The 137,496-nt window shown below is 34.3% G+C and overlaps 7 protein-coding genes and 2 pseudogenes across 13 annotated transcripts; 4 read left to right on the forward strand and 5 right to left on the reverse strand.

Annotated features, from left to right (window-relative positions):
• The first annotated feature begins 4,051 nt into the window (after window positions 1-4,051).
• Window positions 4,052-14,105, forward strand: LOC145587825 (uncharacterized; annotated as a pseudogene). The gene is made up of 8 exons (XR_014101445.1): window positions 4,052-4,218; window positions 11,814-12,029; window positions 12,118-12,255; window positions 12,430-12,508; window positions 12,624-12,695; window positions 12,795-12,870; window positions 13,492-13,554; window positions 13,623-14,105. The product of XR_014101445.1 is annotated as an uncharacterized LOC145587825 (transcript).
• A 1,149-nt stretch (window positions 14,106-15,254) lies between these two features.
• On the reverse strand, window positions 15,255-48,599 carry LOC145589601 (citrate synthase, glyoxysomal-like; annotated as a pseudogene). Its single transcript, XR_014101771.1, has 13 exons — window positions 48,230-48,599; window positions 47,005-47,184; window positions 46,458-46,543; window positions 46,182-46,286; window positions 44,616-44,678; window positions 43,977-44,086; window positions 43,712-43,831; window positions 43,555-43,630; window positions 43,314-43,387; window positions 43,092-43,212; window positions 42,648-42,745; window positions 42,435-42,558; window positions 15,255-15,481 (listed from the first exon to the last, which is right to left on the reverse strand). The product of XR_014101771.1 is annotated as a citrate synthase, glyoxysomal-like (transcript).
• On the forward strand, window positions 16,185-17,492 carry LOC145590175 (uncharacterized). Its single transcript, XM_081646932.1, has 2 exons — window positions 16,185-16,331; window positions 17,030-17,492. The coding sequence occupies exon 2, from the start codon at window positions 17,037-17,039 to the stop codon at window positions 17,490-17,492; it is 456 nt and encodes a 151-aa protein (XP_081503058.1). The 5' UTR covers window positions 16,185-16,331; window positions 17,030-17,036.
• Window positions 18,076-20,744, forward strand: LOC145587826 (protein FAR1-RELATED SEQUENCE 5-like). The gene is made up of 3 exons (XM_081644503.1): window positions 18,076-18,437; window positions 18,947-20,194; window positions 20,276-20,744. The coding sequence occupies exons 1-2, from the start codon at window positions 18,076-18,078 to the stop codon at window positions 19,674-19,676; spliced, it is 1,092 nt and encodes a 363-aa protein (XP_081500629.1). The 3' UTR covers window positions 19,677-20,194; window positions 20,276-20,744.
• On the reverse strand, window positions 37,433-42,427 carry LOC145589602 (uncharacterized). 5 transcript variants are annotated; one of them, XM_081646251.1, is made up of 12 exons: window positions 40,369-42,427; window positions 40,244-40,291; window positions 40,089-40,166; window positions 39,295-39,942; window positions 39,084-39,224; window positions 38,932-39,006; window positions 38,634-38,842; window positions 38,506-38,554; window positions 38,366-38,434; window positions 38,132-38,205; window positions 37,899-38,039; window positions 37,433-37,815 (listed from the first exon to the last, which is right to left on the reverse strand). In XM_081646251.1, exons 4-7 carry the CDS (start codon window positions 39,787-39,789, stop codon window positions 38,798-38,800), a joined length of 756 nt encoding a protein of 251 aa, XP_081502377.1. In that variant the 5' UTR covers window positions 39,790-39,942; window positions 40,089-40,166; window positions 40,244-40,291; window positions 40,369-42,427; the 3' UTR covers window positions 37,433-37,815; window positions 37,899-38,039; window positions 38,132-38,205; window positions 38,366-38,434; window positions 38,506-38,554; window positions 38,634-38,797. The 5 variants fall into 5 exon arrangements, with proteins under 5 accessions (XP_081502377.1, XP_081502378.1, XP_081502376.1 ...); XM_081646252.1 differs by having other exon boundaries at window positions 38,132-38,238; XM_081646250.1 differs by having other exon boundaries at window positions 38,132-38,241.
• Window positions 48,600-48,776: 177 nt separating the features above from the next.
• LOC145587827 (uncharacterized) lies at window positions 48,777-51,183 on the forward strand. Its single transcript, XM_081644504.1, has 6 exons — window positions 48,777-48,856; window positions 49,410-49,487; window positions 49,642-50,331; window positions 50,416-50,553; window positions 50,663-50,743; window positions 50,834-51,183. The coding sequence occupies exons 3-6, from the start codon at window positions 49,651-49,653 to the stop codon at window positions 50,936-50,938; spliced, it is 1,005 nt and encodes a 334-aa protein (XP_081500630.1). The 5' UTR covers window positions 48,777-48,856; window positions 49,410-49,487; window positions 49,642-49,650; the 3' UTR covers window positions 50,939-51,183.
• A 20,967-nt stretch (window positions 51,184-72,150) lies between these two features.
• Window positions 72,151-79,026, reverse strand: LOC145588861 (protein FAR-RED ELONGATED HYPOCOTYL 3-like). The gene is made up of 4 exons (XM_081645457.1): window positions 78,921-79,026; window positions 74,215-74,309; window positions 73,087-73,389; window positions 72,151-73,029 (listed from the first exon to the last, which is right to left on the reverse strand). The coding sequence occupies exons 1-4, from the start codon at window positions 79,024-79,026 to the stop codon at window positions 72,151-72,153; spliced, it is 1,383 nt and encodes a 460-aa protein (XP_081501583.1).
• On the reverse strand, window positions 78,766-89,490 carry LOC145587828 (actin-related protein 2/3 complex subunit 1A-like). Its single transcript, XM_081644505.1, has 15 exons — window positions 89,273-89,490; window positions 86,311-86,396; window positions 85,583-85,659; window positions 85,341-85,435; window positions 84,324-84,393; window positions 83,244-83,313; window positions 82,098-82,171; window positions 81,981-82,023; window positions 80,874-80,955; window positions 80,703-80,791; window positions 80,517-80,602; window positions 80,180-80,243; window positions 79,409-79,515; window positions 79,232-79,290; window positions 78,766-79,124 (listed from the first exon to the last, which is right to left on the reverse strand). The coding sequence occupies exons 1-15, from the start codon at window positions 89,340-89,342 to the stop codon at window positions 79,063-79,065; spliced, it is 1,134 nt and encodes a 377-aa protein (XP_081500631.1). The 5' UTR covers window positions 89,343-89,490; the 3' UTR covers window positions 78,766-79,062.
• A 35,945-nt stretch (window positions 89,491-125,435) lies between these two features.
• Window positions 125,436-132,622, reverse strand: LOC145587829 (uncharacterized). Its single transcript, XM_081644506.1, has 11 exons — window positions 132,388-132,622; window positions 131,433-131,474; window positions 131,195-131,339; window positions 130,425-130,654; window positions 128,431-128,488; window positions 127,634-127,711; window positions 127,456-127,544; window positions 127,265-127,346; window positions 126,256-126,441; window positions 126,025-126,166; window positions 125,436-125,930 (listed from the first exon to the last, which is right to left on the reverse strand). Exons 1-10 carry the CDS (start codon window positions 132,549-132,551, stop codon window positions 126,026-126,028), a joined length of 1,215 nt encoding a protein of 404 aa, XP_081500632.1. The 5' UTR covers window positions 132,552-132,622; the 3' UTR covers window positions 125,436-125,930; window position 126,025.
• Between the last annotated feature and the right edge of the window lie 4,874 nt (window positions 132,623-137,496).

Genomic DNA, 137,496 nt, shown 5'->3' on the forward strand with positions numbered 1-137,496 from the left:
GTCGGGTGTCATCTTCTGACGTCGTCTGACGATCTTGCGTCAGAGTTACTTGAGGTCGACATAGGTCATTGGAGGCCTTTAGATGTCACTATAGTTGTCGGGTGTCCTCGTGTTGAGTATTGATGTCCATCTAACCATCACTGAGATGCGTCATCACTAAGATACATCATTGACGCCAGTTGTTGCTTGGACATGGACATTAGTCTCCTTGACATTTCTCCATCTAATTCAACCTTGAACATCAAGACTCGTCTAACACGCGACTGTCTTAGTAATAGGACAATCTTCAGACTTCACTTTGTGTCATGGGAACTACGCTCATAACAGTTGTTAAAAATTATTTCGACTTGACTCGAAAAATCAACTTGATATGTAATGACTTGGCTTTACTAACACAATAGTAATAATTCATAAAACGAAATGAATTCGGCCCAATGTTAAGCGACGATTAGTTTGATCCATCTAACGATGTTAAGCGACGATTAGTTTAATCCAATGATGTTAAAGCGATGATTAGTTTGATCCAATACTATGTGACTTGATCCTGCACCTAATATAATAAGAAACCGGTTATTACTCGACACAACATGTTATTTTAATCTGACTCATGGTGACCACTAACCCGATTTATATCTCATATGTTGTTAACCCAACAAGAAATTAAGGCCCTTTTCACTTCACCTTATTTTTTGCTCACCTAAACAAGGAAGAGAAGAGTTTGGTCCACAAATAAGGTCAAAGGAGGTTCCATGCTAAAACTGATTGGTGATATTACGAATAACTAATCTACATTATTTTTACAAAAGAAAAAAAAAAAACTACGTTATAAAGTGGAACTATCTCTCCTTTTTCTCCAATGTGGGACACTTAGTTACAAGTGGGATATATACAATGGGTTTCAACATTCTCTATTATATTTCTTTCTTTAAAGTTCCTATTTTTTACTAAAGTGGAATTATTTTTACTGCATTGAAATTATTTTTATGAACTAAACTTATTTTACTAAACATTTAAAAAAAAAAAAAGGATGAGTCTGGTTTGTACTTAATTATTTTTATGGAATGAGTATCATTCTTTTAAGGTGAAGAGAGCAAGGCGTAAGTATAGAAGAGAAAGTGAGCATTTTTTATACTCATCAAAATAGTAAAATGAGTAGATTATAAAAATATTTGTATGAATTGATTAGGTAATTGTTGATTTGTGGATGAGTAAATTAATTGATAGAGGTAATAATCTTATTGTAGTTAGGGGCTCTGTGCATTGATTGATTGGAGATTCATTTGTTAAAATCACTAAGGTCCTATTGTCCTACTTTTGTTTAGCTGAAATTATTTTTATTGAACTAAAATTATTTTTACTATACTAAAATTAGTTTTGCTGAAATGAAATTATTTATACCAATCTGAAATTATTTTCACTAATTCCCTATTATATTTCTTCTTTGAAATTTATGTTTTACTAAACTGAAATTACTTTTACTAAATATTTTTTAAGGTGAAGAGAACAGGGCTTAATTTGAAAATTTTATAAAAGGCAATGGAGTAAATCATGGCATAATTTTTATGAGGTCAATTGATCGAAGATCACAATTGAGATCAATTAAAACAATTTAACAATCAAAATATTAAAAAAATATTTAACAAAGAAATTTAGGGGGCGTTCTATTCACTTGATTTTCACTCATTTGAACTAACCTGAACTTATTCGAACTTATTACACCTTATTTACATTTATTTTAGTTGTAATTTGTACTTGGGTAACCCTTATCAGAAACTTATTATATCTGAACTGGACTTATATATCTAAACTTAAATGAACTTATTACACCTGAAATTAATGAAAATTAGGTGAACAAAACAAATCCTTAACTTGTACATTGCACGGGCTAAATACTAGTTTATAATAAAAATATTATGCAAACATGCGTAAGCATAAGGAAATTTTCTGAAAAGCACCCTAAATTCACCATTTTTTCTAAAAAACCACCCTTTTTATAACGAAATTTTTTTAAAAAAAACCACCTATTAAACCCAAAACCAATAGGTATCACCACCTTTACTCTATTCTGACATATTTTCCAACTAAATGATCCACGTGTCACCACCCTATTGGCCAAAATTTTTAACAAATAATTTTTTTTAACAAAAATCCCCAACCAGCCCCACGGCAACCACCCCCTTCCCCTTCTTCTTCAATCCCGCTTCCATTGCACCACCGCCTCCATACCTTCCCAACGCCCTTGATCGGCGACCACCTAACTCAGCCTTGCGCTGCCAGACGACCACCCCACAGCCTCTCTCTCTCTTATCTGCCCCCTTCTTTTCTCCATCTCGTGTTCCTTACTTTCTCCACTGTGCCGCCCAAACCACCTCTAAAGCCACCAATTCAGCCCTTGCAACACCGCTATGACATCAATCAATTCTAGCAACCTTAATTTAACCTCTAAACAACCAAAATCAGCCACCAATTCCCAGAAAGATCAATTTGAAAAAACCTCCAAATAAATTTTGCAAGAACCCTAATTTAATTCACGCCAAATTCATTGATTATAACGTTAAGTTTTTCGGCAACAATGGGGTCGTGTGGGATTTTTCGAGCAAGGGTGGGGGCTGGGTGGGGTTCGCCAACAAGGCAACAAGTGTAGCGGTTGGTTGGGGTGGGGGTGGTCTAGAAGGTGGTTGGTTTGGATGAGATTGGTTGCTTCCGATGGGATGGAGAAGGGGATGGGGGTTGGGATTTGTTCTTAAAATTTTATTTTATTATAATTTTTTAAAAATTTTATTTTTTTGACCAATATGATCGTGAGACATGGGCTTTGAGTCGGAAAACAGATCGGAATTAGGGAGGGGTGGTGATTCCTACTATTTTGTGTTTTTTGGTGGTTTTTTTTTTCGTAAAAAATGGTGGTTATTTAGAAAAGTGATGTATAGAGGTGGTGTTTTAGAAAATTTCCTAAGCATAAAGGCCATCGATAATACGGAGTAATTCTTTTCGAAAGCAAGCCATAACTATTTATATAGTTATATACGTGAGAGTGAGGGATATCTCAAGGGGTTAGAGCTTCCTTCTCGATTTCAGGAGATCTTGAGCAATGCCGGCTACTAGGGTGAGCAGGTTGAGCGACCGCTTAGGCCCCCTTTATGTGGGGTCCATAACTTTTTTTTTTTTTTTTTTTTTTTTTTTTTTTTTGACAACTTTTTTTTTTTTTAATAAAAGAAAATCTGATTTATTAAAAAAATATCAAATGCAAAAGATGAAAAGTTGGTAATTCATCTTCTTCACCAAAATGTTCACCTCGGTACAATAATTTTTTTTCCCCCTTAATTTCTCCCCATTACTTCCTAATTTCTCATTTCTCAAAGTTCCATTTTCCATAAATGATTAAATGAGACTCTTAAAATTCTTCAATCTTCAATCATGATTTTTCCCCATATATTCTTCCCAATACTGTATTCTCAATGCTATTGTAATCACTATAATTATTGTTTTGGCAAATAATTACTCCGTATATGATTAATGTGTGTGTGTGTGTTTTTTTTTTTTTTAATATATACGAGTAATGTACTTGTTTGATTGGAGTTTTTTTTTCTTTATATTCCTATACTACGTATATTTTTTCAATCATGAAAATATGAATCGTGTTGTGAAAAGCATGAAAAAAATAAAAAAAAGTACAATAAGAGTTAGTTTGATTTCATATAGGAGCAATTGATAAGTTTTTTGCTTCAAAAAATGACCGTAGAACGAATTTTCTTAGATGATTATCGTGTAATTCGTAATTTGGTGAACTATTAAATATGAATTTATGAAATTCGACTCTGCTGTTTAGGGGCCCTTTTTTTTAATTTTCGCTCCGGGCCCCAAAAATGTCCGAGACGGCACTGATCTTGAGATCAATTTTCACCCCGTCTTGTGGTTCTCTAAACAAAAAAAAATATAGTTATATACGTGTAATGTGTCATTAATTATAAATCATCTTTTAAAAATAGGGATTTATAAATCTGACGGTTGACATAACTGCTTGCGTATACGTGTCATTAATCAGCTTCCTACGTTTTGCTCTATTTTTTTTTTCTTTTGAAGTTTTTCTCTTTTACGTTGCACCCTCTCTCTCCTCCATCGAAGCGCGTCCGGTAATTCTCCATTGTAGCGCGTGCTCTGAATCCTCCATTCAACCGGCTTCTGGGATTTCTCTCCTCCATTGAAGCAGCATCTCAGGTACAATGATTTTTTTTTTTTTTTCGTTTTTTAATTGATGGTCGAATATCAATCTCACCAATCTAGGGTTTATCGTTTTTCTGATTGTCAGTATAATCAACTTAGGGTTCTTCTAAGGCTGATAATTGAACAATTGGTTACAATTACTGAAGTTTCAAAAGTTTATGACGATCAATCTTTTTTTTTTTTTTTTTTGCTACAATTTTTCCCCAATTTACGTTGATATTCTTTAATCGAAAATAAATGATGGGGTGCTAATTTGATAATTCAATCAAATTTGCATCTTTGTGTTTCCCTGGTTTTTGTGATCACAAGCCACTTTACTCTATGCCTGGACATAGTAGATGCTAGAGGCCTAGAGCATTTATGAGTCCAATTTAAGCTTGTTGATATTGTTAACTTTGTTTAAGATATCAACGCAATTTGGTTCAGAGGCATTTTGGGCAAAATTCCATTTGACTTGGGTACTTCATGATGCAATTGAAGGATGGTGCATTTGGATTTGTAATTTTGTACTTGAATTGTCGAAAGAAGATGACTTGATGCCTACACATTTTTTCTTAATGGGAAAAAAGCTACATGATTTATAATTTACATGGGTGTAAATTTTGAATCTTTTACTTGGAAAGCCTTCACCTGCATTGTTACATTTTTTCTGAATTGTACAAGGGAATCTTGTCTTCCTCCCATATTACGTCTTCGTTTCATGAATCGGTTCATTCAGCTTCCATTAGAAGCATTCTCCATGTGTATTTTTTTGAAATTATAGATATTTTCGTTTCAGATGACACTTAATCAACATTGCCCCAGTTGTCCATCTTATCTGAACAGCTGACGCATAGATTCAGGCGTTGGGTACTGCATTATATGGATATTTCTATGCTTCTAATCTCTAGTCAACTCATGGTTTTTTTTTCCCATTTAGTCTAATTATAATGTTTGTGTTAGTAACCAATTAGCGGAGCAATGTTGATTCAATTAGTATTTAAAAACACAAGTTCTGATCATTTTTATACTTCGTAGTCATTAGGATAACTCATTTAATTTAATTCATTAGGGAATTAGGGAACTTGTTTTTTTAGATAACTTTCATTTTTTTTTCTTTCTTTCTTAGAAAACTTGATTTTGTTGTATGAGTCATGTCTTGCTGTTCATGCATTTCCCACCATCTTGCTTCCATCTTATTTTACATTTCTCTGGTTGAATTAGTTTAATATCCTTGTGCACTTGAAAATCTGAATTCCAAAACCAAAACTAAAACTTAAGCATTGAATCATATGCTAGCTCACAAAGAGCCTAGCTGTTTATGGCATATCCATATTCATGCGTGTATATGTCTAAATCTCGTAGTGAGCTTAATGATTGACTAATTTCTAGCCTCTATAAAGAATCCAGGTTGCCTTTAACCTAGCTATTGATGTCATATCCATATCCATGTAAGTTGACGTGGGATAATAAAGTTTCAAACTCTGTTCAACTATTTTTCTTCGAGATTTTCCTCTCTCTATCTCTCTGGTGTTCAGCCTCTTCAGTTTTCAAATGGGAATGTGCGATGTGTTTCACCTTTTATCCTTTTACATTCTTATTTTATTTAAAAATTATAATTTTTTTCTCCATTTTGTTTTTAATAGCCTACTCCCCTACAAACTAAAGTAATCCTTTTTTATATGTGTACTTTTATTAAAAAACTTTATGCTTTTTTCTTCCCTTTTGTATTTGGTAGCCTACTTCCATGCCGACTAAAGTTATAACGTGCTTTTCCAACCAATTCTTTTCATGTTTTCAGACTGAAACTTAAGGTTAAATCTTTCGGAAAAATTATGTGCGAGAGTATTATTCATGAATGATATTCTAAAAAGTATGTAAATTTTCTCTAAAAGAGTTCAAGAAACTCATGATAAGTAGAGTGGAAAATCAACTTGAGCATTTTCTTAATGGATAGAGTATTAATATTGCTCAAACTCATTAAAGTATAAAGTGAGTCAGGAATAAAAGCCATTTTGTACGGGAAGTGAAGTCTCCTTTACAATTCCTTGTGCTAAGGTTGAAGTACTTCTTAATCTCTTTGTAATGAGCAATGTTACTCCATTTCTCAACCTTTCACCTTGAATATAGTAGGATTCTTAAGGGTTCAAGATTTATCAAAGTATTTATATGTCCCTAAAACTAAGTCTCAACAACTAGAAAATTGCATGTTTTGCCCATTCACACTATGATGTATTACATTTCTAATGAGATATGTCTAAGGAGGAGGCAATGTGAACTACTTTCTTTGTCTCAATTAGCCTTAACCCGTTTTATTCGGGAGCATAGATAAAGGAGAGGTGTACGTATGTATATGATGGGTTTTTGATGAGAAAAGTACATAAAAGTGGTAATTTTACAATATTTTATCTAAATGAGTATGTGGGGGCAATTTTATTTGAGCATAGGGTAAGAAAAATACTCGTATTATATTGGCAGACCCAATATGATTAAGGAAATGGGAAAGAACCCGTATGATATTGGTGACCCAATTATATTTGGAATATTAAGAATTTTTTTTCTTTCCTTTCTTTTCCTTTTATCATCCCCTCTTCTCATCTGTTATTAATATGAACCAAAGATTTGCTTCATGCAGTGGATCCATTCATGGAGGAGTTCTATAATTTGGTGGGACACATTCATTTCATGGTACTCCACCCATTATATCAAGTCTTCTCATTAGATCATTTACACTATGAGTTGGTATTAAATGTCTTTTAGTTTGAAAACCAATAAATTAATTTATTTGTTTTTAATCAATGCCTACTAAAACAAGTCTTTGGGTGTAGCTTAGGAATGCTACGCTCTAAAACTTGTTATAGTGTGCTAAGCATGATAAATTTATAGTTGGAGATTGGGATGCGTTATGTGCATAAATGCACGCTATGGATTTATAGAGATTAAAGTTAAGCGCATCAAGGCGCTCTTTGAATGAGCTTTGCCAACTTCAAAAAATGTTGTCCACTTTTTAGATGGGACGACATTAATTTTGTTTCTATTTTCATTTTATTATCTTTCAAATGGATCTTTACTATCTCCTTTTGGAAATGATCAAGGTTATAGCTATCATAGCCCATTAAACGATTCGTGTGGTGTGCTTTTGTCTATTGGCAACAAGGGCGCAAGCAAGACAAGGAGCAACACAGTCTTGCGCCAAGCTTGATGAGCACTCTTGGCTTTTCGCGACATGCAGCATCGATGCGGCTTGACAACCAAGGTCAGGGGGCACAAGTGAGTTCGACCTTTATTTGTTTCAAGGTCTGTTTGGGATGCTTTAAAACATATGGTGGCACAGTTGGTAGAGAGATTTCACAAATTTTGACTCTTTCACCTCTCATACACGAAAAAATAGGTTTCTTTGAATGATGAGTGGGAATTTATATAATTTTCAACAAATTCTTCCACAACAAATCACTTCACAACAAATCCCTCCACCAAATTTCCAAGATCACGATTTTTCCTCACAAACTAGCGTGTCAATTGTTACTCGATGAAGCTTTAGCAATGGTGTTGATATCGTCTCATCAGCTATCCCTACAAGCCCACACCACCTCCACCACCACCACCACCACCATATTAACAACAAAATGTGCATCATCAGGGTAGAGCTAATAAAAGAGAGAGGGTGAAGCTCTTATACCTAGCTACAAACAAAGTGTTTATCTCCAATGTGTCTTACACTCCTCCCATGCACCTCAGGTATCAAAGTGGCACCTCTTGAATTACCATAATTGGAAGAAGCATCATGGATCATGGGGAGTAGAGCCTTTGCCTCTTGAAAAAAGCACACTATCAAATGGGTTTGTTACCATGAAGAGAATGAAGTGACAATTTGGACTTTGCATACCATATTTTTTGTTGCCTGTTAAAAAAAAATATTGTACACAAAAATGTTTAGGAAATCACGGTGCATTTTTCTATTGAAAAGGAACTTTGGGATTGCTTCAAAGTGGTTATTGTGGAAAAAAAGGAAGGAGGATGAAGATGATGTGAACATAGTAACCATTGGTACTCATGACTTTGGTGGTCTACCTTCTTCTAGTGGCGTGAAGAAAGCTAAGGCTTTGAAACAAAGAGGCAATCGAGGGTTGTCATCAACAACAGTACAAATTGCTATAAATTTGGGTGAGATTCTTAAAACAGTATTGATGTGAGGGGTTATGGCATGAACCTATGAAAGAGGGGAAAAGCAAATCCAATTGGATGGAAAAAATGTTTTATTTGAAGACGAGTAAAGTTGGAATCAATGAAGGTTAAATGAGATATGCTACAGTCCTATCTCACAAAGAAGAATTAAGAGGTTTTGGTTATTCAACCTTTATTTTGTTTTACTATATCATATTTAATTTAGTTTCATGTTTGTTGAGTTATAATTTTAGGTTCCAAAGCTATAATAGTTGCAAATGAATTATTATACTTTATTATTATTATTATTATTATTATTATTATTATTATTATTATTATTAGCGTTATTGTTATTATTGTTGTTGAGTTAAATGCTATGCTTTTTAAAATGTTTTAGTAGTATTACTTTCTAATTATGGATCATATTTTCAATCCATGTAAGTCATATATTGTTTCATCAACAAGTAATGTTCTCTTGATGAATAATTATGGAAAAATTGACATTACCAATCCCAAATATGGACATTCTTCTTTAAACAGTCCCAACTATTGATCAACTCATGACATTCCCAACTTTAGGGGTGTTCTTATTAGAACAATCCCTAGCTTACAATGATCAGGTAAAGTAGAAATTGTCACGTGTTGAGTTTTTAGTGGTCTGGTTTTAAAGTAACATGAAGATGGTGTAACAAGAGGGGTGGGTGTTTAGAATGGTAGAGGATTGATTTTTTTCTAATAACGCTTAACGAAAACAAGACACATGGTGCTATTAATCGGTTAATAATATGTTAAGGACTATATTGAGAAAGACCTCTCAAAAGTTAGGATCGCTCCAAGTTAATCAATAGTTGGGACATTTTAAAGAAAGCTGGTCATAGTTGGAACTCATGGTGTCAATTTATCCATGTTAAAGCTTGTAATTAATTTATTGTGAAAGGATATTTTGTTTTTGATTCCGTTTTATTATTTAATTTGCTCGTGTTCAGCTTTTTAAGATTTACTTATTATTATAGCTGGGTTTTAAATTACTCTAGAACTACCATACAATGTAATCTTAATACTACATATATGATTGTGTATTTGTGAATAAGTTTCGTAAAAAACCTAATTACCTTTGATTAAAAAAAGTTAACTAGGTTAAAAAACAAGTAGAGTTTAAATATTATAGTAATTCGTTTATATAAATATGCAATTGGATCTCAAAATTAGCTAACTAACATTATGTTTTGTTCATTACTTATTTCTGATCATACTTTATTGTTTATGTGTTATTTTTTTAATTGTTAAATATGTAGTATTAAATTCTTTAATGAAAAAAAATTATGAAAATTATATATTTGGAAAGACACATTAATGCAAATCTAACAAGACTTCCTTTGATATATATATATATATATATACACACACACACACACACACACACACACATACACACACACACACACACACACACACACACACACACACACTAAATGTAGTCATAAAAATAAGGTGAACTAAACATTGCCTAATTGTAGTCATAATTATTTTGTTTTTAATTTATTTGTTCTACTCACTTTATAGCTTTTTTTTTCCCTACTCATTATCTTTACCAACGTACCTTTCTTTGCAATATTACACCTTTGTACACTGTATTTGCCACTCTTTCTTAAACCTAACCATCCTTTTTGCACTCTCATTCTTACTTTATCTTACGCCTTCAACCTTTTTGCTCTATCTCTTACATTTTATTACATCTACTTATCTTTTTTTTATTTTTATTTTTATTTTTATTTTTTTTTAAGTTTTCTGTAACTATGTATCTATAATGAGTGGGTCTAAAAAAATGAGGTATAATATTTAATACCTTTTGTAAAAGTTGGCTATATACCATTACAAATTATGGTTCTACTCCTTTCAATTCACAAATAGTCTTCTAGAAAGCCCATGTGTGATTGATGGTTGCCCATTTAATTTCATAATCTTAATGTGATGTGCTGTGAAGTTGCAATTTTGTAAAGCAATCGCTTGTCTTGCCCTTTTGCTAGAGCATGTACCCCAGGCTTCATTACAACACAATGTTGTATTTGATCTCTATGTTAATGGAATTTCATTCCTGTTCTTTTGCTTTAGTCCAAACAAAACTTATACACTGATGTTGGGTACACTTAGAAGTGGTCTTTGAGGATCCAGTATTGCTTTGGTGAAATGCAGTGATGATAAATTGATGATCTTGTGGTGTGCTTAGCTAGGAAGAAATGGTGTTTTTTGCTAGAAAGAAATGATCGAACTTTTAAGGATGTTTCCACTCCTCCATATTAATTTAATTGGCTTAGGAAGGTTTTACAACACATGGTTTGTGTGTAGAAAACTTCCATTTTGAGTAATAGGATATGGACATCCTAAAAAGGATTATATGAAGATTAGGAAGATTATTGTGAACTAAGGAGTACCAAAGTTTCTTCAATTTAATTGTTACTCAGTCTTTAAATTGACAGATTCAAGCAAAAGCCCTTTATTTATTACCTGAATGTTAATGATATTACCCCAATATGAAAGGCCCTAATTATTAGATACCCTAGTTCGCGAAGTAAATTGACAGATTTTGGTAATCAGATCGGTGGTGGTTGGTATTATGTCTGTGAGACTAACTGGTGGTTTCTGGCATCAGATCGGTGGTCGTCGTTGGTAAAGAAGTTTCACGTCTGTTCTCTCTCTCTCTTCGATCTACTCTTTTCTTCCAAACTTTTTTTTGCCTTCACAATCCTCTTTTTTCTTCATTCTTCTCGATTCGAAAGCTTCTTTTATAAATTTATGGTTCTCTAAGTTTACCTAGAGAAATGTGATCCCTATAAACCACCGTCTTTTTTATGATGAAAAGCCATCAGACAATTGTTAAATTTTAGGATGAAATGGATATGGTGGGATGGGGTCAAGATAAATTTTTTGTGGTATGCAATAAAAGCTCAAAATGAATATCGACTACTGATCTTCCATTCTGTTACTGACTTATTCCCCAGTGGAAGAACAGATTAGTGGTTGATGTATATACAAGTATTTGTCTCAATCCTCAAAATTCTGGCTTAGAATTTGAATTAAAAATTTGACTTCTGGATTGTGTCTTGTGCTTAATAATGGGTATGCTTCCTCAGTTCTGGCTTTTCTTCCTATTACTGTATATTCCCCTCCCCCTCCCTATGTCGAAAAAATTTACGTTAGCAGACCATCTATGTTCCCACTTGTGGGGTACTTGCTCTCTATCACCCTCTAACTTCATCGAAAGGATGATTCTTTTACCTCATGCTTCTGCTGTGCTAGTGTTATTAATGGAGTAAAGTAGCTGGAACATTAATATTCTTAAGTTTTAGAGGTACCGAGGTAGGGTGAAAAAGATTAAATGTTTCAGTGTCTGAGATTCTGTTCAGGATTTTCTAACTGTTTGTTTTCTAATTATTTGGGTCCAGCAGGACTTTGAAGACATGAGATCGGGGTATATACACTTTTCTGATAAACAAAAAATTGGGAATGGGGAAGTTCCATCTCTGGTTGATTTATGTGTTCAGACAGCAATAGATAACATTAGATACATTGGTAATGTTGCTCCATTAGATTCACATCTTCTAGAGCGCATCTTGCCCCATTGTACTGTGGAGCAGTTGATGCATATTGAAAATGCTACAGCTGTAAGTTGAACTATCTCTTTGGCCCCTGTGCATTAAATATCTTTACTTTATTTTATCTTAAGTCTTGTATTGTTTTGAACTATTGTAGGAGAGGGATCTTAGTCCAATTACTGATAAACTTTGGAAGAAATTTTATGAGGCAAAATTTTTTGCTGAGAGTGTTAAAGTGGTAGAGGCAAGGATGAAATAGTATAACGTGACATTTAATTGGAGACAACTGTATCAGGTATTTGACTATCTGGTGTGCTTTATCAGGCAGACGCTTTATGTTCTATTACTTGCTACTATGTTTGGTTTACCCCTTTTGGAAAAGGCTTTAAGTGTGGTCTTGTGTAATCAATCTAAATGCTTGAATGGTACTTGTTTATTGTTCAGTTTTAAACAAGGCTTTTCCTTTCAGGCGAAATTGAAGGAAGTAAACGAGGCTGTAAATGTATCAGTAGAGCGACTAGCACAAAGATTAAAGAATGAAAGTGCCCGTAAGTTTCCTCTAATACTCAAGCTATTTATTTTGTTTATTTATTCTATATGGAGGTGTTAGCTCAAATGGGTTTTCTGAATTTATTTATTTATTTATTTTATTTTTTACTGCAGGAAAGCAAACTCGTCAAATCCAGTTTTGTTCAAAGGTCCCCCCCTCGTCTAAGAGACGGACTTTTTGCGGAGGTATCTTTGTTGTTTTTGTGGGGCCCAAAATGATCATGCGACTCTTATAGTCTACTATTGTCTATTCTCTTACCATATGATATGATGCTTAACATGTAGCATTTGGAGAATCAAGCGCCTATTCCAATGCAAAGAGCAGCATTCTGAAGAAGGCAAAAGCTGAACACTTTAACAGGTATTCATCTAAAAAAATTGAATGCATTTCACTTTTCAATTTCATGTTTTGCCAATTATTTTTGGCGATGATGATGGACTTTCTGTTGTCCTTTCTACGAAGTTTATAGAGCTGTTTGTCAAAGTTCTTAAAACTACACTTGCCTTCTGTAAAAAAAATTCCTTGGGCGGTGGGTCTCTCCAAAATATTACAGTATCATTTTTGTAGTATCTGACTAGTAGGGGAAAAGCTACATACATGTGCACCTCCCTAAACTCTATCTCAACAGGATGGAAATTTTTTGTATTTCATTTATTGGATTCAGTACTAAACAGCTTATGAAGGAATTCAGCATCTGTGTGATCATTTCTAACCTGAATGTGAGCAGAACTATCTAAATACTACACTATTTACCAAACTTTTAAACAATATGTTTATTTGCGGTTTGGACAAGTTTAGTTTATCAACTTGTTTAGAAATGACTATATTGTTACAATATCCTAATGTCAAATTTGCTTACCCTATATCCTCATTGGTAATTGGCATGCTCTACTTCAAAAAACTTCAGGAATTATTAACTTGGCATTTCTCAAAGACCCTGATGGTTTGACATTTTGCTTTCTTCTGTGGCTTCTCTAACAGTGCAGAGATGAAGAATCGGGCAGCTATACGAAAAGGAGCTGTACAGCAACCAAGAAGTAACAGGTAGGTTGACTCTACCAATGTAGGTTACACTTCCAAGAACATACTTTGATCTTGTCTTGTGATTTTAGTATCTCGAGGCCTCAAATTTCTCGAGGGATGGGCCCTAATTCAAATTCATACTCAAAAGGGACTAAGTAAGCTGATTAATTGGGGAAGTGATGAACGTACAAGCAATGCCTTCCCGCCTCTGCCAAACATGTACCAAGAACGTTACCATTCAAGCGACTTTGAGTCTTTGACTGAGGTGATCTTATTCTACTTCCGGCACTGCCAAATCTGAGCAGGACCTGTCTCTTTTTCTGTATATCCGCATAGGCACATAGTAGTAATCTGCGCTGTGCAGTTCTGTTGTATGTACAACATATTAAATCTGGACCATCTACCCTTAGTGATGGAATAATCAATCCAGCATAATCTGCAGCCTTGAGCTACTTCTGGCCGATCAATTTTTAGGATTATTTTCCATATCTTGTTCATTGAATTTGTGGTGTTTTATCTGTGGATCATAAGATCTTCACACTTTTGAATTTATATACTTATTTTAAACTAGCAAGATCTGCAGAATTGTCAAGGGGGGTTTTGTGTGATCCCTCTGCAAGTTTTGGGGAAATTGTTATATTTATTGCTCATTTGTCGAGGTGTTATGTGTTGTTTATACTTTGTACGCGCTTGTTACTTTGACTTGCACATAATTCATGAACACATCTAATGTTATTCGTTTTGGAGGTGCATTTTCAGTGCCTAGTTTAAATCGGACGTTATATAGTTTCATCACTCATTAGGCTAGGAAACTGAATCTGTTTTACTGTATAATATCACCAGGCCTTATTGCTGATTACTAGTTTCAGAGACTATTTATGGTATGTGTCAAAACTGTCAATGCCCATAAATTTTAGATATTTAAACTTGACAAAAAACTCAGTTTTAGTAAAATCTGTATATCTTCTCTTATTTAAAATTTCCAATATTTACTAGGACTTGTGAGGATATTAGAAGAGTTGAGTTCTACAAAAACCAAGCGGACAAATATGCATTACTTGGGACTCAAGTACATCCCAAATAGTTGGGTTATTAGTATACACTTTTACTTAAAAAAAATGCATGATTTGAATAAATAAAGAGAGACTAAGCAAAAATTTGTTCTAATAAATTTTTAAATGTGTATTTGAGCAGTAAATGTTTAAACATTTATACCAACGCCTTTTCTCTGTTATAATCGTTTATGATTCATAAGTTCAAGGAGCATGATATGAGGTTGTTAACAAGTGTGAATAGTGATTAAGTTTTTCACGCTAGACGGTGCACAGATGAATAATTGTAGCCATTATGATTATGATAATATAATATCTCTTCAGCATGAATGTCTCAGGATGCTTTTGCTAGTACATGATTAATAAGTTCAGTAAAGAACTGAGGTATTCAATCACCTATTTTTTTCGCTGATGATTTTGTATTTGCTCTTCAAAGCTACTCCAACATTTTAAGTTCTATCGAGTTTGAATTCAATCCTCTTAATGAAATGTCTGCATTCGTAAGAGCATAATTGGGGTTCTAAGACTGCCAACTGATATTTGGTAGCGAAAAAAGGATCCATATTTGTTACTTACTGGACAAATTAAAAACACGCTCCAAAATTCCAAATCAATCTTAGTTACAAATGCAAAATAATAAAAGTAAAATAATTTAACCCCTGCCCTAAATGTCGATTCTTGTTATCCCCATAACCTTATTATATAAAAACAAGATAGAAATTGTTTTCTCCATTTATATCCTATCAGAGTGGAATGTTTTTTCTTTAAGGTCCAGATCCCGACAGTCTCCGCCTTGTTGCATTTGAAACCGAGACCTGACTAAGCTTATCTGCCCTAGATGAATCCATACCATCTTTCAAGGGCATGTAATGTCTTAACCATACTCCAGTGTATACCTGACAAAAAAAAGTTTGAATGATTTTTCTGGATTTGAGACAAACAGAACAACCTCAAAGTCTAAATACAAATAATGTGTTTAAACTTTAAATACAAATACAAGAGAAGAAAAAAGGAAAACAACTAGTTCTATCGGAGTACTGGATAGGTGAAAGACAGGAAGTTTTTGAATTGGAAATGCTTCTGGGATTCCACAACACCTCATGCATTAAGAAGGTTTTATAAAAAATATCAGATTTAGTGTACAATATGATCTCTAACCAAACATCAATGACTGTGTCTCACCAATAATTGCAGCTTAGTCTAAGAAGTTGTGAGGATAACTAACTCAGAACAATGATCACTCTAGAGACCTTGAGAGATATCCTTCCTCGTTTTTGTTTATGTTAAAATCGGGTTTCAATTTTGGCGATCATGAAATAGTTGCAGCACTATTTATTTTACCTTATACAATAGCAATTATTAGCATGGAAAATAGTCAAGTTTACAACCTCATGAGCGTTGCCCCAGTTAATATGCGATATTAACAATGAGCGTTAATATAGTGGCAAAAACGCAAATAAAAGAGCTTTGCTGTATTATTTTAATATTTTATTGAATTGGTGGTGTGCTGGCACTTAACTCTGAGGTTAGTCAATGATTAACTTTATTTTTGGACTCCGTTTTGACTTTCATTTTGCCATCTTCATCATTTGCCAAAAACCGTTATTTCTCTTCAGCTTAGTTCTTCAATCTCCAGCAAATTCGAGGGAGTGGGTGAGACGAAATTCAAATATGGAGCTTCAGTCCATATTCTTGTAGCGTCGTTGGTGGGGAGAGGTTTTTGGAGCGTCGTTGCTGCAGTGACAGGTATAATTTATTGGTAGATTTCGTAAACCCTAGCTGCTATAAACCCTTACAGTCCTAATAATCGGTTGATTAGAAGTGGGGGCATTTTGTCATTGTTGTGGATATGGGAGTTGGGGTAATAATTTGGTGTTTATGACTCAAAATGGGCGAGGATTTTGAATTGTATTTCCTATTAATGAGAGTGGTATAGTCCCAGTAAATCAATAATGTGTAGTCTGCTGTAAATCCTAAATTAAAACTCTTTTGAATTGAATGTGTAGTCTGCTTTGTTGTTGGAGATGGAATGTTGTTGGAATTTTTGTAGATTGTAGTATATGTTGTTCATTAATTGATTGAATTCTGCTGGTGTTTGGGGGGTGCGGGGTGCTCTGAAATCGGTCTGCTTTTTGTCAAGCTAAGGATTGGGCTGTTTCATTTTTTACTGAAGGTATAAATGGAGTGTATTTTCGACTGGCGGTTCTGTATTTTATCTTCTGTTGTTATAGTTTTGAATTGAAATTCAAGTGATTTATTTGTTTTGTGTATATGATGTTGAAGTGACTCATGTGATATTTTGTGTTTGATATTTGAGTGATTTATGTGATAGTTGACTGATTTATGTGATAATTTTCTTTTTGAAATTGGAGTGATTTATGTTGTATTTTGTGTGGTTTAAATTTGAGTGATTTATGTGATATTGGATTGAAATTGGATTGCAGTTTTGCTATGGGGATTGAGTTTGAGTTTGATTTTGGGAAAGAAATGTCTGATCCTGTTGAGAAAGCCATAATGTCTGATCTTGTTGAGAAAGCCATAATGTCTGAACCTGTGGAGGACAAAGGCAAAGGCATAATGTGTGATCCAGTTGAAGAGTCATCCGCTGATTTTGAGGGGGGGCAAGTCATATCTTATAGTGGTGTTGCTAGTGATAAACTCCCCTATATGGAATGTATGCAACTGACTGTACCAAACTCTGCTGAGAAGAGACTAGCTGCCTTGTCTCCAATTAAAACCATTGAGACTGTGGAGACCATTGTGTCAACCAACCAGGTGAGCATGTACTCCTATGTTGAGTCTCCTAAGTTAGGAATGGTATTTAAATCCTTTGAAGATGTAGAAACCTACTACAAGGAATATGTAGAGCAAAAAGGCTTTGGGGTAACTAGAGTTTTCGAAGAATAAAACGGGGAGGAGAGGTGCCACATGGAAGTGTGAGTGTTGGGGCCCACCTGATATGAGGGCAAGGAGGGAGGCCAAGAAAAGGGCCAAGGCAATGGAGTTGTGTGGCACTGGTGGTGTGGTTAACGGTGAAATTGGAGAAGATATACTGCAGCGGGCGAAAAGGACATCTAAGAAATGTGAATGTGGTGCCATGTTATATGCCGGCGTTGATGATGATGGGTTGTGGGTTATCAGGAAGGTGAAAACTGAACATGATAACCATACCCCCAAACCAAGTGATGCTAAGTTGGTGAAGGAATATCGAATGAAGAAGTATACATCCAATGTATGGAGGAAACTAATGAATTTCTATGATGAAGGTGTTACTATAAGGCAAGCACATGGATGTATAGCTACCGAGACTGGGGTGGATAACCATCCTAGTGTTAAGGACCTACAACATGAAGTTTACAAGGAGAAGCGGTTGAAAATGGAAGGTGGTGATGCAGCTGCAATGATGGCCTACTTTGATAAGATGCAAGCGGATAATTAGAATTTCTATCATGCACACAGATTAGATGGAGATGGCCGGTTGAAGGACGTGATGTGGGTTGACGCTCGTAGTAGGGTTGCTTATGAAGAATTTGGTGATGTGGTTTGCTTTAATGCCACTTACATAACCAACAAGTATGAGCTACCGTTTGCCAACTTCGTAGGCGTTAATCACCATGGCCAATCGATATTATTGGGATGTGCCCTCGTTTTGCACGAGGATTCAGACACATTTGCTTGGGTTTTTAGGAAATGGCTATCATGCATGCGTGACAAACAACCGGGCGCAATTTTGACAGACCAAGCAGCGGCAATGCGGAAGCCTCTGGCAGAAGTGATGCCTAATTCACGCCATCGGTGGTGCATTTGGCACATATTGAAGAAATTCCCAGACAAGCTGGGGAATTGTGAATAGTAAGTATAAATTCTAACTTTGTTTTATATATTTTTTTTATTTTCATTCTAATTTATGGGTGAAAACAGTTGGGTGTAGTATCTCTGTATTCTTGTGATTTGCATGCATACCAATCCCCTCCACCCCCTCTGGTGTTGTTTTGTAATGTTTAATATCAGTCAAGGCTTAGGAGGGATGGATCTTTTTTATTTGTCCTTGTAGCAGCTGAACATATTAGTGTGTAATTTTAATTAATTGTGTTAACTGCTGGTAGTAAGTTTGATTGATTTGATAATCATCTTTAGTTAATGGTATCCTGGTAATGAGTAACCTTGTTTAAAAGCAGAACATATATGTACTGTTTTGTGATAGTTATGTCTGAAGGGTATGAAATTGATAAAATAAGGATTGATGTCATCTTAGTTCTTGTTAACTTATGTCGTGTTGATTTACTTCAAAATGTTAGTCATAATGCCTGAATGCATTCTGTTCTGAATATTATCATAATTCCAAGTTGCACATGGTATAGCTATGCAGATTTTAAGAGTCCACTTAAGACCCTCATATATGAAAGCTTCACAGTTGCTGAATTTGAGCGTAGATGGGGAGAATTAATGACCACCTATAAGTTAGAGGAGAATGAATGGTTATCTGAATTGTATGATGAAAGGCATATGTGGGTCCCAGCTTTTATGAAAGAACACTTTTGGGTTGGGATGAAGACAACGCAAAGGGTGGAAAGCATAAATAGTTTCTTCGACGAGTTTGTTAATCGGAAAACAAGGCTATACGAATTTCCAGAGAAGTACACAAGGGCCATGGCGAGGCTTGTCAAAGCTGAGAATGAGGCAGATGCTAGGTGTGGCAAATATCGTAGACATCTTGTAAGTGGTTTCATGTTGAGAAATTCTTCCATGAGATTTACACCGATACAAAGTTCCAGGAGATTCAAATTGAGTGTTGTCGACTCATGCATTGCTCCGGCAGGGAAGAGCGTGATTTGGGAGGGAACATTATTCAATATCTACTTGAAGGCAGGGTTTGGATCATTCCCGAAGGGAAGAGTGAAGAGGAGATCACTGATAGGAGGAGATTCTATTCTGTACTCTTTAATACAGTTACAAAGGATGTCTCCTGTGATTGTAGGAAGTTTGAAACTTTCGGGATTCTATGTAGGCATGTCATCCAAGTGTATGATCAAAATTTGGTGTTCGATATTCCATCCAAATATGTTCTCCGGCGTTGGCGAAAAGACGTAAGTAGGAAGCATACTCGGGTGAAGGTGGCTTACCACGATCCCACTGAGAATGTGGTTGTTCAGACTTACAATAACTTGATGGCAAAGTTCCTGCCCATTTGTGACGTTGCTTCTTCTGTTCAGGACAAGGCTACAATCGATCTAGTTGTGCAATCTCTCCAAAAACTTTCTTTGGAAGTTCAGGCAAGCAGAGATAAGTTTCTTGCAAGTCAACCATGTCTGCCCACCCTGCCAAGGAACCTGTTACCCTCCTCAGAAATTGGATCAAACATCCCTCAGGCAATTGACACTCCTGAGTCTGTGTCTAAGCCTGTGGTGGAAGAAGGAAACACCAATTTGCAAACAGCAGTGAAGGATCCTATATCCAGGAAGAAGCCTCGAGGGTGACCTAAGGGATCGAGGCATAAATCTCTTGCAGAGACGGGCTACAAGAAGAGTACTGGGAAAAAAGGAAAAAATATTGCTGGAACTCAGATGCATGACCCTGTTGTCCAGCAACCAACCGCAGTCAAGCTACCAGTAAGTGAACCTACCACATCCAGCTAAATATATGTCCAACCACATGCTGTTTCTTAAATAATTTCAATTTCATTGTTGCAGGCTAAGAGGAAAAGGACACAAGTCCTCCAACAACATAACACCATTGAGAACTATTATGATTTTGTTGAAGACGCTGTTGTGGGTGATGACATTCTTATGAGAATGAGAAATGGTCTGGGATGGTCTGGTCCCTCTGACACTTTTTAATAACCACGGTGTGGTATGTCTCACTTAAGGGTCCGAGAAAGATGTGATTTGTATTGTATTTTGAACTAATATCAATATTGTTGTAGTTATGAGGTATGTATGACTATGTTGTGACCGTGGTGATTGCTGGCTTATTGTTGTATTGAGGTATGTATGTACTCTGTTGTGACCTTGGTGATTTTTGGGTTGTTGTTGTAGTTAACTAGAACCCATGACGTATGTAGGAACTCTTAGTACTATTGTAGTTAATTCCACTAGAACCCTTGATCTAATTGGCACTTTGCAATCTTAAGAGTTAGTCAATTAATGTATTGCTGCTCATTATAAAAATGAGGTTCATGTTATGTTTTGTGTTATTTTTTATTTTTTATATCAGTTGCAAAGCTTACTCTCAAAAACAGCTTCCTTCAGGTGAAGCCTTGCAATAACGTAGTGGCTTATTCTTTGATACTATCCTGCTGTTGCTATACTTGTGGCTTATTCTTTGATACTATCCTGCTGTTGCTACACTTGTGGCTTATTCTTTGATACTATCCTGCTGTTGCTACACTTGTTTTGTGAGGGGAAAGCTGCGCAAAACACTGAACATTAATGTATGTTCTTGCTTAATTATTATTATTATTATTATATCTGAAGATTAACTGCTCTTTAGCAAGCACTATCTGATATTTACTGCCCTTTGCAATCACTATATGATATTTAGCATCATTTTTTATATATTTACAAAGCAGCTGATGAATCTTAATATGCACCACTTTGACTTGCAGGGAGGTGCCTATGATGAATTCCTTTCACCTTGCATATGTGTTGCTGCTGTGTCCTTGAAGAATGGCATGAAGTTGAAGTTGAGAGATGTGGATACGGTAGTAGGTACACTTTGGGTCCTGATTTGGTTTATAGGATTGTTTCTATATAGGTTGGGCCTGTATGTTTTTCCATCAATTCATGTCCAATTTTGCCCAAATAATGGTTCTTTCTTTGTCCAATTCTTAGTTATGTATTTCAGTAGGTTGGGCCTGTATGTACATTTCAAATAGACCATGGTTATAAGTTCAAATAAGGAGCTAACCTTATAGTATTCAAGCCTTTCCGCAATAACAAACTTAACACGTTTAACCATAATCATCAAACAACAAACGATGGACTCCAATCTTATAGCAAAACCTACAATAATTCATAATATACGAAAAGGGCAATTACTATAAAAATTCATGATATGCCTAGGGCAATAAGTCATAAAAGACATCGACTCACAAGTTCGGAGACAGCAACAACATGGGACAACAAAAATCGAGGCTGTCCGACCACTAAAAGCAAGTTCATTAGCTACGCTAACTACTGCTTAACTATATTACAAACAAAAGTAGTGGTCGCATTTAAAGACGAGCAGAAGACATAAAAACTGCATATTAAATAACATCCACAAGCCCTTAATTCCGTGAACAATCAAAATCCAAATCTACTGAAACATTAACGGTGGTCGTCCCCAAACGGAGCCACAACAACTTTGTCACCATTCTGAATTCCCGCTTCCCTTATGGTGTTAAGGGTGCACAACACCTTATCCTCATTGTAGAAGACTAAGTCAGTGGGATCAACATGTGCCTTATCTCCCTAGATGTGGAACAGGCGGCAAAGTGGTGTGTTTGCCCTGAACTCGAAACTTGATCTTCCTCCGGTGTCCGGTGTTCTTAAGGTAGAACCTCTTAATCCTAGTGTTTGTATTGACCACTCCCTCCCGCCAAACAATTTTAAAGTTGTGTTACCGAAGTGTGACACATTTGTTACTGATTATTTAAGCTGCATCAAATACATCAACTGTAAGTATTTGATGGGAGTTTTAATGGACGTAAGCTATTTTACATGTTACTCTTATAGAGATTGCTCATATTGGGTCCCTAATTAACTAATTAATCCAACACAAAATGACATATACACTAACAGTTTGACCACCTTCATTTCAAATAATCAACTTACACATACTCATACACACATAATTATTAAAACCACAAGCTACTGAATGACGTTTTGGCTGGTTATACACACATAATGAAAGATAAAATACACACACAATGCTAAGTAGATCCAGATGCATTTAGAGAGACTGATTATAGAGGTTGTATTACCATGGACAGGACCATGGCACTTCTCTTAATAAAAGACACACATGATTCATTAACTTGTCTTTAATCAATTAATCTGTTCCTTCTAGTCTTCTACCACATAATGTTTGCAAACATCTACCCGTTGGTATACTCCCATATCGTGTATTCCATGATTTAAGTCATACAATGTATTTATTCCCCATAAAATGTTATTCATATGAACCTAAGTCCCAATCCATGGAAAGTACATGGAAAATAAAGGTCAATAAAATCACATGGAAACTAAAATTACACAAAAATCAATGATGTGATAATATTATTAAGCTTAAGGGATTAAGAGTTACTAGCCCTTGAACGTAGAGCACACTTCCAGTTGCAACACCCTTTGGCTCCAGATTCGCGTACGTGGGATGTAGGTGGTACCAAGGTACACTTTGATCTTTTCTGGCTTAACGTCGATGAGGGACGCGTAGTTGTCATATATGGCCTCGAATGTCTCGTCACTACGAATGGTGTACATAACACCAACGTCTCCAACCGTGTAGCCCCTTAAGATAATAGAGTACACCACACCGTTTCCATTCTCAGCAGGCTTAGCTTCGTTGAGGTCGACGTCCATGTTATCGTCATCATTCCCCTGAGCATTCTGATTAGGTTGAATATTTGGTGTACCACCTATCACTTCCCTTGCAGTAGGAACATCTGGATGAACACGCGGAAGATCATTTTGTTCCAGCTTCGCCGTTCCAGTTACCTTAAAAGGAGGGAATAGGCTTGTTTCCAAGCGGCTCATCGCATCTCTAGGGCAAGGGGGTGCTACCACGGGTGGCAAAGATGGAGCCACCATCATGTCAACAGTAGTTGGTATTGCTGCCATAACCTGAGTCTGTAGTCCTCGGGAAGTGCCAACTCTTGCCGCCGACGACACATTATAGGGCATCATAGGTGGTTGTTCAAGACGAATAGGGGGATACTTGTAGCTGGCAAGTAGCTCAGCAATCAGCTCTCGTCGTTTCTTTTGTTTGGATAGCTCTTTTTTGGCTTTTGGTGGTTGAGTTAGTTGAGGGATATCAGGTCGGCGACGACGTCTACTGTCGTCCCCACCATCCCTGTTCCCGTGATCTTGGTTAAGGTGGGCATTGCTGGTAGATATGGTAAGGTTTAGGGTTAGGGCTAGATGGCTTTGTATAGTGTTACTGTGCCTTTGTATGGGAGGTGAATGACCCTTTATATAGTGATACAAAACCCCACTGCTACGTGGCTCTTGAACCTTAATTCAAAATTACACTTACCAAATGTCAAAGGCAATCCGAAATTACAATTGTAATAATGTTGATTAGTACAGTTATTTTCTTTATAAATTAAAGCTACCATTCCCAATTAAGTAATGTAAATATGATGGTTAGCGTAATATTTAATAGTACATTATACTTAATTTTAATGTGCTTTAGCAAAAGATAATATCAATGTAATCTATAATCCGAGAATCTTGTGTAGTTAGAAATTCATAATTTAAAATGCAAAAGTCTCATTCACAACTTGTTTTAAGAAATGTTCATAAAAGCAAATGAGTATATAATGTATGCCGGTAAATAATGTGCTTCTGATAATGAGGGACTACATTAATATCAATCAATCACAATTGGAAGGTAAATTTGAGGAATACGCAAAAGAAATTACATTGTTTTATAATAGTAGTTAGAAATTCATAATTTAAAATGCAAAAGAAATTTGAGGAATACGTCTACTATTAATTAAGCAAATAACATATTGTGCAAATCTTTAAGGGAAAACATATTAACGACACAATTTATAAAAACACTTTTTATTAATGAAAAGGGAGGGTTATTTTGAGGATTAAGCATACAAAATAACATTATTAGTTATAGTACTCCTACTACTAGTTAAGGGAACAACACATTGTCTAGATCTTGAAGGAAAAAGACGAATAAAGTTATCAAATTAGAACATGGCTTTAGTTAACGTCCATAATGCACTCCTACTATTATAAAAGTACATTCTTACGATTTATTTAGCATATACCAAATTACCAAATACCAAAAAATAAAAATTCACTATTAATATGTGTTTATACATATGTCAATAAACTCAGGATGTAATGTACCATATATCACTTATGAGATAAAATATATAAGCAATTTTTTTTTGAATTTTGTACACGGCTTTGGTTAACATCCAGAATGCATTCCTACACTATTAAAAAAGTACATTCTTACGCTTTAATTAACATACAAAAAAATTAAGATTAAATAATCAAATGTGTTTATACATACGTCAAGATACTCAAGATTAATGTACCATTTAAAACTTTTTTAATACAATGTATAAGCCAATTTTTTTTTTATGATTTTAGAACAAGGCGTAACTTAACGTCTATAATACTCAAAACTTAGATTTGTCCTCATTTGAGACCTACACCGAAATTGCAGCAGGTTATTTTGTGTTTGATAGCACTGGGTTATTGATTTTTTGGTGCAACAACTGATTAAGCATGCCCCATAATTTAAGGTGACCATACATTGACTAAGTACTTGATATTGACCATGACTTGGTAAAAAAGCAACATGTTGGGACTTTCTATTAGTTGTCGTGTAAACCAAATGAAGTAACCTAGACGATTATTAACTCCCTTTTTTTTTTATTTAATTTGTGTTTGTGTTACTAGGGTAAATTATAATTATGTTCGTCTGTTGTGTTACTAATTAGGTATAGAGCACAGTTGGTATGGTGAAATTTTTATTAATTAAATGCAATTTAAAATATTTAAATTAAATAAAAGATATTTTAGTTATTGGTTTTTTATTTTCAGAAAAAATTAGTTGGATATTTTAATTTTTCCATTTTTGTAAGGTCAGTTTGTAAAAGGGACTGATAAATACGGAACGATTAGTAATTAAAGTTCATCGGTAACTAATGATAAGTAAATTGGTTGATTAGATTAGATTGCACATTTGTTTCCGGGTAAATGCGTATTTTTTTATTCAAGATTTTGGATTATAACTGAATCCAACCTCATTGTCATTAATCTTGTATTTCTTACTCACTACACTATTAAGAATCTTTGATATATTATTCTCCATTTTTTTAAATAGTATTAAAAAAATAACAATGTGTATGAATTAAAATTTGTATTGTCATGTTAAATTAAAACAACTCTAGTATAATCCGACTTAAACCAATTAGGATTACATGTGAATGGATTGGAAACATTATTCACATTAACCTTAAATCAAAACCCTTATGGACACAAATTTTAATTACTAAATTGATTACTTTTTATCATAATTTAGCAAAAGGAGTCAATTATTAACCCATATTTAAAACTACTAAATTGAATACACATAACAACAAAAACTTGGCAATATGTATTTTCTTCAATAGCTTTTCCCTTAAATTTTTCAACAAGTTTCAAAATATTACACCTCGCAGATATTCTCAAAAGGTTCAATTGGCAGAAATTACGCATATATTGCTAATAAGTAAATGGTTCTGCACAAAATCTAATTGCAGGAACCATGACAGTTTAGCTTTTTCTATGCTTCTTCGATACCACATATTGAAGATAGAACTGGGTTGACTGCACGGGTATCTGTTGGATACATAACTGCTTAATATACGGGAAAGAGTCCTTACACAAAAAAAGCGGTCCTGTCGAAATGATGTAGTGTAAAATAATAACCAAGCTACCGCTAACTTCATATTGGTGTCGTCAAATTGTTTATGCGTTTGCTCTGTTAAATCAGTCGAGTAGAAGTACTGCAACTATTCACATGTTAAGAGCAAGATGTTAGAACTTTGTACTTTGACGTTGACAATTTGTAATTTGTCCTATCCTGATTAGGCATGCGTAGTTATCCACAAACAAACAACGGGGGTGTTGGGAAGTGGAGGTTTTTGAGTATAGGGTTTAGGTTTCAGAGTAGTAGGTTTTAGGATTATGTTTGGGTCGATTAAAATTATAGCCACCCCCAACTATGACTTATGTTACTATGGTCTGTTAAAATTACGTATGATGTTAAAAATTATAGCCAAGAATGACTTATGTTCACTAATTATCGATTAAAATTATATAACCAAGAATGACTTAAGTAATAGCATCGATTAAAATTATAGCCATGAATGACTCATGTAAATATGATCGATTCAAATTATAGCGATCTTTGACGTATTTTAATACGATGGATTAAAATTATAGCCAAGAATGACTTATGTTCATTAATTATTGATTAAGATTATACGCCAATAATGACTTATGTTAATGTGATCAATTCAAATTATACCAAAGTTTTACTTATGTGAATATGATCGATTCAAGTTTTAGCCAAGTTTTACTTATGTGAATATGATCGATTCAAATTTGAGCCAAGAAGGACTTAAGTTAATTAATTATCGATTAAAATTGTAGCCAAGACTGAGTTATGGTAATGACTCATGTTAATATGATCGATTCTAAATATAGGGAAGTTTGACATATGTTAATAGCACCGATTAAAATTGTAGCCATGAATGACTCATGTTACTATGATCGATTCAAATTTCAACGAAGTTTGACATATTTTAATACGATGGATAAAAATTATAGCCAAAAATGACTTATGTTCATTAATTATTGATTAAGATTATACGCCAATAATGAATTATGTTCATTAATTATTGATTAAGATTATACGCCAAGAATGACTTATGTTAATATGATCAATTCAAATTATAGCAAAGTTTTACTTATGTGAATATGATCGATTCAAATTTTAGCCAAGTTTTACTTAAGTGAATATGATCGATTCAAATATGAGCCAAGAAGGACTTTAGTTAATTAATTATCGATTAAAATTGTAGCCAAGACTGAGTTATGGTAATGACTCATGTTAATATGTTCGATTCTAAATATAGCGAAGTTTGACATATGTTAATAACACCGATTAAAATTGTAGCCATGAATGAATCATGTTACTATGATCGATTCAAATTTCAACGAAGTTTGACATATTTTAATACGATGGATAAAAATTATAGCCAAGAATGACTTACTTTAATATGAACGATTAAAATTATAGCCAAGAATGACTTATCTTAATTTAATGGATTAAGATTATAGCGAAGAATGACTTATGTTAATGTGATCGATTAAGATTATAGGCAAGTATTATTTTTTTAATTTGCTGAATCCTACGAACTAGATTCTCGCTATTTGGAAGGGTTAGGTCTAAGATGAGGTTTGCTTTTTATAAAAAGAGGTTATTTCATCGTTGTACTGATTAAACATCTCATTAGTTATATTTCTACAACGGAGTAAATACTATTTACAAAGTTGGATTATTATTCTTGGTTATGGGTTTGAATTATATTTGGTCGGATAATCTTAAAGTTAGATGATCATTCTTGGTCTTGGTTCAATTCTAGTTTAGGGTGTCATGAATCATTTTTTATTAGCAAAGGAACAGAGCAAATCGATAAATTCCTAGCAAATCTGTAATTAAGGGGTACTAATAAAAACCATATTTTTTTGTTACGATTTTGGGTTTATAATACATTGTTCAGTACAATATTCTATTTTAATTTATTTAACTTATTTGTAAATAAGTAACTCTCATATGTAATGCAAGTTTTTAACTCCTTACCCTCCCCACCCCACCCACCCAAAGACGTACATTTGTTCTCATTACAAGTTACATCATCTGACAATAGCAGCTACTTTATCCATTACACATAAAAAAAAATCAAAAGGTGCCGTCAAATTTGTGGATTGTGTAAACCAATACATGTATAGTCACATCGTTATAGGAAGAGATCAGAAAATTACACCCATTGCCAACTGTAGAAGCCAAAATATATGATTCTGTACTAGGATTTCATCTGACATATAATATATAATCTGTCGTTTTTTACCGAGGATTTTTTTGAGCTAGGGTTTCTTTTCGTACTCGTACGGAAACACATCACGCTTAACATTGAAACTAAGAAAGGGCCTGACTCTAATTGTACTGTCACGACTAATTGCAGTTTTAAGGAAAGGACATATCTTCAATATGCCTTCGCTTCATGTTAATACAAGGAAAATATCCCCATCTATCAAATATTATACCTCTTGTTGTTTATAAAAACCGTTATTTTTAATAAAATACAAGTTTTCAGTTCATCGAATATTTTTTATGGTATATAATAAATTATGAACATATTTTTAAATGAATATAATAAATTTTATCTCCGGCCACGTTTTCAACATCTTAAGGATTAAAATTTAGACATATTTATAAAGGATTAATATAAATTTAATCCAAGTCATATTTTTCAACATCTCTTGCCATATAATGGATGATGTTCAGTTGGACACCCACATAAGTTAATTTATCATATTATTGTATCGGATTATTGTTGTTAATTTATATTATTGTTTCATATTATTTTAGCCCATACTTAAATTAAATTATGAACATATCAGATATTCATCCTACTTAATTATGAACATATTTCTAAATGATTATAATAAATTTTATCTCCAGCCACGTTTTCGACATCTTAAGGATTAATATTTAATCATATTTATAAAGGATTAATATAAATTTAATCCAAGTCGCAATTTTCAACATCTCTTGCCATATAATGGACAATGTTCAGTTGGACACCCACATAAGTTAATTTATCATATTATTTTATCGCATACTTAAATTATCAACTCGCATACTTAGCAACTCGCAATTAACTTATTATTTTCTCGCATATTTTTTTCTCGCATATACTTAATTTAGCGTATACACCCACATAGTAGTTAATTTGTCAACTCGCAATTATATTATTGTATCATATTATTGTATCGCATTATTAGCATAAAATAATAACAGTGTAATTATAATAAACACACAATACTTTTAATTAACAGGCCTAGTAGCCTAGGTTGTTCAAAGATACCATAGATAGTTAACATACATAACCGAGTTTAACACAACTTTAGCCCTACTGGCCTAGGATAATAGAAATTACATTAGATTAGAAATTACTACAGATAAGTCCATGCTTAGCTAAACCAACAACACACAACTAGTACAGTAGATAAAATGCCTTCCTAGGACATACTACATAAGTGCATAATAATAACACATAATTTCAGAAAATGCATTGGTCACGTGCTTGAGTCGTGCATCCACTAAACCTTAGTGGAAGAGCTCGTCCCCACGCTGCTCACAGTCTTGGCCTGCATGTATAACAATATTAATAAAACTTGTACATTATACTAATAAATAGAGTGATTAATAACAAAAATAATACATATATCATTCATTTACGTACCCCTCCTGGCTTGATACATCCCAAAGCACGGAGTATTATATCTCCACCCTCAGCCACTATGACTTCAGCATTGACCTTAGCAGGATCCCAAAGAATCAGGGTGCCACCAACAACACCTTTTCCAGGCTCCAACCTCCAAGACAAGGCCGGATTCAACTTCTTAATCACCCTGGTGCAAGAGATTTTTCGCACCCGAACTTCTGTGAGTATCATCAGGATTGGTTTGTGGACTCGAAGGACCCATTCAAAATTAGCATAAAAGGATTTGCGAGTGATCTGACGTGCATTCCAAAGAATAACACTAGATCCCTTAGCCAAGAGGGTCTGACGTGCCTCATACTCTGGAGTGACACGAGTAATGTGGTAGCGACTGGTTTCTTCATTCTTGAGAATGCAGTCCCGAAAGACCATGAATGAAATGTTCAACATCTTAGCCCGAACTTGAAGAACTTGAAAAGCATCAGTAAAGGCCCCGACCTCAAAATTGTATGGGGTCAGAGTCAATTTGAAGATAGGGCCACATTTCGGGATAACAGGCTTAGGGTCAATTTTATCCTTTAGCAAACATGGAATGAGTGGAGTAATACTGTCATAAACAACGACTGGTGCGGCCTCAAGTTGGCAAATAGCAGCTTGGACTTCAGGCAGCCAAGTCACATCACCTATGTATGGCAGGTGAGCGGGATAAATGTTCCCGGACTCATCAACCATCATGAGCTTGTCCATTTTCTCCGGCCACTCCATGTGTGGAGCACCAATCAGCTTCCGTAACTCCGCTGCATCAGCCATGTTTTTGCTCAGCTTGCCATCTTCACTAAAAAAGTACAAGTACTTGTTGAAGTCCATCTCTTGGGTAGTTCTGGGGTTCCGAGACCAGACATAAGTGATTTTAGGTGCAATTTCGCCATGGAAGCCGGGAGGGTAAAGTGGATTAGGCATTGTTTTCGAAGTGGAAAAAAAAAGCAAAAGGTGCTAAGGTTTTTTGGAAGAGCGTACCAAAGAAATGTTTGAGCCAGGTCTATTTATAAGCGAGGCCTACCAAAGATTGTGTAGAGAGGCGCCTAAAATTTAAATTTTTTTAATAATTGAATTACAAAAAACAAAAAATTTAAATAATAAAGTCCTACAGAACTTGACAATTGTGGAAAGTACAATTATCAATAGGCATACAAATTTTTAGGGTCGATAGTGTGCTAGGGTTAAGGGTTTCAAACAAGGGCGAAGCTAGGATTTTAAAGCTTTAGGGACCAAGTTACACTTTAATAAAAAAAAATTAATGTGAAAATAGTTGTACCGGGAAAAAAAAATCATTTAATCTTTTTTTAAACCATGCATTCTACTAAAATATATATTTGTTAGATTATTTTGTATGAGATATCCTAAGTATCACAATTAACAAAATAATAACATATATATCAATCTTGATGATATGCAAACATTTCCTCTATTCTTCTTGCCTATATGCTTGCTTTTATTAACACAAGCTTCATAATATTTTTTGTTAACCATCGGTATATCTAATTAAGTGTAAACATTACCACCACCACAACAACAACAACAACAACAACAACAAAAACAAAAAAAATTAAACATTAGAAGTATTAATAAATTAAGATGAATCTAATAGCATCATTTTTAAGTATATTTTATCTTATTTATAAATAGCAAATGATAAACAAATTAGCTTAGCTGAATATGGGGAAAAAAATTAAATGGAGCATTAAAAAGAAGAATTTTACAAACTATTATTAAAATTTAAGTAAAAAAATTATTAATTGAGTAGTGAAACAAATCAACAATGACGAAGCCCCTCGATCTAAAACACCAAAAAGGAATAAAAGGAAAAAAATTGGGGTTTCAAGAAGGAAAAAAATTACTAACCTTTATCACTTAGGGTGCTTGATCCTAGGATCTAAAACACCAAACAACAGGATTCAAACCACTATGGCAAGTGTTAAGTACAAGTAAAAGTGTTACAAAAACACTATTTATTCATAAAATTTATAGGGGCCAGCAACTAATATAACAAGCCCCCCATGTCGTAGCTTTCCCCTTGGTTTCAAAGGGATGAGGGTATTAAGGTTCATAAGGATCAGGATTTAGGGGTTTGATAGGTTGTTAGGTTTTGTTAATGGGTTTGATATGGATTAGAGTTTGATAGGGTCCTACGGTTTACGGTTAAGGTTTTGTTAGGGATGAGGGTTTAGGGTTTCATGATTTAGGGTTTGATATGCTCCTACGGTTTACGCTATGATAGGATTGACGGTAATGGGTTTCATGATTTAGGGTTAAGGGGTTTCATAAAGTCAATGGTGTGCGAGGGTTAAGGGTTTAGGGTTTATGATTCTGTAGGGTTTTTGGTTTTATATGGTTTAGGGTTTTGGGATAAGGGTTTTATAGAGTTAATGGTGTGCGAGGGTTAAGGCTCTTTAGGTTAAGAGTTTACGACTCCATAAGGTTTCGGGTTTCATAGGGTTTAGGGTTCAGGGTTAAGGGTTTAGGGATGAGGGTTTAGGGTTTCATAGGGTCTAGGGTTTAGGGATTAGGGTTTCATATGTTTTAGGGTTAAGGGTTTAGGGTTTCATATGTTTTAGGGTTTAGGGTTTAGGTGTTAGGGTTAAGGGTTGAGGGATGAGGATTAAGGGTTTCATAAGGGTTTAGGGTTTAGAGTTTTAGGGTTTAGGGATGAGGGTTTAGGGTTTCATAAGGTTTAGGGTTTAGGGGTTAGGTGTTACGGTTTAGGGTTTCATATGGTTTAGGGTTTAGGGTTTCATATATTTCAGGGTTAAGGGTTTAGGGTTTCATATGTTTTAGGGTTAAGGGTTTATGGATGAGGGTTTAGGTGTTAGGGTTTTAGGGTTTAGGGTTGCATAGTTTACTAATGATATAGGTAAAAATAGGGTCGTGTCGTGTTTGTGTTCATATGATATAGGTTCATAACGTACACAATGTTGTGATTATTGTATCGGATCCATTTCCATTATTTTATTAATGTTGTCCAGCCGTTATGCAGTTTTTTTTAATATAAAACTGTTGCTACACAGATTTATTTATTTATTTTTATTACTATAAAAGTGAAAAGAAATTAAATATTTTAAAACGCAATGGTTTATTATATTATCTATCAAATTTTGAAATACCAAATACTTTTGTCAAATGTGTATAAATTCATTCTATGTTTTTATATATATTAAAAAAATCATATAATCTCAAGTTCAAATTGAATGAATTTAGCTCCCAAACACTAACAGGTTCAGTTCACTAGTTATGTCGTTACAGTTTAGTCCACCTGCACAAAAAGACAAATAGTACTTATCTTAATTTTGCGTGAAAACAAACCTTACAGCTTTTGTCAGATGATTTATAAAAGCCTCATATGCTTTAACTCATTTGTTTCACCCTCTTCCTAAAACACAAACCTTTCTCCCTAACACAAACCAAGCCATGGAAAGCAGTAGACCACCGTTCGTGGTTTTAGCTACTGCGACTTGTGAAAGTCGCCGTGTCCGTGATACTGTGCTTCTCCTACCTGGAGAACCACTCATGTACTTCAACCCTTATTTCCCAACAACAGACAATGAACTTGATTTAAATCAAGTAAGATACTACAAAACCCAAAAAGAGTTCTATGAACAAAAAAAAATCGACCCTCAAACCATCCGCAACGAGATTATCATGGACGATGTTCAAAGGCATGCTAATACCAATGTTATGCGAGTGATGGAGCTTCCCGGAGGAGATATTCAAACTGCTTACGTGCCGCTATTGTCTGACATTCACGGGTACTTGCAGCACCGTGGTGTCACGACATTTGTCAAATGGTATTACAGCTAGCACCAATTTGAGGAGGGTGAGGTTGTTCCCAAAGATCTGCTTCCAATATTTAACCTTGTTCCCATATTTGAAGCTGCCTCCGCCTTAACATTTGCTTTTCCTTTACGGGAAAGACATATCTTCTTTGGGGCTAAAACGAACTCAATTCATGTTATGAAAATTCAAGCTCGAATGTCGTTGATCGAATTGAAAGCCGCCTCAGGGATAACCAAGAAAACAGGGATACATTACCACCGCCTCTCAGTATGTGGTCAAATGCCCGAGGATGATTCACCTGTCTTTCATGAGGGGTCATTCGTATTGTGCTGGAATGCGACTGACATTTTAAGGCCCTCTTTCGTTGAAAATTTTCGAAAGATGTACGACTGCTACCGTCCAATGTTATTCATTATCACTGAAGCGCGCCCAAAACATCTTCAAGTTTGGGAATTAATTCCCAGGCTGCCAGGTCGATATCAGTATGCTAGTTCGGGCCATGGACCAGTTGGCGGGGTACTCTTGCTTTGGAACAAAGAAGCTGAACCGTTGATTAAGTACACTAGCAACTGTCTGACTGGAGATGTGATGAATGTGGAAGTGGTGGTAAGATTCGAATATACTGTACTTTTTATTACCATTTTTTTTTTAAATTTTATTTCCATCCATCAAACAAGCTCAATTTACTGCTATGAGGATTATGTTCCTAAGTTGTTAATATTGATTCACTTTGTGTAGTGTCATCACCTAAAAATATTAAATCAATTATGTGCTAGAGGTCAATTGCTGGGTACTATTCAAAGGTCTTGCAAATTGGATATACATACTTAAATAACAAATAGCTAACTGTAAAACAAAATTATTATCACATTTTGTACGACTTCATTATTGTCACATTTTTTGCGCCTTATAGTGTTCGGCTGACGGCTTTGATTTCTATCCTGTGTGTACACGCTAGCCGGGGCCACTCATCGACCCACCTCCTACTTTACATGAAGTTTTTGTACCGGAGGATGATGATGAATACAATTATACGAGACGATGGTGGATAGATTCAGGATTGGAGCGTGTTCCGTCCCACCATGATGAAGGTTGGTCCTGATTTTCCGATTCGAGAGTCAAACCCTAACATTCCAGCTGTCTTCGAAATTAATTTCAATTTGTACTGCCCAGAATTTAGTTCAATGTCCTTTGTATTTCGTACTGTGACCTACTTTGTGATGAGTTAGATGTGATGAGTTGGATGTTTGTATTTCATTTTGTAGTGCTTTGATTATGTTGTGTTATTTAAAAATGTTTTGTTACAACGTTTGTATTGTTTGTTACACATGCCTATATTGTATGTACACCAAATAAGTAAGAGTATAGCCGTAGCGTAAATTAAAAAAAAGTTAAACATTAATTAGAAAATTAAAGAAGGAATATCACTAAAAGGCGTAAATTAAAATTCATACTAAGCTCGTAATGAATCATAATATCTATAGAATATAGTATGTATATATGAAAAATTGACATTTATTACTCCATTTAATTGTATAATCTAAAATTTAAGGTGAGTCTTCTTTTATTACTCCATTTAATTGTTTAACCTATTATAACAGGTTATTTAATTGTTTTTAATATAGTTGTAAGTTAATTTAATTTTTATTTTCTTCATTAAAAATTTGCTGGTTGTATTGGTAGCATATGATGAACTTAATTTGATTAAGAAAAAATCAATCATGATTTTAATTGACAAATAGAGCCGTTGCCACAGAAAGTAGTTTAAAAAAGTACCCATCATCAAATAATAACCTTTGATAAACCTTTAATAAGTAACATGATCAATAATGTTTATAAGTAACTAAATCTAATCAAAACTAAATACACTTATCGGGATGGATCCACTCGAAATACAATATAACGATGTATAAGAAACTAAATCAAATCAAAAGTTAAATTAGGATCGTATTCGTTTCACTTTACGCCGATAACAATTACAAAAATGTCTCAACATAATTATACATGTGTTGTTAGTATCCAATTAGGCACCCAAATCCATCATAATTATCTTACACAAACAATGTTTTACATGTTTTTAATTTAAATTAGATCTACACTGTTACAACAGGTGCATGCTACAATAAAGTAATCTCACAGGATCTACTCTCTTGGAAGCAATCCAAAAGGAGCAACCCTAATTCAGTTGTTAGGAACTAGGCTGACAGGTCCTCCAAAAATTATGCAATTGTCAAATTTTCCTACCAAATTTTCAGCCCCCCGCCCCCCCAAAATTTAACTCACTCAACCTTTTACCCTCGTACAAAGCCCGCCACTTGAGAGAAAACTTGTTCCACTAGTTATATATACATGAACCCCTACATCTAAGCATCACCATTAGCTCTTCCGATTTATAATTGTCTAAAAAATATAATGACAAAGAAAAGATTATCAATTCCAGCAACTTCCATTAAGCCTTTTCACAAAAGTATATCCACAAACGACATATCAGTACTACCTTGTTCGAAAATTGTTAAAACACATTCTCTAAAAATGGTAAATCCTTGTACTCTGAAGGCTTCTGTGAAAGTATCATTCCCGAAGGGAGTTCTTGGGATGATCCAATGCCCTGTTATGTCTTCCGGCGGTGATATTAGGGTGTTGTTACTAGACGCAGCTACAACCGCCCAAATAATAGCCGGGAACAGAAAGAAGGTTGGAGACATCGTCGTCATCACACCATCAAATAAGGTGAGACCTGCTCACTTACCGGACTTATCTGATCTCGCTTTGCTACCAAAAGCCGTCAAGTACTTTGTAAGATGGGTAATCTCTACCCAAGGAGGAAAAGACGGGTATGGTTACCTACACGTGTTGCCAGCCGCTATTAACAACATTGTTGATCCTTCTTCAGAGATACTTGCTGCTGTCGAAAGTTGTGTCTTGTTTGTTGGGAAACACCTCATGACACTCCCAAGTTATCGAAATGATTTCAAGCTAGTTATTGTTGAGTATCCAAAGGCTGTATCCAAGTTAATCATACATACTACATCTAAGTCTTCCACCAAATTAGATGGAAGGGAAATTGAGGTTGAAGTTGAAGTTGTTGCTAATGAAAACCTAAGTTGGTGGAGGGGAACTTTCACAAAGGGTTTAAGGTATATGATCTGGAATTGCCGTGATATGGGTAGGGACTCTTTCCTCCCATTGCTTAGGTTTGCAATTCAGATGCATATGCCTCACATAATAATTTTAACTGAAACACGCGTCTCTATTCACATGGCGCACCTCATTTGTGCATCTTTAAAGCCTTTTAGAGTGTACGGAATTTCAACACCTGAATGCGAAGGGGGATATGCATTGCTCTCCTTTTCAAGGGATATGACTATGAAGTTTCTAAGCGCATTTTCTAATCAATATTGTTGGTGTTTCAATCTCGTTGAGGACGGTAATCTAATCTAATGGATGTGCTTAGTAGCTAATTAAGTATCTGTTTTGTATGAGTTTATGTTTTAAGAAGTTGACCAATGTATCAGTTCACCTAACTAAGTATGTTTGTATCACTTTACCTAGCAAAGTAACTAATGTCAGGTTTTTATTTGAACAATTAGCCACGCTATATCTGATCCTATTGTTTGTTCGGCCCAAGACTTGTTTTTAGCCCAAGCTATACCAGTCATCTCAAGGCAAGGCTCAAAACACTAAAGGGCTTCTAGGCCCAATAGTCCAGTAAACTTTAACCCAAACCCCCACAAATTCCGTATTACACTACATCATCGAACTGAATAAAAATACCCATTCATACCAAATCTACTCACACACATGGGCCATTATATACTAACTCTCAAGGGCCTCAAGGCCCACTTCAACGGCCTCAAGTGCCAATAATCCAATACACTTTAACCCACACAAACACCAAATCCGTATTACACTACACCTACGAGCTGATTAAATAAGCTAATTATTGTACATCTAACAAATTGATATTGAAATTTTATACATCTACGAATTACAACATTATTTCTAACAAATGTGTCAGTAGTATGAATTCATCATATCTTATGTGCGTTGAGATGAACAACTTGTCAGGCATCTGAAGTCCTTTGTGATGATCACATTCCTGATGCTGTTAGCGACAGAAACCCCATTCATTATAGTACGGATTGCTTGGTATAATTGTTCCACATTTGCTACCTAAATTAGCAAAGTCATCTCACATCAATGGATACCCTTAAATTACAAAACATTAACAACTAATTATTGTGATCAAAACTTACCCGCTTGTTCACCTTGTGTAAGGTTGATGAAGAAGTCAACGAGTTTGTGTATATCACAGAAATATCTTGTACATTACCATATTTTACAAATACACAAACAGAAAAACAAGCTGGATAGCCGGGAACTGAAGCTCCATCAACCTATTCATGTACACATAATTTGTAAATATATTTAAGATTTTACCGCTTACATAATAAGGAGCACGAATAAGCAGAAATGCAGTAACATTTACCTCCGATAAAATAGCCATGTAAGCACAACATGGACTAGCTACAAAGCAGTCTACGCACCCTCTTGACATAGGATCTGCCCCAATTGTGCCAGGAAACAACACGAACTCTCCTTAGATGCAGATACAATCAGTAACAACTACTAAGGCCCATATACATTCATCGCCTAATAATCTTTAACAAAAGGGCCATATACATTCATCACTTAAGGGTCATATAAAGATTTAGCAACTAACCAACAGTGACGACCAGAAGCAAGGACCTGGTGCACTAGGAAATTGCCTAGCATGATTCCACCTAGCCACCTGTTGTAACATGATAACAAATTTAGCCATTTTACATGTACAACAAGTAAATCGTACATTCGTATACTAACCCATGATGTAACTCGTAGCAGTGTGTTGAAAGCATCATCCGATAAGCACCTATTACCACAACACTTCAGTCACCTTATAAATTGCAAAGTCAGAAAATTAATAAGAATTACAGAACAACATCAAATACCTTTTCATCACATCCATGCGTAATCATATTGAATCAAAATTTGAATTTGCACCCATATTGTTGTTACCAGATACAATAATTGCCTTGTTCTCATCACACTCTCCCTTGTCACTCATATCAGCAGTTGATTTACCATAAACTTTCTTCATTTTCGGCTTCCGCATTCATGGTGTCTTACTTCTAAAACAGACACTCACACAGCAGCTTCTCTGTTCAATTAAATGTATGGAAATCATCAACAAATACAAAGGTGTAACCCATCCTAAAAAATCAAACTACTATAGTGTTGAAAGGTAACCTCAATTGACCCCCCAGGTCCATTCGTATCCCTAGCTTCGGTAGGATGAGTTTTACCATAAGCCACATCCAAAGTCTACATAATACAGCACAACAAAAGTATCATGAACAATGGAAATACCCAAGTAGCTGTGTTGTAAGTCAGAAACATACCCCAAGCTGCCCAAAGTCACCCCCATCCGGGAGACGATCTTCACTAATAGCCATCCGAATCTCTTCCATGTTCCACACCTCCAGCCTAGGAAAATAGCCCCAATGAACAAGATGTCTATTAAGACGATCCAAATACAAAACCTATATCACACATCATAGGTGGTTAAATGGTGACAACATAGTAAAACCAATGGTGAAAATACACACATACCACAATGAATATGAGGCAACTAGCACAGCCGCTTGCAAATCCAACAGAATAAAACCGCCGTGCAAACATCGCCAAACCATCAGCAGCTCTTGCAGCACATGTAAGTGAAGGAACAAGATCAGTCACCAATCTTGAAGATTGATTAGGGCATAACAACATTTCCAGAGACAACAACAAGAAAACAGTCTTGAACTCCTCAACCTGATCTTCCCCATATTCCCCCTCCACTCTAGCAATCAGATCAACATTCACTTGAATACCCTCAAATATGTACTCACGACCAGTTCTGCTGCACTTACTATTCCATGTTTTGCCATATCTCTCCATAATCCTATTCACCTTTTGAAGTGTATCATTATCCATTGTTTGGTATGTGGGAACAAGTAACCCTCCATTAGGAATACCAAGGACCCAATGAACTTGGTTTTGAGAAAGCCTGTACACTCTGCCATTTGAGGCAATAACAGTACAATTGAAGGGAGCTATACGAGTCATCAACTAGTAAGCTAACTGTCTTGGAAGGTTCATATCACCTCCAATTTTTAACAACCCACCAAAGCCCATCTCCCTGACCCACTAATTACGTCTGTCGTCAAAACTTTTGCATATTCTACCGAACGACTCTATCTGACAACTAGTATTAGCCGCCTGCATAGTTTAAACATCGAATATCAATATAGTCTATATTCAATGTGAACCTTTTTGGCAACAATTGCACCAAATACTTGGCCTTCAACTAGCCTCATTTTATTACTTGCAATCACGCCTAAAACATAATCAACACAAGCACTTACCCTACATCTACTCTTTAAATGCTGCAACAACACTTCACCTTTGCTTTTGACTTCCCCTCCAACAGTTAAGGAATCATCCTACAAGATAATGCACCTAGTTAAGGCCAATCACTTTATGCAATTACAATTAACCAACTTAAATTGTTTACATTTACCTTAAATATAGCCGGAGAAAGCTTCTTGATGTGAGGTGCAATAAACTCCTATAGTAGAGAAATGATGAAGGTGTAAGTAGAGTACTTTTTCAGCATTAATGTTGATTTTAAGATAATCCTACTACCTCGGTCTCAGTTCGATTGATGTTGATTTTACCCTTCCTGCTACTGCTTCCTATTGATTACAATTACTAGCAACAGAAATTAGCTGATACAAGCAACAGAACTTAGCTGAATCCAATCACTACCAGCTCCTTATTCCTGTATTCTAATCCATGTACACAAACATCATAGACTAACTGGTATATATACAACTTCAATGTATTACTACTTCAGTGTATGACTAGTAATATGTAAATCTAGGGTTTCCGCAATTTAAACTCATATATCCTAATAAACCAATTCCCTCAATCAAAACACAAATATTGCTGAAAATTAGCATTTATAACACATAATTTGATGATTCCAACCTCATAATCTGATGATTCTAAGCACATAATTTCATGAAAATTAGCATTTATAACACATACCAGTAGTGCTGGGAGACTTCAACCCGAATCCTTCAATTGAACCAATCTTCACCCCGTGAAAGAACTTCAATTCACTACCGTAGTCGAACACCGCACATGAAATCGACAGGACCCAATTTTGAATTCGAATTCAAACTCCAGAAGGAACAAATTTGGGAAGGAACTAATTTGGGAAATCGCAAACAATTTCGGAATTCAACTCCGCCTCAAACTCCCGATATTCACCTAATGGTCAAATTCGAACGGGGAGATTTTGCAAAAACAGGAATTCACGGACATAACGAACACATCATATTCAACAAAAGACGGACGTTATGTCTGGAGTTAATGTGTATATTTTACATGCCAATTGTACCCTTACTGAAACACTGGAAATAACCCTTCTAACCCCATATTAACGCGGCTCGTTAATATCGCATATTAACAAGTATTTTCTCCAACCTCATCCATAATTCCTTACTAAAAATTTAAACATAATCAATTATTTCTCAACCCTCCAAATATTCATTATAAGATTTTACTAATACCCTTGAGTCCCCTTTGCTCCTCTCCAACCGACCACTATCATCATCTTCGTCAAATTGACTTTACCATTTGCAGCATCTTTTGGCTACCTCCACTACCACTGTCATCCTCTCCACCCACAAGCATCTGCTGACCCGAACTTTCACCTTCTTCAAAACCCCATCTCAAACCCCATCAACAGCGGTGGATAATCAGGCACCACCAACTCACTAAGTGCTAGAAATCAGACAATTCTTCTCTCTCTCGACCTCCTCTTTCTCAATAGATCTCTCTCCACTCAATATAAATTACCTTTCTTGATTTCATTGTCTGTACTCTTGGTCTCCTACATTCAATCTTCTTTCTCTTACTTGAAGATTATCTCTCAATATGCGAATGTGAATGTAGTGGATTTAAGGGTTTGTGGTGATTATTATTAGTGGGCTGGTGGTTGATGTATGTTGTGGCTTATTATTGCTTGGTGAAAGTGGATGTGGCAGTAGAGGGATATTGAGGTATCAGTAATAGTGGGGCTGAGGTTTATGGGGACGACGTAGTTCTGGCAGTGGTGGATTTGTGATTCAAGGCAGTGGCATCAGCCGAATTTGCGTTGAAATAGGACGATGGAGACAGGTAGTGGGACATTAGACAGTGGAGATGGAGTAGTTGTTAATCATCTGGGTAAGTGGGTAACATTTTTGGAACAAAATAATACCCCCTCATAATTGCTTTAAAAGGATTTGATACACTATTCATATCAACAAGGTGCATCTTCCTTTTAGGGAGATCATATGCTAAGATGGGGTGTTACAAAATTAGTAACGGAGCAATTAAAATTGCATAAAATCCTAAGCTGTAGTGATTATTGATTAAAAGTTAATCATATAGACGTAAGAACACAAGGGGCGGTGGTTATTTAGCCAGAATGAATATGATGATGCATTAAATAGAGAGATTTTTGAAAACATAAAATAAAAACTGTAAATATTTCATAAGTCTGCCAGAATGAATATGATGATGCATTAAATAGAGATATTTTTGAAAACATAAAATAATTACTGTAAATATTTCGTAAGCCTTCAATTGTAAGCCCTTTGACCATCAAAGATCTCACAAATTTAAACATGTATGAACGCTTTAGTGTTTCAAAATCGAACCTGTTGAGGTGGCATTATCTTTGTATCAGGATCATCAAGTGACTCCCTCCAGTGGGCCAAATACCCAGCCATTCGAGGGATTGCAAACAAAACAGGGAAAAACTCGGTTGGGAAGCCCATTGCCCTGGTTAGGAAAAAAATAAAAATAAGTCAACTTACAATGTAATAAGATTATAATCAAATACATGGAACTAACTCTGCAGAGAAAATCACCTGTAGATTAACCCAGAGTAAAAATCAACATTTGGGTACAACTTCCTCTTTATGAAAAACTCATCTGATAGGGCAGCTTTCTCCAAAGCAACAACCACCTGCACAATATTATAATTTCAAATTGATGGATGATTCTGCATTGAATTTTTGTCTACTAAGATTTCCTGCCATACAATTAAGCAGGCTCTGATCCTTTCAAAACTGTTTCTAAAACTTTCTACCAAATCTTATGGTTCATCAACCAAAGGTAAAGAAAGATGACATCAATTTTACTGGCAGAAATTATTGCTTTTGATGTTGGAAGTATTTTTTCTCTATTTACATCTCTAATGTAATCTTTTAAACCTTGAATAATTCGCTAACATACAAGTCATTATTATTCATATCTAGAATGGGGCTAGATAAATGAGGGAGTGGATGAAATCACAAGTTAGAATAAAGTACCTCAATGAGGGGATCTCTTCCAACTATGGAGAATGCCTCTTCTGCCAACGTCCTAATAACCTTTGCTCTGGGATCATAATTTTTATACACACGATGCCCAAATCCAGACATTTTCCATTTCCTTCAAAGATGCAAAAGTGACAGTTTTATTAGTCAACTTTTGTTTGTTACTTTGAAAGCAATAACCATACATAATGATATGACAATTACCGAACAAACTACCTATTTTTGACACCCTCGATAAAGTCCGGTATGTTTTCAACACTTCCAATTTCATTCAGCATTTTGAGCACAACCTAAGTTCCAAAAAGAAAAGGTGAACTCATTAAATACCTTTATAGAATACTTATGATGAATTCAGTCACCAGAGAGATGCATGGACAAAGTTTCGCTGCCACAATCTACTTAAGTTTTACATTATAGAGCTACCAGATTTAAGATAGAAATCTTTAATGCATATTACCTCATTTTCTCCCCCATGAAGAGGACCATAAAGTGCCCCAACAACACCAACAAGAGTTGTGTACACATCAACACTACTACATGTACAATATCAAATCAATACTTGAAATGTATTATAACAAAACTGCCTGAACTTGTTTCACTAATATATCATATACCTTGATGCTAAATGTCGGGCAGCAGCGGTAGAGCAATTCATTTCATGTTCAGCATGTAGTATGAAAAGAACATCTAAAACTCGGGCTAAACGAGGATTTGGTTTGTAAGCCCTATCACCTCTGCGTGCAGTAAAGGAAATATCAATATCTAAAAGTGACAGTCACATCATTATTGAATCAATAAAAGACCACACATGAACAGGTAGCACAGAAAACACAAATAATTAACCCTTAGTGATCTAAGGAGTTTGTAAACAGAACATACAAAGAATCAAGCATGTAAAGGAAGTTCTCTGAATATGAAAGGTTGTTGGAAGGAAGAATCAGAGGCCGTCCAGCCAATCTCAAATAAGCTGCAGCTGCAATCGTTGGGGCCTATAAAGATATTAAAATAAATCTTAAGGGACGAGACATCAAACTAGAAGATTTTAACGTTTCAGTTTCAATGGAAATTGTGACTGCCAAGTTTTCAAAGAAAAGAAATTTTCCAACAAGAAAAAAAAAATGAAGTTTCAGACTTTCAGTTACATATTACCACCCTATTTTCTAAACAATTACATTTATTCACCACATACGTTGTCCCCAAACCAATAACTAGAGGATATGGGTTGAAGAATAATCATAGTCCCACTTTTCGCTTTACCCCTTTCCGAATATATTAAATTATATATAATCATGTGTGTATGGCTTTGAACAATTGAACATGACTGGTGAAAGCTAAAGCAGATGATGTTAGTAAGGATAATTTACATGTAAACACATTCTATAATGGAGCAAGTACACAAAAACACAACCATTGTTCAATAAATGCTTAATTGCTAGACCACCTTGTTTTAGAATTCTTAAATCTTGGCAGTTGAATTATTTGGATAAGACTATTAAGTGCAGAAATTGTGATACTGACCTTCCCAAGTATTCTGACTATCTGTTTATCTCTCACTTGCTTTGACTTGTAAAGATCCTGACCCTGCAAAAAAACAGAATAGATCATGAAGAGCTGACAAGTACTTTGAGGCCACTAAAAGACAGATTCATAGCAAATGAGTAACCATACTCCTGATATCATATCTAAAGATGAAAGTGCGATGTAGATAAATTTACAAAGGAGAACTATCACCAAAATAGTTTTCTCATCACTATAGAAAGTTAGACCCCCCATGATAAATTGTTTATAAAAGATTAATAGGCTAAAATCGGCAGCAGAATCAAGCATTATCACTAAATAGCTTTAACGATAAAAGTAGGTCAGTTTTATATCTTACAGGAGCATGGCCAAACATATTGTTGGAGAATGGGCAAATGGGTAGGTAACAACGATAGATTTCAAAGAGAATTATTCCTTCTCTACAAAGATAGCACTCATAGCAGCATAAAGCACATAAGTAGTTCATAAACATGATGAGTTATGTAAGCAAAGTTAATTTCCTGAATAGAGATTTTGTCATTATTAGTGCGTGTCAGAAGTGGAGCACAGGAAAGAGTAAATAATTTAAAGGTATAAACTGCAATAAGAATGCTCTCATCCACAAATCTCCATTTGTTCCGAAAGGTCATCCTTAGAAGTCAAGCATTATCAATTCTGATCTGAATAAGCAAATTATTCATAATACCAAACCATTCTTTTTTTCTAAACTAAAACAAGCATTAAGGTTCAAGAGCTGCACCATAACGCAATTGTACAGAAGCATATGTGAACTTATGTCCTTGTAGTTAATTAGTTACTAAGAATACCTAAACAGAAATAAACTGAATCCTCATTATACTAAATAGATGCTAAAGAATGCCTGGAAAATAACATACATGATCTTAATGAATCATAGAAATCAGTTCAACTAGATTCCATGTAAAAAAGTGATTTTTTTGGGGCGGAGGGAGTTAGAAGGGATGAAAGTCAGGCTGAGCATAGTCTCTAGGTGTAACCTCCAATGAGCAGGTATGAAAGAGGTCCAACATAGTCAAATCACAGTTTTAAGGTGACAATAAATTCTTTTAAAAAGCCTCTGATTTTAGAAATTACAACATTAACACCGACTCCTCCCATCATCTCTTTTCAACTTTTATCAGACTTCCACCACTCTCCCTCCCTCCCCCCCCCCCCAAATGCCTCTTATTGTAATGCGTCAATTACCCCAATATTCCTAAATTTGTGGCAACTGGAAAATGTGATTACATGCGATACATCTCTTTCAACCAGGCAACACAAAATAGTAAGGAAAATCGTTGCTAAACATAATGACGTGCCATATATATATAATAATAATAATAATAATAATAATAATAATAATAAATAATAATAATAATAATAATAATAATAAAACAATATCATAGAAGGTCAAAGTGCAAAGGTGATAGGTTTGAACAGCAAGGAGCATTACATTGTTGGGATGATAGAGGCATGCTGCTTTTTTCACATACATTATATAGGATAGAACATATGATAAAAGAGTATACTTTAAAAATATATACTTACTCTCAAAGCAGGATTAGCATAATGGTGAAAGACAGAAAGAGTACTCATTGCACTAACAATAACACCCATTGGGTGTGCATCATGAGGAATTCCCTGTATAATATCCTACAAAATGATTGAAAATTTTCAGAATATATATCAATATCTTTCACTAACTCATAATATCCATGTTAGTTGGAACTTGGTTCAAAAAAAATAATCCAACAAGCTTTAATTAAAAGGACAGGGTGCAAGGAAGACTATTTAATTTGTAATCTAAGAAGTTCAAAGACACACCAATGCGCCCTGTAGCACAGCTGAATGCTGGGACACAGCGAATTCCCATTCTACCAACTGACTTTTCGAGGGTAGATTTCCATACACTGCAATGTGAAACACAATTATATTAAAAGAACAACTTAACAGGTAAAACAGAAAGCATTTTAAACAAAACGAAGCACATGAAAGTCAAGTGGCCATTTTAATCTATAATCACTCAAGCACAATTATAGCTAAATAATATATTCAGTTTTTTCCAGCTATCTGGTAACACATATACAAGCATAAAATTAAATAAGAAGATTGTCTTAATGGGAACTTGATTATGATGGTTGGTTTATTCATATTCTTTCCAAAATTCTTTTTTTGTAATAAACAAGCACTTGTCCCAGGCACTACTTGAGAAAGTATTTTATAAATCAATAGCAACTTACTTATCCACAATGGAAATTCTATTTTGGATTGTCATTATTCTTTATTGTTATGGATAAGTAGAAATAACATTAATGAAAATCAATCATATCAGCATCAAACACACATAGACAAAAGCCTCATGATGACTTACTCAGAAGGCATGCTACTTTTAGAAATGAACTACCCTCAACCAGCTCCTCAATAGGGTAGCCTCTATACCTAAGGATCCTTCATCACCATCAATATAGCAAATCGATGATCGAACAAGAGCAGTATTGAGATAACCAGGATCGCGTAGTTTGAGTCCCTTGTCATTCTTTCCAGTTGTAATCTGTCACACACGAGAAAGAATCTCATACTTAAGTGAGCATGTAAAGAGTAACACAACAAGATAAAATCCCACATTTATTAAATGTGCAAAGAAAAACAAGATACATCATCAGTTCAGTGCTGCACAACACAATTTTTCAAGAAAATAGGAAAGCGAATTTCACACAAGCTTGAAGCACCATTTTTAGGGTAACTATCTTTTAACAAAAAAAAAAAAAAACAAAAAAAAAACACAAAACACAAAACACAAAACCACACACAACTTTTAAAACATGGAGGCTATTGGTATCATTCATTATTTTGTATAGAATGACTCTAGTCCTAATACAAATAGCTTAATACCCCCACACTTCCTTTTTTTTTTCTTCCCTAAAACATCTCTACTTTTAACAGGTGAATTATTCCCTCCCATCTTTACATCAAATGGTGAATCTCTATTCGAAAATCCCACCATTGTGTTCTACAAGATAAATTCTTTTCTATCGATTCACTTCACTCGCTATGATGGTAATTTCATAACAAAATTACACTTCTACAACATTCCCTTTCATCAATTTAACATGAATATAAATCAGAAATTCCCTCACATAATTGTTATCAAATCTCAATTTTCTCTCATTAATTTAACATAAAATTCACTTCAATTTTTCATCCAAATAATTCTACTTCCTTCCTCAGCATCAATAATACAATGCAATCCCTTCACATCCAAATTAAGACCAAGCTTGAAAAGAATCAATAAGACCTCCAAATGTAAAAGTAAATAAATAAAACCTTTCAAACAATGTCCATCAAATTTATTTCCCACTTCCAAATATAAAAATCATCTAAAATTTCCCCACAAAACAACAAACCAAATCATAAAACCAACATGCATCGTTTTCCCGGGAAAACTACAAAATCAATAAACACAAGCCAAAAAAATCACAGAAATTAACAAAGCCACCTCAAAAATATCAAAATCCCAACAAAATTCAAGCAAAATTAATAACAAAAATAAAGGAATCAATGATCAAATGTAACAAAAAAAACCCATCATAGATTACCTTCTTCAAGTCAGTAGCTTTGACAGTGCCATCCTCAGAAACAGGAATTGGTACTTTTTCCCAGTTCTATCATCAACAATTGTGATAGATCCCTTCAAATTAGGAGGTGGGGCAACAATGGATTGAGATGAAACACAAGATAAATCAAGAACATTTGAGAAGTTAAGCGGTGGATCAGCTGTTGAAAGGCGAGTTACAAGAACAACTAATCTACCTTAAGCTTTCCTGGAAAAATTTGTTGTCTCCATTTTTGTAGGTGAGATTATTCAGAATTATAATTCAATTTTATGGATTTGATTAAAGATTGCGCAAAATACATATTCATCTTCATGATGAACGATCCTCGTTCATCATGGGGCTATTTTGGTAATATCCTTCCTCCTTGGATGCCAACAGAGTTACACGTAGCGAGGTGACATGTATATTAAGCCATGTACCATGAGCCATATTTTAACAGCGTCAACTACATTGCTAATGGTAGATAGTTAGAATAATTTAATGCTACCCCATTCCAGATCTTCTTCAACCTTTTTTGACTTTTAAAAAAAAAACATTAAGCCATATTCTCCCTCCACGAACGCCGCTCGTCGGAAAAACCAATTCACACGGAGCTGCGTATTCATCGATGTAAGTCGTAATTTCCTACTTTTGTCTCATGTAATTGATTAAAATAAAAATATTGACATTTTTGGTGAATTTATCATGTTGTAGTTGGTAATTGGTAGAAAATCGAAACCTAAACGAGTAAAAAAAGAGAAATTGTAGCATTCGCAATGTGATAGGGCATATTTGGGTCACATAATTTGTTTTTTGGATGTGTAGTTCAAATATATAATCTTTATGGGTAACAGAATGAAGGAATTGGTTGAACATGCTAATTTAAAAGAGGTATGTTTTATATAGGATGATTACATTAGGCTTGTACTTGATATTATGTGCACTCGTATTGTAGGATTGGAGATTGGATTGAGTTGAATTTAGATTCAATTACCTTTTATTGAAAGTATTGTTGACTAATTCAAAGTATTGCTACAGGTACCATATGGTGGTGGTTGTAAAAAGCTAATTGATTTGCACCCTGCCTTATTTAAGATCAGATATGCTCTAAGAAAGTATATTTGTGCGTATATAATTGAATTAATTATGTTTCATGTGTTCAAATTGTGCTCACAATTGGTAGGACAATAGCTTGAGCAAGGGTGGTGTTGTGAAAGCTAGAGGTGAAGTTGTGAGAGAGCATTCAAGATCAATTAGTAGAGTAAGTGTTAATTTCATATTGGTTTATATTAAATTGGGCATCTTATATAATTATGTTAGCAATAGCTGGAGTCGTGGTTTTGATGGTAATTATACATCAAGTAGAGAGGTTTGATTTGCACATAACGACATGTAAATAAAATTTGGTTTTGCAGCCACCCAATATGAATTGTCGCATTCAGTCCTTTGGTCGCATTTGTAATAAATTTGATGTCAGAAGGGAAAAATGGGTGAACGAGATGGGTTTTGGAGGTATTCTCCATCTAGTCTCATACATGAATTTACCTAGGCAGTTAACATATTGGGTGATGACAAGAATAGATCCATTGAATATAATTTTGGTTACTCCTAATGGGCGTGAGTTTCCATTGTCTAAGAATCAAGTTAGGTGGGTATTAGGAACACCTTCTGGTACCAAGTCTGTACCAAGTTCAAAAACAATGATAACTGAAGTTCATGAGAAGGTTCATAAGGTGATAATGAAATATGGGAGTTCATGGAAAACTAAATCCAGTAGGGGGTGTGGCAGTGTGTATACCTCGATTGGTATTCCTATAACAACGCAAATGATGGATAGATTTGAGGGAAACTTTGATGATGAGGACGAAGAGGAGTTCAAGACTATATTTCTTATCCTTGTCCTGCACATGGTGCTATGTCCTACTCTATCACCTAGACTTTCATCAGACTTACTTCCAGCCCTTAGTTGTGTGATGGACAGTGCTGAGTATGATTTGAGTGACTTGGTGTTGAAGAAATTGATGGATAGTGTATCAAGTTTTGCTTGGCGTTTCTATGCAACTGGTTATGCAGGTGGCTGTGGAGGATGTGCGATTTTTGCTGTGGTAAGTGTTAAAAATAATTTTGTGCCTATCAATTCCTATTATGATTTTATAATCAGTTGCGTGTTGATGTTGTGTACCATATAGATTTTTTACCTAGATCAGCTAGACAGGCCTCCAGTGCAATGGGACGTATTCCCTAGGTTGAAGGTTTGGAGCATGCATGAAATTGCAATGGCAGCGAAGGAGGATCGGGCTACAAATGGAGACTTTGGGAAGTTAGGGGTTAGTTTGTTCCCATCATTGTCGAATAACCATATAAATGTTGGGAGTTTGTAAATCAATTTTGTGAAATTAGGTGGATGGTAATCATAATGACCTTCCTTTTCTACAGTTGATTGAGGTTTCATACAGAGAAGGTCATCACAAGATTGCAAGGGACATGGTTGCACCAGCTGGAAACGTTATGCTTAGGGTCTGTTTCTACAATGGTTTCGGAGGGTTTTTTTTTTCTAAGGGTACTTGGCCGTACCTTTACTCATATTGTTCTGTATTTCTTTGTTAGGATGTATCAGAGCTGATTTTGTCAAAGACTGAACGGCAAAGGCGTCCAAAGCGGGAACCTGATCACATACCAAAAAAGAAACACAGAGGTTGTTATGGCACTTAATATGCCAAAAATTTGTACAATACCAGCAAGGATGGTTTTGTAATGCTCAACTGGCTATGCATTAAGCATTGCTTTCTTGAAACTTGTTATACGTAGACTATGTCCTTATAATTGTATACTTTTTTTAAGGAAGGGTCCATCGATGTAGGAACTTCCTGTAATTTCATGATTTTTCATATGCCATAAGAACATTTACATTGGCTCTTGTCAACAAACTGCACTTACATGAGGGTGCTAAGTTTTATCCATATCTATAATTTGATTCAAACTTGTAGACCTTATTAACGAAGAATTTTGTGTAATACTTTGTTGAATTTCTACAAAATCTCGTTTACTAGACTCTTACTAGCTAGACTAGCTATATCTAATTCATTGCTAAAAGAGTAATAGTAAATGACTAAATGCTTTAATGATCTAACTTTAGAGGAATTGCATATACATTATGCCCAATAACTTACATGAGGGTGCTAAGTTTTTCATTCTATGTAATTGTTGTGACGAGCCAACAACAATGAAAATTTATTTGCTGTGGAACCAAGATGGACCTAAAGGTAGTATTTATTTATTTATTGGGCCTAAAATGTGATGGACCTATGTATTTCGATACCTGATTTTAGTACAATACTGCTTTGTTTGTTGTTTCATTTAAGAACAATTGTTTTATATGTAATTAATATTTAAGGAGTGATGCCTTCATCCCATACAGCAGGTCTTGTATGGACCCGGTCTACAATAAAGTATTGTAGACCCAAAATTTGACACTTTCAAGTAATATAGTCACGTTCTGGATGATATAATTACTTTTTTTTTAATGATATAATCATCTTTTTATGAGTCATACTTTGAATTATATAATCTTATTTTAAGCCATTTAGTGAGATGATATAATTATCTTTTGGATGATAAGATAATCTTCCGAATGATGTAATTACTCTTTGATACTTTTTATAATGATAAATTCACTTTTTGAATGATACATTTACATAATCAATTTTTGAATGATATAATCACGTTTTGTATAATATAATCACATTCGTATAATATACTAAATGGTTGGGTGCACAATAAGTTATTGTGCACCGGGTCTACTATAGACTTTATACATCCCATAATGTTTTAATGTTTCTTATATACAATATGCATCACATATTAGCACGATATAAAATTAGTTGAAACCCTATAAATGCTTTGTTTGTATTCGGTTTTTTGGTTTGGCTATCCTTTTATACACTTAACGTTAAGATCGTGCTTGATTTATTAAATCATAATTGCACATTAGTTTTGAAGTGTCAAGGATTCAAATGTTAGGTAAAAGCAACCACCTTTACATGGATCTATACACACCTTAGTTTGTATGTTTCCTCCGTTTTTTTTATAGCTATAACATGTCCCCAAAAAGGATGTCTCACATTATTTGCATTATACCATCAAATGAATGTTGAGAAATTGAATTTAATGAATTGTACACATTATCTGAGTTGGTGATTTTATTGTGCATAAATATTATACTTTTAATCTAAGAAAATAGATATGATTAAATCATAGCATTTTCTTATTAAACCGGAAAAAAAATTTGATGTAACGATTTTTTATTGAAAGTCCATAATCAACAAAAATCGATAATTCTATTGGAAGTGTGGCTTGTTGGTAGTTTATCGTGCAGCGGACTCACCTTAGGCCCACCTTATTGGGCTCAATGGAACATGCTTGAAAGCAGCTTGGTGGGCTTTCCTTTGGTCAATCAACTATTTCAAAAAATTGAAAGCCTAAGATTGCCCAAATACCCTTTCTCTTTTCACTATTAAAAAATTCTATAAAACTAGATTACATTATACTTCCTCCGTTACTTTTTCCTTGACCCGATATGACTATTACACTATTCACCTCCCCTTTTTTGACCGTCTTATGTGAATTATATATATGGAAAAACATATTCGTGTTAGATCTTTTTGTATTCGTCTGCATAACTACTATGCTAATATATACTCCCTCTGTCCCAGTTTACTTGCAACATTTTGACTAGACCCGCTTGTCGATGCACATGTTTTTGGATTCGTCTACATAACTACTATGTTCATATATACTCCCTCTGTCCAGTTTACTTGCAACATTTTGACTAGACACGCTTGCCGATGCACATGTTTGACTGTCGATATCTTTTATTATATATTTATAAAAGCTATAAAATGTTTATATTAAGAGACTATACATCAAAATAGACTCAATAACATCTTAAATGACTACATTGGCTTTCATACAATAGCTAAAAAGGATGGTCAAAGTGAATAGTAAAAAAAGTCAAAATGTTGTGAGTAATTTGGGACGGAGTGAGTAACCTTTCTATATTTTTATTTTGGTGGAAAAAAGTTAATGATCATTAAAGTTTTGCATTGGCATGCGTGATAAAAGAAAAAATGTCAAGTACAGAAGTAAAGAGGACATATATATTTAAGATGTGTTCTATTCACAAGGTTTCCAATGATATGAACTTATCTTAAACTTGAAATTATTTGAAGTAATTTGAACTTATTAGACCATATTAAAACTTTGTTTATAGATTATGTCATTAGTGAGTAACCCTAATCAGAACTTATTAAACTGAAAATATCTCATCTTTATTGTAACTATTGCACCTGAATTAAATGGTTATAAAGTCAACAAAACATACCCTAAATTAACTAATAGAATATGTCATTCAATAACCATCCAGTACTTCCAGGACATTGCATGATGCACCAAAATATAATGATCTACAAATCTATACTCTATCCACTCTACACATTATAAGGCCTTTACAAAATTGTGAGAGTGTGTCGTGTTCCCTTTATTACACCCGTATAGCGCCACATCATCAGTTAACAGGCTTTAGTGGTTTGTCACATCATCAACCAACGATGATAATTGGTTATGCATAAATAGAGATTTGAAGCCTATACGTCATTAAATACAAACTAAATGCATTTCAATCTTAGCTAATTAAATAAAAAATTAATGTTGTCATTGTATTATAATTTACCCTTGTTAAATACATTAATAAATCTTTAAAAGCATCTAATTTAAAAATGACTTAATTTAAAGTAATGTTTTAAACACAACTACAAATCTAAACTAATCTACGTGTCACCACAATCAATCATGTGCCAATTCAACATTGTTCACCATAATCAATCATGTGCCAATTGTCACCTAGCTTAGTCTTCCCTATTTATATAATCCAAACATATTCATGAACAATGTAGATCACTATTAAGTATCTTGACACCTATAACAGTTTGATGTTAGATTTATTTCCTTAAGTAATAAGAAGGAAACTTATAACTTTATTTTTTACAACTCATTTACTTCATAATAAAATAATAATCAAAATTTCAGTACGGAGTCGTGTTATCAGTAACATAATACTAAAACAGACACTGGGATGACACATGTCACTTCCTGGTGTCATTTTCCCTCCAAAAATCATTTTCTAAAAATAAATATTTTCTAACTTAATTTTTCTTTTTATATCTTATTGGTTGACAACTTATTTAAGTCAATAAAATTATACTATGTATATATTATAATCAAAATCAAATATTCTAATTACTAATATTAATATTATATGCAATTTTTTTTTCCTTATACATTACAATCACATGATTTTTTTTTTCTTTATACATTACAATCACATGAATTTTATTTATAATACGAAAAAAAAAAATTATATTGCATCAAATTGACTTTAGCACATTTTTTGATCAAATTGACTTTAGCACATAACTCTATAACCATAGCTATGTATTATTTTAAAGGTGAAATCAGGAATGACATGTGTTATCTCTTTTATAAATAATTCTGCACCTTTTTTTTTTTTTTTTTTTTTTTTGCCAAAGCTTCTTCTTAAAGAATATTTTATACTATGCATGCAATAATTTCCTTACTATTTGGTAATTATATTTCATTTATAACAACAAAATATTATTTGTTTATTTATCAATATGGAGTAATATTTGCCTACATATAACTTTGTGACGTAGCATGACACGGGACCTAATCTAGTTACATATATTGCGGACATTTTGGGGAATTTAATTCACTATTCATATTGGAATATTATAATGTTTAAAAATGTCGTCTAATTACAAATACCTTATTTTTGTAAAAACATTGTGAACAAAATAGTTGAATTAGTGTGGAACGGATTAAATTTTATTTTATTACATTTTTTTGATGTAACACAAATTACATTACCGATGAACTAGAACAATACGTTGGTGTTTTTAATCTAAGAATTTATAAAAGATTACGGCTAATCTAGCAGTAGGATAGATTTATTCTCCACTTGGATTCACCTACCTCACTTTGGTCTCTAAGCTCCTTTGCATGTGTACTAGTGGGAGATTACTTTTTAACACCCATCCACCTAATAAATGTCCATGCATGCAATGCTCTATATAAATGCATTACACCGTCTTAGCTGAAATGCACGTCCTTCACTTTCCCATACACACTTATATTCATACAATGCCTCGCCGTGCTATTACCCCATGCCACACTCAGTCGTTGATGTTTTTTGATCCTCCTTCCGGATCGGTACCTGAGATGGATTTCACCCAATATGAGTACTTGTTTGTTGGGGAAGATGGTGAAATTTTCGCTACTCTTGCTGAGGATACTGTTTCAGCGCTCATTCTACACCCAAACAACACTAACAACGATGTGTTCAACTCATTGTTCATGCGTAAGATTGGGTCTGAAGATGTTCCTAAACCAGCTCATTTTCCAAACGTACATGACACCCACCCAATTCGTCATGAATTTGATGTTTTTTTGCTATGGTGCCTTGGCTCTTTACCCCCTTCCTCTTTCAATCCCTCAAATATGAAGCCAGCAATGCACATTCTCGACCCTAAACCCTTAATTAAATTTAATTGTCCCATTTAGCCCTTAGACTTAGTCTCGATACGCTTGTGTATTGGGGCATTCACGGACACATTCCAAATTTGTAGTACACCACCAACTCCCCATATTTTACACTTGAGGGTTTTATACAAGAAACTACCTGGAAACGTCCGTAGATATCATATGGTGGATTTCACCCCATATGATGCTCCTGAGGCCGAGCAAGTTATAACTGGCCATTTTGCTCCAATACCCCAAAATACTGTTATATGCACTTGGAACGTAAGGGGAATAGGGAGACCTTCACTAATTGAAAATTTTGATGTCATGTATAGCATGCACAAGCCTATGATTGTGGTTTTGCTTGAGACAAGGCACGGTTACGAAACAGTTAGAAAGCTTGTTAAACTACTACCTAGAGACTATTCTTTTGGATTATCCACCCCCCGAGATGGATTATGTGGGGGTGTAGTGTACTTGTGGAATGATAAATTTATTGGATTAGAACCAAAAGGTGTTCGTGACTCTTCTACTAGGGTTGATGTGTACTTTAAGGTGAGTTAATTTACAAATCCGTTGTTATTACATTATTTTTACATAAACTGAGGTTAAGTAATTTTTGCTTATCTGCAGGACCATCCTAACGCACGGCGCGTTCTTTTGTAAAGAGCACAGATTGTGTCTTATAGGGTCAACCGTAAATCATGGCAAATCCAAGTGGTGCGGGATGAAGTTGCTATTTGACTATTCACATATTGGGTTCCTTTTTCTTAATGTTCAATTTGTTTGATAGTATGAAGTTAATTTGTCCATGTTATATGAACTAATTAAGTTTTAGTTCATGCTTTATTAATGTTATTGATCAGAAGATTATGATATGTACAACTTTCGTGTTACAATCATTGCCAAAGCACACAATGTTATAAATCTTATTCGATTAAAGTAGTCCAAGGTTCGAACCTCACATTAGTTTTCTAAGACTCACATATGACCAACCACATAAATCCCAAAAATTAGCCAGGAAACCATTATACCTAATGTTACAATGGTGTTTCGCCTTGACATCGAAGCAATTTGAGCACATAATTCATTATTAATAGAAGAAAATCTTAAAACTTCTGCCTTCCATCTAGCTTCTCTTCAACTAAATCATCGTGCTTATTAAATGAAATAGGCTGAACATCTTGTGATGGACACACGCTACGATGCGAATCACAATCCTCTCCGTATTCCCATTTGAAAAAACCGCAATCCTTAGTCCGATCCTGTATGAACGTAAGGTATAAGGTTAAATTGGAGCCATCGTTAATTTCTATCAAAACATAAGTATTTAATAACTTGAACAAATTTTAAATAAACCTGCCAATAGGGGCATCCAAGGAAGGTTCGACCCATATTGTTTCCATTGCGAACTACCGAAACCTTCGCGGGGATACCATGTCGGCATTCGACTTGTCTGGAACTGCTTCCGGTCGACCACGTTTGGGATGGCATTGTGTTAATTTTATGAAGTAGCAGCTTACTTGCTTATTGATGCATGTAGTGGGGTTTATATGGAAAGCCAAGATTACAATGGTAACGGCAATTTTGTCGATTGGATATATTTACAACCAAGCTAACCTTTTACCTATGGTTGGGTTCCCTTTACTAACCAAGGTAAGGTTATTTTAATTTACACGTGTCATATATATTTTAGTCCAATGCGGGGTTCCAACTACGGGTGCCCGCTCCGTTTTGCGGTTTGGATTTAATCCAATCCCGATTCAATTCGAATTATTATTTGGCTTTCAATTTCCCATTCCGATCCGATCAGAATGATCCAATTTGATTTAATCCGAATTAAGGTTGGGTTATTTGAATCATATCTGAAAATCCAAATAGTAATACACTATTTTTAAGTACGTGTTACAAATTTTTTTAATCTTTTACGGCCTCGCAAAGACGATTTTTTTAAACCCATATGTATCGAGATTGGGGGTCTAACCACAATTTTCTACTGATCAATTATCGTTTTAGGAATTTAGTGAATTAGATAAAGCGATTAATACCTTTACATATACTCCAATTATTACAATATTATCTCTGTTACACTCAATCAGGTGTACAAATAAGAATTTTGATGCTTTGGAGATTGTGTAAAAAAGTAGATTAATCAACTCCGTACACGTGTCTTATTGATTATATGGATGGCAACTACACTGAACCTCAATTTTTTTTTTTTTGAAAATCTACACTGCACCTCAATTAATTGCTACTGTTTTGGCTTTACTTGCTTATATGGTGGAACTTTATCAATTTCTATTGTGTGCCAAACAACAACAATGAAGTTTTGGTACTACAAGTCTTATAGAAGAAGGAATTGAGTTGTATATAAGTACAAATTTCCTACGTGTATACGATGGAGTTTTAAACTTATTGATTATTAAAAAATAATGTAATACAATTTTCAACGGAACTCCGTAAGAATGCTAATCTGTAATATTGCATTTTACGTGCATATAATAAAGCATATAATCAACAAAAACCTAAATATTATTATGCTTTTACAATTAAAATGATAATTATTACAAATTATGAAAAAATAATAATATTTTTAAACAATAGTCACGTCTAAAAATATTAAAAGTAGTTATCAATAACACACACGTATACAAGGCAGGCTTACATAAGTTGCATCGATATTCCATGTCATTACTATTACATCTTATAATGTTGTTAATATGAAAAATGAACTTAACTAATTAATAGATTAAAGCAAGGTTTAGAGAATTATGTGTAAACCTCCTTCATACCGATCATTCGATATAAAGGTATACATTTTTACATTAATCTAAAGCAAACCACAAGAAGTTGATAACCAAAATCATAGAGTTGGTCATAAAACATTATACTTCTTATAAAGCCCCAAGGTGGCATGTGTTGCACCATTAATCAATGCCCTTTCAGTTTCATCTTATGAGGTTATAAATTTCAATAAAAGTATTTTTATAATGAACAAATGCTTGTCATCTAGCCTAGTTTTCGAAATATAATTACAAAATCTTATTTTCAACTTGTGAATGTTGTTGTTTGAATAGTGAATAAGAGTTAGTATGACGTATTAAAAGAAGCGTGGAGTTTAAATTTGCAACAACTTTTGTCCTGAAGAGATTGTTTAAAAAAAATGGTGCATTATACATCCTTTAAATTGGGTTAACTGACTAGTATTATTTAATGGAATATGCTAGAATTTACTGATTTTATAGTTATATGCCTTAATTTAAATATAATTTTTACTTGCATAAGGTTAACGGTGGCTGATACATGAGCTAAATGTCCGGGATTTTTGATTGATTACCCAATAGGTGAAAATTATTTGTTAATTAATTACCCGAACAGTGAAAAAATGAATACGATAAGGGCCACTATATATAATGCACATCATAAACACTAAATTAAATATAAATTAGACAAGCAATTAAGATTTTAATCAGAATGATTCCACAAGAAGATGATACCTAAAAAGGATTATTTGAAGGGCCAAAAGTTGAGTTAAGATAACAAATGGGGTCGAACTTTTTGCAAAACATTGTGTTTGGGGACTAAATTTTTACTACTTAATGTTTGGGGTCTAAGTTTTGTTTTTCTGTGAAAATAATTAATTGTCTTCAAAAAAGTTAAACCCTTGAGTTGAAAAAGTTATACCCTTTTAGTTAACAATAGAAAAATTTCTTTTATATTTATTTTTTTAAAAAGCAACCTAACAAAAAAATGCAAAAACTTGGACCCTTATTTTAATTTTTTAAGGGGTTTAATTATTTTTATGAATATACTGACCTTAAGCATAAATTTCTTGTTTGGGTATTGTAGACACCCAAATGTGTCTCCCCAAAACCAAACCCAGTGATGAATACCTTTTGCGTCGAATGATTATCGAACGAGGTGAAAGTGTGAAAAGTCAAGTGTTGCGGTTGGTTTTTATTAAATTCTTTCTTTCTGTTTTCGAAAACAACTCTATTTTATGAAAATAGTCAATCCAGTTTAGTTTGGTCCATGACAAGGGTCCAATAATATTGTAGTTGGATGGGGCTTGCAAAGAGCTTTCCAACGATATATTATAAGCCCAATTCCGATGAATAATGAGGAAGTTATGGCCAAAATACTAAACTGGGCCCGATTTGATCTTTACATGCGGCCCGATGATCTAGGGGAGGGCCCAATGTTAATTATTATTCCTAAATTTATTAGAATTAATTATAGTCTTCTAGAATTCTGTAGAAGGTTCTCTTTAATCCTAATAAAATTAGAATTAATAATTATATTTTGATAAGCTTTATTTGGAATATAATATTATTTTATGAAAACACAATTTCAGTTTTCATACGGACTTTACAAATCGATTTTGATTCATAATTGGACTCCATGTTTGAAAGCGCGTAGAAATCCAGGCTGTCGCCACGCGACAGACCCTGTCGTCTGGCGACAAGGTCGGTTTTGCAGCGACAGAGTGGAGTTTTATTCCTTATCAAATTCTACTTATTTCCGGACTGTTTTCTTATAAATAGGGTCCTGAACCTCCATTTTTATTCATCAATTCTCATCTACAACAATCATCAATCATCTCTCTCTAAAGCTAGAAGCTTTCTCTCTTTCTTTTTCTAAACCTTCCCTCTTACAAAATTCCGCATTCACGAGATCTAGAAACACCTAGCCAAGTTCGAAGTTGCCTTCTCCCTAGACGTGAAAGGTTATAATTTCTGAGGGTTTGGTCCCAAATCTCTACTTCAATTATTTAATTTGATTGTTTAATTTTATTATATTTTCCTTGAAGTTACTAACGCGTGTATTTTGTTATTAGAAAGAGGTACAAGGCATCCAAGTAAGTACTTTAATTGTTTAATTGATCTTATGATATAGAAATCATGTTAAGATTGTTATTTTGGTTCCTAGTATCATGTTAGGATGCTTTCCTTAGTATGATATTTAGGGTGATTTGCTTATATCAATTATGATTTCTAGGATGCTTCCTATTTTCTTTTCTAATATCATGTTAGTATCATGCTAGGGTTAAAGCTTTGATCTTTAATGCTTAGTGACATGCTAGGGTTTGTTATTAATCTTGTTAGTATCATGCCTAGGATCTTGCTATTATATTTAAGCTTTATTATAAACATGATTATTATTATGATGATTGTTATTATGTTGCTTGATGCTTATTTATTGTTATTGCTTGATCACGCCTTTTATGCATGTTTAAAGGGAATTTGTACTTGTAATCACGCTTAATAAGATAATTAATAATCTTGTTTAGGGATAATATGGTTATAATTCAAGTGATCGCCAATAATAGTTTTGTTTGTGCATTAAAATCAACCAACATACATAAACAGGTTTAGGGTTAACTTGATGATTGCATGTTAGCCAGAAAGCGCACATGAATACGAGAAAAATAAAGTAGAGGCCTATTTAGGGCAGGTTCAATCTCTTTTAGGTTGGATTTGTACCTTCATCCCCGAACCCTATTTGGTTCAAGAGCTTTTGGAGTTGACGATCTCCTGGATCGTTAAGGGGTGTAATCTTCACCTTGTGAACGGTTTACAAGTTCCTAAAACTTGTTGGCGACTCTTTTGCTCTAGCTTCCTTCCCTTTGGACGCCACCATACTTAAGTGTATGATCACAGTGGGGTTCAAGCTTGGGGTTAATGCTTGAAATATTCCCTACAGGTATTTACATTTTACCATACATGATTATTTTAGTATCATGTATGTATATATTCATGTATCCTTTTTGTGTATAAAGACTTAATTATTTAATCTTAATACTAACTATAATTGTATTAATAATAAACATAAAACAAAAACCTTTAATTTTCATTTGTACATAAATATTACTAATATTTACTATGGAAGGTTATTGATGAAAACTAGAGTTAAGTATTCATTGTTGATTTGGGTAATTTTATATTGCTAATCATACCATGAAAATTAATCTCATATCATCCATATTTAAATTAATTTTTTTTACTAGTGTTTCAACCGTAATAATATAAAAGATGTAAATATTATTTTGTAATAGCAAAAAGAAAATCATATGTGATTGTTTTACCTTAACTTGCACAGCAAATTGCATATATACTTTTATTATGTTGTTAAATGACATAATAATTTTTTTGGTTCAGCTTAAGAATTTCAATTTTCTCCTTAATAATACTCCATTAATACGACTAATACCATCTTAATATATTTCTATATAAGATTGATAGCCATATTTTAGTAATATAAATTGTATTTTTAAAGGATAACTATTTAATGTCCTCTTATTCTCATAATCAATTAACCAAATGATATGGGCTTATTTATTTATTAATTTGTACTTACAGTATAATACTTCGTAAAAGAATACTTGTATGATCTTTTTTTGGTCAAAAAATTTTATTATGGAGTTCAATAAGTTTATGCAAAAGTAAAAAAAATAAAAAAAATAGGGGGCTTTAGTTTTAGCATTAATAAGGATAACTTAGGAGAATGGAGAATTTACTTAATTTTAGACGATTGAAATATAAAAAAATTATATTAAAAAAACAAAGAACTTATTTAATATACTGGACTTTAAGGAGGAAATTGCATTGTTACAATGTTTGTTACACCTAAATAACTAATGATTACTTATTTTGGATATTAGTATAATGATAGTTATTATTTATTGCTAAAATTAAATGCATTAGGGGTCTAACTTTTTTGCTTATGGTTAACGGTTGGTTAAAGTAAGGTTAACTCATCGGAAAATTCACCCTAGACCCCAAATATTAAGTAAAACAAACTTGGACCCCAAACACAATATTTTGCAAAAAGTTGGACGCCATTTGTTATATTAACTCGCCAAAAGTATATTAAAATATCAAATAAATTTTATGTTAATGGATGTTAAAGGGAATATAACCTGGCTCTACAAATGTTGTTGGAGTGTCATAAATAAGTAAGTTTGAAGCTCTACAAATGTGGTTGGAATGTCATAAATAAGAAGTTTGAATGAAGTAAATAGCTATCCCACCAATTGTACTTGCGCTAATCCTATTTTCACCTTGTTTATGTTGTTGTTTTAATATTAAGTAAAAGAAATTATGAAAAAATAAAAGAAGTGAGGACTTTAAATTAATATCAACTTTTGTTATGAGGAGAATGTTGAAAAAAAAAAATTCCAATATATGCTGGTGGTTAAATTAATAAGACTAATTACTGGAATTTGGTAGAAGGTAATGAGTTTACAGGTATTTGCTATAAATTTGTTTTTTAAATACTTAACTTGGCTAAGGTTAACGGTGAGTTATAGATGAACTAAATGTCCGAGATTTTTGATTGAGTACCCAAAGGGGGTAAAAATAAAAAATTGAGTATCCGAAGGGGAATTCTTTATATAATGCACATCATAAAAACTGAAATTATTTATAAAATAGACAAGTAAAAAAGATTTCAACCAAAATGAATCCAACTGAAGTTAACACCCAATATGGAGAATTATTAGGAGTTAAGAGAATATCAATTACATTTTATGTTTATGGATGGTAAAGGGCATTTTAACTTGGCTGTACAAATATGGTTGGAGTGTCATAAATAAGTAAGTTTGAAAGATGTAGATTGCTATCCCATCAATTTTAATAGCTCAACTCTTTTACAGAGCTTGCCCCTCTTTGTAGTACAATACATTTATTGCCTTGATACAAAATTGATAGGAAGTACATATAACACAAAGACGTTTTAATACCTCTCTCTATATATGGAATAATTCGTTTTACAATAAGGATGTTAAATTACTTATTATCAATTTATAAGTGATACTCAAAGTTATGTCCCCAGCTAGTGTATTTGGAGTGTTGAACAAAAATACATTACTTTGAGATTATTTAAACTTGCGGAAATATGGTAACAAATCCAAAACCTTAGAAATAAAGTTAGTTGGTTGGTTCCAAATTTAGTGCTATCTCTATTGTGAAAGTGAATTGAATAATATGTCAACATTATTCGCCGTGGAACTACATGACACCAATCAAGGTATTAAATTTTTTTTTTTTATATTTCCAATATTTTGAGTCAATTCACTTATTAAATGGCAGGTGAAAATAGTGATTTAGAATTCTTCTCTCCCCTCATCATGGTTTATTCCCTAATATGCCCTTTCAATTGTAAGTGAAAAATCTGCATCATTCTTTAAATAGTGTTCTACAAACGATTGTTCACTCCAGTTCAAGCGTATTGGTAGGCCACCTACTGTGGATCCGATTCGGTAAAGATAACCCGAAACAGAATTATCCCTAAAGTCAGAGGGGAATGTACACATGGAGGAAGTGGGGTGAAATAGGATCCAAATGGTTTAAATCATTGACCCGAGGGTAATACCCATTCATTTTTTGGAGCATGACAAAATATTCTATAATTATAAATTAATTAATTACCAATCACATTAAAAATCAATGCAAATACAAAACTTTAAAGATTGTTGTTTCCACTAGTTAAAAAAGTTAAATTTATTAAAATATTATGCTAGAGCAATAGAGTAATAGTGATTAGAACTATAAATTAGTAAGCGGTGTCCAAACACTTTTTAAAATAATCGATAAATTTAGAAGTTTAACAACTTTGTAATTTAATCGTGACCAAAAAGTCGTATATAAGTAGCAAGACTTTTTGTTACACATGCCACTAGTGATATGCGACTTTTATGTGACACTTAGGCCGTAGACTTGTTATTAGGGGTTTGTTTTCCAATTATCTCCCAAGTGTTACGTCTTATTTAAATTTCGAGTATTTTTAATTTTTAAAGTCTTAATGTTCAGTACTTCTATTGTATTAGAGAGTACGGGGTTATAATTTGCTACTGTTAATGGATATAATAATTGGTCATTCTACCTTTCATATTAATTTGTTGTTGTTAATTGACATTTTCCTTTATTCCTTATTATCTCATCCATCATTAGTGCTTTTACCCTTTGATTGTCATTACTAAAATAGCAAAAATGGAAATGGTGACACATATACATAAGTAAAGTAAATTTCACAAAGTTCATTTCAAATAGTATATAAATTCGTAATCCCATAAAACACAATAGCGCTTAGAATTATGCGAAATAGAAGTTCGTGTAGCAGTTGTCTACAATTGCATATTTGGGTCAATTAACTAGCATTACTATAATTACTTTTGGTAAATGCCTGCCTTATACAACCACTAGGACTAACGTATTTTAATTTTCGATCAGATTAAATCAAATAGAGGTAATTAAATAGGTCATTACGTACTGAGTGTCTATTTCTCTGAGGTACATAGTTTGGTTTATAAATTTTTTTATTATTTTTTTTTAGTAAATTAATGATATGAACCAATTTTTTTTTATTTTTTCAATTTTTTTTAAAGTAAATTAATGATATGAACCAATTGTTGGCAATAAAATCTCATGTTTTCTCACAAAACAATCACAAAACATAAATTTATAAAATATAAAACCCCTTATTTTGGTTTAAAAGTGGTTTAGTGTTTTGACTAAAAGTCAACAAGACTATCAACTTATAAAGATTAAAAAAAAATAGTTTGCTTCACCACGTCGGCACACAACCAATATGTTCAGTCAAATACTAGCTTGCGAATCCACTATAAATAGGGGGTAATCCATTAGCTGTTCTTCCATCTAGAAATTACTTAATGTATTAATCTTCTCCAACTCATCATGCCTAGGCGTAAAAACCACCCAAACATCCCCAGAAATTCCCCGGTGTTTCGGGAGGAAGCCCCGCTCCTACCGGCCATCCCCACGAAATAGCATAAGGGCACTTGCCATGCTAGCACATGCAGCCACAAAATACCCAATGAATTCCTCACCTAGCAACCCTGGTAGTTCATCTAGTAATCCTATCCCTGAAACTAACATAGGTGTGATTGATCTTGATGAAGGTCGTCAGTCACCCAGACTTAATTCGGATCTAAACCGGACCCTTGAGCAGGTTGAGGAGGTGCCACCCCATGCTCAGGTGGAGCAACGCTCCCCCCGTTTGCTTCCTCCGATGCCAATTAGGGTACCCGTAGGGATGCCGTTATTTTATCCAATCCAGAACCCTCATTATGGGCTGCCTTTTAACTACCGTGGAGGTGTTCCAATTTACCAAATTAGGGTTTGTAGCACAAACCCTACTGACCTTGGGGTGCCCTACACTATTGCAGCGACTGAAACTTTGGCTCGGATTTACCACGACTATGGTGAGAGGGTTGATCGAAAATTAGAGGAAATTGTGATTAGGAGGCTAGGTGGGATTGTAGCATCTACTCAGACCGCTCACGCCGCCGGAATCCAACATGGAGATGTGCTTACTGTCGAAGTTGTGGTATAATTTAATTTAATTATTTTTGCTTTAAATATCAACTTCATGAAATTTATAAAATAATTTCTCACCTATAGTTAATATGGAAAATTAATATAGTTGTGCCTGCGTGTGACAAATTGTTGAATTATTGGAACCGTATGCTTGATATATGAATTCATTAATGCATGTCATTTACGTTTATTCATATATCGACCATGTTAGTGATAAATTGTTGTGCTTGTTTAATCCTTAGACTTTGTCGTTGAGAATCAGCTATTGTTTAGGACAATTGAGTATGCTATTGTTGGATTGTAAAGATCATTAATATTCGGCTATGGCGTTCACTTAGTTTTGCGTGTTTAGGTGAGCACGATACTGTGTGTGAAGGGAATATAAAATGTTTATAGACATGTATGTGAGATGGTAATTTAAATAGTTTAGTAAATGAAAGCAATGAGACTACCCTTAGTATTTTATAGTTTGTGAAGGACCTAACAACAATTTTATAATGTATAAAAGACATTGGTGCCGTAATGATTGATTTAATTTAGGTCGGATTTATAAGTATAAGATCAAATTTTAGATTTCTAGCTAATACTTTAAGATTCAAAAAGCGCATTTTAATAAGATATGAACTCAATGCATGTATAGCTGTAGTAAATGATACAAATATAAGTTCATATTATAAGTACATTTTGTCAGAGTTCGCATTTACTGAAACACAACATATAATTTTAAAAGGGTCCACCAAGGTTCATATGTTCCTAAAGTTGCTAATGTTAAGCAAAATCTTATTGTCAATGGACCTTTAGTGTCAATTAAAACATTAATGGTACAATTGATATTAATATGTTAATAAATTTAGAAAGTGGGATAAAGATCATTAATTTTAATATGATAATGAATTTGTTAATTGATATAAATATTATTAATAGTACTCAAAATATCGATATCTGTAGGACCCCTACCTCAATGTGGATATCCGTGTGAAGGTGTTCAGGATGTAGGATATGACTTCGTTCCCACAACAAATTAGGGTCACAGCCCTACCTGAGGACACACTCTACACTATGTACCAAAAGTGGGGGGCACACAACAATGTCCATCCCCGACAATTGTGCGGAATGTATGAGAATCAAGTGGTCACGGCACTTGACACCGTTAGAGAAGTTGGTATAAAAAACAACTGGCTATTGTACGTGTTGCCTAACGACTGGAGGAGACCATGAGGAGGAGTGTCGGATGTGCGTATGTTTAAGGAAGAATTGGCTTAAGTAACTTAATATTTGCAATTAAAGTTGTAGAAGGAGATTAAATGATGTCTTTAATTACTTATGGCTTATTTCTGCATTTAATATTGGATAGGTGTAGGACATCCTCTCACACAAATTTTGTTATGCATGGATGCCTTAAAAAGGTGTGAGAAAGGGTTAGAGTAATTAAGTTTAAGGTTATTGGAATTGGTATTATGAACAAGTTATCCACTACTATAACATTTTCCTACGGCTATTATTAAAAGCACTTGTATTTTGCAAAATATTTTCCAACTATATATAACAATTTCATAATACATGGATGCGTATGTTGTAATCAGCTACTTTGTAATGGAAATTAGATTGTTACGAATTGGGCTTGTAAATAGAAGGTGAACAGATGAGGCAAAATGCAATGAGTCTTCAAAAAGACTACTAGCAATTGTCCTATAGTTGTTATTGGGCGAATACTTTGGGTATTGTCCAATGGTAGGACAAATTTCTGTATAGCCTATGAAGTCAGTCCTTAGGAGTATGGCTCAGTACTCATCATCATTGCAAGTCGAAAGATTGTAAAAAGATCTATCAATTAATTAATTTGAGGTGATGGTGTAAACCTCATTAACCTATAAGCACAATATTAATGCATCCCCAACCACCTCCTTTCCTATATTTCTTCTCTAAATAGTTTAGCCCAGTCTCTTAAACATTTCACACATAAAAGAAAAAAAAACATTTCACAAATTATAAAGGAAAGTTTAATGTAATTATGGAGAGTGTGTGTGAAAGAGAAATATCAAGAACAAAGTATGTTAAGTCAAGCATCTTTGTTGGGCCGAGGGATCGCTTAACTACTCCCATCCTAGAAGAGTCAAAACCACTTAGTCGTCGGGTAACTTATGGAGAATTATTTGATTCGATACCAACTTCGACAGAAATTGAGGAAATGCTACGCGAGGTGATTCCATTCAATGGTGTAGATGGAGAGTCCCCCCCCCCCCCCCCCCGGGTGGTATTTCGCTTAAGAACCTACTATTCCTACGTTCAATCTTGTCACCAACCTTTTTAAGTCAATGTGGAAGTGAGTCTGAAAGAAATGTAGACGAGCATGAGTTAATTGGCTTAAGCAAACAATAAGAGGAGGGTCACCACGCGTCTGGTTTTAGGAAAATGTGGAGTGAAGCAAAGGAGAAGTGGAAGAGAATGGGCACTTCGTGGTTTTGGAGGAAGAAACCCTCGTGTATTGATGCTCCTCGTGCACCTCATATCAAGGCAGTCATATACGACGCCGAGGTTAAGGACTCAAAAGGAGGTGTGGTGCACTGCCATGAAGAGGCTGAGCGACAAGTGTTAATTGAGCCTTCAATTGGGGTTTGTGGATGTGGTTGGCCATGAACTGGCCCTATATGGGAAGGTCGAAATATATCTCCCTCTTAGTTACAATTTAATTAGCAAATTATGTTAACATCAAATCGTGCTTATCAGATCATCAACTATGTACGGACCTTTTATTTCTAAGTTCATGTATGTTATTATAAACGTAGAACGATCGTAAGTGTGATGGACGTCTTTATTAATGTTTGATAGTCCGTATGATATGTTATTAATAGGTAGTATTAAGAATGCTTGGGCCTTTTGGCCCATTAGGGTTATCCAGGTTTGTAGTAATGGTTACTTAATGTATTATATTATGAAATTGCTAATGCTCATGTTAGGATCTACAAATTCCTTATTATTTTTTGATTATTTTGGTTTTATAATTGTTTAAATTGTTGTTTAATTAATCCGTATACAAATACATAGAAGAAAAGTGTAAAAACGATTATTAAAACACACTTTCCTTGTATTAGTTGTATAATTAGTCAAAAGGAATGATAACTTTGTTCCAAATTGTTCAAATTATTTTTTAATCGGACCTCTAAAAATTCAGAATTGATTCAAATCAACTCGGTTGGAATAGGATTATTTTTAACCATGACATAATCTAAAAAAAATCATAAATATAAAATTTATATAAACCAAAACATACATACATATAGTAAACTAACCCGAGTCACTAGAAATTAAGAAATAAATAATTTCAATCTAATTCAATAATTTATCTTGTTTTTAAATAACAAGTTATAATTAGCCGGGTGTTGGAAAATACTTTTGGAACACTTATCCATTACTTGTTTGTTGGTCTCAACTGTCCAGTAAGGCATGTAGTAAATAGTTTAGCCAAAATGTTTTAATGACGCTTAAATTCGTATTTTCTAATTTACCAATATATATTAATGCATTCATTTTTATTAAATTAAATTAGAGAGTTTATGTACTTCTTTGTAATTTTCCACCAAGCTCATAAAGATGAATGGGGGGCTCCTCATAATAATCGTAAAAATTAAGTTCTATAAAGTACATATGCTATGGTGCAATTTTGATTCAAGTGATACAACTACACACTTTATAAAATATAATGGCTTAATCCATTATTTACTCAGCTAGTGGGTCAAAGTTCATTGCTGGGCCCAAATATATATATTGGGTGTTATTGGATTCGGGTCGGTACTTTGAGATTTACAAAGTCCAATAGTGTGTAGTGAATTCTTGTTCTGCACAAGTAATGGATTGGTGACGAAAGTAATGGTTACCATTGGAGACAGTCCACCATAAACATTCATTCCAAGACTTACTCGTAGTTGTTTTGTGAATAACTGTAAAACACAAAATGTATGACAAATAGATTAAAAACATTAAGGTTCTGGGATTCACCATAAGTACGAAGTTATGTCAAATAAGCAGAAAACATACTTTCACCCACTCCTCCAAAGGGGGTGATTAAATCCGATCACACATATTGTCAAATTGAGCTTAGCATAGATTCTAAACACTTGATAAAACTTGAAAAGGAAATTCAGAAACATAGGCGCGGTGAGTACATTTTGATCATGAGCTACGCACAAGTGGAGGTCCTAGCTACAAGACTGTCGTCCTCTGCAATATACTGGACTTCATTTTCATGTTGCGGGACTTGAGGAGTAGCTGCGCGCCTGACCTATAACACAAATAGGCAAATGAATTATGCAAACTACATAGAACGGATAGCAAGCACGAAAAATTGAGACCTTTCTACAAATTAGTGTAATTATGAATGTGAAGAGCTTACTGAAATCTTCTTTGGTCTAGGAGCAAGATTTTTATCTTCAGCACCATCGACATCCGTTGCAGGTTGTGGTACCTGTAGAGTTAGAGACTTTAGACACAAAGAAGTAGAATATGATTAGGCTACTGCAGAGTTGAAAAAGTAAACACAATATAAAGCAGATGGGTACCTTTCGGTTGTTATTTGGCCATTTATACCCAATCTCAGCGAGTCCCTTGTTACGTGATCCTTTGGGCCTTCCTCTACCTCTCTTCTTAGGCACCGGGTCTTTTGGTGAGAAGTCAATGACATTTCCCCCGTTTAAACCACTCGGAGTATTTGGCATTATTTGATCAGGGAAAGGGTTATGCACTGAAGAGGTTGTGCCATTATCACTGGGGTCGTTGTGTTCAACTGTGGTTGTAGCATCATCAGGGAATGATATGGGAACAGTCTGGGCAAACTTGCGCTTAGAGCATCGACCTACAGCGGATTGAAGTTGTTCAAGACTCTTCAATACCGTAGTTATTGTCTCATCGTCCACCATTGCTGCCTCCTCACATATAAGCTCAAATGCAATCATCATCGTATTATACCTTTTCCATACCCCAGTCTTGGATGGATCATGTTTGGATACCTTAACTCTCGTGTGCTTCCTTAACACGTCTTTTCTCCAATGAGTAAGTATATAACGTTGGGGAATGTCAACGACTTGATTAAGATCAAGAATACGAATGATGTGCCTGCAAATTATGCCATCTGTTTCAAATTTACGACAATCACAACACACCATTTTTGTTTCATTGTGAAATGTTGCTGAATAGAACTTCCTCCTATTAGTCAGAACGGCTTCACTCTTGCCCTCTGGAACAATCCAGACACGATCTTCAATTAGATACCGAATAAGAGTTTCTGAGAGTGTACTCTCTTCACAAGGGTAGTAGTACATCAATCTACAGCATTCCGTTTAGACTTCTTGAAATTTAGTGTCTGTGTATATTTTTTGGAAAAGTTTTTCAACCGCGAAACCACTGACCAACCGGTCTGATATACTTCCCAGATTTTTCATCAGCATCGATCTCATCATCAACCCGCTTCTCCACTGCCTTATCATACTTTTGGGGGAACTCAAAAAGCTTCGTTTTTCGATTTAGAAATCCATCGAAAAAGCTGTTTATACTCTCAACCCTTTGTGTTGCTTCATACAGGCCCAAAAAAAATCTCTCATAAAGGCCAGTACCCACATATGCCGTTCCTTGAACAAATTTTCGAGCCAATCATTGCTTTCAAGCTTATATTTCACAATAAATTCATTCCACCTGTTCTCAAATTCCTGGATAGTGAAACTTTCATATACCACACACTTTAGCTGGCTTTTGAATTCTTGATACCTGAAAAACATGAACACATAATTAAACCTATTCTTGAAATCAACTAATTCAGTACACATTTAATTTAGACACTTACTTTTCACATTTCCCTAGCTTTTCGGGAAGCTTTCTCATTATGTGCCATATGCACCAACGGTGTCTCGTTGTGGGAATCACCTCCTCAAGTGGCTTCCTCATGGCAGCGGCCTGGTCAGTGAGTATTGCTTTGGGAGGTTTTTCATTCATACATTGTAACCACTATTGAAACACCCACCGGTAAGTATCACAATCTTCATGAGATACTAGAGCACAGCCAAGTAGGATTGATTGTCCATGGTGATTAACGCCTACGAAGTTGGCAAATGGAAGATCATAATCGTTTGTCAAATATGTGGCATCAAAACACACGACATCACCAAACTCTTTGTAAGCGGCCCTGCTACGAGCGTCAACCCACATAACATCCTGCAACCTACCATCGCCATCTAACCGTTGTGAATAAAAAAAATTCTTATTCTCGGATTGCATATGTTGAAAAAATTTCATCATTGCAACTGAGTCTCCTCCCTCCATTTTTAGACGTCTACTTTTATAGACCTCATGCTCAATGTCCTTAACAGTGAACGGCAAAGGATTAGAGTCCACCATCTCCGTGCCCATGCACCCATGAATTTGCTTCACAGGTAACCCTTTCTCAAAATATTTCAGTAGCTTCTTCCTCACTCTTGATGTAAAGTGTTTCATTCGATACTCTTTCACAAGACGAGCATTTCCAGGAATGGGATTGTGACCTGTGTGCTCCAACTCAACTCTCCATTTAACCCATTCACCTTCACAGTTGACACTCGCATAAACATTGGCTACACACTCACATTGTTTCGACCTTCTTTTACTACGACTCAACTCATTCTCTCCCACCACTCCACCTATAACTCCACCAGAACCACTCGCATCCATGGCTTTCGCCCTCTTCTTGGCTTCTTGTTGCGCCCTCATATCAGGTCTCCCATAACACTCACACCTCCATGTCGTAGAGATTATATCCCTCCCCTCACCCTTGGAATACACACCCTGAACCCTACTCACCCCAAAACCCTTTTGCTCATCATATTCCTTATAATAAGCTTCTACATCTTCCTATTTCTTAAATATCATCCCGACCTTTGGTTCATCCACATAAGTAACTACACTAACATGATTACTAGCAACTACAGTTTGTACTGTCTCCACCGTTTTTACTAGTGTTACGTACTGCATCCTAGCCTCATTGCCTCCATTTGGTGGTGTTATCTCCCCCTCTACAAAAGGAACCAACACACGACAATCCTCTAGACAGGGATCCATGATCATCACCTCCTCTTGATCCAAAGATTCCAAACTAGTATTGCCACGAACCCCACTGCCCTTATCTTGCACTCCTACTTCATTTCTACTAACAACAGGTGGAGTTTGTACACAATTCTCCATTTGTAACAAAATACTTGTACAGAATTTTGTCTACAAAAAGTGCAATCATTACCCAATATAAATATCAACACAAATTTTACAAAAATACCAATGCGAATTCATATAAACACTTCCATATTCATTAATTCAATTCCACCCTCCCTATATATATATATATTATATAAGAAAATATAATTTCATACTTGATTCCCACTACCTATTCTTCTAATAACCTAACCAGTAACCTATACACTAATACTACGAGTACAAGTCAATTTTATAACACTCATGCGATTATCTAATTCAATAATATAGTGATCAGTTTTGCCAAAATGTAGATCTAACTCCAAAATTACCTAGATCAAGGGGTATACAAACACAATGCATATCTTATTTGTCGACCTACATAACTATCAAAATCAAATCAAGATTACACCATAACTATCATGAATATAGTTGGATTATGACAATTTGTGCATTATTCATATATAAATTTATTGCAGATTACTTCATAATAATTTCCTATCAAGTAAGTATGAGCTAAAATTAAAATTTATAAATCAGCTAACTCGTGTATGTAACAAACATGTATGTCGTGCATAACTAGACTTGTATAACAAATACGATTAAATGCTCAACATAGCTGGAAATCTTACCCAAAACTCGACTATATTGCCTTCGTGTATCAGAATTCAATGGCTTCCCGTCCACTTCGTTGAACAATTGTGTTTCTTTACTTTAGTGACACCTCCTTGTTGGTCTATAAGCTATTTTTTTAGATTTAAAACACAACTACTACCAGCTATAGGTTCAACCGTTCAAGCATTAAATGACATGTACTGTACAGACTTACCTCCATGAACTATTGTTGTTTACAGCGTTAGTCCAGTGGCACTCGGAGTCATCATCCCAACCTTCCGTGTAAGCACCCACCTCCACTGGATTGTCCACCTCTGCATAGTATTGTTCGCCTTATTTACGAATATGCCACAAGATGAACATTATGCGTTCATCATAAAGATGAATGGGGGCTCTCTAAAGATTGTCTTCTTTTATTGCAAAGTCTTTTGTTTGATTGTATCACTTTCTTGTATGTCCGGATTATGTTTTTCGAAAAAAACAAAGGATATAATGGGCTTTTAGGATGACAAATTAGAGAGGAAATAGAATAGAATAGCTTGTATTCTTTTTTATTATTCATCAATAGGTTGAGTATTTATACAAAACCTAAACTCATAAGATAGAAAACAATTTTCCTAAAACATATAGGACCAAAACTATATATCCTAAAGATATATTCACTAAATAATATCTTTTTTGATAAGATAAACCTAACATAATATTCTCTTAATAATATCGATATGGAAAATATCACACATATATTTTCCGATATCTCTAACATAAGAACACTTCATTTAGTTTTGGTGCGGTCTAATTAGAGTTTTTTGGTCTGACACTCTCATAAAACCATTTTTTTTTTTTGGGAAGAGAGGAAAATACTCTCATAAAACCTTAACCGTGCTCTATCCGTTTCAAAATAAATATCCATGTTTGACTTTTTGCATTACTCACATGATTCACTTTTGTCCAATACTGTATTAGTGATATTTACTCAGTAAATAAAAATATTTTAGTTAGTGGTTACTTGTTAGAATCGTCTTAATGCATAGTTTTCGAATGTTAACTTCTTATGCTTTAGACTTATTTATAACTAATGATATTATTGGTTAAAAGTTATGCATTGGCATATATTTCATATCTAATTCGGGTACTTATTTTTATTTTAAAATAAATGGAGTATTTTTTTTTAAATATAGTTAAACACTTCTTCCTCCAACATTTGTCCTATTATTAAGTTAGGTCAAGTTTAGTTTTTATCAATTAATTTTAGGTTACGTTTTAAATTTGAGTTAAATATAAAAAAGAACTAAATACTTAGCTGAGATGGTAAGACTTCTAATTTAATTAGGAAAAAATTTTCGGAAAAAACTTTTTAAAAGCACCATTTTGTAAAGTTTTTTGGTTACAAAAACCACCACGCATTTTTTTGCGAGAGGTTTCCTTAATTAGCCTCTAATTAACTTAAATATACTCTAATTTCCTCCTATTTCTTCTAATTAACCTCTAACCCACCCAATTACTATATATACATCAAAAGAATAAAAAAAAAACCACAACCACAACCCTAACCACCAACCAACCACCCCTTCCCTTTCTTCCTCCCTTTCCCCCTCCCCTGGCAGCAACCCCCTACCCACTTGACCCACTGCCCAGATCCTCCCACCTCTAGCGACCTACCTCCATCGCCGATTGACCTTCCCTTTCCCCCTTATCCCCGTTGGCAACCACCACCTCCCTTCGAATTTTTGGCTCTTATTTACTCAATCATGCTCAAATAAAGTCCAAATCAATTGCAATTTTGCTTCTAAATTACCCTAGCATCACATACATACATACATAATCAAAGCCAAAACAAGCATCAAATGCAAGAAAGATGCACATAATTAAAAAAAACCTCAAATCGATTTTCTAGGGTTTTTCAAAATCAAGGAGGTGGTTGTCGCCGGCGGTGATAAGGGGGAAAGGGAGGGTCTTTCGGCGGTGGAGAAGGTCGCCGGAGATGGGGGGACTGGGTAGCGGGTACGGTGGGTAGAGGGTTGCTGTTAGGGGGGGGGGGGGGGGAAGAGAAGAGGAAGAAGGATGAAGGGGAGGAGGAAGGGGAGGGAGCGGTGGTTTAAGAGAATAGGACTTAACTATGAAGGGCCAACTACGAAGTTTTAATGAGACATTCACATCGCATATTCTTACATGCATATTCATGCATGTAGAATAGATGCAACAGTGCAAAACCCAGGATATTCTTCTTGAAACGCGGCCCACTCATATTATGAGTTCCTCTTCTAACGTTTCTTCCCGCCTAATTTTTTGGTTTCCTTTTTTAATTTTTTTGGTTTCCTTTTTCCCAATTCTCTCTCTTCTCCTTTCTTTCCTAATTCTCATCAAAGTTTTCCATTAAAATTTTCATTACTATATTTTCTTCTCTGTTTTTGTTTTTGGACAAATTCTTCTCTATTTTTTCTTCTTCCTTCTTCAATTTCTTTTTCCTCTGTTTTTTTTCTCATTTTTTTTTCAATTTTACAATTGAATTTGTTCCTTACAATATGGAATTGGTTGTTCTTCCCGAAGAGATCATCAATATTGGAATTGATTATGTTTTATCTGGTTTTTTGAATTCATATGAATTGAATTTTGTTAGCTTCGATCAACTTCATCTGTGTATGAATTTCATCTGATTTTCTGGATTTAATTTTATCAATGAACATAAACATGCAAAATATGAACATATGCATAGGTTCCCTTAAATGTGAACATTAGGTTTTTAGAAAGTGAACATAGGCATAAAAAATATGAATATATGCATTTCAGAAAGTAACATAACAATTCAATATATGAACATAAGCATTGGTTTCCTTAAAATGAATATAAGCATTTAAAAGGTGAACATATGCGTAAAAAATATGAACATATGCACTTAAAAAAGAGAAAATATGCATAAACATACTTAATGAGAATATTTCATGCACAACACATATTTACATTATGAATATTTGAAATTATCTATGAACGTGTAAAATACTACTATGAATATAAGGCATTTAATTATGAACATAAAAACTGAAGAAGTAAAAAATAATATGATTATGAAACATATGCATTATAAGTATTAAAAATATGTACATATTCAAAGAAAATGTGAATGTATAAATTCCTGAAAAAAGAACATAATCATGCAAGATATGAACATATTCATAGGTTCCCTTAAATGTGAACATTAGCTTTTCAAAGAGTGAACATAGGCATAAAAAATATGAACATATGCATTTTAGAAAGTGAACATAATCATTCAAAATATGAACATAAGCATTGGTTTCCTAATATGATTATTTAACAAAAAAATCGAACAGAGTATCGAAAAATGTGGACAAAAATTAACGAAGAAAGTTAGTGATATTCATAAAAATTTACATAAATTCGGACAAAAATCAGAGAAAATTTACCTTTTTTAGGACAATCCTTTTGATTATGCATTTCTTTTCGTATATCCATTATTGATTTTTCAGTTTTTAGTATAGCAAAATCATGTAGAGGAGAGAGAATGGAGTTTGGAGAGAGAAAATCAGAGAAATTAATTGCAGAATTTTATTTTTGAAAATTTAATGAGAAGTAAAAATGATTTTTTTTTTTTTTTAGAAAAAATTAAATTGAAAACCAAAATATGGATTTGGAGTGGGTCGCGTTTGGGAAGTGAAAGTTTGGGTTGGGTCGCATTTTCATTTTGGGGCATTTGGACGAGTTTAGCAACTGGGCTGCTTCTTTATTGAACTGGTGTTTCATGTATCCTAGATGCATAAGGATGCATGTAAGACCAATTGACATTCACAGTGCATTTTCATATTTGCCATGGGCATCTTTACAAAAGCCCACCATTGTGATCCATATTTTTTTGTTTGGCACACGGTGTGTATTTTAGCTAAACTTATAAAATTTATTTATGTATAAAAAAATATTCGAGCTTGTTCACAAGCTTTCGAGCCGAGCCATGGGTGGCTTAGGCTTGGCTTGTTAAGATATCGAGCCGAACTCGAACTCGAGTCGAGCCCTCTCGAGTCGAGCTTTGACCGAGCCGAGCATTGAACAGTTCATGAGCAAGCTCAGCTCGTTAACACCCCAAGGCACACCTAATTGACTCATGGGAGTTTTTTCCCCATGATTGTCCCCTCTTTTTTCTTGTTCATATAATTGATAGTTTGATACACCTTAATGACGAATCCCTACAGAAAATCAATTTCTCAATGTTTGACTTTCATTTTCCCTCCATCTTACCCTCCATTGAATGAGGGGAGGGTAGAATTAAAGTAGAAAACTAGAAATGATTTGATTTATCAATACATTGGGTGGCTCTCACAAGCTCCATTGTGACCAAAATTGGCGGAAAGATGAAAACCAATTCCTAAAAACTTAACTTTTGACCGAAATATGTCATTAAGGTGTCATTTTTAAAACAAAATTTAATTCAGAGTATTATTTGACAAAAAATTTAAGTATGCAATATGGAGCAGTGGAGCACAGAGCAACTTTCTTTGCAATGGTTGTACGGAAAAAGGGTAAAAAGGTCAATTGCGATCCCAATCAGCCAACCTCTCAAAATGCTGCTCAACTCTACGATTCCAAATTGCTAGTTTGAAGGTTTTCCACTAACTGAAGCCGCTCTTACCAAACAGCGAAAACAGCAGATTGACTTGGTCACATTGTTTATATCCCTAAAACGCTTCTAAACAACCACAGCTGTAGGGATTTTATTGCACTACAGCAGCAATAACACGCCTTATACCAATTTTGACATAAAATATTTTTATATGAAGGATAAGTAACAACAATACCGAGAATGTATTTCATATGAAGGAAAAGTAACATCATCATCAAAACAAGAATGTTCTTCTTTTGGACCTACAAATATACTTTCAAACAGTATAACTATATTTACTCGTACTTCTCATATACCCGAAATCTGCATCAATTACAGAGATATTCTGTTCCTGTCACTGGATGCAGCTGCTGGGAAATCAGCTTCTTTAACTGAGAAAAGATCTGATTTACAGATAATAGTTCTATAAGCTCCAAACTCATTAGCGTCCTCACAAGACCCAAAATCTTCTGTCTGTTTCAGTAATAGTCTGCCAGGTCTTGGCCTTCCAAATCCCAAATAACCACCTTACCATCAAGTCCTAGAATAAGATGTAAGTAAAAAAAAAAAAAAAAAGCATTAGCAGCCTTATCTACCTCGAAACTTTCAACAACAATTTACCAACTTAAGATAACAAGCTTTGTGTACCTGAAGTACTGAAGCGAGTCACTTTTGAGTCTCTTCCCTTTTTCAATGGCACAATGCAGCTGAATTCAAGTCAACCATATTAGCTATATGCCTATATGTATAACTTCGAGAAAAAGATTAGTCTATAAAAAAAAAATTAAAAAAAATGAATAATCTAATTGGTGGGTAAGGCCATACGTAATGCAGTTATCATGAGCACGTCCACTCGAGTAAGAATCATTGCCATTATCATTGACATTGTTGTACTTTGAATGACCATATAGTTTTCCAAATGCTCCTGAAATCTGAAACAGTAATATTTTTGCATCAACCATGGAGCTATCATCAGCAATTTGAGCTGTATAAAATTGTAACAATAACTGCTCATAAAACCTTTGGAAATTGTGATAAATTGTGATGATGGAAATGAATTTGTATATATATATTTGTAAATTAACATCCATTACTATTCCCATGGTATTGCTATTTCACCTCAAAATATCTCACAAATTTTCATTACTATCCATTACCATTTGTATTGGGTGGTAATGGGCAATTATGTAAACAATTCAAGTTTGGGGATGAAATTGCATTACCATGGACATAAAGATTTTACATGTATTGTCAAAGTACACATCCATTTTCTTTACCAATATTAATTGTTAGTAACCAAACAAGCCATCCAAACTTAAAATCCCACCCTATAAAGCAATCTTTCTAGCATATAACTGGGTTTGATTGTCTAAAGTACAAGCTGTGCACATTAACTTGTCTATGCAGTAATACCATAACAGAAATGAAAGCTTCTTATAAGTAAAGACCTCAAACGGACAAAAATCTTAAATATAGACCCAACTCCTACCCCTCTAAGTGCTCTAACTAGACAATGTGGGTATCAAAGACAAACCCAGTCACAGAAAAATTGTGAAATATCTTAGCATGCCAAAAACTATAGGCACTAGAATGTACCTGAGAACCAGCCCTTGCATTCGTTGGAGTTGTCTGCTTTTGACCAAGAAATCTAATAAAGCTCCTGCAAGAGAGCAAAGTAAAATATTCATCTATGTAAAAAGAAAGAAAAAGATGTGCACTTGTATATTAAAATACAGACTAAATTTTACAATCCACTCGTGAAACAGGAACTCAAAGGCCAGCAACAAAATCTACTTCTAACAAAATTATGTAGAGTATGATTATTATAACAGCAATCCATTACATGACCTCAATTGTAAACTCTAGATTAAGGCATAAACATAACACATCGATTCAATTTGTCAGACCAGCAAAACAGGCAAGTTATTATTACCACAACCCACTTTCATCTGCAGCAAAAACCATAGGGTTGCAGTCAAATCCCACACCTATGACCATCTTTTCAGACAAAAAATAGACCTGCAAGATAAATGCACATAAAATCAGATATGAGTTTGAAGTTAAAAGTAATGAAGCAGCAGTTTTCTAGTGAAGTTGATGAGAGAGGATGCTGACCCACATCACGGAGAGGCAAATCGCGGAATGCGACACTTTGTGCCAAAGGTGACGGACCAACATCATCAACAAAGTATATCATTGAGTTATGACCTGAAGATCCACATAAAAATGAAAGACCATTTAAGAAAAATGAGTTTCTAGAATAAGATGTGATTACTAAAAAAATTCTTACCAACATAAGCTAGGGTGTTGCCACTAGGAGACCACTTTACGCCAAATGCCCATGAATATGAAAGATCAAGCTGTAGAATTTGCTGCAAAAAGAGGAGTGATATGGAAATACCTGTCGTCAGCACTACCAGGAATACAGAGTAGTAAAAAGGGAAATACAGCAATATATTTGTATAAGAATATAAGATTTTTAAAATTTATGAGAAAAATTATTGTAAAATACATAGTTTAAAACATAAATATAATTTTAAATTCTTACGCGACAATCGCGATAAGATCCACAATAAACACATCAATTCCATTACCAAATCAACGCGACCGAAACCGCATTTCGAACCATGCTATGAGACTGGTCATATTTCACAAATAACGTGGAAATTGGGAAATAATGTCTCTATACTGCTATTTGGAAAGTTGCTGGTGTGTCATTAATTTGGAAACCCATTAATCGCACGCGTTGCAACCCAATTCATAGTTGATGGTGAGCCAACTACTAGTCGAAGTTCAGGGTGCTGGGTGCACCCGAGCAACAGTTCAGGGTGTTGAGGCCTTTGCCTCACGATTAAGGTGTATAACAATAAAGAAAATTCTGTAATAACCAGTCTATGGGAAGAAAATTATGGGTACGCCTACATAATTTTATTAGTAGTATCTTGAAAAGAAAGATAGCAGGTTAGTGAGAGGGGGAGGAATCAGATTTACTCAATGAGAGTAGGAAAGAAAAATCCATAAAAAAATATTGAGTTGTTATTTTAGCTTTATTAGTTAGCTTTGAGAGAGCGTCAAGTCATCGAATACTTGACATTTATCTTCAATCTTCTGTAATTCCAATTTATTATTATTTTAAAAACATCTTTCCCCCAAGTTCAGCATCACTAAATCTGTCTGCTTATGTCAGCTTATTGCAAACTCAGAGACTACTCTTCACATCACTATATCATCTCAAATTAGTCCATATTTCAGTATTCTACTCCAGTATGAACAGTATCAGAATCCATAGTGAAGAAATAAATTTTAATTGCAAAAGCAACAGAGTTAAATAATGACAGAGAACACAATTAGGGGAAAAAATTAATTAAAAAAAAAAAAAGAAGAATAGATCAAGGACCTCTCCAAATTTTGTATCAGATGAAGAGCCAGCTTCAGAATTCCTGAAAACAATACAACAAGAAATGAAGAAAGGTACAGGTAGATATTTTTCAAAAGTCAATAAGCATGGTAATACCTTGTATCAACACCCTTGATAAAAGTGGAAAATATTCTGCATTTTCCATCTGTTGACGTGGTTGCCAAAAGAATCTATTATAAAATTAGCAAATAGGAAATGGCTTGTCAGATGTAACAAACTACTTCAATTTCCAATAGTTGGAAAATGATGAACCAAATATATATATATATATATATATATATATATATATATATATATATATATATATATATATATATATATATATATATATATATAAAATAAGAAAAAAGGTAACCAGTTTTAAAAAGCTCAAAAGCTTTCTTTCATTTCACAGCTTAGGGGATGGGTGTCTCTGGGGGATCTCAATAAACTTATTGTGATAGTATTTTTACTTCAGAGTAGCAAAATGAGTCTAATGACTCTAATGCTACAATAACCTTTGTCATCATTCTCTATTCCAAACTTTTAAAAAAATAAAATAAAAGCCTTATTTCTAAGGTAATACCATAGAAATTTCCCCCTTTTTAAGGATCTTCTATTCTCTATTTTCCTCCTCTAAATTGTCCCATTTTCTTCTTCCTGTAGGGTCCCCTAATTCCATTAGCTCTCTTCTTCCTTTGAATATCCTCTCCCATTTTGGTACAAGAACACCGATATCTTCCTTGTTACCACATATCTCCATCATCAAGTCGACAGAGAAGGCAGTACTCAATGTAGAACCTATATTAACTTTGAAAATTTGCAGCTCTTCTAATTATGAATTATTTATAAAAAGATCTAGGCTAACTAGCACACAAACTGAACAGAACAAGAATATGTTGCAGACAAGATGCTGAATATAGAGAATAGAGAGTCTGAAGAATGTTGGCGGTTGGTTATAAAGATAAATCTGGCTGTAGCCTCAGTCCACAGGATATTAAATTGGAAAATTACTGAAGATTTGTAGCCAGCACTGTTTTTATTACTCTTGCCAATAAGTGCAACACAAAATATAAAAATAAGATAACCATAGCACTATATTACACATGTCATGCAGAGATAAAGTAGGTAACTAAAAAGAACATAACAAGGAAACCCAGAAATTACAGCAGTAGAATTTCAGCAATTTGCAATAAGAAAGGTGATAGCAGCCACTAACATATAATAAAGCACAAAGAGGATCGAAAAAAAAAAAAACCTCACATTATTGGGATGCCAGGCAACACTTGTCACAGAAGAGTTGTGCTTTTTCCTTATAAGTTTACTGACCCACCTGAGCAGTATATAAGACAGCACTTATCATTGATGAATCCAGCCATGACAGCCAAACATACAAAAGATCAAGCTACTTGCATGTAACAAATAGAACAAATATACATGCTTTGCTTTGCCTTGTCAACACAAACAATCCAAATAGAAATAACATAATAGAATTGGTAACCACCTTTCAAAAGTAAAAATTGGAAAATTAACCAATTTTTAATGTTTGCCATGCAAAGAATCTACTAAGATACATGATCAAGTCCTACTACCCTTCCGCACCCCAAGGGCAATAGTGTAGAATTTTTTTTCCACAAATGCTTAATTTACTGTCACTCAATTTCTGCACCATTTCAGAATGTAAACATTTGAAGCAGTAGAATTCAAAAAAGGAGCACATCAAACCGTCTTATTTGACAACCAATTAATTTCAAATGTAAAAGAGTTCAAAATTCAAGATATGCATGCTGGTTCTTTCTCTATCTAACTTCTAATATCCTGCTTCCAGGTGATGTCACAGAGAGGTATAGCATATAAATCCATCTTCCCAAATCTCAACTGCTAATTGAGCATTAAGATTTGAGATTCATCATACATACTAAGCAGAATATGATAATTTATTGGAATTTACAGAGGAAAATTCATATATAGCAAAATTAAGACTTATTGATTACAGTTACTTAACATTTCTAAGCTGTTATAATCACAGGTGAGATCACTAACTTATTTGTAATTTACCATCTCAAATTTCTCAATTGTTTCATTTCCTTTCCTCTACTACAAAAATCCACATCCAGTGATAATTAAAGCCATCAACAGCCTATAAAAATTGTGTAGACCTTAATATTTTCAACTCCAACTAAGGCAAACGAAAACTGTCAGCAAGTATTTAAATATAAAACACATTGGTGCGAGAAATTCAGAGATAAGAAAACCCAACAGGAAAACCGGGCTCATCACAGCCACAAATGAATAAGAAAGCAAAAATAGGTCCTAGTGGATCGTAACATGCCGTTTACTTACCAGTTGTTTTCTTGCTCGTAGTAGCATATGCAAACTGTCTTAGCTCCACTACCAACAGCAAACTTATTTTCTGAAACAAGAGTATGTAAATATATACAAGTTTGGGATGTCCTCTTTAAAAATGTGTGTCTCCCATAGGGACAATCCATGAGATAAAGATACCATAAACGGAGATACATGGAAAAGGCCATTAAAGTCCACATGCGAAAATATATGATCAAAGGTAGTCGAATAAAAAACTTGTCTATTCATTGAGGACATATTTCATATCTGTCCAAAGTAATATAGAAATTTGATAAAATCAAACACAAAGCCCAGCTAAAGTGTGTTCCTCTTCACCTTATTTTTACTTGCCTAGGTTAAAAATTATAGTTAAAAGTAACGATTGGAAAAGTTGATATGTTTGAGACATGAAAGATACTTAGGTTATGCCAGAGAACATAGATAGGATCTAAGAAGGGATTGAAAGCCAAAAATACTACTTGCTTAATGAAAACTATAGATTTGTTTGCATAGACTTAAGGCATGCACACTCAAGGAAACATGTATAATGTCATATGGATGAAAAACAATAACCACTAATTGCAACAACAGTAACAACAAAATCATGGCCATATTTTCAAAAGGATAAAATGCATAAACCAAAAATTAATGAAATGTGGTCATCCACAAAGAATACTATCTTGGTTCATGATCACGGATAGTGAAACAAGAATTAATAACATGCATACACGAATTATAGTACATTACTTTCTAGAGTTAGCCCCACCCCCTACACAAAAAAAAAAAAAGGCCATTTTTTAAATTTGGTAATCTAAACCTTGGAACTTTCCCATACCCTTGAATCCTTGATAATACCCTTAAGCCTTAACTAAACATTCAAAAAGAGACTACATTGGTACGATTAAGATGCCAATTTTTTATAAGTGGTTTTATTTCGATTCCTTAATATTGAGCCCAATTCAAATATGGCTAAGCCCTAAACTACCAAAGAAAAAAGGTGATAAATTAAGATACCTTTCGGACTCCATTGCACACATAGGGCAGCACGGTTTAGTCTTAGAATAACTAGTGTTGGAACCCATTCACCTCCTTCATGGTGCCAAACATACCTGAAAATAAAGAGCAATTAAAGTAAAAAAATGTCAAACAAAAAGAATTCATCTCAACCATTATGGCAAATCTAGTTTGGCCATCAAAGCACTTAGAAAACTCCATTAGAACGTGAAAACCACATTCAAGACCAAAAGATAACTCACGAATTTCGATCATGAGAAACAGTCACGATTTTGTTCATGTTTGAGCTCCAGTCTATACCGCATACAACTTGATCATGCTACAACAAAAGAAAACATGACAGTTTGAAGATTAAGTCAGCTAAACACTGCCGAGTAACCAATTCGGAAATTACTATGAGCCAATTTTGAATTTCAAAACTCATTTCATTTATTCACATTTAATTTCATCATCGAAGGACATCTTTACTTTTAAAATTAATTGCCATCCACTACATCCAACAGAAAATTTGCATACAGTGATAGTTCTAGATGATTCTTCATTAGTTCAGTAAAGATTTTAAAGAAGCATCAGCTCACAATGATTTTTTTTTTTTTTTTTTTTTAAAAAGGAACAAAAACATAGACAAAACAGTTCCATCAAAACTTATAAAACTTGAAGTCCTAACAAAATCAACACCAAAACATGTATTTGCAACAGTATTATATGGCACTCCATGTCCCTCATCAAATACTAAATCAACAAGTGGAAAATTTGTTCCAAAATTAACCTATTAATTCTGCAAGACAGAAGTCATAGAACTAAACATAAAATGAGAATATCAATATCAATTCCACAGGGAAAAAAAACAAAAGAAAAAAAAAAACCCCTACATCATCATACCTTTTGAAGGACATGACAGAAGTACAGAACTAAACATAAAATGAGAATATCAATTCCATAGGGAAAAAAAAGCCCTACATCATCATACCTTTTGAAGGACATGTATTTTTTCCCATTTGTCGGCCGATGATTGATAAATGTGGACTTCTTCAGTATTTGGGCATACAGCAATCACTAGGAGGAAAAAAAAAAAAAAAAAAAAAAAAAAAGTTTTGTTCTTAATTGGTTGTATAAAAAAAAACAATGGAATTATAATAGGCAGCAACATAATAGAGCTTGTATATAACACGATTGTGGATAAATGGAACAGTTAATAAAGCACAAGCCTATTCAGCAGTATCCTCTATATCCCTACAAAAGGTGCCAAGTTCTCAGTCTGGGGACATGGAAATGTGAAGGTCACTTGCTCTATAAGAATAAAAGATTCTGCGATAAACCATTTAAAAAGTAGATATTTCTTGGATCCAAGGGATCATAAAGTGCATTTATCAGCTTTCTGTGAATTGAGTGACTATAAATCTTCAGTGTTTCAGCTTTCCCTAACAAAGTTCTTAACTATACAAATATATCAGGAGAAGCCATTTAGGCATGCAACTTCTGTCTGGAGCCCCCCTCCCCTCCCAACAATGACTATGAGCTAAATGAAAGTGTTTATATGGAAGAATCTATGTGAAAACCTAAGGTCCTACTACACAATTGCTCTCGTGCATCACAGCAAACATCTATACTTATATATTAAAAAGCGTTCCTAAAACAGAATATGTTCCACGTGTCACCTTTTAAGTTCGACATGTCAGCAATATGTGCCACATGTCACTATAAACATGACATGTCACCTTCACAACATGTATTAGGTTTGCATCTAAAAAATTCTTATAACAAGACTTGAACTCAAGACCAACAAGTCATGAGTTACAAGTCTTACTATCTTAGCCATACACTGATTATGTTTATTTATCTAACAAAATTATACTTAACTTAGGCAAGTTAATTAGTGTCTAATTATACTATTTGTTTCTATTATGTAATGATTGAGTCTGACAACTAAAAAATGTTTATGGCAAGACTTAAACTCGAAACCAACAACTCTTACAATCTAAACAATCGAACTTGATTAGCAAACTAAACAAGTGCAAACTAGCAACCCGGCGCATCACCCGCGCTACACACTAGTCTTTATTTAAAAGCTGGCAACCAGACAATGAATTGGATATAATACAGATGGTTAACTATAAAGCAAATAATAGCACTTAATTGACTAATGGTTATCAAAAGTCATAAAATTACAAGGTTGTATGAAAATTCCAACCTAAACCCTAACCCTTGCAAATAGTGTGGCTCACCTAGACTAACAAAGGACATTTGGAAAAACAGCTGCTCAAATGTAGGTTTTACATTAAGTTTCTGTTTAATTACATATAGGAAGTTTAACCTTCATATAAAGTTCAAATGCCATGAAGTTTTATTTTCTAAAATCAACCAAAATTTGTATGATTAGGTATAGGAAGTTCAATTTCACAATGTAGTTCCACTTACCTAGAGGGAGATCGGCCAGCAACATCCTCGATTTAGTTGATACATGAAGTAAAACTACCTCAAAAGTTCCACTTCCTACGTAATTGCTTATATTTTTTCCTATATTTTTTTCCTAGGGTACTCAACTAATCATGTATTCATACGTCAACCAAACAAGCACTAAGATATTTTATCCACATAATAAAAAATAAATAAAAAAAATCTCCTAGATGCTTTAGTAAAATATATTGATCAATTGACTAGCCAGGAATACACTTAAGGAAAATCGCAGAGAACCATTATCACTATGGTAGTGGAAATTGACAAGCTGCTATAAAAGTAAAATAAGCTAGCCCTTCTCAGTGGAATCACCACTACTCTCGACTACCAGTTAGGACATAAAGAAGAAGCAAGAACAACACACCTTACCAAAAACCTTCTTTTTTTTTTAAGCTCAAATGACACAGAATTCAGAGGTGTTTCATGTTGGTGTCATAGGTGGAATAGTTGACTGGACAGTTGATGAAGCACTCACAGAAAACACAAGTGGTACAGTGTTGAAGCAAGTTACTAGAATCATAGTCCTAAATTTTCATAAAGCTTAATACAATTATCACCAAGAGTTTAGCTGTTCTAGTATAAAGGGTCAATGGGTCATTCCCAAGAGAGGACATAAACCCAAAAAGTAGAACAAATGTAACAATTCCCTCTTCTGTGACAGCCAATGTTTTAGCTCTCTCTAAAACAGTCTGCAAATCAGTTCCTTGTGTAGCTCACTAGCTCCTGCTCATGTTGAGTAATTCTACTCAGCCCAGTCAATAGGCTAGACAATAGAGAAAAACACCACCTACACCTAAATCTGATCCCCGAAGCAAGCATAGTCAGCCATTTGAACAGGTATAGTTTAACAGTAGATAAGGCTTCGAGTTAAAACAACACTTTCCACAAAAGCCAGAATCTACCCTCCAAAAGATGATAATACACTTGCTATAGCTCACAGGACTAAGATTTCAACACAAACCAAATCAGCATTTGATCAAACCCATGAACAAATGCCAGAAATTCTCCAAGAATTACATTTGTTTCACTCTTATTAAAAGGGTTTCAGGGCAAATTTCATCTGGGATTCCGGGTGCACAAATTGCTTATAAAGCTGATATCTTCAAAATTTAAATTATATTTCATGAAATGATAATTTATTTATCAAACATTTTAATTCACTGATCTCCTCTTTAATTTAAAAATACATTACAGAATTTTCATTTATCCCCACCAAAAAAAATATGATCTTTTGTTTAATTACCCAATTACATTACCAATAAACAAAATGGGCACATCAAAATAAATGAAATGAAATCAAATTTAACGCCCAATTTGCTAACACTGATGAATATGAAAAATCATAAAAACCCAATTAAGAATAGTTTGATCCACAACCAATGCAGGCAAAATTAAGATCAAATTCACCCAAAACCAATAACATTGAAATGAAAACGTAACAAAATCCAAAAGAAATGTATGAAGAGAGAAAGTACTTGAATGGTCAGGACTCCAGGCATGACAAGTGATGCACTGAGCAAACTTATGAACAGAAACAGCCGTCATTCTTCTACTCTGATTAGGAAATCAGATCTCGCCGGGAATCTTTCAGATCTGGAAACTGGGAGATGATCACCCGATGTTAGGTACCGATGAAAGCCAAAATGTCTTATCGAGTTTCCTCGTTCCGTTAATTCGCCTTATTTTTATTTACTTTAGAATGAAAATAAAAATTCAGATCACAACAAAAAAAAAAGTAAATCCAAATCAAATTGGGTGTTTGTTAAACGTCGCTCCTATTTTACAAGGGAACGATCGTATTCTTTTAAGGAAATTTCATTTTTACCCCTAGTATATAAATACGGAATTTTCACTCAACGACTCATATTTTCCATATTTTCACTCTCTAACCTCATTCACCTCATTTTATCTCTCTAACTCAACCACCTACACAAAGGGATGGCTGATCCGCGGCACATAAGGGTGACTTACGGAGGAAGGAACTTGGCCGGCAGCGGAGGTGTTGGTGGCGGAGGCGAGCAGGTAATTTTTTTAAAAAAATAAAATAAAATCGGAACCCAGACATTCGTCCAGTTTTTCCGGAAAAACCTGGGAGGATCCGCCTGAAATTTTCGGATCCTCCTAGGATTTTTCGGAAATTTTAGGCGGATCCCAACTTCCGCCTAAATTTCCGGAAAAATCTAGGATAATCCGAAAATTTCAGGCGGATCCTCCCAGGTTTGTCCGGAAAATCTGGGCGGAAGCCTGGGTTTTCCGATTATTTTTTTTTTAAAAAAAAAATTTCGTGAATAATATTATTTTAAATTATGATTATGGTTAAAAATATATGATTAGTATTATTTTTATTATTATTGTTATTATTATTATTGTTATTATTAGTTGATATTAGTGTTGTTATTATTATTATTGTTATTTTGATTATTGTTGTTGTTGTTATTTTTTTTTTTTTTTTTTTTTTTGGATTTTGTTGTTGTTGTGTGGTACCTGGTTTTTGGTGGACAAAGATTAGTCTATAAAAGGTTCCACTTAAGTGTCTGATAAGACTTATAATTAAAGACTTAGAGTTGCCACCTTATTTTTATCCGAATAAGGACGGATTTTAAAACAGTCAATTTAAATAAATAAAAAATCAACTACTAACTCCATAAAAAGAAATAAGGCACAGGGTTCGGGGTTTAGGTTAAGAGAATCGAACGTCTGGAACTCGTCTTCCCTTCCGTTCTAAGGAACGGGCTCTTACTATTGCGTTGTTAAAAATCGAGTTTTAAGGCATGAAAACCACATAAAAAAAATTAATATAAGGTAGGTTTGAGCACCAAAGTTGCACTACGTACCGATCATAGTGAGATTTTGAATTCACTCACGGATCAAAACCTTCGTAGTTCGGACAGATGCCATGTTTTAAATAACCAATTCCATTGGGTTTTTGACTTGGGTTGTTGACATAAACGTCATTTTTGTAAGTGGGATTTTAGTGATCGTTGACGGATTCACTCATAAAAGTAAAATGAACCACCTTGGTTGAGGAAAATCACCCTTATTAGTGATTACCAAAAATGTCTTTTGAATAAGACAATTCAACAAATGCATCCCAATTGACGACTTTTAGTGGATCAAGGTATTTTTGGGAGTGAAACTGTAAGGGTTCACTATATAATCTCACTTTGGGTTTCAAATTCACTCGAAGGTAATTTTTGTAAGGTTTTAAGGGTTATGTGTTTAGACTTAATGGAATTGACTAAATAAAACACGACACTTGTCAAGGCCTTACTTCCAAATAAAAGGGAACAATAAACTATTTAATTATATTCGATTGTCAATTAATCCATCGGGTAATTATAATGGGATATAAGCTTATTTTTATGGAGATGGATAATTGTTACAACCTTATACAACTAAATAATTAATCTCAACCTCATGTTTGGAAATGAGGCCATAACCTTATATTAACTATCATTAATTATTAGGAATAAACAAGCAAAGTTATGATTTATTCTTGTGTCACAAAAGGGTTTGAAATAAAAAGATTCACAAAATTATAAAAGAAAACAATGTTTGTTAAAACTTTTATTTCTGAAGTCATCTTGAAATAAAATTAAAGTCCTTAAGACATCATTTAATAAGATTAAAGATTTTTAAAACAACGACATTTAGAATTAAAGGCTCTTATTTCTGAAGTCTTCTTTAAAATAAGATTAAAGTTTCTTAAAATAATACTTAGAATTAAAGCTTGTTAAAACTCTTATTTCTAAAGTCATTTTTAAAATAAGATTAAAGACATTTTAATTAAAACTCCATAAGTTAAGAAGTATATATATAATATAGTGTAATGTAGATTTCATACCACCATTAGTTCCTTAAAAATAAATTAATACAATTTTAAAAAGCAATTAAGAGAAAAACGTGCACATTTCATCTCTTTGATAGCTTGAACTAAAAAAAATCATTAAAAATCATAGAAAAATCGAAAAAATTATTCTGAGATATGGTTGGAAAGCTCTTGAAAAGTTCTATCACTTGAGCTAAGGAAATGGAACTGGCTCTAGTTGTAAGGGTTGTTTCACTGGCCATCTTTGGGTCATGGTAAGTAATTCTTTACTCTTGAACAACCTTTGCTTAAACTCTTAATTCCTTAGGTCTTTAAGCTCACTTTAAGAAATAAATCATTCTTTAAAATATACATTAGGCTGTCACATGAATGTATTAATCTTTCATATTTAAAATGCATTAAAAAAAAATGCAATGCAAAATGCAATGAACCCCCCTCTTTGTAACATATCACCTCACCAATAGGCTTGGCTTTCTAATGTGGAGTAATGAAAGATTTAGGGCTAATTTAGCACCTAATATCGTCATTACCTCTATTGGTAACATCACATGAAAACAAACACGTTAGTTAGCATAATAATAATTAAGGAAATTAAGAAAAGAATAAAGATAATACCTTGAACTAGATGTAGCAATTTTTTGGATAACCCTTCTTACTTATCAAGGATGAAAAGATGATCACTCCTTAATTAAAGTGCAATAAAAGAGACTAAGTGATTTTTTTTTGAGTTTTGAGATATTAAAGGAAATTAATGCAAAAATAAAGCTAAAGAAATTTTTTTTTTATTTTTGATTAGAGAAAATAAACTTGAAAAATAAAGCTAAATCTTGAGAAACAAACCCTTTTTTTTTTTTGGTTTTTAATATAGACTAGGAATACTTAAGCAATTAAACTAATATTTTTTAACCAGGATAATAAAGAAAAATAATGCTTGAACTTGAAATATTTTTGTGTTTTTTTTATAGGAATTAAAGATGATAACAACACTTAAATAAAAATAACAATATCAATTTAATTATAAGATGCTTTTAATAAGCTAATAATTTAAGAATAAAGCTAAATTAGAGAGATTTTAACTAAAGCAAAAATTAGAGGAGAAAAAAAATTAGAGAGAATTTTTAGAGAGAGAATTTGTAGGAATTTTTTGGTGTCTAAAACTTGAGAATTAGGGGGGTATTTATAGGAAAATAAAGGGGTTAATTTGTAAATAAAAAAAAAGTAAATAAATTAAAAATCAAGGATTATTTTGGTAAATATCAAGATTTTGGTAATAATGAGAATCTTGATATTAAATTCTTTCGTTTTATATGTAACAAACTTACTTAATCTGTTTTGTAACACTTAAACTGATAAAATAAAGAAAATCGTAATAAAATCAACTCTAATATTCACATAAAAAGGTTCTAAAATGTCATGGTATTACAAAAAATGAAAATATATGATCAAGTTATGTCACAACTCAGTAATACTCACATGGTATACTATAGCAGAGTCCCTAAATTTATTTAGTGACTATTATACTTACCAAGGTATTAAAACAACACTTTTAACAGCTCTGAGATGTCAGCTCTTAAAGTTACACAAAGACATTAGGTTACAATACTAATAGGATTGGACAAATTATTTCAGAGCTTATATAAAAAAAAGTAAAAACAATAACCCCTGCCCTTATTAGACAGTACATATAAATTTACTCAAGAATATCTAAACATACGGCAAAACCTTAAAAGTACGAGCATTACAAATAATAACCCTTACTAAAAGTATAAAGTAAGGTAAATCATATAAAATCATAAGATTGACATGGTCAAAATGAAAATACATCATGTAAAATCATACAATATTAAGTCATACGACATAAATTTCAGTTAGTTAAGAGTAAATTATATTCCCTTGACCGAATGACCTTAAAAAAAAAGGTGAACCCTTATCTTACTTTACTCTACTAAAACAAAAATTTATATTTATCATAGTCGTAAAAAAAAGATAAAATATACAAAACTTAGATCAAAACAACAGGAAAACAAATAAAACAGAAGACCAAATTCACGTCGGCAACGTAAATTAACGTAACGGAAATTACTATTTGGAATAGTGTCAAATAGTGTTTGAATAGTGTCAAACAGTGTTTTGAATAGTGAAATGCAATACATGACACGTCTGAAATCCAGCTGTCCCAATTAGCGTCAGATAAATATTGATGCAATTGGTCCAAATTGAAATTTATTGGATACAATATTAACCGCGGGGGATAAAAAAAAGGTGACGCTATTTCACTATTGACAATTGCTTATCAAAACTGACGAAAGAATACACAAACTAGACTGAGTAAACAAACCATAAATAAAATAAAATAAAATAAAATAAAATAAAATAAGATAAAGAACAAAAAAAAAAAAAAAAAAAAAAAACGTGAATGTCATAACTCATTTTTTTTGGTGAAATGGATGTCAGAACTCATAAGTGATAAGAATTCTCAGAAAAGCAAAATATCATTGAAATGATACGAAGCACGATCCTATTTTTAGGAACAAACACTATTCATCTATACGTAAAATTATACATTTCCATCCATACGTATCCCTCTTTTATTCTCATCCATACAATACTCAATTATCCTTAGATAAATATCGATGGGTTTGGTTCGAACTTATATTTATCGGATCAAGTATTAACTACGGAACAAAAAGACAAGGACATTATAACAAGCATACATAAAAGGAGGTCCCTTTAGCACTAAAACATATAGTACCCATTTTAGGTGTGGGGATGTTTGTCATTTCCTATATTGGTTGGGCATAAGTCTTTAGAGTAGTGGACTTTATAGCTTAGGTAAACTGGTCATATAATAGAGTAGTGCACAAATCACAAAAATCACTGGATAAAATAAAAAGAATAAAACTTACTCTAACAGTCTAAGTGAACATACGATATACTTATTATACTCTAAAGGAGTAAACAATGCTTGTTTATAAAGAAAATGACATATTCCCCTGGTGAGACAGAAAATATTGTACTTTATACTACACGATTATTATACATATACGTATAAAAATACGGTCTAAAATACTTACTTTTTACTATAAAAAGAAATTACCCTTATCCAAAATCTCCACTCACCACTTAATTCTTATCTTCTTCCATCTTCCTCCTTACCCGAAAAAACCAAACAAAAAAAAACCACCATTAAAACTCGGCCACCATGTTTCGAGAAAACCAGGAAGATCAGTCTGTCTTCACCTTTGAGGAAGACATGAGGATGATAAGGGTGTACATTGTGGGGCTAGTGGTCCTCCTAATAGTTGTATTAATTTACTTGTTAATCCACAAGTAAAGCCCGAAAATTACTTCGGTGGAGTAGGGTAAAAATACATGTAGTGTTAGCTGTACTTCTATATTTTGTAATTTAGTAGTTTAGAAGTACAAATTGTAACATGTATTTTGGAAATTATAAATAAAAATCATTATTATTACTTGTTTTCTTCGTTTTAAATAATACAACAAACGTCATTAAGTTTATAAAATATATTTAGAAAAATAATAATTATTATTTGCAAAAAACAATAACTATAATAATAAAAGATAATTAATAGTGATAATTACAAAAGTAAGATCAAAATTTGGTGTCTACATGTTGTTGTTATTATTATGGTTATTGTTATTATTAGTACTATTATTATTATTTTTATTTTTATTTTTATTATGATTAGTATTATTTTTATTATTCTTGTTGTTATTATTAGTTGATATTAGTGTTGTTATTATTATTATTATTGTTATTATGATTATTGTTGTTGTTGTTGTTATTTTTTGTTGTTGTTGTTGTTGTTGTTATGATTATTGTTATTATTAGTACTATTATTATTATTATTATTATTATTATTATTATTACTATTGTTATTATTGTTATTATTATTATTATTATGATTTTTGTTATTTTTATTTTTGTTGTTATTATTAGTTTATATTAGTGTTATTATTATTATTATTATTATTATTATTATTATTATTATTATTATTAGTAGTAGTAGTAGTAGTAGTATGTTATTGATAATGTGTTAGTATGATTTTTGTGATTATGGTTATTGTTGTTGTTATTGTGATTATTTTTATTGTTTTTTTTTTGTTGTTATGGTTAAAAAACATGATTAGTATGATTATTGTTATTTTAATTTTTTGGATATCGTTGTTGTTGTTGTTGTTATTATTATTATTATTATTATTATTATTATTATTATTATTATTATTATTATTATTATTATTATTATTATTATTGTCCTTGTTATTATTAGTTGATATTAGTACATTTGAAAATATGTGGTTTATTATTATAATTATTTTTGGTGATGGTATTTGTATGAATATTTATTTAAATATGAATATTTACTGTCCAACTTTAATGAAATAACATTTTTTGTAATTATTACTAATCTTTGATTTTGTACTTATTTAATGTAGATCGAGGGTTTTGGTGCTCGTCATGCAATATCATGACGTTTGAATGCGTCTCTTAGGAGACAGACATCTCATCCAGTAATGAACGGGTCACCGCTTCAGCACGAGCAGCAATATGGGTCTCATAGTGGTTGGTCGGGAGACCATTAGTCAGGAAGTAGTCGGCCCATGTATTCGCCGGGTGGACTACCTACATCTGACGAGGAGGACGAAGTCTCGGTTAGTCATGCTGGTGATCGGGATGAAGAATTGGACCCTCAGGATTATCATATGGTATATAGGGGTCAACATGGGAGATTTGTTGGTGGTTAATCGAGTCAGCCTACTACCAACTCTGCAGAGACATGATTAGTGCAGCAGCCGATGTCAGGTGGTCCCGAGGATGGGACTGTTATCCCTAGTTGGTGGTCACGTGGCGTCATATATATGGGTCGAGGAGGAGCGAAATGTTTTGCGGTGTTTGAGTAGGTCAAAGTTGTGTTCTGAATTGGTTTAGTGGCGAGGTCGTCAATCAATGGAGAATTTTGAATTGATTGATGGCAGTTGGTTGTCTCACTTGCCCAGGCTGATGTTTAAAAAACTTAAATGGTCGTTGATTTCTGCTTTTGTTGAGAGATGGCAGCCAGATACAAACACATTTCATATGCCATTTGGGGAGATCACGATCATGTTGCATGATGTGTACAACATTCTTGGGCTACGTGTCGATGGTAAGATGGTTACCACTACGCCTAGCACGGACGTCTTACGAGACGTGTGCTCGGTTACCATGGATAAGAATCCGGATGAGTTGACTGAGATTTGCGGCACCAAGACGATTTGGCAGGGTAGTGGGGTGTTGACTGATAAGATTTTTGATTCGACGTTGGAGGCTCAAAGGCACTTTAGTGTCTATTACACTGTGTACTTGTGGTTATTGCTTGGAGGTACACTGTTTTTTGACAAGAGTGGTAACCGTACGCATCCTTCCTTCCTCCACGAGCTATGTGTTGGAGATACCCCTATTAATGAGTACTCTTCGGGTGCAGTTACTCTAGCATACTTGTACCGGCAATTGGGTACGGCCTCACGGAAAGATGCTGATTCGATCGCTGGTTGTCTCACGCTTCTGCAAGCGTGATTTACGAGTACTTTCCGTGCTTTCGGCCTCAGCAGGGTACCTTGACGAGGGACCTTCATATCCCTCGTGCATCTGCTTGGGATGTTGGAGCGGGATTTCCTAGCAAGAACTTGGAGCTCCTATTATCTTTTCGTACTAGACTTGTTGCACTGACTGACCTTGAGGTAAACTGGCTACCGTACGGAGTTGATCTTGCACTAGGAGTGCCCTCCACTTTATTCATTGGCTGCATCCAGTACCATAACATCATTGAGCCGTACATGCCTGATAGAGTGGTTCGACAGCTTGGATTCGTGCAAGGCATTCCACGTGACATTATCAGGCCAGAGAAGGCCAAGAGACCGACTAACTTGAAGATGTACCGGGTAGACTTCCCGACCGAGATGACATCTGTGTTGTGGAAGAGGTTTGTCCCTGGGGTATCTTTTAGTTTAGTTTTAGGTTCCCTCACCAGACTTAGTGCTGGAGCTCCTACGGTTGCGCCTGGTTACATGAAGTGGCTGTATAGGTTTTCTCACCCTCGGGTATCTCCCGGTCCAGGAGTTACAAGCAACCTACCAAAGCGGACTAACACTGATTATATAAGTTTTTGTGTTTATTATACTATTAAGAATGACTTCTAATAATTGTTGTTTATATTATATTTTGTTGTCTGATTTGCAGTGGATGAGTCGGTCCATAGAGATTCACCAAAGAGCACTGGCTGAGTATCCTCACATGTCGCGTGAAACTAGGACAATGACTGAGCAGCTTGTATTTGATTGGAAGTAAAGATGGGCACGAGCCCGGCACGACTCCGGCACAGCACGGCACGGCGGCCCACTTGTGGGCCGTGGGCCGTGCCATGAACACAAACTGTGATTTTGGCACGGGCATGGCACGGCGGGCGGCACGGTGGCTGGCCCGTGGGTCGGCACGGCCCGCCAGCCCGACACGTGGCACAGCCAGGCACAGCACGACCCGCGCCAAAAGAGCCGTTAAACTAGCCGTTTTCCAACAGCCATAAACTGCCATAAAACGGCTAGTTTTTAGGCTTGTTTTCCCACAACCAAAAATCCTATAAATACCCCATTTCTTCCACCCAAATTTTTCACAATTCATCTACTCATCTCCTCTCTTATTATCTAATTCTGTTATCCTCTAATTCCTACAATCCTACTCTCTTTTGTGCAAAGAAAAAAAAAATTCCTACTCTCTTATAAATTCTACTAGTCTACTACCAAAAAAAAAAAATTAAAAAAATTATATTTAAATTCGGGAAATTATAAGTTCGGGAAATTATAAGTTTGGGAAAGCAATTGAAGCGTCATTGTAAGATCTAACTCAACTTTATTATTATTATTATTATTATTATTATTATTATTGTTATTATTATTGTTGTTGTTGTTGTTGTTGTTGTTGTTGTTGTTGTTGTTGTTGTTGTTGTTGTTGTTATTGTTATTATTGTTTTCTTGGAACTACTTAATTGTATAAAAACTAGTTTCTATTTTTATTGTGGATAATTTGGATTGTTAGTGAAATCTGTCTAAGGCGAGACTTAGACTCAGGACAACGTCTTTCCTAACCTCTCCTATCTGGGATCTCACTGACCCAAGTAATCTACTATTGTTATTATTATTATAATTATTTTTAAAAACTTAATTTATATAAAAACTACTTACTAATTCTTATTCTTATTGTTATTGTTAATATTATTGCTGTTAATTGTTATAATTATTGTTAATGTTAATTTGTTATTGATATTTTTATTATTGTTGTTGTTATTATTATTGTTATTGACTTATTGTTATTATTATTGAATATTAATCATGGCATCAAACCCGAACGCTTCCGTATAATAAATGACGTTATTCACCAATTATTGTATTTTTTTAATTATCATTAATTTTTTGTATTATCGATTTATCGTACCGACTACCGGCATATAATAAAATAAGTTATTCATCAATTTTTTGTGTTTTCGGCTTATCGCACTCGTAATTTTTTTTATTATATGCATTGTTGTTTTTTGCTAAATTAATAAAATTATTTATATAAACTTAAACATAAATAATTTATATAAACTTAATTAAAATAAAGTTGTTCAAAAAAAAATATATTATCATTAACATAAACATAAACATAAATTAATAATATTATTTATATAACATTAAGTTGTACTATATATATATCGTTTTTTTATTTACATTTTATACATATATATTTAAAAAAAAACGTGTTGGCCCGCGGCCCGGCACGGCATGGCTCGCCAGGTACGTGGGCTGTGCTGTGTCGTGGGCTGGGGTGTGCCAAATATTGGCACGGCACGCCAACCACCCCGACATGGTTCGCGACGGCACGGCACGACACGATGCCCATCTTTAATTAGAAGTAAAAAATGGGGCTATAGATTGCTTTTTAGTCGTGTTAGTGGTTTTTATTACTTGTTTGAACTGCTTTATATTTCTTTTTTATTCGTCATGTAATGTAAGAACTGGACACTTTAATTTTTTTGTTTTGTTGCATGTAATGTAAGATCTTAACTAACTTAGTGAAAGTACATTAAAAGTTACATTTTAAATTAAACATATCTACAATTGTTCAAACTTAGTGAAAGTACATTACAAACTACCTAACTAATGCATCCCACATGTTCCTTCTACCTTCATATTGTTGATCCCATCCATCAACACTAACCTCATGGTGCTCAGTCCACCAACTGGCGATCGATGGGAGAGGTGAATCAGGTGCAAGGTCAAGACGGATGAAATGTGATCCACCAAGTGTAGCAATCACGAACTCTCGACTCGGCGTCCGGACCCTGTTTTGTGCCCTCAGCGATAACACTGTGATGTATGGGTAGTAGCAAGTTGGTACTAGGCCTACACCGAGACAAATCACCCTTGCGTTGAACCAAGTAGAAATAGGAAATAAATCTTGAATTGTTACCATCCAATGTCGTCACCAACAGCCCCACCATCCCATCAAATACGCTCTATGTTCATCTATAATCGTCCAATCCCGTAAATCCGTTCGTACAACTCAGGATGACCGGCGATCTCGTTCGCTATTGTTTCCCGAGCGTCAAATCATTGCGCCTGATCACCAAAGAAGAAGTCGGCCACACAATGAAAGCCACAGTTCCCATCAACAATAACATCCTTCCAAGACGTGATGTACGGCAACATCAGGCCCGGAAGCTGTTGCAAATACCTGCACCAACTAATGTCACACGGATCTGCTGCACATGATTAAAAGTCAATTATTAGTAAAGCTACAAGATGAAATACATTTAATTTTTAAAAGTCAATTATTACTATTACCTGTTTCTTGGTCACCACCACATTGACTGTATTAACGGTTCATATGCTCGAAATAACTTCGATCACGCCTGGTGTCATTGTTCCTCCGTCCACCATGAACGTTGAGGTTCACATGTGGTTCTTCAAGGTGTGTATAATCCGGATGCAGCTCCTCTTCAATGATGCGAGATACATTTTAACGTACAGCAGGATCACTTTCCATGACTTCATCAACCAGGGAACGAAAATGTGCAGCCTCCTCGGTCGAATCGTTAACCAATTCCGAAATGTTAACACCATCACCAATAACCAAAGTCTTCCAGAAAGAATGAATTTGGTTGGTATACAAGCCTGTCTGTGCAACTAGTGAATCATGTATCTGGCAAGCACATGGTACACCATGGGTCACACGCATAGCACATCCACAACGTTCATAAACCTGGTAACTCAAATCGCGCATCCTTTTTGTCTCCTCAAGAAGTAATTTCAAGCAATGTTGAGACACTTTGCCATTTATACGTGACAGTGGCAATTGTCTGTACATCTCACCAATTTTAGATCTTGATGCCTCCAAAACATTACGAATTTCAATGATTCGATTACCGATATGACAATGGACTCGGGCCCATACGGTATCCAAAGAACCTGCCATTGATTCAGATTAGTAAAAACATTATAATTTTTTTATTATAATTACAATTACGAAATAAACACAACAACTAATATAGTAAAATAACTAACCTGTGGATGATTCAAACCACGTCTTCATTGCTGAATGTTGGCTCTCAACTCTACAGTTGCTGGTGTTACCAAAGTAAAGAATTTGGTTCATCCAATATGTCACAAATTTGGTTTTATGACAAAGCCATGTTCCCTCAACATACTCAATCACTGCCGGATAACTCGCCCACCTTGCTTTCATGGTAGCTAGAGCATGATCATACTCCGCCCCGGTTGTTACATCCATGATACGTTTCCATTTTCCATTTTTAAAACTGCTACCAATCTTCTTGTTTTTGAACATCTTCGTCACCCTAGCCTCCACATCTTTGTTAATGTGCCATCGACAGAGTAAATACGACGTCCCTAGAAACACTTCTCTCAAAGCCGCACATATCCCAAGTTCACGGTCTGGCAAAAATACCGATGGCTCTTTATCAAACCCAATCAACTCCCTTTATCTCTGCAACACCCACCGATAGCTAGCCGTGCACTCGTTGCGCATGAAAACATAACCAACTAGAAAATTCTGGTTTGTCAGTGTCACACCTACTAGCTCAAAGAACGGCATCCCATATCGATTGGTTTTGTAAGTAGAATCCATACCTATTACATGTGGGTATGTGCGGAGTATGTTGACCGTGATCGGGTGCACCATAAATGCATGTTGCAGGACGTTGAGATCATCGGCCATGACCCAGTAAATATACTTACTCTCTCTCGCCAAATGAAGAAATTGTTGAACAACTCATCTTCCTTCAGACATCTCCATCCTGAAGTCATTCCGGCAATTGTAAATGTGCCTGATGTTTGGATGATCATCAGGAAATTGCTCTGCAATAGTTGCCATGATGTTACGGGGCGCAACCTTGGATTTTGTCATGTCACGCACAACCTGTTTTGCACCCGGGCTCAATCCGCTAACTTTACGATGACCCTCTTGATACACAATCATTGGGTGGTTATGTGTCCTGGTGTGATCATTTTTCGCACGGATCTTCCAAATGCCAGTGGTGAATTCATAATATATCTTGATGTAGAAAGGACAAGCATTAGCTTTGGTTCTTGTGTCCTTCTGTATCGCGTTCTCCAAATCTCTCGGCTTGCTCCTCCTTGCCCAATCACATTTCAAATATCGATATGGCCGACCATCTCTGTTTTTGTTATATGACGATTTAACCAAAATAAATTCGAGATTTATGGAAACAACATCTGCCCATTTAACTGCATCCTCAAACGTTGGAAATTCCCACTATAATTCACATCGTCACCGCCGTCTTCAGATTCCAAATCCTATACAAATTAAATAAAACAATGGTCTAAGACATTATGTTCTTTTTTATAATATTAATAATAATTTTTACAAAACAATATTACAACTAATAATATTATTAATATTAATAACTAATACTGATACTAATACTAATAACAACAATCATAATAATAACAACAACAATAATCATAAACACCACCAACAACAATAGCAATAATCACAATAACAAAACCAAAATAAATATTTACTAATAATAATAATAATAATAATAATAATAATAATAATAATAAGGTTTAAAAAAAATTACTAATAATAATAATAATAATAATAATAATAATATTACTACTAATAAAAATAACAATAATAACAACAACAATTACAAAACAATAATAACATAATTACTAATAATAATAATAATAAGGTTTCAAAAAAAAAATTACTAATAATAATAATAATATTACTACTAATAACAATAACAATAATAACAACAACAATTACAAAACAATAATAACATTATTACTAATTATTCAAATTATCAAAAACATAATCACAACAACAATAAAAAAATAAAATAAACAAATTAATTTAATTAATATTAAAAAAAAAAACAAAATCTGGAAAAGGGACATCCGTCCAAAAAATCCGGATGTCCCAAGGTGGATCCGTCTAGAATTTTCGGATCCACCTTGGAAGATCCGGAAATTTTGGGCGGATCATGACTTCCACTCAAAATTTCCAGATCTTCCAAGATGGATCCAGAAATTTAGCGGATCCACCTTAGGACATCCGGATTTTTTGGGCGGATGTCCGTTTTCCAGAAAATAAAAAAAAAAAATTCCTTACAGATTCTTCCAACGCATTCTCTGGCGTACGAATGTTCCAGTCGTCCATCATCCAGGACCCGTCACAAAAACTTGATAATTTTTTTTTAAAAAAATGATTTAAAGTGGTCGTGGGGACCGATTTGGTTTGGAGGTCGTGGGGACCGATGTGGTGGGCTCGAGATTCACGTGGTACAAGTTTGAGGGGGCCGTTTGATATAATAATGTTCATGACCAACAAAGTCCTCTTTTTTTATTACAACTTGCATAAAGGGCGTATTTGTCCATTCAAGTTAAAATGGGAGCGACGAAATTCAATTCAGACCATTGTATTAGACGTAATTTTTTATCACTAAATATCTTTACTAATTAGAATCTGTTCGATACACGGTTTATATAAAATCAATTTCTGTAATTTGTACATTAAAAAAAATTTGGCTATTATATTACATTTTTTTTTTTTGAAGGAATAAATAAGAATTACTTAATTAGTCAAATTTATGTAGAAAAAACTCCCTCAAAAGAAAGGGTTCTCTCCTTCGAAAGGAAAGCGATAACTTCATCTTTGACGACTAATCTTCGACCATGGCTGATGACCTAGCAATTAAGTGCTCATCTATTTGCCTAAAAGATGATGAGAACGATCTGGTGGACTTAGTAGGTACTGATTCATCTGATGTGAAAGAAAACCTGGCGTTATTGTTGGTGGGGAAGCTATTGTCGAGCAGACTATATAACGTGAAGGCTTTCAAGCGAACAATGATAAAGGTATGGGCACCACATTGTAAGAAGGGTTATTGGACCAAATTTATATGCTTTTCAATTCTTCCATTGGAAGGATAAGGAGAAAGTCTTGAAAGGTAGACTGTGGTGTTGGGAAAATAATCTATTATTGTTGCTTAACGAAGTGAATGGTGATAAGCAACCTGAGAACATTTCATTGAATCACTCCCTTTTCTGGAATAGGGTCTGCAATTTGCCTTTTAATTGCAGATCAAATGATGATTTAAAAACCCTAACTGTTATTCTTGGAGAACTGATGGAATTGGAGGAGGACTTACTAGGGCTTAACCGTTATCGTCGAGTTCAAATGATGATTATGTTCATAAACCCCTTCGACGTTATCAATGGATGAAACACAAGAGTGGTAACAAAGTGAAGGTGAAATATAAGTATGAGCGTCTTCCTTACTTTTGCTTTGCTTTTAGAGTCATGGGACACTCAGAGAAGGACTATGTTGCTATGCCAAAAGAGGAAAAAAGGAATAAATAGGGGTGGGGCATGTTTTTATTTGAAGGCTTCACCAAGGAGGGGGTTTGCTAAGGAGGCTAAGGAGGTTGCACAAATTTCGGTTGCCAGAAAGCTTCTCTTCGTGACAAGAAAAGAGGATCAATGTAAGGACAAACATATTGCTCATTTGGAGAATGCCGAGGCAGTTGGGAAGGCAGGTGAGTTTAAGGAGGTTGCAACGAGTGAGCAAAGGGTTGATAAGGCAGAGGGGGAAAGGGAGCTGGTTACCACAAGAACTCTTAGTGTACTTGGGATGAATATGGGGCCCAAGAAAGAAGGCGAGGAGGGAGGAGAACATAATATGACTGCTGCTATTGTTTCACCTTTTGTTTTTGGTGCTACAAAATAAAAGAAGGGATGGAAACGCATTGAAAGAAATTTGGGAGAGGGGAACATGGAAGGGATGAGAGGGTGATAACCTTTGCTGGGGCGCATAAGAAGAGAAGTACAGGAGAGTGAACTCTAAGTTAGATGCTGAAGATTTGGGGGGGGGGGGAAGAGGAGAATGATCAACTAACTCTCAAGATCTTAATCTACAAACTTTTCCGACGAAGGTTGTCAACAATGACCAACCCCATTAAGCATTATGAGTATTTTATGTTGGAACTGTCATGGGATGGGCAACCCCAAGACAGTTCGGAAGCTCTGAATATGGAGTACTAGAATTGCCCCTGATTTAGTTTTTATCTCATAACTATGATCAGTAAGGAGGCAGTGGAATTGAAAGTATTGAAGGGAGAATTGGTTTCTCTAATACTTTTGGGGAGGCGAGTCGAGGTAAATCGAGGGGGTCTTTGTATCTTTTGGGACGAGGACGTGACGGGTTATTCTCTTGTTTCTTTTTCTCAAAATCACATTTGTGGTGATGTGAAAAATGGTGATATTGTGTGGAGATTTGTTGGAATTTACGATTGGACAGATGCTTGAAATAAACATCATACTTGGTCTCTTATGGAGCATTTATGTGGGGAGGCTTCTATGCCTATTATTTTTGGAGGCGACTTTAATGAACTCTTGTCTTATGTAAAAGGAAGGAGGGTTGGTTAGAGAGAGTAGTGAAATTGCAAAATCTAGAGAAATGGTGGATAGTTGTGAGTTGAGAGACCTTGGCTTTGAGGGCCAATGGTAGACAATTGTGAGTTGAGAGACCTTGGCTTTTAGGGCCAATGGTGGACTTGGGAACGCGGAAGCTCGATAGAGTCTTGGTTCTGGAGCGTTTGGACCGATTCTTATTTTCATCCTTTTGGCTTACTTTGTTCCTTCATGAATGATTGCGGCATGGCTCTGACCACACTCCTATTAAGGTTTAAACTGAGCCTAGGAGTAAGAAGAAAAGCAAGCCTCAAAAAAGCTTTAAGTTCGAAATTACTTGGCTTCTGGATAACAACTATGAAGGAGTAATTAGGAAGGCTTGGAGTGATAATTGCCTTGGTGATATTTTGACAAAGATGGGAATGATGAGAAGGGATTTTATGGAGTGAAATAAAAAGAAATTCGATGACATAGGTGGACAAATTGAGAAGGCAAAAAGCGCTTTAAGAGTGGTGCAGCAACTAACAACCCATCTCACGGCGTAATTATGAGAGGTGTTTAGAGCTTGAAGATACTCTTGATGATCTCCACTCTAAGTGCAAGGCTATTGGTATGTACGGTCTTGTGTTCTTAAGGTATGATATGGTGACAGAAATACGAGTTACTTTCACCACAAGGCCTCACAAAGAAAAAAGAAAAACCGGATCGAAGGTCTTTTTGATGCGGATGGTTCATGGCAGGTGAATGACAAAGAGTTTGAGAAGATTGTGTGTGATTATTACTCAACCCTTTTCACTTCTACTGACCAATCTGACGGAAATATGGATTTCAATATGTCAAATCAATAATTTTCTAAAGCTAACAATGTAGCGTTTCTCAAGCCGTACACAAAAGATAAATTTTTCATCGTTATACGGAAAATGCACCCTTGTAAGTCCCTGGGACCAGATTGTCAGGATGGATTACATGCCATATTTTACAAAAAAAATCTGGCATATTATAGGTAACGATGTTACATGCTTAGTTAATAGTGTTTAGAATGGTAACTCTTCTCTAAACTCTGTAAATGCTACTAATGTTGCTTTGATTCCTAAAGTTAACAAATTAAACCTACAAGTATGACTGCGTTTTGGCCTATTAGCCTCTGCAATGTGTTATATAAGTTTGTCTCAAAGGTCATTGTGTTACGGTTGAAATCTATTCTCCTTGTAATAGTGACAAAAAATCAAAGTGCTTTTGTTCCGGAACGTTTAATCACAGATAATGCTCTAATTGCCCTTGAAATTTGTTTACACTACGAAGAAACGAAGCAGAGATAGAAGAGGAACAATTGCTCTGAAACTTTATACGACAAGGTGTATGACTAAGTCGAGTGAGGTTTCTTCGCAATCGCTCCTTACGATGGGTTTTGATGGTCGATGGTTAATTTGATCATGGATTGTGTTACGACAATGACATACTATTTTATTATTAATGGAAGAGTGTGTGGTTTGGTGTCTCCAAAATGGGGGCTTCGACTGGGAGATCCTCTTTCCCCTTATTTATTTATTTGGGTGGCTGATGTTTTTTCTCATATGTTGAAAAAAAAGTACAGGGAAAGGAGATTCACGGAGAGAAAGCTAGTAGAAGCAGTCTTGTTATTTCATACCTTTTATTCGCCGATGATCGCCGGATAATAGGTCGTGTCTACTATCCTAAATCAAATCAACAATTTATATTCCTAACCTAACTTTATCAATTAATTTCACACTAGATAGTCGCAAGCTAGGGTCGAACCACAAGGAAACGGGGTATTGCACAATCAAAGTGGAATTAAGAATCTATTGCAAGTAACAACAAGGGGTATTTTGGAAATTTTTTTTTTTTTGTGATTTTCAATGATCAAATTAGCTACTTCAAACGATAAAAGCAAGCAAATTAAGAAAGTTCAAACTAGAAACACTAAAATAAAGATGAAAATTAAAGCTAGAATGAGAGAAATATGACCAAAGCACTAGGGATAAGGGGTTCCAATCATGATCAATTAAGACAACAATGATAATCAATATGGATTCATGCCAAGGAATACAAATTCTACTCAAATAATTCATTCCCATGCAATTACTCAAGCAAATTGATGAAATAGATCAAACCTAAACTAGATCATTCCCATGCATCTAATTTAGAACTCAAATATTTGAATTAAAGGTGCACATCAATAACTCCAAGCAATTTAAGCACAAAATCATCAACTCAAGGCTAAATCTAATCAATCATCAATATAATCCCAATCAATCATGATGTTAAACCCCTTCCCTAGCTAAAAATCTAAGCTAGATCGAGAAGAGAAAATAGCCATCACAACTACACTAAGAATGAATTCAATCTTAACAAAGCTAAACATGATTCAAACTCAAAGGAAAAGCAATCAAACAAGTAAAATCAAGGAAATAGATGGAAATCAACATTATCATATAAGAATAAGAAGAAGAGAATGCTTTTCAAGATGATTTTCTATTAAACAGAGGAAGCCTTTAAATAGACTTTACACGAGAACAACATAGCTAAGATAATTACAAAATATAACAACTTAAAGTGATAAGTATACTACGAGATAAGAAAGCTAGCTGTACAAGAGTTATCATAAGTAAATAATTATGAGGATAATTATTTACGGTTGTTATACTTCAATAATCCCCCCGCAAGATGGACGGCTTTCGAGTGAGGCCAATCTTGGCAAATAGATCATGAAACCTTGTCTTAGCAAGCGGCTTAGTGAGAGCATCAGCAAGCTGGTCTGAACCAGAAATGTGTTGGACACGAAGAGTGCCAAGCTGGACTTGTTCACGCACAAAGTGAAACGCTAGTGCTAGCTGTTTCATTCTTGAATGAAACACGAGGTTAGCCGAGTAGTGAGTTGCACTCAGATTGTCACAGTAGATACTCGGTGTATAGAGTAAGCGAATGTCAAGCTCTAAAAGCAGGGATTGGAGCCAAAGAATTTCTGCTGAGGTTGAAGCTACGGCTCGAAACTCAGCTTCAGTAGAGGAACGAGCAAGGCCCTGTTGCTTTTTCGAACTCCAAGATAGAGGATTGCGACCAAGGTAGACAATATAACCCGTGGTTGAGACATAAGAATCACGATCTCCTGCCCAATCGGCATCTGAATATGCATGTAGTCGCAAGGGAGAGTCACGGTGAAGAGTAATTCCATGATGTGATGTCCCCTTTAGGTAACGAAGGAGCCTTTTTAGAGCTTCCCAATGCAAGTCAGTGGGTTTGTGCATGTATTGAGACAGTCTATTAACAGCAAAAGCAACATCTAATCGAGTTAACGATAAATATTGCAAACTCCCAACTAAAGCTCTATACTCAGTAGGTGATTGAAGTGGTGTACCATCAGCTATATTGAGTAGGGGATGAGTTACCATTGGTGTAGGAACTGATTTGGCATCAGCCATATTTTCTTTTCCTAGTAAATCCTCTATATATCTCTGTTGGCTTAAGAACAGACCCTTTGGGTGAGGAAGCACCTCAACACCAAGAAAGTATGACAAGTTACCAAGGTCTTTTAGTGAGAATCTTGCTGCCAAACGATCAATAAAAACATGTAGTGCTGAAGTAAAGGGTCCCGTGATGATTATGTCATCCACGTAAACAAGGAGATAAAAGTTTATACCATTTTGACGGTACATAAACAGAGAGGGGTCGGCAACAGAATTGCGGAACCCATACGATAAGAGGAAAGCATGAAACTCGTGATACCAAGCCCGTGGCACTTGTTTTAGACCATATATTGCTTTTTGAAGCTTGCAAACATGAGAGGGATTATCCTTGTCTAGAAAGTCGGGTGGTTGTGACATATATACATCCTCCTTTAAGGAGCCTTGAAGGAATGCATTGTTAATGTCGAGTTGGCAAATAGACCAGCCATTTGTAACGGCAAGAGATAGCATGAGGCGAACTGTAGTGGGTTTAATGATAGGACTGAATGTCTCAGAGTAGTCTATACCAGGCCGTTAATGAAACCCCTTGGCCACAACACGAGCTTTGTAACGGTCAATTGATCCGTCCGACTTATATTTTATACGATACACCCATTTACAACCAGCCAGATTTTGAGTAGATGAGGGTGGAACAAGTGTCCACGTGAGGTTGCGAGTGAGAGCATTATATTCATCCGTCATGGCAAATATTAGTTGGTTCAGTTGGGGAAGATTGAACCACAGCATGATGTGCAAATTTGGTGTTAGGCTTAACAATATTGTTTTGGAGCCTAGTGACCATAGTGCGGGTAGGAGGAGGAGGAGGAGTAGGGGAAGGAGGAGGAGGCGTAGCGAAAGAGGAATTAGTAGCCGAGACCGGCTGCTGTATGATGGAAATAGGTACAGTGCACCACTCATCAACATTTGTGGTTGTAGATGATACTTGAGAAGGACATAAGTCAGGGAAGGGAAAAATATCCTCAACAAATTTGGCGTGACGAGAGGTGTACATGCACTTGGTAAGAGGGTGATAACAGTAGTAGGAACTTTGTGTAGAGGAGTAGCCTAGAAAAATACAAGGCAGGGAGCGAGAATCTAGTTTGTGGGAGGCATAGGGCCGTAGCCAAGGGTAACACAAACATCCAAAATTCCGTAGTTTTTGGTAGTTCGGAGGGGAATGAAATAGAGCTAGATAAGGGGAATTTATTATCAAGAGACTTAGTGGGGAGACGATTGCTGAGATATGTAGCAGTGGTGAAGGCATGAGGCTAGAAGGTTAGGGGAAGTCGGGCATGAGTAAGAAGTGACAAGCCTGTTTCGACAATATGCCTATGTCAACGTTCGACATAGCCATTATGCTCAAGAGTGTGTGGAGGAGTGGTAAGATGAGAGATGCCATTAGTAGAGAGGTAGGGATTTAATTTTTCATATTCACCACCATTATCAAAAAAAACTTGAATAATTGGTCGTTTGAAATATTTTTCTACAAGAGCCCTAAACCGCAAAAAAGTGTCATGGGTGTCAGACTTTTTCTTTAGGGGATAGAACCATACATATTTTGTAAAATGATCTACAAAAATGACATAGTACTTATGGTTGTCATGAGAATAAATAGGAGAAGACCAAACATCAGTAAAGACAAGTTCAAGAGGAGCAGTAGAGGTGACACCGAAAAAGGTAACTTGTGACTTTTATTGATATTGCAAAAATTACAATGAGACATGGAAAAATGGGAAATTGCTAAATTAAAAGATGAATTTAAAATCCTAAGGATAGATGAAGATGGATGTCCAAGACGGTGATGCCAGTCATGCACAGGTAATTTAAGGCTTGTGAAGAATCGAGGAGGACTTGGATTCCATTCATAGACTCCGGCTCTAGTTGGACCCTGAAGAAGGATGGTGTCCTTCGAAAGCTCCTTAACACGAAAAAGAGAAGGTAAGAACTCAATGTTAGTATTGTTATCTTGACAGAATTTATTGATGGATAGAATATTTCTAGAGATGGAAGGCACATGTAAACATTAGAGAAATGAAAGGTAGAGGAGGGAGTAGAGATAGAGAATGAACAAGTATTTTGGATAGGGAGAGTCGAGCCATCACCAATTACAAGTTCCTCCGTGCTATCATAGGGAGCATGTAGAAAGAGGTTGGTTAGATCATTTGTCACATGATGAGATGCACCACTATCTAAGAGCCAAGAGTCTGAAGCAAGGACATTAGCCGTGGCAAGATTAGCCTGAGGATGTTAATAGCCTTGTTGAACAGCCCGAGCTTGTGTTGCAGTAGGCACATTAATTTGAGGAAAAAGAGCCTTGAAGATAGCACACTGATCAAGCGCATGACCTTGGTTGCGGCACCAATGACATTTACCAAGGTATAGGCGTTGTTGACGAGGAGTAGAGGTGTTACGTGGAGTTGGAAGAAGAGCTGGACCAGGTGTGGTGTAATGTTGAGGTTTGGCGTAGCTGGGGGATGCACGGTGTTGAGCAGCATGAACCATGGCAAGAAAGGGAGAAGGAGAAATTGTTGATGCAGCCATGAGTTCCCTAGTAATGAGTTTCTCATGGAGCTCCTCAAAAGAAATGGGAGAGTCTCTAGAATTAACCGCATCAATCACAGGCTTATAAACCTCATAATCAAGGCCAAAAAGGACTTTATCAATAATATCCTCAGGATCCATGGGTTTCCCCATCGAGGCAAGGCAATCAGTACACTGCTTGATGGCTTGCATATATTATGCAATGCTAAGGTTTCCCTTAGTGATCTTGGCTAGGTGGTCCTTGATTTGTTTGAAATGACCACGGGATGGATTAGCATAGGTGGAAACAAGGATGTCCCATGCTTCTTTGGTTGTTCCAGATTGAGAGACGAGAGGTACAAGATCAGGTGATAGGGTGCCAACAAGGGCCCCAAAGACAAGACGGTCCTAACGAAACCAAAGGAGGGCAGCAGGATTAGTTACCGAGGTACCTTTGGCAGTGCTGATAGAGGCAGGTGGGTAAGGAAACGTGTCATCTACAAATTTGTAGAGGTCGTATCCGAGTAGCGTGGCTTGAAGGTGGGTCTTCCAGGCAATGTAATTGGTAGGGGTAAGCTTAATGGCATTGTGAAGGTGAACCATAGTGAAGGGTTTAGTCGGATCATTAGCATTGGGAATGAAGGAGTTGTTGTAAAGAACCATGATGAGGGCAAGAAGAGAAGGAGAAGGTAAAAAATTTAGATCGATCGTTGTAATACCATGTAAGAATAAGAAGAAGAGAATGATTTTCAAGATGATTTTCTATTAAACTGAGGATGCCTTTAAATAGACTTTACACTAGAACAACATAGCTAAGATAATTACAAAATATAACAACTTAAAGTGATAAGTATACTGTGAGATAAGAAAGCTAGTTGTACAAGAGTTATCATAAGTAAATAATTATGGGGATAATTATTTAAGGTTGTTAAGTATACTATGAGATAAGAAAGCTAGCTGTACAAGAGTTATCATAAGTAAATAATTATGAGGATAATTATTTACGATTGTTATACTTCAATATATCAAAAGCAACTAATAAACCAAACAAAAAGGAAAGAGTTAAGAGATTACTACTATGAAGCTTGATTGATGAATAAAGTATGAAATACTTACATTGAATTGAAGAAAAATTAAAGAAATGATGGAATTGAAGATTAAATTACTCTCTCTAAAATTCTAGGGTTTCTCTCACTACAAAGTTCTAATTAATATTAAAAAATAGGATAATTCATAAATTCAAGAAAAAGTCTATTTATAGTGCATCAAAAATCCGGAAATAACAAAATAAGGAGAGTCTTTTCAAGCAAGGTCGCGCCCTCTCCAAGCAGGTACGGAATTGTCTTTGTATATGTCGTATGAATGTTTATTTATGAATTAATCTTTATTCAAAAAAATATATATAAATGTTAAATAATTTATGTAATAAATAAATTAAATATATTATATAATTATTTATAATTAACAAATTACATGAAACTATACGTATAGATTATATTGACACATATAATAATGTGTATCGATATAATATAAATTCTTTATAAGATGTTGGATACTCTAATTAATTAATTAGGGTTTTATCACAGTCACAAATATTAAATTCAAATTATGGAAATTAAGGTTTATCAATACCATTTTCTCTTTATTTTTTTCTCTCACGAAAACGACGTACGACGACCTTTATTTAATACGAGCACAACAAGTAGCAGTGGATGCTGCAACGACAAGTTTGCAGGTAAAAATTGAAGTGACAGTATATATATATATATATATATATATATATATATATATATATATATATATACTAGTGTTTCATCCAAGAAAAGCGAATCTTGGATCCTTCTTCAATTTGGGGTTGTCTCGTATGAACTCAATCCATCAATCGAAGAGTTCTTGAATCAAATTTGGTCGCTCGTAAAGTCTACGCACAACATTTTGATCATATATGCTTTTGCTTGGGCATCATCAAAATTCCGAGTTGGAATTATGATAGAAGGTATATCAACGGGCGCTTCAGCACACGAATCGTCGTTAGAGCGAAACTCTAACATATTCGGTTTGAATATATATAGTGTCATGCTTTGAGGGGTCGATTCAACAACATCTGTTAATATCATTTCGTGTAATTATCTTGATATTCATGAAAATGTGAGAGGTTGAAGAGAGATTACAATCAGGAATCTGCTACCGTAGAATTGTAGAATAGCTAGAAAAGATACGAAGAATGCTTGATTTGATCTGAACTGGATTACATAGTATAAAAAATGGAAAGGACTTGGGCTTTTTAATTATTAAAAAAAACAAAAAACAAAAAACAAAAAAAAAACAAAAAAACAAAACAACAAAACAACAAAACAACAAAACAAAACAAAACAAAATTGAGTGAGCTCCCCAACCCCGTAACATGTTGTGGTTTTTCTTTCCCGCATTAATACGAATGCATACTAAAGCCCCTTTTCTGGAGGTGAAATAAAACTTTTAAAATGCATGTTTTTGGCACGAAAATTGAATTTTTTTTGTAAAATCCATTAAATTTAACAGTTTTTTGAACAGTAGGTGGTGAAAAACAATATTTAGATTTGGTATAAAAATAAAACGTTTAAAAGTTTAAGAGTTCAAGTGGTGAAAAACAATTTCATGTTTTTTAAGTGGTAAAACTGAAAAAATCCTTCAGAAAGTGAGGAATATAATCTTGTTACAGTCTAAAGTTGTAGCTCTTAACATTACACTCGAAAAAAAAATTGCATTCGATTTAATAGTTTACCATGCTTCGAGTTAATTGGAGGGTTTTGACTAGACCTGGCAAACAGGTCATTCAGGTCGGGTTCGGGTCGGGTCAATTCAGGTCGGGTCAAGTTCGGGTCAGCAAATGTTCGGGTCGGGTTCGGGTCGAGTCGGGTCGACTCGGGTTTCGGGTCAAATTCAGGTCAGCACTTCGGGTCAAGTTCGGGTCAGGTCAAGTTCGGGTCGGGTCAATTCGGGTCGAGTCTTTTCGGGTCGAGTCTTTTCGGGTCGGGTCAATATTTAGGATCAATTTTCGGGTCAATTTCGAGTCGGGTCAATTTCGGTCGAGTCAACTCGGGTCGGGTCTATTCGGGTCAAGTTTGTGTTGGGTCACCAAAATAAATTCACTTAAAAAAAATAGTTGGAAAATAAAGTAAAATCGTTTAAAAAAAAAATCGTGAGGACCTATTACTTAGAAAATAAAGAAGCCTTAAAACAAGTAATTAACTATTTCATCATATTCTCTTATTATTCGGGTCAATCGGGTCGGGTTGATTCGGGTCAATCAATTTGGGTTAAAGTTGGGTCGGGTCACTTCGGGTTTCGGGTCATTTCGGGTCGGGTCAAGTTCGGGTTTCGGGTCAATTTCGGGTCAGGTCATTCGAGTCGGGTCACTTCGGGTCATCGGGTCATGTTCGGGTCAACTCCATTTCGGGTCGAGTTCAGGTCGGGTCGGGTTAGTTCGAGTTCGGGTCATTTTCGGATCAATGATTTCGGGTCAACTTCAGGTTACGGGTCGAGTTATTCGGGTCGGGTCAATCGGGTCGGGTCAGGATTGCCAGGTCTAGTTTTGACCAATATCTGAACTTAGTCAACAATGGAACATCTGGTATTCTCAGCTTTATACCAAGGTAGCTAATTCCAATCTCGTCTTTCTTAGATCAGGCTCAACACAGATCTAATTGGTTTCCTTCAAACATTCTATATTGTGTTTATGATAAGCTCTTAAACATAGAAATAATCCATCTGTGATATAGGGTTCAAGAGTGCAGCCTAGCAACTTTTGGTAGGGTTAGCAGATTAAAGTCACAACAACATGACTATATATGCTCCAAAGTGATGACTTGCCACAACTGGGCCAAAGAATGTTAATTATAAGAAGCATTGCATCCGAGTCTTGATAAAGAAGAAGATTAAGGTATCCAACCTCTATCCATATAGCACAAACTAACTAGATTTTCTAACCAGTAAAAAAAGCAGAAATAACCATAACAATTACTCATATGGGGTCGTCAAGCTAAGGCTTCTTCCTTTGAGCTATTGACATCACAACTCCTTGTATGAGGACTTGCAAAAGCTAATAATGTAGCTTTGCTTCAATCTAAATATGTTGAGCTGCTAGTGTGAAAGCTAACTTAAACCAACAAAAATATTTTATAGCTACTTAAAAAATAGGGTTCAACTATTTTATATTGTTATCAGTGTCTACCTTGGTTTAAGTCTAGAAATTCAACTTTAATTCGGCCCTCTAAAAGAAAGTTGTCAAGATCCGTCACTACTTGTGTGCGTGCCTATTTGAACAAGATTGATTGGAAACAAAAATTATGTAAATATGTAATCAAACAAAAACTTTAGGCAAAAGTGGCAGACTCTAGCAGGTCAAACTAATGCCCCTAGTCTCACATGCATACCATGGGAAAGAACTTCATACATCATATAGGTGCACAACATCACATACCTTTTCTGAATTGTGTTTGTGACAAAAGTGGTGGTGACAGCAACGCAGTGACCGTGGTATTAATCATGGTGATATTCTAGGTAATGGTGTGAGGTGGTCTAATATTGTGCGTTGAATGGGAACATGGATAAGGAAGTAATAACAACTTAAAATAAGGGTAAGATAGTTATTAACAACGTCGTGAGTAATATTTTGTCGACAATCCCTTTTACATGCACCAAGTGCACATCAGTGCTAATGTGAGTTGGGCCCTCCTACATGTGTGAACAGTACGTGCACAGAATCTCAAAAAAGCTCAAAGCCTAGCAACAATGGAGGAGAAAACAAATCCTCAAACAAATGCATACAATCAATTTTTTGAATATGTGTTGTGAGAATTTGATAAAAGGTTTTCTTTAAAGTAGTAGCAATGACAAAATCCGAGTTCTAATTATCAAAATAATCAAAAAAATAGGACTTGAAAATTGAAATCAATCAAACAAGTTAAATTTCTTACATTAATTTTTGTTTATTACATTAAAAAAAAGGAACGAAAAATAGAAACTCTGAGAAAGTTATCATTTTACTTAAAAAAGTTACTCTTAAACATACAGAGAGTTAGGCCCTATTCACTTCACCTTAAATAAATAGTAAGTAAAAATAATTTTAGTTCAGTAAAAATAAGTTTAGTTCAGTAATAATAATTTCAATACAGTAAAAATAAATTCAGTTCAGTAAAAATAATTTCAGTTTAGTAAAAACTATTTTAGTTCAGTAAAATTCAGTATTTTTAAAGAAGAAATACAATAGAAAATCATTAAAAATAATTTCAGTTCAACAAAAATAATTTCAATTCAATAAAATTAATTTTAGTTCAGCAAAAATAATTTCAGTTCAGTAAAAATAATTAGTTCAGTAAAAATAATTTTAGTTCAGCAAAAATAAGGTAAAGTCAACTGTGTTTTACCCTTAAACAAACAAAAGTTACCCTTAAATTTCTAAATATACAAAAGTTATTACCATTAGATCATAAAAGTTATCCTTAATTATGCAAAAGTTACCCTTAAATTTGCAAAAGTTTTCTTTAGATCGATGAGAGAGACTAAAAGAAACCAAGTGAAGAAAAAAATAATTCTATTAAGAGAAGTATTGGATGATGAACTAGTGTAGATTTTTTTACCAAAAATGAGTGGATCAAATGCCCAAATGAGCTTATATTAGATCTTCAACTGGATGATAAACCAATGTAGATTTCTTATTTCTCGAACCTTTCATCGCTACCATCTAGATAATTATGAAAAAAAAAATCAGTGAAACTAAACACAAACTTGAGGATAATCTATGATTTAAAAGATCAAAATTCAGAAATTTCAACATCCAAAAGCATTTGAAAATTGTGTGAAAAAACTTATTTAAGGAAGAAGGAAAGTAAAGGGATAAATTGATTTGAAAGATACAAAACTGAAAGGAAAGATCCAGATAAAAGTTTCCAAATTATGAAAAAAAAAAAAAAAAAGCAAAGGAGTACAATTGGCACGTATGAATACATAGTAGCAAGCCTAACTTTCCAGCATTGTGCAGCGGTACACTAAAATATTGTTAATCGGGTGTTTTAAAAAATTTGTGTTTTGTCGTCAAATAGCAATCTAGTTTCACAATCTAGTGTAATGTACTCCATCTCTCCCTTAATTACAAACCTTTTTCTCAAAAAAAAAATATGGGAATTAAAGAGAATGATAATAGTTGAGGAATATTAAATTAAAAAGATAAAAAGAAAATTTGTTGAAAACCATCTTATTAAAACCAAATTTTGTTGAAAACCATCTTATAAATTATTTTTTTTTCAAAACACACCTGTTTTTTAGAAAAAAAAAAAAAAAATTTAAGTCCCACCACTCCCGGGATTCCGACAATTGACTTACATTTCCGACGTTGACTAGCATGTGCGCCTCACATGACCCACTAAGCCCCACTTTTTCTTTTATTTTTTTCCCCTTTTTCTCCATTCACTTCCCTTCTTCATCATTACTCTGCTTCTGCTATTTCGCTCCTTCAATTCACAAGCAATTGGGGCTTCTCCTTTCTGCAACTAAGAGCCAATTCCAATTGAAGCTCCATCATTCCCCCCTTTCCCTCCATGATCACTTCCCTTCTTCGTTATTTCGTTGCTTCTGCTAAAGGGAAAAAAATAACGGTGTAATACCCCTTATTTTTACACGTATTTTATTTTAAATAAGTATTTTGTGGGGTATTTAAATAATTTGAAATGAATTATTTATGACATTTTAATAATTTATTTTAAATAAGTTTGAAAATATTTTATAAAAGAAAAGTTTTATTTAATTAATTATTTTATTAAGAGGGGATTTAATTTAGGAAAGTTTTATTTTAATAAAGTTTAATTAGGAAAGGGATTAGGAAAGAGTGAAAAGGGAAAGTTTAGGTAAGAAGGGTTTCTAGAGAAAGGGGTATAAATATTCAACACTTGGGCAAATTAACTTTGCCTAGAGTGGAGAATACCCAAGGTAAACTTTCTCTCCCTTCTCCTTTATTTTTCCTTCTTTTTCTTTCTTTTTCCCCTTCCCCTTTTCGGTTCACCACCGCCGGCCACCACCACCACCGGTGGGCTGCCGACCACCACCAGCACCAGCCGGCAGCGGCGGCGGCGCCACCAGCAGCCGGCTGTGTTGTCAACTGTTGTCCGACCTCTTCTTTTCAAAAAAAAAATTAATCTTTTTATTTTTCTTTTGTTTAAATCCTAGATCTAATTATAAATTATGAGTTTTGTGTTAATTTTATGATGATTGGTATTAAGTATAGTGCAAATTAATTTTCAGATTTTAATTCTAATTAAAAAGCCCCAATTTTGAAACCCTAGATTCATAAACAATTGATTATTGAAGGAATATGATTTAGGGTGGTTTAAATCTTTAATTTAAGGGTTTAAAAGCATAATTATAGCAAGTTTTTATTAATTAATATTGCTGGAATTTTTGATAGTACGCTAAAAAATTAAGTTTCTTGAAAGAATTTCAACTACCCATTAATTGGGATTAAAGTATGTGGTTTTAAATAAATTTTCAGCTTGTTTTAATTAAATTATGAGTGGTTTAATAAGAGTATATATTGCTGGAAATTTGTGTGGAGTAGATTTTAATGCCATATTATGATTTTGGTTTGTAGGAGACTTTGAAGTAAGCAATTTCTATTAGTTGTGGCGATTTTAAGATCGTATACGAGGTACATTCGCGTACTTGGCATATTTTTGATGATATAGTAACATGTCAGGCTTGATTAATTAATCCCAAGTAGTATCATGCTAGATTATGATTGGAAATTGTGATTTGGTTGATGTTGGTGATTGAATTATGAAGCATGATTTATTTGTGATGGATTAATGATTTGAAAATAATCGTTTGGCATGTTGAATATGAACCACACTTTTATTTATGGCATGATAGAAAGCATGTTTAATTAAACTAAATGTTTAATTTGGTTTGGAATATTAAAAGGGAATTTTATTATGGTTCATATAATTTTTATTGATGCTATAAGCATAGGAAAGGAGCTATGCAAGTGTCTATGTACACGAGGAATAAATTATATGTTGGTGCCTTAGTGCACTTAAGGTGTTTCTAACACTGAGTGATAGGAATTTTGGCGCATTACGCGTTTAATGTGTCTTTGACACCAAGGTAGATTTAAAAAGGGTTCAACATTAAATATTATGTGGTCACTAATTATTCAAGAATTAAATTGGAATGTATAATTGTTTGAATAATTATTATGATTGAATTATTATGGTTTGAGAGTCATCATCAAGTTTAATAATATGTAAATTACGTAAAGTGAAAGAGATTATGCACCAAAACTCTTGGAACGTATAAACCTTGGGTATGAACATATGGGGGGGGGGGGTTATGGGGTTATATATTTAACCATAACTTCTACTGGGAGTACAAGATGCTGTATTTTCCTTTTATTATTATGCGTAGAAATTCCGTCACTTACTAGTGATTCTTTTATACTGGCACGGTTAGCTCCCGTGTTACTACCCCTTTATTGGGGCAGGTTAGGGGGCAAAATCCGTTCAATGCGTAATCAATACTAATTATTTAGCTACTTAGTTGAGAAGTTTTGTTGTATGTTGTGTGCTTGTAAACAGGTGCAACAAGGTAAGTTGCGTGTGATAGGTGAAAGCATATTGGTGTGTTTATCTACTCTTATGTACTCAGCTTTGCTGATTGTGTGTTTGTTGGCCTTGTCTTTACCTTGACCCTATGATGACCCATTTTTAATGGAGAGTAGTGGAAACAAGTAGAGAGAAACTTTTCAGATGATGAAACATATTCATGATGGGCATGAGTGAAGAGCGAATCATGCTAGTTTCCATAAGTTTATGATATGTTTATCGCTTTCATTATTTTATGATATTATTGTTTGTGAGACTAACGCGAAGGTTTTGAATTTGGTTCAATTTTGTTAAGGGCCTACAATGGTTCCAAGTTGTAGGTTGACTTTGTTTTACTTTGGTTTGACTTTACTTTCGTTGGTTGACTTTTTTAAGTTGAGTCGTTTTAAATATTTTAAAGGAGACTCTTCCACCGTGTGTCTTTGATAGTTGCCTTAGCCGTTTTCACGGTGGCGGTAATATCTTAGTTTTTCCTATTTTGAGTTTTAAACAGAGCAAAACAGGTATTCTTAAAGAAAGAAATTTCTAGGGTGTTACAAAGGGTTTAGTGGGTCATGTGAGGTGCACATACTAGTCAACGCCGGAAATGTAAGTCAATCGTCGGAATTCGAGGAGTGGTGGGACTTAACAAAAAAAAATTTAAAACCGATGTGTTTTGAAAATAAAAAAAATATAAGATGATTTTCAACAAAATTTGGTTTTTATAAGATGGTTTTCAACATAATAATCAAGATAAAAAGTAAAGAATATTGTATGAAAGATATAAAAATAAATAATAATTTTTTTGAATATATGTGTATTTTGTAGGGAAAGATAAAAAGTACATAAGTAAAGAGTAGATTCATGCTCCATCCATATAAAGTTTGGGTTTAGTATAGAGTATAAATATACCCAAACCCACAAAATCAAATCAGTCGTTTCTTTTTCTTCGATTCCTTGGATCCCACGACTAGGTTTGTTTTAGGGTGCGTTCTATTCACCTGATTTTTACTTATCTAATTTTATCTGAACTAATATGAACTTATCTGGTTTTATCTGAACTGAACTGAAGTTATCTTAACTTATTAGCCTTTATTAGTTATTATTTTAGTTATAAATGAAACTTGGATAGCCCTGATTAACCCTAATCACAACTTATCTAAACTTTTTTGAGTTAAATTTGGTAGGAGGATTTAGCTTGTTTACAAGAATTTTGGTTATAACCCTTGATTAGAATTTTGTTAGTCAAACAAAAAAAAAAAAAAAAAGAATTTTGTTAGATATTTGATTCGAAAAAGGCATTGGTGGCAGTGTTGCTATATCTAGGTTTTAACAGTATCTTGTAATTAATTCTTTATTGCAGGAATTGCGAGTGAATATGGATTTGAGGTTGGAACCATGTACTGCAACTTATACTCAACGCTTGGTAGATAGACATAGACTCACCAGTTTGCCTGATGAATTATTGATTCGGATCCTCTCTTTACTTCCCACCAAGGATGCTGCTGCCTGCTGCCTGCTGCTACTTCCGTCTTGTCTAACAAATTCAAGCGTCTTTTCTCTTGGATCACGAGTTCACGACCCTCGACTTTGATATTTCACCTATATCCTTTTTTGTGTTAAACACCCCTATGCAACTCATCGTTTCCCCACTTTCGCGCGCTTTGTCCATAACGTACTCCAAGCGCACCAATCACACTATATAACCAAGTACTAGCTGCCAGGACTTTGGTAGAGTGTGCTTTAGTTGTAGTTTTTGCACAACTTTTAGTGGGTTGCCTTCCTGACTTTGACTTTAAATCTCTGCAACTGAATGCGTGGATCTCTTTGCGGCCTTAGGGAGCTTGACCTCTGTATTCTCGTCATGGAGCCAGGTGATTATCAACTGCCCCCGGCTATGTCAAACGTTGAAGGTATTGAAACTTGAGGTAAATATTGGTCTTGATCCCTGCTCCTCTTGTATGCAACTTTCATTGCCGAGGATGACTTTATGTCGGGCTAGTTTCAAGTTGCCCTGTACTTGAAGACCATAAATTCAAATCCCTTACGAACCATGTGAACATCACTGCTATCACGTCCAATTCCCTCCGAAGATTGTGTTTGCATATGCATAATTGTTCTGATTTCGATCAAGATAACAGTGATGTTGTGCTTATCAATACTCCCAATCTGGAGTACCTTGAATACTACGATAATTTAGCAAAATGTTATTCAATCTCTAAAATGCATTCTCTGGTTAGATTCTTGTCTAATGTTCAACATTTATCGTTGTATGGCTGTTTAATGTGGGTATGTCTCAATTAGCACTGTCAAAACGGTTTGACAGTTCGGTTTCGGTTCGGTTTGAAATCGGTTCGGTTTGAAATCGGTTCGGTATTTAATCGGGTCGGTTTGGAATCGGTTTAATTGTCTCACGGGTCGGTTTTGGTTCGGTTTAAATAGTTATCGGTTCGATTCGGTTTCAGTTTATTCTTAAGCGGTTTTAAATCGGTTCGGGTTGTAAACAGTCCGGGTAGTAAACGGTTCGGTGCAGACGGGTTGCGGTTTGTTAACGGTGCGGTGTAAACGGTTTTTATTCCGGTTCAAACAGTTTCGGGTTGAAAACGGTTTCGGGTTAGAAACAGTTCGGTTCTTTTTTGGTTCAGTTTATAACTGGTTCGGTTCTTTTTTGGTTCAGCTTTTAACTGGTTCGGTTCTTTTTCGGTTCAGTTTATAACTGGTTCGATTCTTCGATGGTTTAACCACTTTAACGTTATTCATATCGGTTCCATTTCAAGTTTACTAAATTACGGTTCGGGTCGATTTTCGGTTTCAAAAAATAAATTGTTTATCGAGTTGTTTGGATTCGGGCAGTTAAATGGTTTTGGTTTGAAATTTGATAGTACTTGCTAACCTTTTGCGTTCACAAGTTTTATATAAAGTCGCGAATCATTTCATATTTAGGCATCATATTATAAACAAATTCTCATTGATTTTATAAATACATATTATGTTCTGTTTCAAGTTTAGTCATACTGATCTTACTAGTTATATTCCCGTCAAAAAAAAAAGTTTGTAAACGGTTCGATTTAATTATATTCCCGTCAAAAAAAAAATCCATTTTATTATATAAAAAAGTTTGTAAACGGTTCGATTTAGAAGCGGTTTGGTTCATAAACGGTTCGATTTATAACCAGTTCGGTTTACAATCAGTTCGGTTTTTAAATGGTTCGGTGCAAATGGGTAGCAGTTTGCTAACAGTTCGGTGTAAGCGGTTTTTTTGCCAGTTTAAACGGTTTCGGGTTGGAACCGGTTTCGGGTTAGATACGGTTCGGTTCTTTTTCGGTTCGGTTTTCTTTCAGTTCGGTTTATATTTGGTTCAGTTTGTTAACGAGTTCGGTTCTTATACGGTTTAACATTATTCGGGTCGATTCGGTTTCGGGTTCACTAAAATACGGTTCGGGTCGGTTTTCGGTTTCAAAAAAATCGGTTTTTAATCGGTTCGGTTCTCATTTGGGTCGGTCGGTTTCGGACAGTTAAACGGTTTCGGTTTGAAATTTGACAGCACTAGTCTCAATCTCTATTTTCGTTATAAGCTGAATTATTCATTTTTTCCCTTCCTTTTATTATAGTAAAAGAAAGGATGAACTTATGGAGTATGAAATTTACCAGTTGCTTAATCTTTGTTGTTAGGAGTTCGACATTGCTGGTGAAACGGTTTTAAAGGATAAACTAACCATGTTTCCTGATCTGAAACATCTAGATATGAATGATGATGCTGAAAACTACTGGAACAATATGTTGTTGCCCTTTCTCAACCGTTCACCTGTCTTGGAAACACTTGAATAAACATATGCATGGGCGATGCTGAATCTCTAAGCGGATTTTTTCAATTCTAATTATTATTGTCGCCTACTTTGCAGGGATTCGCTAGGAATCATGGTGACACAATAGGCGAGGATGGGAGAATGGCACTGGAACGAGAATGTTTTACTTCAGATCAAGAGATTCCTCAATGTTGCAGGTATCATCTCAAAAGAATATGGATAAAAATATACTATGGATTAGAGCAGGAAGAAGTAATTATCCAGTTTCTCCTGAGAAATGCAGTAGTTTTGGAGGAACTAGTCATATGCTTGGCTCGAAATCCAAATCTAATTCAAGATCAGATATCAATTGAGAACACATTGAAGAATATGCCAAGAGCCTTCGTCACCTGTTCAATTCAAGTATTATCATCACCATGGTCCATGTTAAAATCTATCTATTCTTACCTACAAGTTGTCCTAATGCTTTTGTCCTTTTTTTTTTTTTTTTTTTTTTTTTTTGGTATTTTCATGTATCTTACAGGAAAATTTAGCACTTTGTTTTCATTATAATGCGGATCAAGATTCAAGAGCATCAAAATCAAAATTTTAAAGAGGCTTTAAACCGAAAATTATGCATAATTAATAAAATGAGTGTTTGTTTTTATAATTAGTTACTAGTGTCTGTTAAATGATTTTAAAGAAACAAGAACTCAAAGGCCTGCAACAAAATCTACTTCCAGCAAAAATATGTAGAGTATGATTACTATGACAACAATCCATTACATGACCATGACCATGACCTCAATTGTAAACTCGAAATTAAGGCATAAATACTAAACACCTGATTAAATTTGTCAGAGCAGAAAACAGGCAACTTATTATTACCACAGTCCACTTTCATCTGCCGCAAAATCCATAAGGAATGCAGTCGAATCCCACACCTATGACCATCTTCTGAGACAAAAAATAGACCTGCAAGATAATTGTACATAAAATCAGATATATTTCCTAGCGAAATTTATGAGAGAGGATGCTGACCCACATCACGGAGGCAAATCGCAGAATGCAATACTTTGTGCCAAAGGTGACGGACCAACATCGTCAACAAAGTTTATCATTGAGTTATGACATGAAGATCCACAAAGAGGGGGAATTTGGAAGTACCTGTTATCAGCACTACCAGAAAAACTCAAACTTAAAGAATTCAAAAGAAAAAAACCATTGTTTCTTTAGAGAGAGGGGGAGAGAGAAAGAAAAAATAATTCTAGCAAAGATGATGTACGCAAATTAAATAATTCTTATTTCCAATGACTAAAAGCAATTTAGAAATATGAGCAGAGAAATACAAGAAGTTGCTGAGCTGCACTCAGCCCCAAGAAATGGAAGGCCAAAAGTACACAATTTTGAATTCCCAATAATACAAAAGAACGAACTACAAAAGTTGAAATTTATATATTAAATTGAATCTAACAAGATCGTGACTATTTTTCCAAGTTAAAATCAGATTAATCACTAATAAAGAATGACAACACCAAAATTTACACACAAAAGAAACTGCAACTTCTACAGAATAACACCAAAGTTTTGTTGCAATTAGCAGATTATAGTTATAGGAACATGACTAAACACCAAGTGAATGTAGATGACTTCCCACAACTGGGGCCAAAGAATGTTAATTTTAAGACGCATTGCATCCTGAGTCCTGACAAAGAAGAAGAATAAGACCTCTATCTATACAGCACAAAATAACTAGATCTTCTAACCAATAAAAAAGCAGAAAGCATCGTATATGGGGTCTTCAAGGCTTCTTCCTTTGAGCTACTGACATCACAACTGCTCGAATGAGGACTTGCAAAAGCTAATAATGTAGCTTTGCTTCAGTCTGAATATGTTGAGTTGCTGCTGCTGTTGTGAAGCTAGTGTGACAGCTAACATAAACCAATAGAAACATATTAAACTTGAGAACAGAAATTAAAGAAATATAAAATCATGAATATGCAATAATGCATCGATGCATCGTACCTCAATGCGATAGCCAAGTTGTAATTGCTACCAAAGGTAGCATAAACAACAATCCACGATTCACCAAAGTTTCTACATCAACTATACTATCGACTTTGTTTTGCAGAGTACCCCACATCTTGTGAATAGGGCAAACTTGATCCTTCAAAGTGCAACAATAAACTTCCGCTATAAGACTCATTACAGCCAATAAACTTTGGACTTAAATCAAAAGACTTGACAAAACTTTACCACTGTGTAAGAGATAGTTTCCAAATCACTGTCAGCTAGCAGCTCTCTTTGTTTCTGCAAGTCAGCTTGCTGCTCATGTGACATGCTTCTAATATCCCTGCCTAAATTCTTGTTTGAGAATGCTTTATACGCAGACTTCGTGTGAATTGTTTCCATGACTGAGCCAAAGAAATTTGTCACAGGAACCTGAACAGGGAGGGAGAATAGGTAAGTAAAAGGAGTGGTGAGGGCAAGTCAAAGAAAGTATTTATGAATGATTGGATAAAAAATTTATCATTTCCATCTTTTATATCCAGCTGGGATTAAAAAGATCTACTCTTTAAATTCCTTCCACCTCTAACCCACCGTAATGGAATGGATATAAGGAGAAAAGCAACATAAAATAAAAAGGAGACAAGGAGCAGCATATCAACACTACGAGACAAAACTAATTAAGGAAGCGCTAGGAAGTACAGCAACATGGACTGTTTCTGACAGCAGTAAGAGACAAGCTTAATAAAGGTTAGTTTATCTTTGTTATCTTTTGTGACTTTGCTTGATTCTATAAGGAGTAGTAGCCTATGCAGTAGAACATTATGTGAATGGAGGAAACATGTAGTAGCCTCAAGTTACTTAGAGAGTGATAACCTATAGTTATCAAAGAGAGTATTAGCCTAAAGCTATTAACCCATCATTTTGTAACCTTTTAGCCATCATCAATCAAGCTTCAAGCTTCCATCTTTATTATTTCTTCTTATTTTATCAATTAAACAAAACCAGATATCTAGTCTAACCCAAACAAAAGCATGGAAGACTAGTGAGCTTGTATGAATCAAGATTTGATCAGAATCTTCAACAATGTTGTTTGTGACAATGGCAAAGCAAATGTTGACTACGGCTAAGCAAAGGGATTCTTTGTGCTGTGTGCATGTCTATTTGAACAAATTTTGATTGGAAAAGAGTATGTAATCAAACAAAGACTTCAGGGAAAGAACTTTTAAAAATCATATAGGTGCAAAGCATCACATACCTCTTCTAAATTGCGCTTGTATAAATCAGTTCGGTAATATGCAGTCGACATGAGCAAATTTGGTTTGTAAGAATTGAACAAACTGTTACAAATAAAAGTCTAAACAAGATTAGTTGCAAAAGGATAAGGGATTAAGGGTGTATACAAAACTAATGCAATTACATTTCTATAAAAGATTAGTTGCTACATACCTGCTCAAGGAGGCATTGTCATACATATTTAGCCTTTCAAAAAAAGCAAGGGTATAATAAGTGAAGCGATCTACAACAGAAACTCCAACCTGAAAAAAGGGAAGTCTTATAGTATGTAACACTGTTGCAGCCTCATTCATTAAAAAATTTGATTAATGTTAGGAAGCAACACACTTACATCTGAATCCAAGTGGTGAGAATAAGAATTTTCCCCTTTCATGCTGCTCCCAATTGCCAAAACACCAGGTGATTGTAGCTGCAAGGTTAAAAACTACATTATGTTCCACAAATGGGGTGCAAATCGTTCAAGATTTTTCACACATTCCATAAGCCTATATGATCTCTCAAATTGTGGATAAGTAAACAACCAACTAGCTTAGTTGGGTTAAATTCTTGAGGGGTAATACTCAAGACCTGGGATTAAATCCGGTCTTCACCCTTAGCCCTTGTGGCTTTCCCGAAATAAAAAAATTAAAAAAAAAAAAAAGGTGATTTCACAAATTTCTCAGTAGCTTAATCTTCACTTATATGAAAGAAGCTCTACCTTACGATGGATAAATCCCCTTACGACTCCCCAAAAAGGAGGCAGAGGGATGAAAAAAAGGAAAAGAAAGAAAAGGGGTAAATAATAAGGAAACGAATTCAGTACCCCTACAAAAAAAAAAAAAATTATAAAATTAAATTAAATTAAATAAATAAATAAAAACTCTTGACTAGCTGAGAGTGGAAGGATGGCTATATACAAGGGACCCCCACACAGGGTAGCAATTTCAAAGAAGTTTAGGAATACACTGGGGACTCCTTCATGAAATAAAAGCAGTGACCAAACTTTCATAGAATATTCTGAAGGTAGCAAAGGAATATGAAAAGAACATCCCTACATTATAATCACTCTTTTATACTTACTCAGATTTGTGACGAGAGGCAGTCACAGAGTCAATAAAATGATAAGCACATACATGAAATAATTCTAACCTGGTTGAAAAGAGTGGCAGCTTGGCAAGTGTCAACCATTATCAAAAGCTCCTTGAATCTGAAACGGAGAGCAAACCGTAGGCATTTTAGAAACTTAAAGTTAAATTGTTTCCATCTAATCATCTTAACAGAAAAACTGCAACTTTAGATCAAACAAGCAACTTAATCTCAACTTCAGGAATAATTCCATGCAAGGAACAAAGCTCAAGGCACTCTCACAATGTTCTGAGAGTAGAAATCACAATTGTGACTTAGACATACAGTATGTACACCTAGGAGGCAAGGATAACCTATTTTTTGGTATGTTTGCTTCATAAACATAGTTACGGAACACAATACCAAGTAACCAACGTCATAAAATTTTTCTATGATGCTTGTATAGGAATATTGCAATTTACTAATATGCCATAGCTTGGAATGTAACTTATCTGTTTAGATACATTTTAATCCAAAACTAATTACAAAAATTCAAAATTATTTGGCTAATAGTACAACTAAAAATCCAGGATTTGAAGCTTTTAGTATTGTTGGATTGAAAAAGTAGCCATTACTTTCCCCAAAAACATAAAGGTAAAATAGAAATGAAACTATTACTTAGGCTTCTTTTGAAATAGCTCCAGTAAGGCAATCCAAATTTGGACTAATAAGTTCCTAGATAGAGGCCTAAATTCATAACCAAAAATATAAGGGATGGCAAATAGGTGGAACAGTTGTTGATACCCCACCCACTACCACCATCACATACCATTGACAAATTATATGCCCACCACCTATCCTACTACCCATGGCAAATTCATAGTCAATATCTAAGCCCGCCTAAGCACAATAAGCTTAGATCCACATCCGCATCACCGACCATGTAGACATCTACTATCCACAATACCTATCACCCGAAAACCTCATATACTTGGCTCAAAATGCTTGGATAAGACAAGTCCAAAAAAGAAAATAAATTCAGATAAAAGGAAATAAGGTGAAAAGAACGACTTCAGTTATAACTGTTGCAAACATGTCTCAGAGTCAAACACATTCTTTTAGTGCTAAGGGAAAATTGCATACAAAGTTCATGCGAGAAGTAAAGGCCCACAAATTTTGAAACAAAAGAATTAGGAAATTTTACATGGTGTCCTTGTAATATATAATTGTAAATTCCGCTAACTGGAGTATTTCCTTTTTTTTTTTTTTTTTTTTTTTTTTTTTTTTTTTTTGGTCATACTCTCAAGTGACCCTCTACTTTTGCATAACTATATAGGGTGCCCTCATTGTTGTTATATATGATACCCTAGTCCCTAGCCATAAAATGATTAATCTTTAACCTTGATCTAACAATAACTAACTCACCCCTAGTTGACACCACACCACAACCTAAGCACCAAAACCATCATTAACATCAACTAGCCACCACCACTACTGCCTCCCAGCAGCCACCACAACCACCCTTTTCACACCTTAAACCAGCCAGATAGAGAATGCAAATAGGTTTAAAGCATGTAAGCCCAAAAACCTATATAATAGATATAGATGAAAGAAGAGGGCAGAAATCTAATGGAAATACCAATTGCCACTCAACAAAGAGGAAGGTAAAACCCTTAATTCTTGTCAACACAAAAAAAATAATGCACGGAGTAAACATATGCAAGTATTTTGTGAAACTATAGACTGTAACAGTTAAACTGGTATAGACAACAGGAGCCAAATTATATCATCGATCAGAATACGCATTAAACACACGTCAAACAAGATAAATGTCAAAGACATATCCTCCTTGCTATCTTTACAAAATACTCTCCATTATTGGACTGTAACCATGTACCCAACTAAAAAAGTAATAGTAAGCACTAGAGACAACTAGCTTTTATATCTTCTGATCAATGGTAGCAATAATCACAATATATGGTCACCAATTGAGGTTACCAATAATATAAATTTATGATAACATATGCATACTTTTAATTGCTATAAGTTGAATTATCTGGACATGTAACATAATTTACCTATGCTTTTCTTTCATTTGTTTCACTGCATCTGCTAAATCATGGCTCTGAAGTTCCTCAGAGTCTTGAAACTTCAAAAATTCATCCCCACCATGACCAGTCATATACAAAAGTATATGGCTTCCTTCATCACTTAACAACCGTTTGGACCTTGGAACAGCATCTTCATGTCGCCCTGTTAAAACCCTCATGAAGTTTTCGACAGTCACCTCATAACCTCGATAATCAACCTGCAGACCAGTCAGATTGAATTTCACCATATAATTATATGATATTGTGTCATTGAACACAATACTAAAAGGATTCATAATTCATAGAGTCAAATACTAGTTATACACCAAAAGTTGAGACAGCCTCAACATCCTGCCAGAATTACCAGTCACTATGTTGAAAGGCTGGGATGCATAAGGGGCTGCACACATTGTTTACAACAAAGCAAGATATAGATATTATCCAGCCCTTCTACCCAAGGGAAAATACAAAGATAAAGGGAGAATATACCCATTGTGATTGATGAAAAATACGCAATATGAAATAAGATATCCACAAAGAAGTCACCAAAAGTTTAAGTAGCATATTATTATAGAGTGATATGGATTGTGGAAGAGAAAGAGTAAATGATATGATGACTATGACCATCCATTGTTCATTGTGGTATTTATAGCATACATTGAAATAAAGTACACTGGAAGTAAAACTGTACAATTAGGAACTAAGAAGTATAAACTCAAAAAAGAATTAAAAAATAGTTGAAGAATATAAGAATGCACCTCAACATTGTCTCCATACAAATTAAGTCGATGGTTTTCATTGTTGAAAACTTGAGCAGGGTACTTATTTCTCGCATTACAAGCCATGTCATCAGCTAACATAAGTATTATCCTCTCATCCGGTATCCCTAGTCTCTTAACGGTCCTAAAAATGAAAAGAAAAAATATCTTAACAAATGGGAGACATGAAATAACCAATTGTAGGAGAGTTAAGTGGATTAATATAATTTTCTTTTACCTATACAAGGATAAGGTATTGGCCATGTGTCGATAGTTGAACCTTCAAAATAAAAAATGAATCAAGAAGTTTGCCCTCAAATCAAAGCAGTGCTAAGAGACTTTCACAAACACGAGCTTAAGACAAATCATTTTGAAGGTAAGAAATATAACACCGCAATTAAAGAGAAACAAGCTCCTCTAAGAATAGGTTTATCATCTCTTTTTCAATTTCCAACAAAAATAAGTCATCTAGGTGCAGTGAGGCAGTATAGAGGCAAGCACACCAAATATTGCATGGTAAAACGGTTTATGGAATATAGAAGCACGGAAACAATTGCTCTGAATAATGATCAAAACATGCAGCATATGTAGTATGAGATTAATTAAAGCATAAACCTTCCCAATAAAGTAGCATGATACGGCTACTACACATTAATCGCTCCATTAGCCCTTTTAACCTACTGAAATTGATTGTATGAATGAATAACAGCACTAATTTAGCAAAAAAGAACTACTTCAAAATTAGGGATCAAAATAACTCCATCTCCCAGAAAAGAAAATCATTTCTCTCTGCAGGGTGAAACCCTCTTGGCTTCGGCCAAGTTCATAAAATCTCACACCAGCTCAACTTCAAAAAGATGGAAATGCTTACACAGCAATACCATACTTTTAAATTCTATAGAAATTGTTAGTATTACTAAAATTAACTTTCAGAATAAATATTCTTCATTAGAAATTGTAAACTCTCAATTGTGTTTTTGATATAAAATGCAAAAAAATTGTAGGTATTCTTTAGCAGCAAAAGATTGAGCTAATAAACAAGAAATACACAAGTAAAACATAAAATTGAAAATTGTACAACAAAATTATCTAGTCAATCAATAATATACGAATTGAATCTAATTGGGTATCATCAAATACAAAAATTGGGAACATTTACAAGAGCTTAATTAACATGAAATGGAGGAATTTACCAAAATCGAGAGGTGCAGACTAAAACAGCCCAGTTATTGGTGTGCATTGTGGTGGAAGTAGATGAACTCGATTCAGCAGCAACAACATTGTAATCATCCAATGAAAGCAATAATAATAAGGGAAGAACAAAAATGGATAAGATTTGATTCATCTTTATTGCCATTAATATGCAATTTGAAGAAAATTTCGAAGCTTTGAAGCTTCAGACTTCAGAGATCGCAAACCAAAAGAAAAGGCATGCTCTTGTTCAAACTAGCCCCACATTTCCCTTTTTTCACCCAAAGGCCATAAGAGTAATACTGCAATTTGTTTTTTTTTTTTTTTTTTTTTTGAGGGAAGAGTAATACTGCAATTTAAATATTTAATCATAAATGAATATTATTCCAAAAAAAAAAAAAAAAAAAAAAAACCGTAAAAAATTACCCGTAAAAGTACCTATTTGCGGGTTACAACCATTTAAGTTTATTTCTAAAACTAGTTTTGTACCCCGTGCAATTAGGGGTGGCAATTCCGATCAGCAGGTCGGGTTCGGGTCAGATTTCGGGTCAATTTCGGGTTGTGCTTAGAAACTATAAAAAATAGTTTAAACCTTAATATTATTACGATATATAAAATTTTGGTCAAATCAGGTCGAATTCGGGTTGTTCAGGTTTGGGTCGGGTTCGGGTTTCTCTCAATAACTTCGGGTCGGATTATCGGGTCGGGTCAGGGATTGTCAGCCCTACATGCGATGCCCGAATTGTTTATTAAATTTTGAGATAAATTTTTAATCTATATGTCAAATTTTAAAATATATCATTTACACAAAATTAGTCAGGAATTGATGTGCTTTTGTAACAATTTGCTATCTAGTAGGCATGTAATGACTAATAATAATGTTGGTGGAAATATTCGATTTGATACATTAAAAAAATAAAAAAAAAATTAGCAAAAAATAAATTAAATTAAATAAATGTTCAAAGCCCGTTGGGTTGACCCGAACCCAAAACTTTGGGCAAGGGTTGAACATTTCTTGACTCGTAACCTGACTCAACCCGAGATGACTCATGACCTGACCCTAATTGACAGGTCTATATAGTAAAAAAAAATCTATTAGATTGTGAAGTATATTATTTTAACCGATTAGTATATACTTCCTCCGTTTTTATTTTATTGCACCATTAGGACTTTTACACTATTCACTTAATCTTCTTTGACCATCATTTGTGATTTATACATTAGGAAAAATATAGTCATGTAGGATCTAGTTAGATTCGTATCGAACTCTACTTTTCAAATATCAAATTTTTATAATTTTTACAAAAGTATAATTGAAGATATTGATAGCTAAAGTAATCCATTGGCAAGCGTGAAATCCCTTATGGTGCAATAAAAAAAGAACGGAGGAAATATTATAAATGGATGTTTTACGCTTTGAACTACTTCCTTTGCTCAAAAAAATATTATGATATAAAAAATAAATTTTTATGATAATTTTTGAGAATTATAATCTAATAATTTTACTCTAAGCTATTTTTTTTTATCTTATAAAGTTTATTTAAATTTATCCAACGTTGCTCGACACTTGGCGAAAAGTTAGAACGCCAATGTCGCTGCCTCGTGACCTGACTAAAAGTTTAGCTTTATATATTAGTTATATGATACAAGTATGATTTACAACCAAGAATGTCAAACTACAACTAAAATCCAATTTTCGATCACTTTTACCAAAATATGATTGTTATTAATCATTTATTGATATAAAAATAAATAAATAAATAACTCTCATTCAATACTTATTTGGAATAGTGTTTTTAAAAAAATTACTAATTTGGAATCATTTATTGATATAATGTCATATTCTAATGAAAGTGGTCAAAAATTGAATTTTGATTATAGTTATGTTAGGAGACTATTTGGTTGTAATTTGCAAAATTAAACTTTTATGGTTGTAACCTGTAAAATGGGTACTTTTAATAGCTATAATTGACTAATTTTTCAAAATTTTCCCACAAATCAACCTAAGTCAAGTTAGCTAGCATTTTGAATAGAAGTTGCTCATGGGGCGAGACGGTCGGCTAAGCCCACCCAATTCGGCTAGACAACATTTTGAAAGAAATTAAATATTTGGTTGGGCTAAGCCTGGTTTGTGAATAAAAAATGGGCTGAAATGCACAAGACGCTAGAATAGACTTGGTGTAGTAACAATTTATTGTGCACCTAACCCTTTTTTTAAAATAAATTCACCTCTTAGATTTATTTGCAAAATATCATCCTAAATTGCTTTCTCTCTCCTTTATTATGACTCGAAAAACTATTGTATCATGTAAAAGGTAACTATATCACTTGAAATCGAAATGTAATTATATCATCCGAAAAGTGATTATAACAATTAAAGGATAAGTATATCACCCAAAAAGTGATTAGTAATTATATCATTCGAGCGGTAATAATATCATCCAAAAGATAATTATATGATTTGACTAAATTTTTAAAAATACGATTAGATGATGTGGTGCCATGACATAAGATTATTGTTATTTGTATGACAAAAATGATAAATTGTTAATATTAATGTTTGAACCCATGACCTCATGCATTGTCATGCTCACTATAGTTTAACTTTAACCACTACTCCAATAACACATCTTATGTCTATAATGTTTTGTTAAAAAAAATTAATCATATTCATAAACTTGGAGATTTAATAACAAAAAATAATCTAATTTCGTATTTTGCTCATACATAAAATGAAACCTATAGCTTTTTTTTTTTTTATGTATCCCAAAATATGTATCCATGTTCAATAGTGATTGAAAAAATATATTTTAAATAATATAAATGCTACAGTTTATGTAACTAATTTCAGCTTATTTATATTTCACCACATAAATTTTTATTACTATGTATAAAAGCTCATTTTTAATTTATATTATATAATAATTCAGGGCATCGTCCGGGTCAAAACTAGTTATATTATATAAAAGTGATTATATCATTCAGAAGTTGGCTATACTATTTAGGAGTGTCAAATTATTGGGTCAATAGTAAATCTAGTGTAGATTGGGTCCATACAAAACCTTCTATATTACAACAAGCTGGCCTGCACAACCCATATATAAAATAAAACTACTATTTCAATACATACTTTTTATTTTTTACGAATTACTAGGTTTTTTTTTCGGGGGGGGGGGGGGTGTAGGTGGTAGTACTTAGTTAGTTATGCAGGAATGCTTTAGTAAATAAATACGGGGAAATATATTGGATTTTAAACTTTTATTGATTATAATTATTTTATTACTTATGTTATCACTAAATATTTATTAAATTCCTCAATTTTTCAAATGTCACAATTTCAACCTTTTAATTTTTATTATTTATGATCGAGAAATTTTAAATGACTTAATCAAAACAATTTATTTATAAATATTTAAAAGAGCAATTCTATGAAAAATAAAATAAAAATTTTAGGTTCATCAGCTCGCGAGCAAGGTCGACTTGAGTATGTACAGCAGTACTAGTCAAGTCCGCATAAATAAATTGGTTTTGCTACATTTAGCTCATTAGACAAAAATTTAACCAGTACAGTTTACTAGCCTAACCTGTTTTGGGTAAAAAAATACCCATACCAAGTGGTCCAATTAGAAGGTGCCATGTGTCACCTTTAGAGAGGTCCAAAATGGACTAATCATCATTCGACACATCCCTCCTAGAATGTTGGGCAAAAGGCTGCCTTTACGACCCAAATCCCGAGAAAGCCGCAATGCGGCGCAGCCCAACAGTCTTAGGTTTCTAAAACCTAGACAGGGACATAATTCCCGATGACCATATAAATAGGGAGATTTCATCCTTTTTAGGGACACGTTCATTTATTAATTCCTACCTACATTCTCTCACAACAGATAAAACACCTGATCTCGAAATCTGAGAAGATCTCACTTTTACCTTTTCTGCACCTTTTCGTATTCTTCGACAGATACTAAGGGCATGTTCACATTTACTTATTTTCAGTTCACTTCAGTTCAGCTCCAATCAGTTCAGTTCAGCTCCTAATTTCCCTCTCTCATAAAATATTTATTTCAGCTCAGTTCAGTTCAACTTCAATCAGTTCAGTTCAGCTCAGTTCAGTAAATGTGAACAGGCCCTAACTTGATCGTCGAAGACAGAGCTCCAACCAACCAGAGTCTCCGTGTTTTGCAGTTACAGACCGTGCAAGACAAGTCTTGGTGACGTAACTCTCCCGAGGGACAAAAAAAAACACCCAAAAACATAACCCATTTCTCTTCCAAGCCTGTAAACGATTACCTCAAAATTTTAAGAGAGGGGCAAGAATAAACATATCTGATCTCCACCCTTAAAGTTCCCATAAATATGAACTAAATTTGAAAGATTTCTTTTTAAGGAGCCCTAGTAGAGATGGCAATTGATCATTTGGATCGAGTGGAGCTTCACCCTTGTCCATCCATTATTCCAATTGCTCCATCAACATCCACTCGTCACACGCTTCACCCATCATCCATATCCATCTGTCCATCATCCGCGGATTAAACGGGTAGAGCGGATGACTAATGAATGAGTATTTAAAGTGAAAAAAATCCACATAGACTCTACATTTCGGTTATTTATACAATTTTTCTTTAATAAAAAAGAAAACAATAACAACATATTGTTTAAAAAGTTAATTTGCTAAGTAATTTTCTTGCACAATTCATATTTTATTATTATAACTCTTACATAAATTTTTTATTATATGTTAAATGAGTGGGTGGATGGTTAGTGAGTGAAGTAGAGTGTCATCCACATCCAATCCAATCAATCACCTACTTCATCCGTCACTTGCTTTTCATCCATTTAATTTTGGTTTTCATCCATTTATTTAAAACAGGTGGAGCGGGTTAGCGGATATCTATTTAATATTGTCATCCCTAAGCTCCAGTTTATATCATGATAAACAAAAATCATTTATCTAGCGGCATTTCTATAAATAAATCAATAAAATTTCTCAATCATTAGTATGACATTTACGTAAATAAATCAATATAAGTTGGACCCCTATTTAATATAAATTGTTGACTTATTGACAAAAATAATACTATATAAAATTATAAACACATTTTTGCTTATCATGA

Source organism: Chenopodium album, chromosome 17, assembly GCF_948465745.1.
Source record: "Chenopodium album chromosome 17, dcCheAlbu1.1, whole genome shotgun sequence".
Lineage (NCBI taxonomy): Eukaryota > Viridiplantae > Streptophyta > Magnoliopsida > Caryophyllales > Amaranthaceae > Chenopodium > Chenopodium album.

Bases quoted from the DNA above. Each gene is read 5' to 3' on its own strand.
- LOC145590175 (XM_081646932.1), top strand. From the start codon at position 17,037: ATGGGGATTGAGTTTGAGTTTGATTTTGGGAAAGAAATGTCTGATCCT.
- LOC145587826 (XM_081644503.1), top strand. From the start codon at position 18,076: ATGTGGGTTGACGCTCGTAGTAGGGTTGCTTATGAAGAATTTGGTGAT. The intron at 18,438-18,946 runs GTAAGTATAAAT...CACATGGTATAG, and splicing joins AAGCTGGGGAATTGTGAATA to CTATGCAGATTTTAAGAGTC.
- LOC145589602 (XM_081646251.1), bottom strand. From the start codon at position 39,789: ATGACTCGTATAGCTCCCTTCAATTGTACTGTTATTGCCTCAAATGGC. The intron at 39,225-39,294 runs GTATGTGTGTAT...TGTGTGATATAG, and splicing joins GTTGCCTCATATTCATTGTG to GTTTTGTATTTGGATCGTCT. The intron at 39,007-39,083 runs GTATGTTTCTGA...TGTATTATGTAG, and splicing joins GTGACTTTGGGCAGCTTGGG to ACTTTGGATGTGGCTTATGG.
- LOC145587827 (XM_081644504.1), top strand. From the start codon at position 49,651: ATGAATTGTCGCATTCAGTCCTTTGGTCGCATTTGTAATAAATTTGAT. The intron at 50,554-50,662 runs GTTAGTTTGTTC...CCTTTTCTACAG, and splicing joins GAGACTTTGGGAAGTTAGGG to TTGATTGAGGTTTCATACAG. The intron at 50,744-50,833 runs GTCTGTTTCTAC...TTTCTTTGTTAG, and splicing joins CTGGAAACGTTATGCTTAGG to GATGTATCAGAGCTGATTTT.
- LOC145588861 (XM_081645457.1), bottom strand. From the start codon at position 79,026: ATGAGTTTGGAGCTTATAGAACTATTATCTGTAAATCAGATCTTTTCT. The intron at 74,310-78,920 runs GTAATTGATGCA...TTCGTAAATAAG, and splicing joins GACAGGAACAGAATATCTCT to GCGAACAATACTATGCAGAG. The intron at 73,030-73,086 runs GTTAGTGTAGTT...TTTAAGAAATAG, and splicing joins CTGTAGTTGCTAGTAATCAT to GAAGATGTAGAAGCTTATTA.
- LOC145587828 (XM_081644505.1), bottom strand. From the start codon at position 89,342: ATGACGGCTGTTTCTGTTCATAAGTTTGCTCAGTGCATCACTTGTCAT. The intron at 85,660-86,310 runs GTATGATGATGT...CTTTTGTTGTAG, and splicing joins AAATACATGTCCTTCAAAAG to CATGATCAAGTTGTATGCGG. The intron at 80,244-80,516 runs GTAATAATAACT...GCTCTCTTGCAG, and splicing joins GCAGATGAAAGTGGGTTGTG to GAGCTTTATTAGATTTCTTG.
- LOC145587829 (XM_081644506.1), bottom strand. From the start codon at position 132,551: ATGGCAATAAAGATGAATCAAATCTTATCCATTTTTGTTCTTCCCTTA. The intron at 131,475-132,387 runs GTAAATTCCTCC...TTTATTTTGAAG, and splicing joins GTCTGCACCTCTCGATTTTG to GTTCAACTATCGACACATGG. The intron at 126,442-127,264 runs GTATGTGATGCT...CTCCCTGTTCAG, and splicing joins ACAAGCGCAATTTAGAAGAG to GTTCCTGTGACAAATTTCTT.